Here is a 144,179-nt window from a genome sequence, read left to right on the forward strand (position 1 = left end):
ACTAAAGAAAAGCAAATAAAGGTGACACAGACATTGCAAATAGCTCATCCAGGAGAGGTTCCTAAGGATAATGTTCACAAACAGTGTCCCCCTGCGAAGAGCAACAGGGCCAAGTCCCTCTTACTGACAGCTGGTACAGGACATTGGGTGTAAAGTGGAGGCATACCAACACAACACCTGGTAACCACTGAATGCCATAACCTTTCCAGAAATAGACACATCTAGTAGTAGTCCCTTAAAAAACAGAAGAAATCTGCTTCAACTGATTCATTTGATGCCCAATTTGCAAATAATGACCGCGGATGATATCAAGAAGGTGAACATACCTGTACTGGGAAGCAATAGCAATTGGGTCACTGCAACTGCTGTCTCTCCAGTGCTTGTTCAACATGTCAGTGCATAATATGAGCAGTTCATGCAGCTGGGCTTTGAGATACAGGTCAACTCACAAACACATGTATTTTTTTACATCCTCAGGCAAAGGTTATACTTATCATGGGTCACGAGATAATCACGTCAAACTCGCTCTTGGTACACAAGCGGGATATGTGCAGATCACTGACCTAACAACACTGGTAGTAAAGTTACCTTAGTGTCTTGGAATCCAAGGGGCCACCATTCTTTTATGAGAAATCCGGAGGGTATGGGCCTGATTCACAGACGTGCTTTATAATGGCGCAATCCCACAGAAAACGACCTGTGAATCAGGCCCTATGACTTTGCTTAATTCTGCGGATATGTTCGTACTACATGAAACATGGGTTGCAGGGAAACTACTGATAGACGGATACACAATATTAACAAGCTCTGCACGTAAAGTAAAAGAAGGCCGTGCGTATGGTGGACTTGCATAAGGGTAAACACACACTATGAGGTAGCTGTGTGTAAGTGTGATATTAACAGGAGTAACTTATTAAGTGTTGTCATTAGCGATTTCCCTTTGCCTAAGAATAAGACATTGGTTCTGACTCTGTATGACCCTCAGTATTGTAGGTCTACTGTTGATCTGTTGGAGTAGTTCGGATAGTGACGCACTGGTTCTCAGAAGAGGTGCTGGCAGTGGTCGAAGTGTACGAAAAGAAGTAGTGGAACTATGTTCCCTACTGGCCTGCACCGCTCCCCACAAACCCCATCATCACACCCCCTCCCACACACAATACAAACCCCCAAACACATGTGCCTGCTCTTTAAGCAAACATCCTTTGCAGTGCACTGAAAGTGCAAGTTTCAACTTCTACCTACACTTTTATTTTAAAACGAAACCGTTCCGGAAGGGTTTCTTTTTAAAATAAAAGTATAGGAACGGTAAAACGTAATTAAAAGAAGTAGAGGAGCAGCGCTCCCAACCGCTCCAGCCCACTTCGACCACTGGGTGCTGGGTGAGAAATCTACTGTATTGGCGGGAGATTTCAATACACAATGATTTCTAGGGACGAAATGGATATCAATGCATTTGGGGCTGATAGCTCGTGTGCAAGAGAGGTCTCACATAATAAAAATCAGAATCTGCATCTAGAAAAGGGGAAACAATGGGCTGAAGCCTTGAATGATTTTAATATGCGTCCGCTGACATCGTCTGATGGTAGCGGCCTTACACATTTCAAGACCTGGCAAGGTAGAGGCAGGTTGTCTTGTCTAGATGTTGTCTTTCCATCAGAAGGCCTAAGTGCAAGAAGGACTACGTTTGAGACAAAGTTTAATGAGCAAAGTGATCATGCGGCTTTGATCACTACATTTGCATATCATGTGGGTTAACCTTAGAAGACCTTATCTGCCCTGGCCGCAGTAAATGTAAGGGGCAATCGTATAGTGTGGACGGCTACAAACATTGATCAGACTAACAAAATCCTGACTCAGATGGTTCACCGGGGTGATGTTTATCACCCCAGCGGTACTCAATGTATGGTAGAAGTGGTGCAAAAGATAGTGGAGACCCTGAAGCAAGACAGGAGAACACATCATCTTGTAGACCGTAAGGATAGCCTGTATGATGTTGAGATACAAAAACGTAAGAAACAGCACCGCAAATCCTCAAAATTGCTAAAATACGAGGATAGGAAAATAGCTCTGAAGAAAATTGACAGCCACATTGAACAAATATTGGAAACAACACAAGTTAAATGGGTTTGTATTGGTGGGTGGGAACACTAGAGCTGCGTGTGTCTCGCGGTGCATGGTCTTGTCTACTAAGGACAGTGCACCACTGTCCCTTTTTGTCAGATTAGGGATGCGGTTGGGAGACCTGACACAATCACGCTAGACACTGTGCAGATATTGAGAGTGAATTCTCTAAATAGGGGCTTGCAGACACCTCCTCAACCACCCCGGCCACCTTCCCTCACTGGAATAAAACATCATCGACCCAGACCTGGTCAATTCCCTACTTCTCACACTCCCTGATCTCTCTCGCAAGGAAGGATACTCCTCCATCGACCTCTTTGACCTATGGCTTTCCAAAGCTATGACCCCCTCACACCAACCCGTCGGCCCTCCCAACGATCAAGCCCACACCCCAAGTGGTATAAGCCTTCCCTCAAAGCTCTCAAAACCCTCAAGCATCGTCTAGAGCAAACCTGAAAGACCAATCCTACTTCAAAAAACAAAACGGACTTTGCAAGACTGAACAAGGCATACCTGTCAGAAATCAAAAAAGCCCTACAAATCACTATGGAAACAGAATCTACAACTCCAACAATCCATGCAGGGAACTCCACAAAATCCTAGGGGAATTAAATTCCCCTAACAAACAATCTCTCTGAGATTAACTATCCTAACACTTTCATAACATTGAACTTGAAAGATATTGCACCATCACTGCAAAACTAGCTCTAATCGCCCCCTTCACATCCTGCCCTCTCTCAAACCCAATCCCTTCCAAAGATCCTTACCATCAGTGCAGGCAGCGTCGCCCACTCCTTCAAGTACTCCCTCTCATATGGCACCTTCCCAGAGGCCTAGAAAACCAGCCATTTGAAACCGGCACTCAAAAAACCCAGCCTCGAGCCAATCTCCAACACTTGCTTCATTGCTAAACTAATGACCGCACAGCATATGAGCAACCTGGACTCTTTAGAGAAGCCAAGAGACTCCTTGACCCAGCCCAATCGGGGGTTCCGACCTCTCTGTTGAACTGAATCCTCACTGCTCTCTATCTGGGACGACCTGAAAAAGAAATGCTGATTCAGAAGGATGCGTGGCACTCACCCTCCTCAATCTATCCGTGGCCTTTACACCATTGGCCGCACAATACTCAGGAACAATACTCACAATACTCACCGTAGGCATCAAAGATTCACCCTCAATTGGAGCACCTCATTTCTAATCGCTCACAAATCATTGTCCTCCCACCTTTCTCACCTGGCCCTCTCCGTCACAAAAGGGGTCCCACAAGGAGCCTATATTCACCCCTCCTCTTCAAAATCTGCCTAACCCCACTGCCGGCTCTCATCTGCTCTTCTACAATTACACAGATGACAACCAAATCATTTTTAAAATTCCCAAAACACCAGGCTCGCCTCTTGCCTCTTGGATCTCGTCCTATGGATGATGACCAGCCACCTTATCCTCCACACGTGCAAATCAGAATTCCTAATATGCAGCAAAACTGTTCTCATTCTCCAACCTATGCCATGGCCATAAGCCCTGGGAGCCCCACCTGCCGCCCCCACCTCTGTTACAAACCTTGTATGCACAATGAATGCAGACCTATCTCTCTCCAATCACATCAACTCCCTATCCAGAACGTGTCACTTCCACTTACGCATCCTAAAGCAAATCTTTCCCTATCTCTTCTGTCCTCGAAGAGTCTCCACAATACTGGCCATCATCACCTCCCGCCTAGACTACAATACTCCCTCTATCTCGGCGTCCCAGCACGCCAGCTCAGGAAACTCCAACAAATCCAAAACTCAGCAGCCAGGCTGCTCCTTGCCCTCTCGCCCAGGGAACATATCACCACCGCCCTCAGAGTACTACGTTGGCTCCCTAATAGCCTTAGAGTGACCTTCAAAGCCAGGTGCATCGCACACGGAGCCCACCATAATAGAGGACCGGAGTTCCTACAGAAAAAAACATCATCCACTAACATTATCTGTCTCGGGAGGATAGCTCGGGGCAACATGCTCGCCTTGGAAGCAAGACGACATGGAGCACCACAGGTTAGATCCCCGGTTCTGCGCTTAGAAACCACTGGGTATTAAGCGCGTTATAAATAACCTATCATATCATATCATACCAACCCCCCGGAAACCTCTGATCGTGCTCAGCTCTCCTCCTCGCTATTCCCCCTTACCACTCTACCAGAGTTGGCTGCTCGGTCTTCTCTATCCTAGCTCTCACCATCTGGAACACTCTTCCTCGGCACATCGGCCACACTGAGAACTACCTTTCACTCAAAAAAGTCCTCAAAACCTGGCTATTTGCCGCATTACACTGAAACCCGGTCCCTAGCCTTCGAATTCCCAATCCGAGCATATGAACATCCACCACCAGGCAGCGGCAGACGCTTTCACGGAGGCCCTGACCTCGCAGCACCCAGCGGCACCAGCCGTTTCGCAGCAGCCAGGATCTCACACCGTTTCAAGCACCAATCATGACCTTGATTCTAACGAGCACCAGCAGTTGGACACACAGGCCCTCTTCTTGTTTTTCACACTATGAAATGTCATAGGATTACTGCACCCGGCAAGTACGGGAAAAACAGGCAAATCGCAGTCGAAGTGGCTGAGATAGAAAAACAGCACCATTGCACTCGGATAGATTGGGATGTACAGTGGGGCATTGTCTTGGGAGTATTTGTGTGCCATGGCCATGTCTCGCGCCAGAAGACAGTGTGGGATTTTCTCATGCATTAATCAGCAAAGGCAATCAAGAACTAGTCCGGAATTCGCACTGGAAGGACTTGAGAGATAGCCAGGTATCGTCCCTGGATGAACTCTAGGGTTGGCCTCCAATGGTAAAGTTAACAATTGTGATGGTTTAGCATGTGCACAATATCTGGTGGGAAGATTTGCCATGCTCTTCACCGGCAAGAGCCTATAGCCTGTGCTCCTCTAGTTCCAATTTGTGAAGCATAGACTATTGCCGACGCTAGCCATTTCATCACAGCCACAATAATCAACCTGGAAGCCACTACTTGATTGGGCGCACATACAACAAATCTCCACCCGAACTGCTAGGTACGTATAACGCACCACTCGGGTGCGCAGTGGCCTCAGGCATGGCTACCCCCACAAATCAGAATACAGCAACAACTATGTCAAATTTGGTCTCACTGGTCACATACGTTTTCCGCCTACTTACACCAGACTACACCTCAACACCTCTGATATTAGTATGCAGCAAAGACCTATGACAAATTCGGGCACGCTGGACACACACCGAGTTTCTAGCACTCACGCTATTTCCTGCCTCCTCTAAGCGCCATCTACATGGCTGACCTCATGGGTTGCTTTCTACCGGTGCCTGGCCAGCCCTGCAAAGCCTTATTTGGCCAAATACATGCATGCATCCTAATCGTGCTCCATGACATCCAACGCCCTGGATTTCGCACCTCTAGCGCTTTGAGACTATGATGACAACTACAATACAATACACGTACAGCTTGTACACCAGAAGTGGGTACGGTCAGGGGGGCCTGGCAGAGAATTACTACACAGCCACAGGATGCTAGTGGTTTCAAGGGGGGAGCTGGGGCTTCAGTGAATGCAAAGGGATCACCCCTGCTTGCCTCATTTGACAGTCAGTTCTCAAACTGCAATTGTATCCCTGCGTGTGGCCACTGCTGGCAGCACACCAGCAGGGTCAAATGGCACTTATGGGACATGGGTGGCTGCTGCAACCAGCTCTCCTGCACCAGGTGATGCCACACAGAGGATCAAGTAGAGGGTGCAGCACCGAGAGGTTGCTGCACGTAGAGGGTCTCCTGGCGAGGGTGCTGCACCCAGAGGACTCCCTGCTGATGGTGCTCCACACTGAGGGGTTCCAGCAGAGGTTGCAGCACCTAGAGGACTTCCTGCAGAGATAGCAGCACCCCGGGGGCCTCTGCAAAGGGTGTTGCACACAGGAGGACTCCCTGTAGATGGTGCTCCAAACCGAGGAGTTCCTGCAGCGGTTGCAGCGCCCAGATTACTTCTTGCAGAGGTTGCAGCACCCAGAGGAATTCTTGCAGAGGTTGCTGCACCCAGACGACTTCCTGATGAGGGCGCTCCACACAGCGCAATACCTGAAGAAGTTGTTGCACCCAGAGGAGCTTCTGCAGAGGTTGCTGCAACCAGAGGACTTCCTGCAGAGGGCGCTCCACACAGAGGGGTTGCTGCAGAGGTTGCAGCACCCAGAGGAATTCCTGCAGAGGGTGCTGTACGCAAAGGACTTCCCGATGAGGGTTGCAGCATCCAGAGGGGCTTCTGCAGATGCTGCTTCAACCAGAGGACTTCCTGCAGAGGTTGCAGCACCCAGAGGGGTTCCTTGTGAGGTTGCAACACCCAGAGGGGCTTCTGCAGAGGGTGCTGCACCCAGAGGACTTCCTGCAGCGGTTGCTGCACCCAAAGGACTTACTGCAGAGAGTGCTGCACCCAGAGGACTTCCTGCAGAGGTTGCAACACCCAGAGGGGTTCTTGATGAGGTTGCAGCACCCGGAGCAGCTTCTGCAGAGGTTGCAGCACCCAGAGGGTTCCTGGTGAGGTTGCAGCACCCAAAGGGGCTTCTGCAGAGGTTGCCTCACCCAGAGGATTTTCTGCAAAGGTTGCAGCACCCAGAGGGGTTCTTGATTAGGTTGCAGCATGCAGAGGGGCTTCTGCAGAGGTTGCAGCACCCAGAGGGGTTCTTGATTAGGTCGCAGCATGCAGAGGGGCCTCTGCAGAGGTTGCAGAAGTCAGAGGGGTTATTTATAAGGTTACAGCACCCTGAGGGGTTCTTGATGAGGTTGCAGCACCCTGAGGGGCTTCTGCAGAGTTTGCAGCACTCAGAGGGGTTCTTGTTGAGGGTTGCAGTGCCCAGAGGGGTTTTTGATGAGGTTGCAGCACCCAGAGGGGCTTCTGCAGAGGGTGCTGCACTTAGAGGGGCTTCTGCAAAAGTTTCAGCACTCGGAGGGGTTCTTGTTGAGGGTTGCAGCGCCCAGAGGGGTTCTTGATGAGGTTGCAGCACCCAGAGGGTTTTCTGCAGAGATTGTAGCACCCAGAGGGGTTATGTATGAGGGTGCAGTGCCCAGAGGGATTCTTGATGAGGTTGCAGCACCCAGAGGGGCTTCTGAAGAGGGTGCTGAACCCAGAGGGGCTTCTGCAGAGGTTGCAGCATCTAGAGGGGCTTCTGCAGAGGTTGTAGCACTCAGCGGGGTTCTTGATTAGGTCGCAGCATGCAGAGGGGCCTCTGCAGAGGTTGCAGCACCCAGCGGGGTTCTTGATTAGGTCGCAGCATGCAGAGGGGCCTCTGCAGAGGTTGCAGAACCCAGAGGGTTATTTATAAGGTTACAGCACCCTGAGGGGTTCTTGATGAGGTTGCAGCACCCAGTGGGGCTTCTGCAGGGGTTGCAGCGCCCAGAGGGGCTTCTGAAGAGGTTGCAGCACCCAGAGGGGCTTCTGCAGAGGTTGTAGCATTCAGAGGGGTTCTTGATGAGGTTGCAGCACCCAGAGGGGTTCTTGATGAGGTTGCAGCACCCAGCGAGGCTTCTGCAGAGGTTGCAGCACCCAGAGGGGTTCTTGATGAGGTTGCAGCACCCAGTGGGGCTTCTGCAGGGGTTGCAGCACCCAGAGTGGTTCTTGATGAGGTTGCAGCACCCAGTGGGGCTTCTGCAGGGGTTGCAGCACCCAGTGGGGCTTCTGCAGGGGTTGCAGCACCCAGTGGGGCTTCTGCAGGGGTTGCAGCACCCAGAGGGGCTTCTGCAGGGGTTGCAGCACCCAGAGTGGTTCTTGATGAGGCTGCTGGTGCACCATTCAGTTATCTTCTTCAGTGGGTCCATACAGCTGCCTCTGTCGGGTGACTTCTCCTCTCCCCCATGGATTCTCCTTTAGACCCCACACAGTTGCTGATGGGAAACATAATGAATGCGACTGATGAACCCTCGGGCAGGGTCTGGAAAGCCCCTGGAAGTTTGTTTTTCAGCAGATACCAGCCGTGCCTATGCAAATGACCACCATGTGGCCCACACGGGTGGGGTAAAAACTGCAATAGCTTGGCTGTTCTGCTTGTAACTCCCCACACCTTCAACCCACAAACCCAGTCTTGGTTTTGCTGTTCCTTGTGAACTGCACAATGACTGCCTTGCTGTGAAAGCGTGGGTGTGAGGGGTGTATGCAGGAGACTTGCTGTCTCCCACTGTACTTCTCTATGGCATATACAGGTTGCCTTGTGGCCACTTCACAACACTTTCTGAGCTGGTGAACAGCACAGTCAGCGAGGCTCCTGGTGACCCCTGCATCCTACAGAACTCACCGACTCTTGAGCTCACCACAGCCCGAAGCCCCCACCAACCCTTGAGCTCACCACACCCTACAGCACCCACCAACCCTTGAGCTCACCACACCCTACAGCACACACCACCCCTTGCGATCACCACATCCTACAGCACCCACCACCCCTTGATCTCACCACACACTACAGCACCCACCACCCCTTGCGGTCACCGCACCCACCACCCCTTGATCTCACCCAACCCTACAGCACCCACCACCCCTTGAGATCACCGCACCCACGACCCCTTGAGCTCACCACACCCTACGGCATCCACCACCCCTTGAGTTCAGCGCACCCACCACCCCTTGAGCTCACAACACCCTACAGCATCCACCACCCCTTGAGCTCACCACACCCTACAGCACCCACCACCCCTTGAGCTCACCGCACCACCACCCCTAAACTCACCACACCCTACAGCACCCACCACCCCTTGAGCTCACTGCACCCACCGCCCCTTGAGTTCACCACACCCTACAGCACCCACCACCCCTTGAGCTCACCACACCCTACAGCACCCATCAACCCTTGAGCTCACCACACCCTACAGCACCCACCACCCCTTGAGCTCACCACACCCTACAGCACCCACCACCCCTTGAGCTCAGTGCACGCACCACCCCTTGAGCTCACAACACCCTACAGCACCCACCACCCCTTGAGCTCAGTGCACCCACCACCCCTTGAGCTCACCACACCCCACAGTACCCACCACCCCTTGATCTCACCACACCCTACAGCACCCACCACCCCTTGAGCTCACCACACCCTACTGCACCCACCACCCCTTGAGCTCAGCGCACCCACCCCCCTTGAGCTCACCACACCATACAGTACCCACCACTCCTAGATCTCACCACACCCTACAGCAACCACCACCCCTTGAGCTCACCACATCCAACAGCACCCACCACCCCTTGAGCTCACCACATCCTACAGCACCCATGACCCCTTGAGCTCACCACACCCTACAGCACCCACCAGCGCTTGAGCTCACCACACCCTACAGCACCCACCAACCCTTGAGCTCACCACACCCTACAGCACCCACCAACCCTTGAGCTCACCACACCCTACAGCACCCACCACCCCTTGAGCTCACCACATCCTACAGCACCCAGCACCCCTCAAGCTCACCACACCCTACAGCACCCACCACCCCTTGAGCTCAGTGCACCCACCACCCCTTGTTCTCACCACATCCTACAGCACCCACCACCCCTTGAGCTCACCACACCCTACAGCACCCACCAGCGCTTGAGCTCACCACAGTCTACAGCACCCACCAACCCTTGAGCTCACCATATCCTAGAGCACCCACCACCCCTCAAGCTCACCACACCCTACAGCACCCACCACCCCTTGAGCTCAGTGCACCCACCACCCCTTGATGTCAACACACCCTACAGCACCCACCACCCATTGAGCTCACCACACCCTACAGCACCCACCAACCCTTGAGCTCACCACACCCTACAGCACCCACCACCCCTTGAGCTCACCACACCCTACAGCACCCACCACCCCTTGCGTTCACAACACCCACCACCCCTTGAGTTCACAACACCCACCACCCCTTGAGCTCACCACACCCTACAGCACCCACCACCCCTTGCGTTCACAACACCCACCACCCCTTGAGCTCACCACACTCTACAGCACAAACCGCCTCTTGTCCTTCCTGCCGCCTGCAGCACCCATCACATATTAAGCGCCTGTGACCTCTAGCACCTCTACCCGAAGATGCTCGCTGTTGCCCCTTTAATGACTTAATGCTCCCTGCATCCTATTGCCCCACTGACCCATGCGGCTACTTCCTGCCCCATCCCTCACGCTCTTTCCTCGACCATTGTTTGCCCCTTGGTCTGCTGCCTCTGCCAGCCCTGCTGCCTATTGCCCCGCACCACCCATGATGCTCTTGACAGCCTACCAGTCATCAGACTCCACTGCTTGATGCCCCTCCTCCTCTAAGGTGCTCCTCGAAGCCTGAAGTGACCCTACCGTCATTAGAGCGCCTTAATGCCTACACTGTCCCCTGAGCTACCTATGCCCTGCTGCCCCATTGCCCTCTGTGCCCCTGTATTCTGAAGTACATGACCCCTCTCCGTCCCCCCTCACTGCAGTACACCTAATACTGCTCTTGCGATTGAAGGTTAGGGTCACTGCTTTATGGTGCAGGAGAAAGAGTCCTTGCGGAACCCATAACCAATACTCTCCACCAGGGCCTTAAGTGGGCCGGGGCTAGCCAGGGCAGATCCCCGGCAGGCTCTGAAATATGGTTATGAGACGGGGCCCTGCCAGGGGCCACCTAATGTTCCCTGGCAGCCCCAGCCGCTACAGAACAATTCAAGCTGACATGCTCAAGCATCCCCATTGTTAGAAACCTCAGGGTAGCCTCAAGCCTCGAGCCTCCAACCTTTTTGTCTAGAACCACATGCATCGACTGAGCGCGCCACTGAGACTGGTGACAGAGTGTAGCAAATCCTATAACAATCAAAGCAAACGCTCCTCAAAACGCTATAGTGACATGTGTTAATATATGCACATATATATATATATATATATATTACATGGCCTGCAAAAAAAAAGTATATGACCTGCTCTGATTTCTTTTGGCAAGTTTGGTGAGGTTTCGTGCGGGGGGGGGGAGGGAGTTATAGGGGGATCCCCTATTTTATTTTTCCTATAAACTGAATGGGGAAAAACTTTGCGCACGGCTACAGGCCGAACAGCTGGACGGATTTGCACCAAATTTGCAGCAGGAGCGGAGCGGGGGCTTGGGTCAGAAAGCGTGCTTTTGTGTGTTTGATGGAAATCCGACCAGTACTTTTGTTGCAAAGAACTGAAATGTACGTCTCCAAAAATTTGTGATATCTGGCCTCGCTCCGCGAACCCATTTCCTTGTTCGCTCCATGCACAGCAGGCTCATTGGCTTGCAGTACGCCGTGCTGTCGACGAACTTTGGACGCGACCAGTTGTTGGCTGGAGGGAAGCGTGCTGTGCGTCAAAGGGACTGACACTCATAATGTACGGCGTGTGGTGGGGGAAGAGGGGATGGAAAGGGTGGGGGAGAGAGAAGTGGTTCATCAGAGATATGCAATTATTAGGTGGACAAAGACGGTGGTGTGCCTGCAGTATCCGTGCATACTGCACCAATTCACCAGACCCTGCACAGGCCCGAACCATGTGTGGTGAATGCAGGCAGCCTTTGTTACGGCACAATAGCTCGTGCTGCGACCTCTTACCGTGCTGCCTGGTGGTACCTGAATAGCAGACGTGGAGTGCATTGCAAAATATATATTACGCCATGTGGTGGTGGGAAGAAGGGATGGAAAGGGTGGGGGGAGTGAGAAGTTAATCATCTGAGATATGTCACTAGGTGGACAAAGATGTTGATGTGCCTGCAGTGTCCTTGCGAGTGAGAAGTTAATCATCTGAGATATGTCACTAGGTGGACAAAGATGTTGATGTGCCTGCAGTGTCCTTGCATACAGCGCCACATCGCGGGTCTCTGCACAGCCGCCTCCCATGTGTGCTGCATGCAGGCAGGAGTCATTACGGCACGATAGCTGGTGCAGAGACCTATTTCCGTTGTGACTGGTGGGAGCTCGATTGCAGAAGGGGAGTGCATTGCACATGACATGCACATTATAAGATACCATATACTGCGGTGTTTTGCAAGGATGGAGGCCTTTCAGCGACAACTATGTTCCGTGGTTGGAAGTAGGTTTCACATTGTTCCCTTCTGTGTGTGGTACGTCAGCACTGCATAGATGGTTGATTGCATGGGTGCAGTGCTCCTTAGCACACCCTACAGTGTTTAATCCATGGCTGCATCTAGTGGAGTGAACAGTGGAGACGGACTAAACTGCATATCGCATCGGATTGCGTAGTGTCCATTGCGCAGAGTGGTGACTTCTGTACTGCAATATGATGTATTGCTTTTCTGTACTGAATAGAGAGCTGGGAGACGTACTATGTGAATGAAAGTGGGTATGGGTGCCGCAGGCTGTGTGATGTTTCCATGAATAGCCGTATTACTGTGTAGAGGTTTGGTAGTAGTGGCGGTGGCTGTGGTACGTGTGTGCAGTGTGGTAAGTCAGCACATGATGGTATGCATGCCTGCATTATGTTGCAGTGGGTGTGGGCAAGGCCTAGACTATTGGGTGCATGTCCAAAGGCTGTAGGCTGTAGGCCATGCAGCCAATAGTCTAGGCCTTGCCCACCTCCCCGCAGCAATGCAGTTTACACTGCATCTGTCACAGACTCCTCGCCTTTACAGAATGGTTGTGGAACACATTGTACACTTGATAGGGCACCAGAAGTCAGCTGACATGCAAATTCTGTTGGTTGGTTGGGTTGGCAGTAACACCATCATATGTCAATGAAAGTGGGTAGGGGCGCCGGAGGCTGTGTTAAGTTTGTAGATTCTGGTAAAAGGTGAATCTTTCTATGCATAGCCGTATGATGGTGCCGAGCTTGGGTAGGAGTGCCGGTGGCTGTAGAAAGATTTGTGGTACTTGATGACATGTTGCAATGCATGGCTGCATTATGTTGGAGTGGGTGTGGCCAAGGCTTAGACTATTGGGTGCATGGCCAAAGGCCGTAGGCCATGCACCCGAAAGCCAAGGCCTTCACCAAACCCACTGCAGCAATGCAGTTTTGTCTGCATCTCTCAGAGGGTGGTCACCTTCACAGAATGTTTGTGGAACACATTTTACGCTTCATAGAGCACCAGAAGTGCGCTGACATGCATACATTGTTGGTTCCATGGGTGCGGTCATTGTTGGAACATCCAATGGTTTTCGGTGTATGGCTGGAGATTGTGCAGTGAAACGTCTTGCAGTGTTCCCACTGGATGCAGTATTGGAACACTGTAAGTATACAAGAGGGTAGGGTTGAAGTGAATGTTCAATGTGCTTGGACATTCTGGTTTGTGCAGCTTCCTGGGAGTAGGCCTAATATTGTGAGGATTGTGCGGTTTGGTTGCTAGTGACATAATACTTTGTGCATGGAAGTGGGTAGGGGTGGCGGAGGCAGTGGCATGATTGTGGAATCTGTTAACTGTGACATGTTGCCATGCATTGTTGTGTTACGATGCTGGGGTTGGGTAGAAGTGTTGCTGGCTATGTTACGTTTATGGATTGTGGTTTATGGCTACATGTTCTCATGCATGGCTCCATTATGTTCTGTTGGGTCTCAGCAAGCAGTAGACTCTTCTGTGCATGGTCAAAGGAGTGATGGGTGCCGCTCTGGACGATTTTGGATGCTGACATTGTGCTATTTTTTCCCTCACCTTTGTACGGAAGGTACTTTGGAAGCACACGTGACGTGCACTCGGAGTGTTGAACGGTAAATATGGAGTGCTGTATATAAATGATAATGTTGAATACAGACTTCTTAACTGTGATTGGTGCATGTATGCATGAATATTTCACAATCCTCAATGAGGCAGTGTGGGAAGAAGAACAATGGAGAGGGGAGAATGACTGCCCCTGCTTTACTGGGGTGCAGGCCTCGCTGTAGCTGGGAAAGCGCACGCGCCACATCCTGCCATTTGCAGCATGGTGGGCATGCCAATGGAACTGTGCACATTATGGAATCATGTGTTGAAAGTGTGAAGCACTTTCTCTGTGTAATGAGGTTGGTGGACATGGAGAGACGCACAGTGCTGATCGTGGGTAATACATGTGCACAAGATCTGTACAGGTATGCCGTGCAAAGAGGCATTGCTGCTAACTTCCGGTTGGAAGGAGGGCACGGTTTGTGGGCCAGTCTCCATGCGTGCAATTCTGGTGGGATGGTTCACCTTTGCAGATATGTGGCCTCCATCGTTACTGGTGAAGTAGTTGTGGTGCATTATGGAGCTCTACATTTGGGTTACATGTCGTATGGATGTTTGCCCCGTTACCTGAAGAAGTTGATGACTGGAGTGATGTGGATTATTCCCACTGCAAAGGTCGTTTTTGCACCCATTCCCCCAACAGGAGAATGGGACTATGCCGGTGTAATTTGCCCCCAGCCATAGCTCAGAAGGTGTCTTATGAACAAAAGCATGTCTGCATTTATGTGCCCTGATAGCATGTTGTCCACCCACTATGAGAGCATGAATTCCCAAAAGATACACTGCTTTCATGCAAATGGCATTTCTTTGACCACCATTGGCACTACCATTGTCTTGTACACTGTGCACGAAGCGTTGCCCTTAATTCGGTAAAAAATGAAGGAGGAGAAGCAAACAGAAAGGCATACAAAGAGAAAAAACAAAAAAGGTGGTTTGCAAGCAAGTAAAAAACAAAATTAAACATGTAAAAAGCCCAAAAACAAAGAAAAAAATAAAACCTTTTCAGAGGGACCACTAAAGACCCAATTGCATGCCCTGTTTCCCTATTCCCCACCTAACCCCCCAGCATGAAAGCTCTGCTGATTATGCTGTACTTTCAGGATTATACGTGCCACATCCTGCCATTTTCAGGATGGGAGCCATGGAATTGGGACTGTGGAGCGTAAGACACTCCTCAATGAGGTTTGTGGTTGTGGTGTGTACTCAAACAGTGTCGTCGAAGGTCTCTTTGTACAAAGAAGTGCAGAAGACTATGGTGGAAGTGGGTATGGTAATGGCCAGGTATCCTGGGTGCATGCATGAACTGTATGTACTGTTTGAAGTTCGTAACATGAATGCAGTGCTGTTTGGAAGCTATAATTTTGAAAAGTGTGCAGTAAGTGGTGTACTGCAGAAAAAAAACCTGTGCAGTGTACAAGGTAAGTGGCTGGCATCCTACTGTTATGAATGCATTCTAGGTATGATATGATGTGCAATTGTATGCTATGGCATGCATAATGCACCTATACACACGTTTAGCAAAGCGCAACAAGACAAGGGATAGGGGAACAGAGGGGAGACAGAGATAACAAACCTACTAGGCCAGGTGTAGTTTACATCACCCAAGTGCATGGGTGGGGTGAGGGGAGGGGTCAATACATGGGTAGAAGATAAGACAATAAGTAAAGATACGGGCCGATTGTGCCAAGTGCAAAGGATAAGTGAACACATCAGGTGGTGCAGGAACGGTCAGGTATACAGAAAACAGTCCCCAAGTGCGGGGTTTGCTAGAAAGGCAGTGAAGGGGTTGGCTTGGCGAGGGGAAGTGGCATGGGCCCGACGTCACAGAGTCACCAGGTAAGCAGTGCAGAATCAGTTTACGCCAGGCAGTCAGCTGAGGAGAGGAGGAGAAGGAGCAGACGCAAAAAGAAAGGCTCTGAGGTGCTTCCGGAACCGGCGATGGTTCTCCTCAAGTTTCAGGGAGGCAGGGAGGCTGTTGCAGAGGGAGTCCCCAGCCGAAAGAAAACACATACCACCAACTGGTTGCTTGCAGAACCGATTGACCATGAGGGAGTTGGAGGCGGATGAGGGAAGAGCGCAAGCACAGAGATATATAGTAAGTGAGAGTTGAATGTATTGAGGTCTTATTCCTCTCAGCCAGTGGGAGCTATTGCAGACATTTCAGTGCAGAGGAGATACCATCCCAAGCCGCGCAGTCCTCTTCTGGATGCGTTGTAGAGGACAGAGAGTAGAAGCGGGCAGATTTAAAAACAGCCTGTTGCAATAGTGCAGCCTAGCCAGAAGCACAGCTGTGCAGACAGTGACCTTTTGGAAACTTGCTTTAGGTTGGTAAGATGCATGCAGTGCTGCTTTTGGTGGCATATCTTTAGGATTTATGTAGGAGATGGGTTAGTGGGGAAAACATTTTGTAGCATTGCCGGAAAGAAAGTCGAGAGCTCCTGTTTCGATATTAAAATGTATGATATGGGTAAATGAAAACGTTGCAAGCACATACCACTGAAGTGCCACTTGAATGTAGGGAATGGGGGAAAAAAGACAGTATGCTTTTAAAGAACGTAATGGACGCTTTTATAACACAGTGGTAAACATACTGCAGAAAAGGTTTTCATACCTCCAGTTTATGGTGCTGAGTGCGCATGTGGAGCCATGTGGATGCACAAATCTTGCAATCTTTTACTGAACTTTCTACTGCATGTGTTTTCGAGTGACAGGAAACTTGCAGGCGGATTTTGTGATGGTACCTAGGAAGTGTTGTGCAGAACTGACAGTGTTAGATGCTAACGTCTTGGATGGCATTGGTGGAATTGTGTGTGCCTATTTACCCATACCCAATTAAGTAGTGGAGGACAAAAGATAGTGGCAAGGGAAGAAGGACTGCTCCTGCTTTACTGGGGTGCAGCCCTCGCGGTACTTTGGGAAGCACACGTGCCACAATGTGCGCTTCTCACCATGCTGGCCAATGGACATGGGACTTTGGAGATTATCCAATCAGGTACTGTGGGTGTGGTTCACGGGAAACGGTGGTCATACTGTTGTACATTACTCTGCATAGTGAGGCTGGCTGACATGGCGAAACGCATTGTCTTGACTTTGGGTGATGCCTTTGTGATAGATATGCACAAGTATGCCCTGGAAAGACACTTTGATGGCAATTGCGGTTTGGAAGGAGTGGATGCATTGTGGAACGCTGTGTACGAGCGCAGTTTCGCTGACATACATGCACTTTGCAAATACCTGCCCACTTTTGCTACTGCGGATGTCATCGTAATCCACTACGGCGGCATGCATATGGATTACGTGGCTTGTTTAGGTTTGTTCCGTTGACTGAAAAGGTTGCTAAATCTAGTGAAGAGGATTTTTCCCACTGCCAAGGTGCTTTTCTCATCCATAATACCATGAAGAGTATGGGACAATGCTCCTGGAAGTTGTTCCGAGCCAGAGATAGGAAGGTGTCTCATCAACATAAGCATGTATACTTTTTGTCCGCTGGTGGGATGTTCTTCTGCAACAATGACCTCATTCTTTGTGGAAATGCAGAGTTTTTCCAAGCAAATGGCATTTCGTTGTCACCCATTGGTAATGCTGTTTTGTTTGCCCGTCTACAAGATGCGGTGAAGAGTTTACTGTAACAATATGAGCACAAAAAAACACAAAATCAAATAAAAACCGAAAAAAGGTGTTTATCTACAAGCATCTTTAAAAAAAGGCTCTTTTCAGAGCCGCCCCTTACAAGGAACTCCGCCTACCCTGATTGCAAGTTATTCCCCCACGCCCGCACGCAGCACGAAAGCCACATATAGGGATTTTGAGGATGGTGGCCAAGGAAAGGGGGCTGTGGGGATTGTCCAATCAGGTGCTCAGGGTGTGAGTCACAGAAAAGTGCAGTGATAGGAAGGACTCCTCCTGCTTTACTAGGGCGCGGCCCTCACAGTACTTGGGGACATGCACATGCGACATTCTGTGCTTCTGTCAGGAATCGTGGGTGGAAGCTGTGGGATCGATGGATGCTCTAGTCCTCACCCAACATGTCTGCCTCCACTATAACTCTAGGCCCCACCTCCAGCTCGGCGCGTTGTATCTGTGTATTGCTTACACTTCTACCAGCGCTCAGAGTAGCTCGTAAACTTTCTTCCGAGTATCCTCCTCGCTCTCGTTTTCGGCGTGAGCTTGTTATTTTCTCCTGTGTCCCTCTCCCCTTTCTGTCCGCTCTGTGTTTTAGTTCTATGTGGTTTTTCGTAACCGACTATCTGTGTTCTGCCTTTCTGATTCCTTTTTCTCCGCTCGCAATCCCTTTCGCGTTCCGTTTCTTGCTTACCTTCCTGTTTTCTTTTTCTCTGCTTGCGAACCCCTTCGCACTCAGCTCCTCGCTCTGCCTTTCTGATTCCTTTTTCTCCGCTCGCGATCCCTTTCGCATTCCGCTTCTTGCTTACCTTCCTGTTTACTTTTTCTCCGCTTGCGAACCCCTTCGCACTCAGCTCCTCGCTCTGCCTTTCTGATTCCTTTTTCTCCGCTCGCGATCCCTTTCGCGTTCCGCTTCTTGCTTACCTTCCTGTTTTCTTTTTCTCCGCTTGCAAACCCCTTCGCACTCAGCTCCTCGGGCTGCCTTTCTGATTCCTTTTTCTCCGCTCGCGATCCCTTTCGCGTTCCGTTTCTTGCTTACCTTCCTGTTTTCTTTTTCTCTGCTTGCTAATTCCCTCCGCACTCTGTTCTTCGCTCTGCCTTCCTGTACATTATACTGCTTGCGGCTCCTAATCTGCTTCGGTGTCCGAGGCATCTGACACTCCCGGCATTCTGCAGTGTCCTGACTTTGGAGAAAGCTCTAGCTTTTCAATCCATCTTTCCTGAATCTTCATCATCTCAGCCTGGGAGAACCTGCCTTATACCTGGCCTTAGGAACCACTCCTCACCTTGCCTGCAGATCTTCATTCAAGGGTTTTTTCTGCCGTTCCGGCTTTTTCCCTTGGGCACCGAGGCTGGCCCACTGGGAGCCCCCCACAGCAGGTTTCCACTTCTGCCACGGTGGCCTCCGGAGGGGCCAGACCTTACTTGCACGATAAGAAGGTTAGAACACCTAAGGATCTTATCTCTACCAAGAAGAAGGAACGTCCCCGAATCCGGACTACGGTAAAGGACTCAGTATCAGAAGATTCAGGTGAGGAGAAGGGGGAGGTAGAGCCGAAGTCTGACAGCTTCTCACCATGCTGGCCAATGGAAATGGTACTGTGGGGATTGTCCAATCAGGTGCTCAGGGTGTGCGTCACAGGAAAGGAAGGCAATCGGAAGAAGGAGTCCTGCTTTATTGGGGCTAGGCCCTCGCTGTACTTGGGAAAGCGCACGTGTGACATTCTGCGTTCTCACCATGCTGGCCAATGGAAATCGGATTTTGGGGATTGTCCAATCAGGTGCTATGGGTGTGCGTCACATGAAAAGGCAGCAATATTTATTTTCATTACTCTGTGCAGTGAGGGTGGCAGCAGAGATGGCGAGACGCACTGTCTTGATAGTCGGTAATGCCTTTGAGGAATATCTGCTCCAGTATGCCATCTAAAAAGGCTTTCATGGCAATTTCGATTTGGAGGGAGTGGAGGCTTTGTGGTGCTGTGGCGATGTGTGCAGTTTCGGCGCTGTGCTTGCAGTATGTCGATGAGTGGCCACTTTAGCTAGCGTACATGGTGTGGCCGTGCACTATGGAGTGTTTCATTTGGGTTCCATGGCTTGTTCCCGTGTGTACCGTCAAATGAAGAAGGTGATGAAAGCAGTGAAGCGCATTTTTCCCACTGCCAAGGTGCTTTTCTCATGTATACCACCAAGAATAATATGGGACTATTCCATTGATTCCTGTTGCCAGCCAGAGGTTGGAAGGGGTCTCTTCAACAGAAGCATGTGTGATTTCTTGAGTGCTGCTGGGATGTTCTCCTGTGAGAATGAGAACATTGGTTCTCGATATATAAACCTTTTCAAAGCAAATGGCATGTCTTTGTTCACCAGTGGCAATGACATTTTGTTTCACAATCTACAGGCTGCACTGAAGACGCTATTGTAAGAATGTGAACTGACGTACAAAACACAAAAATACGTATAAAAACTGAAAAAAAGGTGTTTCTATGGAAGCACCTTTAAAAAAAACAAAATAAAAGGCTCTTTTCAGAGCCGCCACAACTAACAACGTCCCCTACCCTGGTTGAAAGTTATTCCCCCATTCCCGTACGCGCACAGCACGAAAAAAGTCAGTAGACATTGCGATATTGCGATAGTTGCAGGGTTGCACGTATTACATACGCCCCTTTTGCAGATAACGCCCATAGAAATGGGCCTGTAGAGGCTATGGGATTGGTCAATAAGGTCTCTGGGTGTAGTGTGTATGCACAGACTGTGGCAAACAGTGTATTTGTCGACAGAAATGCAGAGGGTGCGGTTATGGCTGTGTGTTTCACGAGTCACAGCGCATGGGTTTTTGGGGGAGTTCGAAATACATTGATTGAAAGTGAATGGAAAACCCTGTGCAGTGTCTGCTTATTTGAGATTCTATCATGTGGATGTGTAGCGTTATGGAGTACCTACAATGAAGTGACTGATTTTGGTTTGTCTGTGTGACACTTTGGTGACGCGCGATCATGCCCACATTATTGTTGTTCATTGTGGAGGGAAAATGGCACAGCATGTTACACGAGTTTCAGTGCCGTTTGCGATGAAGGAGGCACTTGCCCGGGTCATGCGTCTGTTTCCGATCTCCTGCATAACTTTCTATCGATCTGAAATGGCTCCAAGTGGTTGACGGCAAATTTTGGAGAAGAGTACTGGGCCTCCCTCAATGTATGCCAATGGCGATTATCTGGCTTGAATCTATCGTCTTGAAAAGGAGAGCCGAGATGTATCGAAAGATGAGCAGCAATCCTGCAATCCTGCAATCCTGAGAACCCGCTAATGGCATCCATCCACCAAGACATTTCTAAGGAGTCGACAACTTACTTTTTAAAAGAACAAATGGAGAGTTTCAATAAAGAAATATGTTGGAAGTGTAGGGGAAACGACGACTCAATGAAACTAGCCTTATCTAAAAAGGTCGATCTCTGGGACTGGTTAGAAAATTACGAGCACTTGGGCAAACTCAAAAAATATCAATTTGTACATTATATGTTATACTCATTTAAGAAACGCAGAAATATATGAACTTGTGTCCTTCCAGCAGACTCAGACGATTTCTTCTTCTCTTGAGATTAGACCATTTACCAGTTTTAGCGATGAGGGAAGTTGCAGTCAATTGTCCTCTACTGAAAGATACTGCTGGATGTGTAAAAATGTAGCCGTCAGCGAAACAGCAAAACATCTTTTGATCGACTGTCCATCTCTGACAAAAATGTATTTGCTATACTATGGAAATCATGTCCATGACCTGGATTCCGTAGGGGAACCTCTGTTTTGGTTTCGCTGTGTTAACTCCCTAAATGCCAAGATACATATAACAATGTACAGTATATGGCTGACGATTGAGAATACTCTGGGTATAACTATCTAAACTAATTAATCTGATGAGAGCACCATCTTGACCCTGATTTGACCTAGATTGTCTTTAAAGGAAGATGCTCAGCACGATTAACTAGAATTTGAATCCTAACCTCTATATAATTACCTTTACTGATCTGTGACAAGAATTGTGGAAATAAAGATGCCCCTGGACAAGTAGGTGGGGACCTGTTAGATGGTGCCTTACTATCTCTAGGTTGCCCTCTACTGATATCTCTAAATCTTATAAACAGAATTATAGTTGTAACTATTACCATTATGTATGTAGGAAAGGCCATCTGGTGAAATGAGCTAGTTTCTTTTTGACATTTTATGAAATGTGAAATTAATTTTAGATGAGTTATTTATGAATGCAATTATTTTATTTTTTTCTTGTTAACTATGCGATAATTTTTTTTGTGAGTTTTTGGGAGTTAAGTTTTATAATTATATGTAAAGTTTATATCTAAAGTATATCACATTATTAAATAAATAGAAAGATAACTTTCTATCGCATTACGCAGACACCGATGTGGCTGTGTTATTTTTAATTTGGTCCGCAAATGAAGAAAGCACGGTACATTGCAAAGCAATCTATTTGTGACTTTCTACGACATGTGCCAATGGCATACTTCACACATAGGAATATGACGTTTCACAGCACGAACAGTTTTCCCCACCAATAACGTTCATCTTATTATTCCTGCCATCCCGATTTCTGCACACCCCATCTAAATTGCCTTGCTGCCCTTCTTGAAAGTAGTGGACAAATTTTTGTAGTAAGTCTTGGGCACTTAAACTCTTCAAAACGCTCTGCAACAGGTAAAGAAACCTCTTTCTACAGCGAACCACTTTCCACCCAATTCCACTACAGTGTTTTGCACAGTGCCACGCCTCCCTTGGTTTTGTGCACATTGTATGGAGAGTATACGGTGCGCCCCGCCCTACATCCGTTCATTGGTAATTCCATTGTTAATCTGTGACAGGAGCTTTCTTTATTTCACTTTTTTCCTTTCCCAGTTCATTTCTATTTATTTTGAACTTCTAACACACGCCACAGAAGGAACGGCAGGCAAGGCCCGGTACGGAAGGGGCAGCACCTGCATTGATACCATAGGGGACATGCCAAGAGACGAATAAATTGAGTGACGCTCACGTACATAGGCGCCAGACATTGTCATGCTTCCGGTCGGACCCTTCCCACGCACTTCCAAGTACCTTCCCTCTGTATAATAGTGCATTGCAGTACATGCACAATACAATGTCCTTTGCCGGGTAAGGGTCTGTAGCGCGGCATATGGTCTGCAAGGATGTTTTAGAGCTCTGTTGCCCTACAGAAGTGCCCCTGTTGGCGGCTGCAGCAGGTGTGGAAAATGCTGTACATGAAATTACCCTACTGCTTTGTTGGAAGGGCGGTAGGCTGCACCCTTGTCCCTTGTGTTTCCATTTCAGTTGTCGTCACATGCAGTACAAACACTTCATGCTACGCCATTAGCCGTAGGAGTAGCATTCACAGAGATGCATAAATTCTGGAATACAAGAATGTTTACAACACCGCGAAATACAGCTTCCTTACATGGAGCAGGAAGATAATTAATGAGCACGACCCATGCGGCTACAGTACTTTTCTAACCACCACTGACATTGTTTGCACTCTGAACATTCTGCTGTTTGCTTACTTGCCTTTACATGCACTAGTATGTGTGTGACCAAGCCGCACCAGCTTTGCCATTTTGCAGACTCACTACAAACTGTCACACCTGCAGTTACATGCTTTCTTGAACTGTACAACCCGCAGGCGACCTCTTGACACTTTCCGTCACAGTGCTCAGTGCAGAGACGGTGTGTCTGTTTTACGGGTCATAGAAAGGCACGAAGCACATCAATCAAATTAATGCAATATTTAACACGCCCGTGTTTCACTGGAGGGTGCTGTTCCTTTTTTACCAGTGGGCCTCATACAGCCAGGCGTGCAGCAGCCATACATTGGTAGATTTCCAGAGCCACCCACGTAGTCGGTAGGAGTACTTGAAATGCTGTAGTCTACCATATGAATCCGTAGGGCTGGCGCCAGGGGTGGTGTTACCAGCCCACAGAGGATGCCCTACGCATGGGTATAGCTGTACAACGGATACACCTGCGCTCCCACAACTATTTAAAAGTGCATTAGAAGATGTGGCCATGCTTGTCATGAACTGCCGAATTCACCCATTCTGGACTTCATGGACCATGATGCACAGCAGTGTAAACTCTGCGGTTCTACCAACATGGCCGGCGCTTCCGAAGCGCTGCATGCCAGCCTTTCCATGCAGTGTTCGGCTTCCTAGAAAAAGGCCACGCATCGCGACGCCATACGTCTCAACGCTACTGCTTGGTGTAGTAAGACGTGCGTTTCCGAAGTTCGCTTCGTGCTCTCCTTGATACCTTATTTCCTTCCTTCCTGGTACTCATTCATTCCCTTCCCCTTACTTTCCTTCGTGGTTGCATTCCTGGAATTTCCTTATGCTCGGAGTCGGAACCCCGATTCCTTTCGAGCCGACTCGTCTTCTTCCTGGTTCCTCGCCCGGATTCTGAACGCTTCCTAGTGGAAGGCTACAAACCTCATGCTGGACTCCGAAGACCCGCGTCCAGGCTTGTACACGTCCTGGACAGTAAGAAAGGAGGAAGCTACGTCCAAGAAAATCACAAGAAAGGAGAAACAGGTGAGAAGGGGAGAAACATTTGACAGTGCGGCCACTAATGGAGTCTTACGGATACTTGCAGTGTGATTGCACATTCGCCGGCCAAGTGCAGTCTCCCTAGGAAACATCCATATTGCTCAACTGCAGTCATCTCACCCAGTATTGTGCGGCACATATTCACCATGCAATGTTAACACAAAAAGAGAAACCACTCAAACACTCACCAACACTTACCATGTACATCTGTAATTGCTAAGATACACCAACACTATTAGGAAAAGGAAGGGGTGCCACAAATGGATACATACACCAGAGAAGTTGGTCTTTCCACAAGTTCATCATGAGGGCAGCAAAGAAATCAGTGGCAAACATTAACGGGACGTTATGGTTCTGTTGCAGTACCAAACAGCTATCATCTTTACAAAAAATACTATGCTAAAGCAACGTTCCAGTTACAGTGCCCACCTAAAAACCTATGAAATTCACTAACAAAAAACATTGTTACAGGGACGTTATGGTTAAGTTGCACTACTACAAACCTATCCCCTTTACTGAAAAAACTATGCTAAAGGAAGGGTCTGGTTACAATGGCCTACTAAAAACCTATCAACTTCAGTGAAAACACGTTGGTGAAGGGACGTTATGTTTCAGTTGGCCTAAGAATAACCTAATAACTTCAGTGCAAAAACTTTTGTTACAGGAACATTACAGCTACTTTGCACTAACAACAACCTATCCATACTATGCTTACAAGTAAAACCGAAACCCCCCAGAATATTTGCCAGTTATGGTAAGCTAAGTAACCATAACTCGTGCCACCACTGTGCGCTGCTAAGAGTAACACCCATGACATCACATGTGCGCTTACCTTTCATGAAAAGCCTCTACAAGGGATTGTCAATATAATGTTGGGAGGAAACTATCAGAGGTCATTGGGAGAACTATCATGAGATACATCATTCCTTACACGATGCATTGCTATGAACACCATTGCAGTACAGAGTTTTTTTCCAGTATAGGAAACAATTCATGAAGAAACATAGGCATTGTCTGCAGCATGCACCATAGAGGTGCAATAAGCAATTTTTTGCCATGTTAGATAGTAAAATGATGAATGCTTTAGTGTCACAGTTTTCTGTACTGTAAAACATGTAATAAGTAGCTAATAGCACCTCACTTACTACAAATTTGCACTACTAAACACACAACAAAAAGAGACTGCAACAGACACAAACAAGCCCATATACAGGGAAAGTAAAATAGGCAAAAAAGCAGCAGTATTACCAGAAAGTGTTCATAACCTGACTGCTTATCTTCATGCACACAAATGATTGCTGTGTTTCGGGCCTACTTCTTCCCTTTTCTATATGTATTATATGGTGTGACTGAATCCTTAGGAAAGTAGTGTAGGAACATATTAGAAGGGTACGGTCTACAAACTTTGTACCATCTCAATGGTCACTTCCTCCCTGTCAGTGAAGGAAACCACCTGCCCTACATATGTCTGTGAACATAAAAAGAGGGCGCCAGACAAGTGATGTCATCAATGACATTTGTGATGTCATCTTTGATGTCATGGGTATTAGTCTTAGCAGTGCACAGTGGTGGCACGAGTTATGTTTGCTTACTATATATATATATATATATATATATATATATATATATATATATATATATATATATATATATATTCAGTGAAAAAACTTTGTTAAAGGGACGTTATGGTTCAAAGTAAAACCGAAAAACCCCTGCAATTCGGCAGTTATGGTAACATAAGCAACCATAACTCGTGCCACCGTGCACTGCTAACACTAACACCCAGGACATCAAAGATGACATCACAAATGTCACTGATGACATCACTGATGACATCACATGGCTGGCTCTCCCTTTTTATCCTTTACTGACATATCGAAGCCACATAGTTTTCTTCAGTAACAGTCAGGAAGTAAAAATTGAAAAGGTACTATATTAGGGTCACATCATATGAAACATATACATAGCGGAAGACACAGGCTTCAAAGAGAGCAATCCTTTCTGTGCATGAAGATAATCATTAGGGTTATCAGCACTTTCTCATAGTTTTATTTTTATTACTCTACCTTCCCTGTATATGCTCATATTTGTATACATTGTACTCACTCTCCTTTCCTTTGGGTGCAGTCACATCATGTGATACACATACATATGGTAAGTAGCAGCTTTGAAACAGAGCAATAGTTTCTCTGCATAAAGACAATCAGTTAGGTTATGAACTCTTTCTGCTACTACTTCTGCTTTTATGTTTACTTCACTGTCCCTGTATATACTCATATTTGTATGTGTTGTTGTCTCTTTGTGTTTTGTCTGTAATAATTATGTATTAAGTGGGTTTTATTATCTACTTATTACATGTTTCACAGTACGCAAAACTCTAATAAGAAAGCAGTTATCATTTCTGTATTCAACATGGCAAGATTATGAATATGGCACCTTCATCATGTATGCTGCACACACTGCCTATGTTTCTGCATGAGTAGCTTAGTATACTGGATAGAACTTCATAATAGAATGCTATTTATATCAATGCATTGCTTAATGCACTAATTAGCTCATGATATTTATCCCAATGATCCTTGACAGTTTTTGGTCAGCATTATAAGAATCCCTTGTACAGAGTTTTTATGAAAAGTAAATGCACATGTGATGTCATCAGTGATGTCATCAATGACATTTGTGATGTCATCTTTGATGTCCTGGGTGTTAGTGTTAGCAGTGCACGGTGGCGCGAGTTATGGTTGCTTATGTTACCATAACTGCCGAATTTCAGGGGTTTTTCGGTTTTACTTTGAACCATAATGTCCCTTTAAAAACGTTTGTTCACTGAATTTCATAGGTGTTTAGTAGCGCAACTTAACCATAACATCCCTTTAACAAAGTTTTTTTTACTGAATTTCATAGATTTTTAGTAGCACAACTTAACCATAATATCCCTGACTTCATATACATGTAACATAGAACATACTAACCCCCTCGTAGTGATTTTCATGTCCGCGGACTACCGCCATGTCCGCGGACATATCAAAAATCTGAGCGTGGTGAATGTAAATTTAAATAGTGTGCCCCATTTCCCCTTTGAAGTTGGCTCTGAAAAGAGCCTTTTTTTTGTTTTTTTTTACAGATGCTTGACAGACACCTGTTATTTTGTATTTTTTTTCTTGTTTTTTTTCTTACTTTACTCCTAAAATCTTCACATAACCTTCTCCAAAGCAACCCTTACATTCCAAAATAGAAAGGCATTTCCTGTAAAAGATAAAGAAATGCCATCTTCTTTAAAATTAACAGCATTACTGGCATCAATATTCTCATTATTACAAAAGAACATACCAGTTCTAAGCATGAAGGCACACATTCCTCGGTTGATGACACACCTAGCAATGTTTTACTGAGGACAAAAAACTGAACTATTGTCCCATATTGCCCTAGGTAGTAATCCAGAAAAAATTACTTTTGCATTTGGAAGGATCTTCATTACGGCTTGAACCAAGCATTCCAAATCAGCCAACAAAGTAGGGGCACTGACGTTGCCCAAATGGAAAGCACCATAGTGCAAAACTACCACATGCGGACTGTTCATCGTGGCCATATCCTCACAAACTTGTACAATTCCCTGTACATTGCAATCAGGCACAGTGCTCCACACCACTTCCACTCCTTTCACATCAAAGTTCTTTTCAAAATGCCTGCATTGAGCGTACTGTTGTAAACCATTCACAAACATATCTCCAAGCACCAACACCCTGACTTTCTCTACTTTTGCCATCTTCACCACACACAGTCTCTTTCAACACAAATCCACAACCTCAACATCTGATTGGCTGATCCGTACAGTCTTCTTTCCATGTTGGATTTGCTGGAAAACCCTGGATGTAGCACGCCCTGTCCATGGACAGCCACGGTGTCCGCGGACCGCGTAACTCTTCGACACCCCTTCTACCATTTCCACTTTACTCGCTGTGCCATTCCCTCATTGCATACAGCTAAGCAGTCACACAATATGAAGAACGTCCTCAGAACACCCCCATTTTGTTTATTTTCGAACATTTCAGGACAATTATCATTTCATTATTCAACATATTACCATTACAAATATTATACTTTCATCTTGTACGCTGCACACAATGCTATGTTTCTCCATTAGTAGCTCAGTATACTAGATAGAACCCCATAATACAATGCTATTTATATCAATGCATCGTTCAAAGCACTAATTACGGTATGATATTTATTGCAATGATCCTTGACACTTTTTTTGCAACATTATAATAAAAATCCCTAGTACACAAATTTCATGAAAAGTAAATGCACATGTGATGTCATCAGTGATGTCATCATTGACATTTGCGATGTCATCTTTGATGTCCTGGGTGTTAGTCTTAGCAGTGCACGATGGTGGCGCGAGTTATGGTTGCTTAGCTTACCTTAACTGGCGAATTTCAGGGGTTTTTCGGCTTTACTTGGAACCATAACATCCCTTAAACAAACTTTTTTTATTAGCACGCAAACAATATACAAAGATGTAGTGTAAACAGCAAGTTCTCACAGATGGCTTTACACAGAATGTTGCAAAGTAAGCATTTATGCTTGTTCACAGTGAAGGTCAGCTGCTTCCATTTTTTTCTCGCGGCCCGGAGAGGCCCACGACCCCAGTATAAGGTTCTATTTTTTTTTTACCTTGACAGACAGAGATTGTGCTGAAAGACTTCTTTTGAAGAAGTGTAGCAAAAACGTAAGACACGATAAAGATGAATTTTCTGAAACGAAACCACTTTTGTATATTATATCACTTTGAGAAAGATCGTTGGCACACGCGGAGTCGTATTTTGGGACTGCACTACACTTGGACAATGGAAAATGCAATTATAATGTAAGTAACCCTTTAGATTATTTTATACCGGAATATAATAACAATAGCGTGGCATTAAAGTCCGGTCAAGTTGTACTTGTTCGTTCAATGTGACATATTGTTTTCTACTGCGCACTATCACCGCCGAATTGATCCCCTGTCGTTTAGAGGGCTCTGAAAAAGGCAGATGACAGAGGGTGGGTTAATAGAAATAATATAACTGGTCTGTAGCCGGTCAAGTGCTCTACTCGCTGTGCCACTTCACCGTAGCTGGTCAAGTGGCACAGCGAGTAGAGCGCTCACTTTGACATACGTGCACAGCTTGCTAACGCAGGTTCGAATCCCAGCACGGCCAAACTCAGCCTTTCATCCTTCTGTGGTCGATAAATGAGCACCACACCCCGTGGGTAATAATAAGCAGCGCTGAGACACCTGACGGTTCTTAGCGCTATATAAATCCGAAAATATTATTATTTTATTATTAACATACTTCGTTGCACTATCTTCGCTAGCAAATAGTTCCACGCCCTAATAAATAACATGAATATTTTTAATAAAGATCCGCTGGTGAGACTAATTTATGTTTTTTAAAACAGGTATGTTGCCCCATTTTGCCAAGGTCACGATTTTGAGACTCCAGCGGATGGATTTTTCAACTGCCAGGTGCAGCCCCTCACCATTTTATGGGACAATCGCCAAGGACCAATATGCCCTTACGTAGTACTAGCGGCTAGAAGCAACATACCAACCATTATGGTGGTCTAATGCCTCTTTGTTGGACCAACCTTCCGATTATCAGTGCGACCATTTACTGCTTTTCTCATAAACCAACAGCCTATCTACCGCAAAGAAACAGCGCGTGACTCAAAATAAACTTTTGCTGATCGACAGAAGAGACAATTGCAAATCGCTGAATATTCACTAAACATTTCATGTGAAATAAATGTACTTTACCAAATGTACAATCCTGCTTTTTACTTTTAAACCACAGTTTCATATTCCGAATTGTGGCGCACTGTGTTCTAAGCTGATCTAACACCCTCTGTACCGCAAAGGAACATTGCGTGGCTCAACATGAACTTTTGCGGATTGACAACAAAGACAAATGCAAATCGCTGAATATTCTCTAAACATTTGATGTCAAATAAATGTACTTTACAAAATTTACAATCTTGCTGTTTGCTTTTAAATCACTGTTTCATATTCCGAATTGTGGCGCGCTGTGTTGTGACATAATGTGTGTTGTCTTCCGGGTTCTGTGTAAAGTCGCGTAGGACTGGAGACGACTGGGCGCGTTTGATGACGCACCCTGTAACGTCACGGAGAGAGGCGGGGAATATGAATGCTTTCATAATGTCAGGCTTAGGGGCGGGAGATATGATTTAGTGTCGCAAAAGCAAGTCAGCCAGGTCAATAGCGCCAGTCATAGGATTATCGTATAATGTCGGCGCACACCAGCCGGATTTATCGTTTCTTTAGTGGACAAAAAGTCGGGTGAGGCCCATAGGAAATTGTACTATCAGCGGACAAAAGGAGGGTTCGTAGAACACTTTCAACCTGACAACGAACAATACAAACAAGGTTCTCAGAACACCCCCATTTTGTGTAATTGCAACCATTTCGGGACACTGGGAGTGTTCTTAGAACACATTCAACTTGACAGATTACAATATGGACAGCATCCTCAGGACACACCCAGTTTGTTTATTTACGAACATTTAAATACACTGCAAGTGTTTTTAGCTCAATTTTACCTTCCTTGCGAACAAAAAGGACACATACTCCGTCCTCTGAACACCCCACTATTTCGTTTATTTACAAAATGTCAGAACAGCCGTGTTCTCCGCGGACAAATCGAACACAACAAAAGCGTATAGCAGATAAAAAACAAAACATTGAACCTATCTCATACTCCCCCACCCTCCCCAAACACTCTTACACACCAACACACTCCACTAAATACTATTGTTAATCCAAGTTTCACCGCGCTGTACGCGGTCGACGGCGAATACAAGATGGCGGGTGCCACAGAAAATCTGACGCGCTCCACGCCGTCCAATCAGCGAACACGTCGTATGTCCGCAGACATGAGGCAAGCCGATGGGCCAATCGGGGTGCTGTCCGCAGATCTAACAGGGAAGTCCATCCACGAAGCGAACACAGATATCACTCATTTTTTTGCCTGACATTTTGGTCATTTGGTCATTTTTAAAAAAACTACTGGACGGATTTACACCAAATTTGCAAAAGCACGCTTTCGGGACCAGCGGTTCGGGCTGTAGCCGTGCGCACATTTTTTTCCCATTATGTCTATAGGAAAAAACAAAAGTTTTGGGACCCCCCCCCCTATAACTTTGCCCCCCCTGGACCAGACCTCTCCAAACTTTGCAAAAAAATTCAGACTGGGCCATATACTTTTTTTGCAAAGTTTGGTGAGGATTCGTCCAGAGGGAGCGAGGTTATAAGCCACCCAAAAAGTGCTGTTCTTATGGAAACACCAACTTAACCATAACTACATGGACGCTAACGCGTCCATGTAATATATATATATTACACAGCCACGGTAGTGGCTGTGTAGTTATGGTTAAGTTGCTGTTTCCATAGGACGAGCCCTTTTTGGGTGGCTTATAACTTTGCTCTCCCTGGGCGAATCCTCACCAAACTTTGCAAAAAAAGTCACGCAAAGTTTGGTGAGGTTTGGTCCAGGGGGGGCAAAGTTATAAGGGGGTGTCCCAAAACTTCGTTTTCCCCATAGACTGAATGAGGAAAAAAACTTTGATCACGCCTACAGCCCAAACCGCTGGACGGATTTTCACCAAATTTGGCGGCTTGGTCCCGAAAGCATGTTATTGCAAATTTGGTGAAAATCCATCCAGTGTTTTTTTTAAATGAACAAAAAGTAGGTCACAAAAAATTAGTGATATCTATGTTCGGTCCGCGGACACACTTCCCTGTTCGCTCCGCGGACAGTGTCCTGATTGGCTTGCGTCATGTCGGCGGACATGCAACGTGTTCGCTGTTTGGACGGTGAAGAGCGTGAAGCACGTCAGATTTTTGGGAACGCCCGCATCTTGGATTTGCGGACATCCGCGGACAGCGCAGTGAAACTTGGTGGAAAAATACTATTTAGTAGAGTGTGTTGGTGTGTAAAACTGTTTGGGGAGGCTGGGAGAGAAAGAGATGGGTTAAATCTTGTATTTATTTAGGAGGTAGACCACCCCTGTTGTGTTCACTTTGTCCGCGGACAACACGGATGTCCTGAAATGTTCTAAATAAATGAAATGGGGGTGTCCTGAGGACACTACGCCTGTACGTATGGTTCGTAGGCAAGTTGAAACTGTTCTAAGAACACACGGGGTGTCCTGAAATGTTTGAAAATAAACGAAATGGGTGTGTCCTGAGGACGGTATGCCTGTCCGTTTTGTTTGCAGGCAAGTTGAAACTGTTCTAAGAACACATCATGTGTCCTGGGATGTTCGTCAATAAACAAAATAGGGGTGTCCTGAGGACGGTGGATGTTCGTCAATAAACAAAATGGGGGTGTCCTGAGGACGGTATGCCTGTCCGTACTGTTCGCAAGCAAGTTGAAATTGTTCTAAGAACACATGAAGTGTCATGGGATGTTTGTAAATAAACAAAATGGGGGTGTTCTGAGGACGCTACATCTGTTCGTATTGTTCGCAAGCAAGCTGAAACTGTTCTAAGAACACTCGCGGTGTCCTGAAATGTTCGTAAATAAATGAAAATAAATGAAATGGGTGTGTCCTGAGGACGCTCTCCGTATTGTTCGCTGGCAAGTTGAAATTGTTCTAATAACACATCAAGTGTCCTGGGGTGTTCGTAAATAAACAAAATGGTAGTGTTCTGAGGACGCTAGCCCTGTCCGAATTGTTCGCAAGCAAGCTGAAACTGTCCTAAGAACACACGAGGTGTCCTGAAATGTTCATAAATGGACAAAATGGGGGTGTCCTGAGGAAGCTATCCGTATTGTTCGCTGGCAAGTTAAAAGTGTTCTAAGAACACATCATGTGTCCTGGGATGCTTGTAAATAAACAAAATGGGGGTGTCCTGAGGACGCTATGCCTGTCCGTACTGTTCGTAGGCAAGTTGAAACTGTTCTAAGAACACTCATCATGTCCGCAGACATTAAAAGTGCCCATATGGCATAGTTAAAAAGTTTGACTCTATGGGTGTGATATGCTGCGGTGGTTGTGGCCAGGGCATAGAGTCCCAAGGCATAGAGTCTTGGGAGCATGGCCATATTTTTTTTATATATGCAGTATAGTGACCTGCATTGGTTGTGGCTCCTGTGTGGTAGATTATACCTATTGTTGTGAAGGTTTTCTTACCAAGTGATACTTGACCATGTGTGAATCCAGTCAGCTTGCAGTTGTTTTTGGTACCATCTGCACTGTAACGTAGAAGCATTAGTATTACGTATTTACTATGTGTTTGTATTAGTGAAGTGGAGCGATTATCCGAATTGCAGGTAGTACATAATCTATCATGGTTTGCATTTTGTACAAGTTGCTGAAATGGAACGGATTCACAATTAGGTATTGATACATACACAAAGCGCTCATTGGGGATTTGTTCTTGTGTCACATTGTTGCAGAGAGTGCATGTATGTTTCCATATGTATGAAATCTGGAAGATTTCATTTATAGGTATGTTTTTGTTTTCCAGTACTTGTAGTAAGTACATTAGAAATTCTTGTGGATCTTCCTGTGAGTTTATAGTGAATTTCACCATTCCAGCACAGTAGTCCAATTGTTGTCTTATTCCATAAACACTATACGTGTTGTCAGGATTGTTTGTTGCGTTTCTATGAAGTACTAACATTTGCAAACACAATTGGTCTGTACTGTGTAAGTAAATGTTGTCAACAATTGGTGGTAATTGAAATAGAATATTCATTGCTACATTTGCGTAGCAACTTACACCAATTACATTTGAAAGTTTAAATGGACAAGGTAGTTCTGTATCTGAGTGCTTATTTTTAGTTTGTCTTCCTTTTTTGAAGAAGTACCTGGTTTACTTTCCCTAATAGTTTCTTTTTTGTTTGTGGCACTTGATGAAGTATTCATTTTTTTTTAATTCTCTTTGGAGGATTTGCAGTTACATCCTGTTGCATTTCTGTTTGATTTAGTTTTCTTTTAGAACATTTTACTTTTTGTGGAACAGGATATGTTTTTACATGGTGGTGTATAGTGAACGAAATCTATTGTATTCTAAAATGCACGGAATATCAGCATTTACTTTACTTGCATCAAAGTTGATTAGAAATAGACCGTCAAGTGTACATAAGAGTGATAGTGCTACGTAGCTCATGCCTTCTTTAAAGACTGTGTTACCAATGTCTATCAATGCTTTGTCTAGGGTAAGACCTTGTGATTTATGAATGGTGACTGCGTATGCAAGAGTTAGAGAAAATTGTTCTCTGCGTACATACATGTCTTTGAAGAGAAGGAATCGAGCTGTTGAGTGTCCTATCCTTTTCACTTCTGAAAGTTTGTCAAAGAGAATATTGACAAACTGAATGTTGTTGTATTGTATTGTATTGTATTGTATTGTATTGTATTGTATTGTTTATTTGATAATGCGCACAAAACCCAGGGGTAGCCGGGCGCAGCAGGTACAAGGTTACTTAAGCTTGGGTTACATACAGAGTATAGGCGAGAAACAACATAACAGTACAGTAAGACATATCAATACTTGCCGTGTGGCAGAAGAAAAAGAAAAATTAGCATATTGTAGTTTTGAAAGAGTGTGCAGGTCTGAGAACAGACGTCATTTTGGACAACAGTGTTATGGACATTGGGTGTCTCAGGAGTTAGTTGTCGTTTGTCCAGAGCCAATTTTTTACCTTGCGTCTAAAATTGGAGTAGGGTAAGTTGGCTCTTAGTGCAGTGGGTAATGCGTTCCAGGCCTGGGCAGCTTTGACAGGGAAGCTTACTCCGCCTGCTTTGGAGCGTCTGAATCTAGGGGTTTCGAGTAGGTAGTGGTTAGTAGCCCTGGTATGGTGCCTAGATGATTTTCTCGTTAGTCTGGCTGAGATGTAGGGGGGAGCAGTGTTGTTGAGCCCTTTATGGGTAAGTGATAGTGTCTTGAGCAGGACTCTGTCGCTGATTTTGAGCCAGTGGTGGTCTTTCCTAACGTTTGAGATATGTGCTTTGCGGGGTATGTCAAGGGCAGCTCTAAGAGCATTGTTTTGAAGGATTTGCATTTTATTTATGATGGACTTGTTGGCCCCTGCATAGAGGGCATTGCAGTAGTCTAGTTTGGACATGACTAATGCATTGGCAAGCATGATGCAGTTAGTTTTAGAGAGGTAAGGTCTGCAGGTCCTGATTAGTTTGCAGGTGTACGCTGTAGAGGATGCCAGGGAGTTGACTTGTTTTTTGAGGGATAGAGTGGAGTCGAGGTAGAAGCCCAAGGTTTTTACCTCGGTAGCCACCTTAATTGTATTGCCATCTATGTTAAAGTTACGATAGTTGGGGCTCAGTTTTTTTAGGTTGGAGTCGGAACCCAGTATTAGTATCTCAGTTTTGTCGTCATTTAGGCAGAGGCCGTGGGAGGCCATCCATGCCTGAATGAGGAGGTAGATTTTGTTTACTAGAGCTGTATCTTCGACAAAGTTGCCTGATAGAGGTATGAGAATCTGCGTATCGTCTGCATAATTCGTGTAGGTTACCCCTAGTTTGTCAAGTTTGTCGAAGAGAGGCTTAGTAAAGATATTGTACATAGTCGGGGAGACACAGGAGCCTTGTGGGACACCACAAGTGATCTGGATTGGGTCCGCTGCTGCTACAGGGGAGAACACTCTCATTGAACGGTTAGCTAGGAAGGATTGTACCCATGCTATAGCTTCACTTGAGAAGTGCGCGGCAGACGCTAGATGGTTGCATAATACTGCGTGATCCACCAGGTCGAAGGCCGCTGACAGGTCAAGGAGGAGGAGCATAGCTATGTTACCTTTGTCCTTCAACTCGTCAATTTGTGTCTTAAGGTCAATGAGGGCTGTTTCAGTACCGTGCAGTGGTCTGAAGCCGGATTGCCGTGTACCTAACAGTTGGTGCGTCTCCAAGTGGTTTTGGATTTGGAGGTAGGCTACTCTATCAATAATTTTAAGGAGGAATGGGACCGTAGTAATAGGCCTATAGTTAGTGGGGATAGCTGGGTCAAGTGTCTGTTTTTTGAGGAGGGGGAGAACCCAGGATCCTTTAAGGTTGGTAGGTACAGTGCTCGTGTTAAAGGAGGCATTGATAAGTTTCGAGATGAAGGGTGCTAGATCTCTGGCTGCATCCTTAATGATTTGCGCAGGGCAATTGTCGCCTTGGCAATTTGACGGTTTAAGGGACAGAATGACCTTTTCCGTTTCCAGTATAGAGATGTTGGTGAACCTGAAGGGTTTAACATTGTTTTGGGGGGGTGTGCTAGGTAACTCCTTCAATGGGGTAGTGTGGGTACCGTGCGGGTGCAAGGAGGCTTTTTTCTCAGCAATTTTAGATTGAAGGGTTATGATTTTATTTGCAAGGGCATTTTGGATGCTGGTGCACCAGGATTTGTCCTTGGGGATATTGTCTATGGGGGCAATAGGGTTTTCTAATTCACGAAGAATAGTGAAGAGTTCTTTGGAGTTAGAGTTGGCTTTACTGATTCTATGATTGAATGAGTCTTTTTTCGTTTGAATGATTTCCTTTTTGTATTTTTTGGCAAAGTTAGCAAGTGTGGTTCTATTGTCGGCAGAGGGGGTATGCCTCCAGATAGCTTGGAGTTTGCGTTTTTGGATACGCATTTCTTTGAGATGGGGGGTAAACCAAGAGTTGAGGTGAGATTCCCGTTTACTTTTGTGGAGTTTGGTGGGGGCAATCAAGTCTAGCGCTTTGGACATGGCGTTGTTAAATGATTCGACTAATTCACTGGGGTTGGAATCATTAGGACTAGCTGTGAGAGTTGGTAGGAGGAGCTGTGATTTCTTTTTTACTTCTTGTTGGCATGGGGGGTGCTATTGTATTCTTATTGGGTTTGGGAGGTTCGATGTTGGCTGTGAAGCAAATAAGATGATGGTCGGTCCATATTTGAGGTAGGATACTGGAGATGGTGATGTTGCAGTTGTGGTTGGCTATCCAGTCTAGCGTGCGGCCTTTTATATGTGTAGGAGCTAGGACATTTTGGGTAATGTCGTGATTGGCTAGAGTAGATTGGATTGCTTGTGCTTGTTTGTCCTCAGCGTCATTAAAGCCTAAGTTAAAGTCGCCTAGTAGTAGGAGCTGAGTGGAGTCTTTGATGCTGTCGGTGAGGAGGCTAGATAAGTCTTCCTCAAAATTGCCTAGTGGGCCTGGTGGTCTGTACACAAGAAGTATAGTTAGTGTGCTGTTATTTGAGATAGGTATTTTAGCTGAAAGAAGTTCGCATGATGTGAGAGCTGGGTGTGGGGTGAGTCTGGCAGCTAGATGTGTTTTGGTTATGATGGCTAGGCCACCTCCTCTAGTGTTGGGACGGTCGACTCTAAGGATATTGAAGTTATCTGGTATGGCAGTCGAGAGGGCAGGGCCAGCTGCCTCATGAAGCCAGGTTTCAGTGACGGCAAGGATATCTAAATTGTCCGAAGACAGTATATCTGCTATTTCGGTGTTGTGTGCTATAATGGACCTAGCATTAATGAGGGCTCCTGATAGTGTTGGATTTATCTTGTTATCTTTGGCAGTTCTGGGATTGGAGTGGTTGTGTCTCCTCTGTTTGTAGTATGGGTAGTCAAGTGGTTGAGGACGATTTATCGTCACAGGACCTGGGAGGTTAGGATTGATGGTAGTGGGGGTGCGTGTGGATACTGGTGTGTTGGTTCTCTTATTTTTGATGTCATAAAGTCGTGAGAGCCTAGCTCTAAGTCGCAGGTTTCTCTCATGCAAGTTGCAAGGTGTAGAGTTGGTGAGGGCCATTATGATGGTGATGGTTAGGAGAGTCCAGGATATGGTCCCACGTGGGAGTGAGACGCCGGTAGTGGTGTGCATAATGTGGGAGCGATGGAGGTAATGCTTGTATTTGGTGAGATTGGAAGGGATGGGTGCGAGTGTACAATCAGTCTAGGTTGGTAGATCCTGTTAGTATCTGTAAGGCGGATATGCTACAGCAAGGGTTCAGGCTTGGGAAGTCCTAAACGTGGCTAAAAAAGCCAATATAGTGGGGCATGGCACATGGAAATTGACAAAGGCATGGGGCACACATAGTTTAGAGTAGTCTGAAAGCGACCAAAAGGCACAGTTAAAAAGTGGTCTGAAAGCGACCATAAGGCACAACACAATTTAGAAGTGGTCTGAAAGCGACCATAAGGCACAACACAATTTAGAAGTGGTCTGAAAGCGACCATAAGGCACAACACAATTTAAAAGTGGTCTGAAAGCGACCATAAGGCACAACACAATTTAGAAGTGGTCTGAAAGCGACCATAAGGCACAACACAATTTAAAAGTGGTCTGAAAGCGACCACAAGGCACAACACAATTTAAAAGTGGTCTGAAAGCGACCATAAGGCACAACACAATTTAGAAGTGGTCTGAAAGCGACCATAAGGCACAACACAATTTAGAAGTGGTCTGAAAGCGACCATAAGGCACAATACAGTTTGGAAATGGTGAGTATGCTCAGGTCACACAGCCATACATTGACAGTGCAATACGATTGCAAAAATGGTTGGGGATGTATACTGGTATTGAGTTTCTTACCCTGAATAGGTGCCGGCATAATCAGGAGGTTGTAAGTGAGTTTCAGAGGGAGCATGAGAGCTGGTATTCGGCGCTTTATGAGACCTGGATCAAAGGTACTGTTGGGGGGAGGCAGGTTCTGTGGCAGGGTTCGAAGGGGGCGAGCGCCTTGCGCCTGCCAGCGGCGAACAGGGGCTAACAGGGTAGCTTGGCCTTATAGTGGCCTTAAAGGTGGCCGCCGGCTGTTCCGCCTGCTGGCGGAAGTTCCTGAATGTATGTGCGCGTTGCTTAGCAACTAAAACGAGGCCAAGCCTCGCTTTCAACCCGCATCGCGCCCGACATTTTGTTTTTTATCATGTCGGCGCGAGCGGTTTAGTAGGGCAAAGAAGGTGGTGGGCCTGCAAGTGGGGCCCTGTAATGGTGGCAGAAGGGACCCAGGAGGGGTATGGGCTCCTACCCGCTCCGGTGGAGTAGCGGTGGGGGCTCCTGCCCGCTCCGGTGGAGTAGCGGTGGGGGCTCCTGCCCGCTCCGGTGGAGTAGCGGTGGGGGCTCCTACCCGCTCCGGTGGAGTAGCGGTGGGGGCTCCTGCCCGCTCCGGTGGAGTAGCGGTGGGGGCTCCTGCCCGCTCCGGTGGAGTAGCGGTGGGGGCTCCTGCCCGCTCCGGTGGAGTAGCGGTGGGGGCTCCTGCCTGCTCCGGTGGAGTAGCGGTGGGGGCTCCTGCCCGTGGGTATGTTTGAAAGCCAACAACTGTACCCAGTGCTGCATCAACTAGTCCTTGATCCACGTCAAGGTTACGTTTAAGCATTACTCTGCAATTTAAGGATGATTTAAATATTTTTTCCAATCCAGCTGTGTTGGAGATTGCATTTTCTAAACTAGTCTCATTGTGGCTTGTTCACACATGGGTAGTGTCATACCATGTATGTCTAGTTTGTCTGTGGCGCTAATTTCCATTATTGGCTGCATTTCTTTTTTTAACATTGTTTCATTGAATTTGAAACAGCTTGCAAGAGTTGACATTAAGGCCATACAATTGACATTTTTGTGGGCTAATTGTTCCATAACATCCGTAGCACATGCAATATCGCCATAAAGTGCATGAATGTGGCGGGTTTTCAATATTGTTTGTGCTTCTTGAGATACCAACTCTAAGGGGAGCCAATTCACCACGCTGCCGACCCGAATTCAGAAATGAAGTCCAAATGAACGCTACTTTATCCATAGCGTCATGGAATACTAGAGGCCACATGCATCTAACTAAAATTGGCAGCTACAACCTGGGAATCCATGACATTATATGCCTCCAAGAAACGTGGCTATTGAATAAACCGGCACTTGATGGATATAAAATCGCGATCTCGCCGGCGCTAAAGGGGCCTTTTGGAAAACCATCTTCTGGCCTCCTGATAGCCATCCGGACTGGGTCTAATCTACAAATCATCAAGACAATCGTAGCCACCTATGCTTTCTTGGTAGTGCTTGTAAGAACGAACAGCGAAAATGACTCCGAAATCTGGGCAATAATTAATACCTACTGGAATCCTCAAAGAATGTCGTCCGCTAAATTTTGTGATGAAGCTGCCAGCACCATCGACGAAATAATGATTAACACAAAACCTCTAATATTCTTGTCTGTGGAGATTTGAACTGCAATTGCCTAAAAGCGACTGATTCAACGCCAGCATCAGAAAGAGGAACTCTGTGGCTTTCGCTAATGAACTCAAAAAACCTTCGCAATGCCGCAAATGTCAATAATCAACCCACTATTCCGACATGGGAGCGAGAACAATCTATAGCAACTCTCGATTACATCTTCGTTGCAAAAAATATTTACTCAAGCATTGCGTCTTTCGAAGTAATCAGAACGGAAAGCAGTGACCACAACCTGTTAAACCTCATATGCAGAACCAGGAGATATGACCAGCAATTCTATAACGTCCCGGTTGAAGTGAACACGCAGCTCTCTCGTTTACACATGAATGCCAACGACATCAAACGCTTGAGTGATGATTACGAAGCTCTCATCATGGATACTAAAGCCAACGATGTAACATACAGGAGTAGCTACATCCCTCTGCTCCTGCAGTACAAAAAACCTCGGAAAAGGTTAGACAACCGAAGTGAGAACTTTACCCACACTTACCACCGGACTTTAGTGATCAAACGCCGCCACCTAAGAAAACTAAAAAAAGTTGCAACTATGATGAACTCCCCTAGCACATGGGAATCTTACCATCTCGAGCTCAGAGCATATAAACAGTGGCTAAGAAACAACAGATCACTACTCTACCTAGCTGATGCTGAAAGCATGATCACGATCATAGCTAACAAGAAAACCCGAGAATTTTGGAAACTGATCAACGAAATGAAACCTCATCCAAACTTGCCAATGATAAATGCTGTGCCGGAAGAATGCTGGTTTAACCATTTCTCTAAACTGTTTGATCATCCTCCCTCTGACACTGAGAGGGCATATCCACCAACTAAATCCGACTGGGTCGACCTATCCGATACAGAAGATATAAAGTCAATTATCATGAAACTGAAACCCTCGCGCGCACCTGGACCAGACGGTCTAGCTAACACCGACCTGAAGCAGCACCCAGAGGCGTGGTCAGCAGCCCTGAGCCTGATATTCAAACACTGTAAGGAACGAAGGATAATTCTGAGCTCTTGGACACAAGCAATTATCGTCCCGATATTCAAAAAGGGCACGAGAGAAGACCCCTCCAATTATCGCCCAATTGCTCTATTGGATGTTATCGGAAAAGTTTTTGCCACCTACCTCTTGACCCACTTTCGGACCTGGATAACAACATCGCCAGCTATGGACCCTCTCCAAACCGGTTTCCAAAAAAATGCTAGCACAGCAGCTAACTTAATGATCCTAAGCATCTTAAAAGAAAAAGTCTTACTTGGAGCACCGAGAATCTTCCTTGCCTTTGTGGACTTGTCTCAGGCTTTTGACAGAGTAGATAGAGCCAAACTGTGGGCCAAGCTGAAAAACTGGAATTGCCCTGGCCAGATTCTTGACCCAATCATCGCTTTACACACGGATACTCATATATCAGTCAGGCTAAACAACAGTGGACTACTCTCCAATCCTATACCGTCCAATCGAGGAGTCAAACAAGGCTGTCCTTTGGCTCCAGCTCTTTTTATCTCTTTTCTCTGTGATTTCCAAACTTCACAAGAAGCAATCAGATCGTTTCTTCCGAAAATAGGATCCACAATGGTTGCTAGACTCCTATATGCAGACGATCTCATCATTTTAGACCACACCCAGGTGGGTCTCCAACGACAACTGGACAATCTGCAAAAGTACACAAAGGAGAACAATCTGGAGATTAACAACTCAAAAACAAAAATATTGATCTTCCAAAAGCAAGGTCGTAAGAAAAAAGAATCATTGAAGTGGTTTTTGAACCAATCAAAAATCGAGATAGTACCCTCATTCAAATATTTGGGAGTAACCATCGATAGTTCGAAAAAAATCTCTTAGCATGCAGAAAATCCTGTGGCGTAAAACCAAAAACTTAACAGCACAACTACGCGCAGTGGACAGAAAATATGGCAAATTTAGTCTTCTTCCTGCAATTCAATTCTATAAATCCAAAATAATTCCAGCCTTGACATACGGCATGGACGCGAATCTCTCCATTCCTACGACCCTATGGGCAAAGCTAGAAGGTTTCATCTGGAGAACAACTCTAGGCTTACCTAAATCGACAGCAGTGGCTCCTATAAGGCGCAAACTCGGCCTGCTCTCCCTGGAGGCGGTAGTTGCGCAGAGCTCGATTCAGCTCTACAAGAAACTGCGGAACAAAGACAGCTTGGAAATATATAAAATGATCTCTGAAGAAATATCGAAGGGAACCAACAAATCCCTTACCAACTGGGCTGAGAAACAAAAGCTTACGCTGCAAGAAATAGCCTGCTCCGAAGAGGAATTAATTCAGAATCCCATGAGAATAAAATCTAAAATGGAATGGTTGGATTGGATAAAAACCAACGACAACTCAACTGCGAACAAGCTACTGACCCACCTGCCACCAATTTATAACAAATTAAAGCAACCAATGGAGTACTGTCTGAAATATACGTCTAAGCGCCTCATGAGAACTCTACTCAAAGCCCGTTTAAATCTTCTACCGACTCAAGAGGTTCTGGCAATTCGGGCCGCATCGAAAGATAAATCCTGCAGACTATGTGCAGATTCCCAATCCACAGAAACAATCAAACATCTTTTGATGACTTGCTCTTCAATTGACCACGAAAGAGAGGCCTTTCTCGGCCCTATATTAAAATCTTCATATTTCATCGACTACAATGTCTGGTGGAATCGTTTGATCACGGGAGCTAAAACTAGATGGCTAAAGCGGCTTCTAAACTAATAGACATTGCTTTGGAGAAAATCCTGCAAAAAAATTCAGCAAACGAAACCCTCAATCAACCAGCGGTATGAGCAAGCCAGTGCACACAGGAAACGGTAGACTTCTTTTTTTCTCTTCAGTTAACAACAAAGAAAGACTTTTCTTCTTCTTTTGTAAAAATCTAATTTTGATTAAATACAAATAAAAAATAAAAAAAAATACTTTTTAAGAGGTTGGCATAAGTGAGATCTGCAGATTGCTGCATGTTTTCTGTTAATTCTCTGTATTGGAAATGTTGCCAAAGGTTGACATTTCCAATGCTGCCAACAGTTTTACGGCAGAGTTTGTGTCCTAAGGTTTTAAAAATAGGCTCACCTTTCACTGGTGTCAATTGAAGAAGATCTCCGAAAACAATAATGTGTTTTCCTCCAAAGAGCTCTTCGTAGTTTGTTTTGAGTACTTCTTGTAATCTGAGGTGAATCAAAGCCAACATTAGGTTGGAGACCATGCTCACTTCATCTATTAGTAGCATTTTCATTTGTTTTAATACTCTGCGTAGTTCCATTGCAGCTTCTGTAGAAAGTTTGTAATAGTCTAATTTGTTTTGGTGTTCTACTGGCAGGAGTAGTAATCGTTGTAAAGTGACACCCCCTATGTTGTAGGCAGCTACACCTGTGGGGGCAGTGACAACAGCTGACAGTTTGTTGTTTGTCAATTGTTGAAGGAATTTACTGATGATTTTGATTAAGAATGTTTTGCCAGAACCAGCTTCACCACTGACGTACAGTAGTACGGCAGGTGCATTCTTTGTTTTCATGTTGTACACCATGTGCAATTTCTTTTGTTACTTCTTCAAAAATGCTACGTTGCTCATTGTTTAGCTTTGATTGTAGTATAGTTAAGTCTTCTTTATCTTCACACTGACACATGGTGTTTTCTACTTCTGTCATAGCTAATTCTGCCTCATTTGTTATTAGTGGCTCTCCCAGTGGTTCTTGGCTTCCTGTTACAGAAGGTTGACTACTGTCAGGAGTGTCCTTATCTAGTTGTGCCTGGAGTTCTTCTTCGTGTTGCTGTTCATTGTGCAACATTGTTTTGTACTGTGTAAAGTTTACAATGGATTATAGTGCTTTCCTTTACTTTGAAAGCGTCTTCATATGAGTCATAGGTATCTAGTATTTCTTCTTCTTTTCTCCATGGTTTAAAGAGTTGTAGCAGGGACATGTAATATAGTTCTTTATGTTGAGTAGTCTTTAATGACAATTTGATATGATTAATTAAATTTGGTTTGGTGAATTTTACTAAGCTGCCTTCACAATTTGACACTCTGTATTTACCTTTTTTTTCATGGGGTTTTATATTATTTTTGTATGTGAAGTTTTGGGCTATGTGGTATAGACACATGGTTTCCAAAATGGTACTTCTGTTTGGGTAGTATGTGTCCAGTAAATTGTTTTTTTAAAAGTCTTGGCTGTTGGGATCATGTTTGGCTATTGTTTCTATATCATCGTATGATTTTAGAACTCTTTTCTAGATTTAGCGGGACCAAGACTTAGCCATACTATATTTTCAGATTTTCCATACAAAGCAGTACCAGTTAAACGATCTGCTGCTTCATAGGAGCCACATCCTCTATGGGAGAGCATTTTTTTGCCCAAGTTGTATAATTTCTGAGACAGTGTTTTGTCTGATGACAGGTCATTCCAGAGGTCTTGGAGCTCTGTTTTTTCTACTTTGATTAAGTATGCTGTAACATATCATGCAACTGCAGTGGAATTGTCTAGAATGCACTGCACATCCATGTTTGCATTCCATAAGTGGGCAATGATTGCAAAGTAATCATTGATATATTTTTCTTCTTCTGTTCTTTTTATGTAATATGTATTTTTAGGTGATTTACCTTTAACACTATGTCTAACTCAAGACATGAAGTTGTTTACTTGACCTGTTATTGTAACCGGTCTAGGGAAACCAAAGCGGCATTTCGTGTAGTATTCCCTTTGTTTTTGTATTTGCGACGACAATATTTGCCACATTTGTGTCTTTGAAATTGTTAAATTTGTGCATGAAGATCTTTATTTGTTGCTTCTGATGGAATTTCACAAGTGACATATTTTTCATTAAACTGTAACACAGTGGCGTCATTGTCTTGACCAAATTTAGGAGCATCTCTAATCCATAAAAGGATGTGGATATGTGGTGCTCCTCTGGCTTGGTGTTCTTTTCTCCAAAAGAAGTATTGCACTTCTCCGAGGGGAGGAACAGTTTTATTACAAATAAAGTAGAGCATAGCAATGAAGCAATGGTGAAAATATCTTGAAACATTAACAGGATCTAGAGAACAAAGTTCTCCAGGTGTATATCTATGTTTGTTTTGTTTTTGTTTGATATGCGTAGGAAATCATGTAAATCTTCCCATGAATATTCTGCACAATTTAATGTAACAAGCCAAGTGGGTGGGCCAAGGTTTCTTATCATACAACGTACATCTCCATGACGTCGAAAGCAGTACTCTTTAGTACCACGCATGTTTGCTAATAGATTTGTAATACTTGATTGTAAAACTTCAGCTTTTTGTTGAACTTTTTATAATAATGGTGTAGCTGACATATTTTGAAAGTGGGATCCTGATTTTAATGTGTGTGCAACTCTGTAAAATAAAGTAGCTAGTTCACTTTCAAAGAGTAGGTGGAATATGTATTCCACATTTTGTCTGAATCTGGGATCTGCAGAATACATCCGTAACGAGCGGTATTCTGATGCTGTTATTTGAATAGGTCTATCATTGTACCTTCCTCCTTTGCCAGTAGGAAAGAGTAGAGGAAAAGCACGTGCTTCTATACTTTTTTCCCATATGCTGATTGGTGATCCGTTTGTTTGTCGCATTTGGTACGTTTCTAGTGCATCTTCTACGGTGTCATTAGAGTGCAATGGATGAATTGTATAATGGTCTAAAGTATTGGCTACTGTAGCAGGATCTAGCAGCTCAAATTGACCAGCTTCTTGTGACTCTTGAATTATTTCAGTGGTTTCCTTCATGTTTTCTTCAATATTAATTTCTTGGTAGTATTCATTGTTGTCTTTTAGATATTGCAAGACTTGTTTAACTTTATGTAAATCTACCAGTTGTTGCCAAATATTTTTGTCTTTTGTAGGTACACCATTTACTAAGATAATTAAATATTGCTCCATTGGACGTTGCACTCCTAGAGTGTGCACATTTTGTTTTAGATCTAATGGTAAATACACTACTTTTCCACGAATAACTTTCACTAATTCAGAGGGAGGTAATTTTTCTGTTTTTGGTTGAAGGCGTATTATTGCTTGAAAGGGCTGCACTGTTTGAATTATGATGCTCTCATATAAATTGAGTTGTTGTAGGGGTTTTGGTAGTGGAAATAATTCCAAATTATTTGTGATAGCACATGAAGGAGTTTGGTTGTTGTCACGTTTTGTAGTGCAGTAACTGCAAAGTATTAAGGGGTCAGTTATTTCATATTTGTTTTCTGCTATAAGGGAGAGAGCTCATTCAAACCATTTAGAATCTTCATTGTCTCCTATTTTGTATGTTAGGTCTACAGTTTTTGGGTTACTTTTATAAAAAGTTCTGCGGCAACATACACACAAATGGTTTTGTACTTCCGCAGATGAACTTTTAAATTTCAGTATTTCTTTTTTGGATGTGTGTAGTAGAAGGTTGCCATGCATAGAATTGTTGCTAATTTGTTTTAAAGCTATTTCATTCTGTAAGTGGCTTTCACTTCCAAAATATTTCTTTCTGGATATAGTCGATTTCTTCAAGTAGATCTTTTGCTGTACCATGTAGAAGAATGTTATTTAAATTGGCTAGTGCTAAAGCAGGAGCATAGTACAGTTTATAGACTAGATTTCTTATAGTTGAATGATGTGTTGATATCATTTTGATGTAATGGAAGGTGATTTTGCAAGTAGGCCAATGAATGTCCTTGTAGTCCTGTGTACTTCTGCACTGGACAGGTATCCATATTTTGCAGTAGTTTAATTTTGATTTGGTCTTTGCCTTTCACATATTGATTAAGGAATTGGCATGCTGTCATGTTGCCTACCCCCGGGGAACCAGACCAGGTCCAGCAACCCCGGAAGCAGGCATCACGTTATTTTGAGCAAGCGCAAAAACCCCTGCTAGGGGCTGTTTGGGTACGGTCCTGGCGCCTATGGCGCCAGGCTCATATGGAGAGTCAGTCCTGGCGTCATAGGTGCTAGGCTCATAGAGTAGAACTTATCTGATGCAGACCATGCTGCAAGCTCCAAGCCAAATGAGGCTTGGAAGGGACTATTTTACATAGGGACTATTTTTTTACTCGGGTGGGGCTGGGGAGGAATACTTAACTGGGACTACTTTGGAGGCTTTTTAAACCACGTCCGAAGAGCAGCACACGCTTCGCGTTATTCTGCATCCAGCAGCGTAATGCTCACCGTGTCTGCAAACATGCATCCAGTCTTCTGCCATGCCCGCCTCGAGTCTGTAGCTCCTAGAAAAAGGGAGGAACAGAAGGAGAAGAGGTTAGAATAAGAGCAAAACCTTCGACCCTTACCTGAATTCCGGATCCACCGCGCCTTCGAGCTGGAAGAAAGAAGCATTTTACGCGCACCGCCTCGCCTGCTGCAGCGCCGCGCTGAACTCACCGGCCTTCGCAGCATCCTCACGATCCACTGCATCCTTCTGCATGTTCCCGCCGCACTCTGGCACCTAAGGGGAACACAAGAACAGCAAAGGTGAGCCAAGGGAATAAACAGAGGCAATAGTAACTACCCCCATAGACTTACCTGATTACCGCCAGGGGTACTATTCCTCTTCACGGGTCGGCGCAGTCTCCATTGCATCCTCGCCGTACCCCAGCCCCTAAAGGGAACAAAAGGACAACAAGGTGAGACAAAGGGACAAACAAGGGGAACTCTTCTCACCACAATAGGCTTACCTAATTTTACAGCCAGAGGCATTATTCCCCGAACTTCATATTTTCTCTCCACACCTGAATAAGGGAGCAAGCAACAGGTTACATTCTGGCCTTATTTTATTGAACTGTGTAGAATAAGTCAAATCCTTACCTGAACTTCGTCAGCTACCACGAGGAACTCTTCGCTGGGGTCAAGCTGCAAACTGCAAGGAATCGGACAAGAGTGAAAGTCAGACATGTGAACTCTTACGAACTACATACTTTTCGGAGTCAATATTGTTCTGGAACTCACCAATTCCTTCGAGCCAGTGAAGCAACTGGTTATCAACGCGCCCCTGCGCTCAATGCAGGATGGAGAGCTCATCTTTTCAAACCATCAGGTGAGACTATAAGAGGGGACATCAAAGGTGATCTGTGGGGAGAACAGCAGGGGTGGGGGGATTTACGCTCAACTCACGGGTGGTTAATCCCCTTTCTCCATTTGCAGAAGAATATTCCTACGGGCCAAGCAAACGAAGCTAGGTGAGCTAGTCCAGTCAGTCATCTCGGCCCTACGCGTCACATTGGTGGAGACCGCAGCTGTCTAGTTCAGATCGACGCATCTGTGGGAGCCAGGTGAGTGTAACACATAAAGACTTGAAATATTTTTTGGGAATGTTACACATTGACGTGCATGGCCATTTGTATACTAGACGTTCTGATTCAGTTGAATGGAGAGGTAATTCTAAGTTTTCTGGGGATATTTTTGTAAGCAGTATTTCTTGTTGCATTATGGTATTATTAACTTTTTCATAACCTTGTGCATTGCTATGTATGGCAATTGTATTTGTTTGCTTTTGTTTATATGCTTCTTCATTAAAATATGGTTCTGTCCTTGTAGTGTGACTCCACTCACCTCCACAGATATTTAAGAAGTTATTTCTGTTGACATTTCGTTTATTGAGAAGTCTTTTTTGTAATTTAGTCATTAGTTTTGTTAGTGATTTCATTTTGTTTAACACTAAAATAAATAACTTTCTTTTGAGAAGGATTGCACTGTCTATCAAAGCTTCTAAGATTAATTTCCTACAATAGGTTTTAAGGGTTGTGCCTGTTTTCTCTCCTGTTTTATAAGATTTTGAAAGACTCTGTGCCTGAACATTTTTGCTAAAATTCTTTTTTTGGTATGCTTACTTGGCACTATATCAAGATTTATAGGAGCAGTTTTATCAGTAGTGGAAGCTGAATTTGTGTTAATTGTTTTCTGTTTCGTTTTACATTTTGATAGAGGAGGCAACGTTTCTGGGCTTGAAGCTTGTTTTGTTTCGCTAAATGACTGTACTAGATGTTTTGTTTGAGCTTTTTTTTTACAAATTCTGCTAGAGATGGATGCTTATTTTGGACACTTCTATTTTCATTTGCTCTACTTCTGCGTTGCTTTCTACGGACTTGATTTTTGTTAGGCATTCTGTAGGGTCTGTTGAAAAAAATAAAGAAGGTATGGGTTGGGGTGTTCTGCAATGTATGTGTGCTGTGTGCACGAGTGTCTGAGTATGATGATAAAGATGTATGTGATGGTGTGTGATTGTGCATTGGGCAACTACAACTAGTTGGGATGGGTATTCGAGAATTTATGTGCCACTAAACTGGGGTTCAGATGACAGTAGAAAGTAAGTTAGTGGTGTGGAGAAGTACAAATAGTAAATCTAATGTTATACAATTAAAACAGTTGTTTGTTCTATAATATCAAAATTCTAGGGGCTGAGTTGGGTCATTTGTGCGCCGAAAAATGGGAATTTGTGCGCTATTCTGCCTGTAAATCTGTGTTTAAGAAATGGGGATTTGTGGACAGAATGCTGCACAATCTCTCTTTGTAGGCGCCGAAATAGCATGAATTAACCTTACAGTGTGTTTGAGTAATAGTACAAATATTATGGTGGTGTTTAACTTACTTTTTTTCTGGAATGAGCAGGTTTCTTCTTAGTTGTTCTTTGTACTTCAAATTCGGCTGCTTCTTTTCAGGAGAGTGGTTTTCACTGCAATTGTAAAGGAAACAAATGAGTAATTTTGTTTGTATATAGCACTGATTTTAATTTAGACATTAATTTTTATGTTTTTGTACAAGTATTGTTGTTTGATATTTGAACATAGTGTGTGTCATGACCACAGGTTAGTTTATTTTCCCATACTTGTCCTAAGAGTTGCAGGTTCATAGGGAATTTATTTGCCCTAGCTAGTTATTGATTCTAACTCCCCATATTAATGGTTGGTTGAGTTTCTTTAATGGCCGCTAGGTGGCTCCTCTGGTCAGTTAGTTAGCGGGTCTAGTTGTTTTCTTGTGCCAGCTATTTAAGCCCCGCCCCTCAGGAGGCTCACGCTTCGCGTCGTTTGTCTGAGTTCAGACTGAACGCTCGCCGCGTACCTCCGTTCCCTGTCACCGCTCAATATACCTTGTCCACAGAAAATTCCATTCATTCCTTGAGTAACTTTAATTAGTTATCAGCTCCCTTCCTGTGTTTTCCAGTTGCTGCCGTTCCCGGCTCAGTCACAGTCCATAGTTGAAGTCCTGTCATAGCGTTCTCCTCAGCTCTCAGTTCGTAGCAGTCTTCTCTCACGCAAGTACACCTATTATATGCAAATGCATTTGCTTCGTTTTTGTTGCCTTGTTGCCTTATCAGATACATTGAAATTGTGGATGAATGTTATTTGAATTCCTCACGCATCTTCAGGATATTACGTTGTTTTTAGCGGGTTCGCGCCCTTTTTCTGTGGAGTTTTGTCTGGGAAGCTGATATTCTAGTCAGAAATTTTTGGTCACACTAAGGTTCATATTACGCTCAGTGATAAGGTGTTTTCCTATTTCCGTCCCGTAGTGTAGTGAGGTAGTTTTTTCTGTAATTCTACACTTGCATTACACCTCAGTTTATTGCCCCCTTTTAGGTTCAAATAGCATAGGGTTTATGTCATTGTTTTAGTGCCATTTAGTCCCTTTCAAAAGAAACTGTTATCCAGTGTCCCCTCTTCAGAACTTGCGCCCCTGTATAGAACAGGATGGAGAGCTCAACTAATTAAATACCAAGGTGAGATATTTGCTGGCTCCCATATTACCAGTTTTGACCTTCTGTTTTACAAGAGAAAACTAAGGAAGGGAAAATTGTTATTTTCTTCACAGAAATTCAGTGTCTAGTTCCCAGGAAGGTAGAAGTCAGTTGGAGTTCCAGAAGGTTCCCGCAGAGTTTTCAGGTGAGCGTTACAGAACGCGAAGCCGCTTTTAAAGAAAATACTCTGCCTGGACATTATGGAATCTCCGGAAGTAGACCAGTTGGCTCAGTTATTGGGAGAACTAAGGGCTGAGGTCCATGCAGCCCGCTCAGAAACCAGTGCTCTCCGGAGAGAATTAATTGTTAACCGAGATCGCACTGAGGAGTTAGCTCGTCAGATGTTGCAAGCCCAAGCGGGTCAAACTCCCTTGCCTTCTCCCAGTGCATCTGCCCCCGTTTCAGTCACGCCTCCCTCACCAGTTCAAGTAATTGTTCCCGGCAATATCCCATTAGCTCCTCCTGAACGCTTTCTAGGAGATCCTAAGAAGTTTGCGGTTTTTCTCAACCAATGCCAGCTTCATTTCCTCTGTCGCCCTGGGGTATTTCCTTCTGATCAGGCCAAGGTAGCATTTATATTATCGTATTTGGGTGGTTATGCAGCTGATTGGTCAATCCCGTTAGTAAATAGGGATGATCCGATTTTGAGAAATCTTGTAGAATTTCAGAAGGAGATGGAGAAATTGTTTGCACGTCATGCTCAGGGTCAGGCTCTGGATAATGAGTTGCTTTCACTTCGCCAAGGTAACCAGGATTTGTTGGCATATGTAGCAACCTTTAACAGATTGGTGGCAGAAACAAACTGGCCCACAGAGAAAAGAACCACCTTATTTCAGAGAGGATTACGTAATGAATTGAAGGACGTCCTGGCTCAGGTGGTGAATCCTCCAGAAGGAATTGCAGAATTCATTGATCTAACTGTACAACTTGACCAAAGATTGCAAGACAGAAGAATGGATCGCTCTTGTTCAGAAAACAGAACTTATTTTGTGCGCCCCAAGGAAAATCAGTTGAGAACCAGTTCAGAGAGTTCCGTTGAACCCATGCAGTTGGGAGCCGTCAGAGGACCGATATCACAAGCTGAAAGAGACAAGAGACGCCAACAACAGTTGTGTCTTTACTGTGGTAAGGCTGGTCATTTTCTCAAGGAGTGTCCTATTAAACCTTCCAGGAAGCCTATTGGAAGTGTTAACCCAGACAAGAAGGACTCGGGTTCGGAAAACTCCAGTGCCCGACAAGTGTAGAGGTCAACTTGTCGAGCATGGAAAAAGGTTTGGTGACCTCACATTTTGTTTTTCCCATTACCTTACCAGTACGAAACAGCCCACCAGAATGCAGATTTTGCAATCCTACATCGATTGTGGAGCAGTTGGGAATTATATGGATATCGATTTGGCAACTAGGATGGGTTTTCCTCGTACGAACAAGCACGAAGCTGAAAATGTATCAGCAGTCGATGGTACGCCCTTGGCTTCAGGTCCTGTTACTCAATGCACGGAGAACCTTATTATGTGTTGTCAGGGAAAACATGAAGAGAGAATCACGTTCGACCTTATTAGCGCTCCCCAACTCCAAATTATACTTGGCTTACCCTGGTTGGAGAAACATAACCCAAGGATTGATTGGCGAACTCGGTCTTTGACCTTTGCTGCTGAGTGTAGAGAATCTTGCTGTAAAACTAACACCCAGGATGATTTCCGTTTAATGGAGAAGGTCTCTGTATCAACGTTAGGAATCATCGGCTTACTACCTCACGAGTATGCAGAATTTCGAGACGTCTTTGAAGAGAAATTGGCTGAGGAGCTTCCTCCACATCGGCCCTATGATTGTCAGATTGATCTTCTTCCTGGAAGTGAAATTCCGTGCAGTCGGATTTATTCACTAACGGAGAAAGAAGATGCTCACCTAAAGAAATACTTACACCAATACTTAGCCCACGGTTTCATTCGACCCTCTAAGTCTCCTGCTGCTTCGCCTCTTTTTTTTGTTGCAAAGAAGGAAGGCGATCTCAGAACTTGCATCGATTACCGAACACTCAACCAGATTACTGTCAAGAATCGATATCCTATTCCCCTCATTTCAAATTTGTTGGACCAAATTAAAGGATCTCAGATATTCACCAAGCTGGATCTTAGAGGGGCGTATCACCTGATCCGAGTGAAGGAAGGCGACGAGTGGAAGACTGCCTTTCGCACAAAGTATGGCCTCGTCGAATACCAAGTCATGCCATTCCGGTTATGCAACGCTCCAGCAGCATTTCAGTGCTTTATGAATGACGTTTTGAAAGATTTGCTCGATGTCTGCGCAGTAGTATATATTGACGATATCTTGATCTTTTCAGCAACCCCCTCGGAGCATGTGAATCACGTTTCAGCAGTTTTGAAAATATTGTGAGAGCACTCCCTTTTTGTGAAGATGGAAAAGTGTTCATTTCATGTTCCTGAAGTAGAGTTTCTAGGGTTTGTGCTGTCCTCTCAAGGAGTGAAGATGGATGTTCGTAAGGTAGAGGCGATTCTTTCATGGCCAGTTCCAACTTCGGTGAAAGGAGTCCAAAGTTTTTTAGGTTTTGCAAATTTCTATAGAAGATTTGTGGAAAATTTCTCGCAGTTGGTTCATCCAATCACGTCTTTGCTTAAAAAGAACCAGAAGTTTGCCTGGACACCAGAGGCCACCATTGCTTTTCAGACTCTCAAGTCCAAGTTTACTGAGGCTCCTATTTTTAGACATCCTCGTCCTGACTTACCTTTTATTGTAGAGACAGATGCCTCAAGTGCTGCCATGGGGGCTGTTTTGTCTCAACGAGATCCACAGACTCAAGTTTTGCATCCAGTGGCGTTTTGGTCGAAAAAATGTTCAGCTGCAGAACGAAATTATACCATTACCGACAGGGAACTGTTGGCAATCAAGTGCGCCTTAAAGGAATGGAGACATTATTTGCTTGGTGCCCAACACACAGTCACCATCCTTACCGACCACCGAAACTTGCAGTATCTCCGCTCAGTCAAGGCCCAATCGGCTAGACAACTGCGATGGGCTTTATTCTTCGCAGAGTACGACTTTGTCATCACTTTTCGGCCAGGAGTTCGAAATGGGAAGGCCGACGCCTTGTCCCGGATTGGCAATGAAGATGAGACCTTTGTTCCCCAAGTTCCAAACAACATCATTGCTGGAGACAGGGTTTTAGGATTGCTAAACACTTCAGACCCTTTTTATGAAGAACTGCGGAAGGAAGTCAAGAGGAATGTGGTTCCTGAAGAGCTGCTTACCTGGACAAATCGAGGCGATCAATTCACCCTGCAGGAGGATATCCCGCATTATCAAAATCGCTTGTACCTACCTACTGAAGAATTGAGAAGACAAGTAATTGCTAACTACCATAGCTCCTTGATTGAGGGACATCCAGGGGTCACAAAGTCTTTGGAAAAAATCAAGAGACACTACTGGTGGCCTACATGGCGCAAAGATGTCATTCAATTTATTCAAACCTGTGGAACCTGTGCACAAAATAAGAATACTAAGAAAAGACCGGCCGGTCTTCTTCAACCTTTGGATGTACCACCGAGTCCTTGGCATACTGTGTCAATGGATTTTATTACCGATCTTCCTCCATGTAGGGGTTTTGACACCATTCTAGTGGTGGTTGACTTATTCTCCAAGATGGCACATTTTATCGCAGTCCAAGGACTTCCGACAGCTTCTGGATTGGCCAAGATATTTCTGTAGAATATTGTTAAGGCGCATGGTTTTCCCTCCATTGTAATCTCAGATCGAGGTAGTCAATTTGTTTCTAAATTTTGGAGGCAATGTTGTGCTCTGGCCAAGATTGATGTTCGACTATCCACCAGCCATCATCCCCAAACCGATGGTCAGACGGAGCGCACCAACCAGACCTTAGAACAGTATTTACGATGCATGCTTCACCAAACAGAAGACTCTTGGTTGGATATATTGTGGGTGGCAGAATATGCTTACAACAATTCAACTCATTCCTCTACTGGGCTTACTCCATTCTATACATTACATGGCAAACATCCTCGAACTTCAGCCTTTGACCCTCCAGAACCTTTAGAGATGCCTGCTGTGAAAACTCTCAATGAATTCATCTCAACGGCCCACACTAGGGCTCAAGCTAGCTTGTCCGCAGCCAAGGAAAGTCAGAAGAAGTTTGCTGACCGCCATCGAAGTGTAGCTCCTAGGTTTCAAGTCGGAGACTCTGTGTGGCTATCCTCCAGAAATTTGATGTTGAAAGGTTCAAAGAAATTTCTTCCTCGATTTTTGGGTCCGTTCTCCATAGAAGCCATCATCAACCCAGTGGCAATGAAATTGACCCTTCCTCGGAAGATGCAAATTCATCCAGTTTTTCATGTGTCTTTACTGAAACCAGTAACGCCAGATACTCGTTTAGAACCAGCTCCTGCTCCCGTTGAGTTTGAAGACAATCAATCTGAATATGAAGTGAAGGATATTTTAGACTCCAAGATTGTCAGGCACAAGGTTTTTTATCTGATTGACTGGAAGGGTTACGGTCCCTTAGATAGATCCTGGGAACCTAAAGAAAACATACATGCCACTAGATTGTTAGAAAGGTTTCATCAGAATCACCCCAATAAACCGGGAGGAGAGTCCTTGAGAGGGGTACTGTCATGACCACAGGTTAGTTTATTTTCCCATACTTGTCCTAAGAGTTGCAGGTTCATAGGGAATTTATTTGCCCTAGCTAGTTATTGATTCTAACTCCCCATATTAATGGTTGGTTGAGTTTCTTTAATGGCCGCTAGGTGGCTCCTCTGGTCAGTTAGTTAGCGGGTCTAGTTGTTTTCTTGTGCCAGCTATTTAAGCCCCGCCCCTCAGGAGGCTCACGCTTCGCGTCGTTTGTCTGAGTTCAGACTGAACGCTCGCCGCGTACCTCCGTTCCCTGTCACCGCTCAATATACCTTGTCCACAGAAAATTCCATTCATTCCTTGAGTAACTTTAATTAGTTATCAGCTCCCTTCCTGTGTTTTCCAGTTGCTGCCGTTCCCGGCTCAGTCACAGTCCATAGTTGAAGTCCTGTCATAGCGTTCTCCTCAGCTCTCAGTTCGTAGCAGTCTTCTCTCACGCAAGTACACCTATTATATGCAAATGCATTTGCTTCGTTTTTGTTGCCTTGTTGCCTTATCAGATACATTGAAATTGTGGATGAATGTTATTTGAATTCCTCACGCATCTTCAGGATATTGGCCCTCATTACGACCCTTGCGGAAATCGACCGACCGGACCGCCATAGCGTAAATAGCGTTTCCGCCATTGCACGACGGAGCAAAGTGCGGGTCATTCCGACCCATCGGGCACGAGCACCACGCCATGGCGGAAGTGCAAAGTCCGCGATGGCGGAAATGACCCCAAAACGGCCCACACCGCCGCCGTACGGCGCCCTAGGTGCAATTCCGCCACCCATCTTAGTGGTCACCGCAATGAGCGGCAACCGGAAAGTACGGTGACCGGAAATATACGGAAACGGAAGTAAAAACATGGTCCCGGAACGGGAAACATCACGCCGTACACCTATAAAAACACTATTTCCACACAACCATTAAAAACACTACCCTGAGACACATCCCAACCCGTCAGCCACCCTAGTGAAACCAAGAACAATGGGAAAAGTAGCGAAGAAAGCGTGCGACCGCAAGCGGCAGGTCCACTTCTCCCGTGAGGAACTCACCGTGCTCACAGAGACCCTCCAGGAGAATGCTGCCGCCGTCTTCTCCACGCAAATGACCAGGACGGCACTTGCGAACAAGAAGGCCATATGGGCCCTGGTGGCACAGCGGGTAAGTGCGGTGGGGACCGCACCCCGCAACCCACAGCAATGCAGAAGGCGATGGGACGACCTGCGGATCCGCGTCCGTAGCATACCTTCTGCCAACCACAATATTGCCACAGCTACCGGTGGGGGATCGGAATCACCCATCAAGTTGACCCCCTGGGAAGAAATCTGTGCCTCCACCATTGGAATGGAGAGAATAGAGGGAGTCGGATGGATGGAGAAAGGAGTGCAGACAACCGAAGAATCAGGTAGGTGCCCCAAATAAAACAATGCCAAAACCACAATGTCCAATCATGTGAAGTACCACGTGTCCACATAGTGCAACAGTAACACATGTCCAGGAGAATGGCCACATGCATAGGCCTGATAGCACACTTTAAAAGTCACATTAAATACATAAATAATTAAAAATCCTAAAAACACCCTCTACACGTGCAGCAGGCACACCCTAACTGCAGGCTGCAAAACAACTGCACCCTCACTCCACACACAAATGAAACCACCTCCAAGGCCCCAACCCAAATCACCCTCAGGTACCACCCCAATGCATGTGATACATTGCCATTCCAATTTCCACAGACCCATTAATAACGCTCGCCCTCCTTTACTCCACCACAGGGTCCGATTCCAACGACGAGCTCCAGGACACCCCTACCAGCACACCTGCAAAGAGGGCCAAGACCAACAGCCAAAGACCCTCCACCTCAGCTGCACGCATCAAGACACGGCATCAGCACAAATCGAGTGGCAGCACACAGGAGGGGACTTCAACAGGCACCCCAGCAGCCAGCATGGCCACAACACCACCACCACCACAGGCCCCCCCAATGGATGCCACAGAAGGCACTGCTTCTGGTGGCAGCAGCACCATAGGTGACACTGCATTAATGGCAGCATGCTCCGACACAGAAAACGGGGATGTCGAAGTTAGATCCATCCATGACCTGTCTCAATCCCCCTGTCTGTTTCATCCCGTACACCATGAGGATACCACGCAGGGGCACCCACAAGACGACGACTGGCCATCCCCCACAAGCCCTGTGGCAAGGCAACATGAGGTGACCAGCCCCTCTGTGACACCACCGCAAATGGCCATGGCACAGCAGAGGCAACAGTCCCTCGACCAGGTGATCGTGCAACAGCAGCAACTGGCCACGCTCCTCAAGGGCCATGCTGATGAATGTGGGGGTACTAAGGCAGCCATAGAAACATCAACTGAGACACTTAGGGCAGTAATGGAGAGAAGTACAGAGACACTAAGGGCACAAATGGAGAGAAGCACCGAGAGCCTGAGAGTACAAATGGAGAGAAGCACCGAGAGCCTGAGAGTACAAATGGAGAGAAGCACCGAGAGCCTGAGGGGGGAACTGCATGCGACGTCCAAAGACGTATGTGTTGAACTTGCCGCTGTGCGCCGTGTGCTCACTGAGCTCACAGAAACCCTTAGGGACATGCATGGACGTGAGCAGGCAGAGACATCATCCGTTGCAAGTTCCGTCCAGGGCAGCCCCCAACGTAGATCTGGGAGGAACCTGCGCTCCACAGGCAGGGGTGCCCCTGATACCCGGAGAGGGGGCTTGCATTAGCGACTGCCCACTGACAATGAGCATCTTTGGACACTGGTGTTCGGGGGGGAGGTAGGAGGGTGGAGGGGGTGTGTTGGGCTTACTTGGGTGGCGGGTCGATGGGGTGTGTAACATGATATCACATATGCCATGAACAATGCACGATCATACAATGAGATGCGTGGACATTGATCTTTGTGTACGTGGCCATTATAGGCGTACAGTCCATATTGTGCATGTTCCAGACACACACAGTGCCACAAGTCCCGTGTCCATGTATCAGCCACCAGGCGTGAGTGCTAGAAGCATGCATCTATGATATGCTGACGAATGTCACGGCCCTCCTGTGCCTCGCAGACTCCTTGAGGTGCTGCCACATCCCCACCCTCATCATGACCATCTTCAGGTGCTTGCGGTTCTGCGTCAGGGGGCATGGGCACATTTCTACGTACGCACATGTTGTGTAGCATGACACATGCCATGACCATCTTTGCAACCTTCTCATGTCGGTACAGGAGTGCCCCGCCAGACCTGCTGAGGCAGCGGAAACGAGTCTTCAGTAGGCCGAATGCCTGTTCAATGACTACACGGGTACGTGAGTGGGCATGGTTGTAGTCCTCCTCATGCTGGTCCCGTGGGTTGCGGACTGGTGTTAGGAGCCATCTCTTCAGTGGATACCCGGCATCACCTGTATGTGGACAATGAAGGTATTTAGAGGAATGCCATTGCTACGTACGCACCCCCCCCTTCCTGCCAGGTCATTGCCGCATCACATACCCCACACTATCATGCTTGAAATGAGACTCACCGAGTAGCCAGGATCTGTTCCCTGCGTGTCGGTCCATGTAGCGTGGTATAGTAGAGTTCCTCAAGACCATAGAATCATGGGTGGATCCTGGGAATCGGGCACAACAATGTGTAATGATCCTGTTGGAGTCACACACCATTTGTACATTCAGGGAATGAAATTGTTTTCGGTTGCGGTACTGGGCCTCCATGGCATGTGGGACTACCAATTCCACATGGGTGCAGTCGATGGCACCAATGCAACCCGGTATGCCGCCAAGTGCATGGAATCCCACTTTTGCGTTCGTAATTTCCTGCTCCGAGCGTGGTAGAGAGATGTAGTCGTCTGCGTGCAGCAGGAGGGCATCGAGCACTTGCAATAGTGTCCGTGAGAACAGTGGCTGTGAAATGCCATGCAACTGTCCGACTGTGTGCTGGTAGGTGCCTGTGGCCAGGAAGTGGAGTACAGACACCACCTTCAGTAGGGGTTGGATGGCGGTTGGGCTATCTATCATGCTGACAAGGTCAGCCTGTGTCATGTCCACAATGGCGGTTATGGTGTCCCGGTCCAAACGGTAGAGGGTGTGGATCTGCTCATCAGTGAGGTTGAACGGATGTGCTCGGAGGCGTGGGATAGCGGGCTGCCTGCGTGGTGGTAGTGGCTGTGCTGGAGGCCCTTGCTGGCCCTGCCTTGCCCTCCTCCTCCTCCTGCGTCTCCTCCGTGCGGCCGGTTGTAGTCGGTGTTCGTCTTCTTCTTGAAGTTGGAGTACTTGCAGTGCTATCAGGTCCCCCAGGGCCAACATGGCTAGTCCTGCCGGTAGCATTTCGGAGTGGGTGTGGTTGTGGGAGGGGGTTGGGTGTGCAATTAATGTGTTGCCAGGCTGTATGGCCTCCACCTGTGGTGATTAATTCCACCTGTGCAAGCTGCTCTCCCCTTTGGGCGAGCACGTCCCGCACACAACGCTGCAATTCGACGAATGGCATCTTGCCATTACAATCATGTATTTGTACCCGATGGCAGTGTAACATTGGTTGATATGTTCATTCTGCTTTGGTCCCATTGTTTCACATACTATCTTTGCAGTCGCAAACAGACTTGTGAAGGGTCAGTGGAACGTAGTACTCGAGTAACGGTGGACCCTCATGCAACACTGCACCGAGGTTCACCGACGGGCGGGGCGTCCCATTTGTGAGTGAAGGCAGTTGCCATTTTCACACACAGCCGCACTAGATGGATTAATTAGTGATTTCAAGCGGCCACAGATGCCTTTTCGACGTGATGTTGCAAATGAGGAATTCGAAGGACGGCGCTTTCGGTTTTCAGCTAGCGGCGAGGAGATGCCCACAGGTCTGACTGCGAATATAACGTTCTATTGTTCAATGTCCTTGGGACAGGGGCCATGGCGAGGATGCAATGATTGATATGAATAGTATGGGATGCGCAATAGCGAAGTGGGCGATAAGGCCGGACGTTCCCAATTACATGTTGCTTCACAACACTGGAATTACGGGCTGGGGGAACAGTGGATTTTGCAGGCTGCATTACGCACAGACTCAATGGAAGCAGGCGTTTGTGATAGTGTTTTCACCTCGATATAGATAGTTATGATTCGCTAGTGGTTTTTGGTTGGTGATGATCCTTTGGAGTGGGCTAGCATGCATATGGCTGTGGATTTGGTGTGATCATTGAAGTGAGTAATTCAAATGTAGTTCTGATGGCCATTCTATTCTTTTTCATTTCGTTTGGGTGACAGGTATCTCCTCCCCTTTTGCCACTGCCATCTGTATGCCACTCCTGCAGATGGATTTTACTCCCGACACCTGCTGCTTCGTGTTAATCAGTGGAGCAGCATTACGCTCTTATGGGACGATCGCCAATGGGCCACATGCCCTTACGCAGTACTAGTGGCTAGGAGCAACATTTCGGCCTTTCAGCTGGACTAGTGCCTCCCTATTGGGACGGCCCTGCGGGTCGAGGCGCTTCCATGTTGCCTTTTCGTACGAGAATGTAGCCCCTGTGTGCCATGAGGGTACAGGGCGTCACACAAGAAGTAGCTGGTCATTTCTTGCGGATGCAGCCCACAATGGTGAAATGTATTTTGGGGTTCATGGCCTGATGGCTGTATGGCCTTGGTGAATTTGTTGTGCATTAAATTCCTATTCTGATATGAACCGTGTAGCGTTCTTCTTTGCAGGTGATGTGTCATATTCCTATTTGGGGAGCGATGTATTGTGAGGAGATCTGCATTGGGTTCCAGCTTCGGAGTATAGTTGCGTGGTACTGTGCTGGGCGCGTTTGCCTACGAAGCCCAGTGAGGTCAGGGATGAGGGCTGCCAATGTGACTGTTTTGATGATGTGATGCTCAGGGGCGGGGGAATGGCTTTTGTGTAACAGATGCCGGTCAGCCAGTTGGATTGGTGGTATGATGTGATTATCAGAATATGGCTGGTCACAGGTGCCTGTGTTTGCGTGCGTTTCTTGGAGGGAGACTGAGGTCATGTCCATTTGTGTGGCTTCTGTATTCGTGCCATCTGTGCCCTGCAGCTTCCATTGGCCCCTCTTGAGATTCATTTGTTCGTTGGCAGGCATGGATGACTTGTACATTTCACTGGTTGCATTGTGTGGCTTCATTGAACCTACGGGGAGTTGTACAATGTGGCCAGGGAGCGGTGTACAGGCACTCAGTAGGGCCGTTTACGGTTGGTTCGCGATGCCGTACTTCTCACCATGGCGGAATGGTACTTTCCGCCGTGCTTGATGGCGTTAGGTGCATGTCCGCTGGGGTCAGAATTCGCGTACCGTTGCGCCATGGTGGTAATTGCGGTTTGGCATGGCGCGCGCGCGCGTACTTGGTGCAGTTAGCGTTGGCGTTCACTGCGGTGTCGCTAATGGCATCGTACTTTGCGGTGACGGGTCATAATCGCACCGAGCGCTATTCGATGGCGGTATTGCATTTCCGCCATCGTTTTTCCATTTCCGCCAGGGTCGTAATGAGGGCCATTACGTTGTTTTTAGCGGGTTCGCGCCCTTTTTCTGTGGAGTTTTGTCTGGGAAGCTGATATTCTAGTCAGAAATTTTTGGTCACACTAAGGTTCATATTACGCTCAGTGATAAGGTGTTTTCCTGTTTCCGTCTCGTAGTGTAGTGAGGTAGTTTTTTCTGTAATTCTACACTTGCATTACACCTCAGCTTATTGCCCCCTTTTAGGTTCAAATAGCATAGGGTTTATGTCATTGTTTTAGTGCCATTTAGTCCCTTTCAAAAGAAACTGTTATCCAGTGTCCCCTCTTCAGAACTTGCGCCCCTGTATAGAACAGGATGGAGAGCTCAACTAATTAAATACCAAGGTGAGATATTTGCTGGCTCCCATATTACCAGTTTTGACCTTCTGTTTTACAAGAGAAAACTAAGGAAGGGAAAATTGTTATTTTCTTCACAGAAATTCAGTGTCTAGTTCCCAGGAAGGTAGAAGTAAGTTGGAGTACCAGAAGGTTCCCGCAGAGTTTTCAGGTGAGTGTTACAGTGTGTGCATGCAATTTTGTTTGAGTGTGTTAACTCTTTATAGTGTACTTTAAATATGTTAGTTCAACATGCTTTGCAAATGTGTGTGTAAAAAGAAATTAAATAGCAGATAGGTTTGGAAGTGACAGTTGATTATAGGAGATGCGAAAAATGACATTAAGTTCATTTTATAGGGTGTACAAGCTAAAAGTCAGTTAATTTGTTTATATGAATCTATAAGAATTGTACATGTACTATACAGAAAATATGCATACCTGTAGTTTGTGTTCATGCATATGGATATGAATGCAGCTGCAAGTAGAAATATTGGAGAGGAGACTTGTACAGTATTTCCTGTAGAAGGTGCTTTCCAATGATATGACACTTGTACTCAGAGAGATTAACAGTACATTTGAAGTGCTGATCTATGATGATGCAGTTAGATGTAGAGGTCTTGGATGTGATTGGTGGATGGTTGTGTGAGTGCTTAGCTATATCCAATGAGGGAATGGCACATAAAGTGAAATCGAAATGCTAGAAGGACTGTCCATGTTACGATATGTCCGCAGAAATGGCGGTAGTCCGCGGACATCGCGTGTTACATCCGGGGATTTTGGGGTGGGAAGGCATGCAAATGAGAATGAGCAGAGAAAGGGATTGGTCAGTAAAGTTTAATGGGTGTGTTGTGCCAGGAGAGAGTTTCTCAGATACTCTTTTTGCTGAGAGAAGAACAGATAGCTATGGCTGTGTGTTTCAGAAAACAGATTGTTTGGATTTTGGGAGACTCGTGGATACATTGGTTGAAGGTGCATGCAGAAAGCTGTGGAGTAGCTGTATATCTTGGATTCCCACATGTGGAAGTGCACTGGCATGGAGTACGTGGAATGAAGTGGTTGGACTTGCTACCTCTCTGTGCTACTTTGGAGACAGAGCAACATCCAGACATAATTGTAATTCATTGTGGAGGGAACAGTTTAGGATATGTGTATGGAATTTCTTTGCAATTTGCAATAAAAGAAGGACTTGGGAAGGTCATGGACATGTTTCCAAATTCTTAAGTAATTTTTTCACGGATTGCGCAGAGACAAATGTGGCTTCGTTCTTCTTTTTTTGGTCCACTAATGGAGAAAGCAAGGCGCAATGTCAATAAGGCTGTTTGTGCCTTTCTAAGAGATTTTGGCATGTCCTCTTTTCACAGTGAAAATATTATGTTTCGTTGCACATACATTTTTCGCAGAGATGGAGTCCATCTTACTTATGCTGGCAATCAGATTTTTCTGAGAAATGTACAAAATGCATTGCGACCTTTTTTGGAATTACAGCATCCATTTTGTAGTAGTGTTGCGCATTTCAAATTTTTGAACACAAACAAACACCACCAAAAGGCTCTTTTCAGAGCCATCACTTCCTCCCAGACAAAACTGCAATGGTTATGATAGGGCAGCACCCCAAAATATTAGATGTTCGCGGACTGTCCGCGGACTTCAAAAAAATACACAAGGCCCTGCTTCATTTATTTTCACTTCTATTTTTAAACTGTGAAAGGTGGCTCTGAAAAGAGCCTTTTTTATTTTTGTTGTTTTATATTTTTTTTGGTTTTTTATACACGACACACTAGGAGAGGTGGGAAAAGGAGGGTAAGGGGGGACACCAACCACGGGGCTAAGAAAGGGCGGTGGAGAGAGGAAGATGTAAAGTGGGCCTTACTTAGGTAGTGAGCAGGTCTTCTCGTGCTCTGAGACCAGAGTCTTAAAAGCACTTCGAAGTCTCTCCCCCCTGAAGAGTACTGCGTCACATTACATACACACAACTGTGACCCTCGAAAGGTAAGGGTCATCAGCATTGTGAATGGCCTGTGAGGCAGCTGGAGGAACACGTTGTCCCACAGGAGTGTTCCTTGTGGTGACAGGATCGGAAACAGAGGATGTAGTAGAGGAAGTCAACCTACTACGCTCCTCGCAAGGTACAACCTTGCGAACGGCCCCCGCGTGGAACGACTTTAGGTGTCGCTTCATAGTAGTCGTACCAAAGCTGTACGAACCAGGCCTCCCGCGACTCAGTACCATTTTGCACTGGTTGAAAGTGACTTGGTTCACACGCGCTTTAGGTACGTTACCATGAATGGTAAATAACCGCCACACCCAAGACTCACGGCGAGTGCTGGTAGTACGGACTTCCACTACCTCATTCTCGTCATCCTCTTCATCCTCCTCTGCATCCTCACTCCTGTTCCCCTCTTCAGGCCCTTGGGGAGGTGGTGGTGGAGGGGGTGGGGGTGGTGCTGAGGCAGATATAGCACCAGGTGGCAGTACTGCAGCCATGGATGCTATCAGGTTTCAGATGATTATCTGGAAAGTTGGTAGCAAAATTAACTGTGTTCTGTAAGATAGCCAGAAACACAATGATAATGAGCTCTAGGGTTAGGGTGTGGCCTTTTATAGAGGTGCTTGTGCACCGTTCACGGACACGCGCGCTGTCCGCCGGCAGATCGAACACCAAAAAAAGGTTAAAAAAGTCCCAAAAAGTATATAGAAACTCAGGATTACTGTCTGGGACTTGTGCTATGGTGATTTATTATTGAAAAATATTTTGGATTGCCTGAAAAGGTAGTTTTAAATTGTTCGGGGACACGAACAGTGTCCGCAGTCAGAACATACGCTCAGCGTGGGCGCGGTCACATGATAGCTTCACGAACATGTCCGCGAAGGGAACCGGTGTCCGCAGGACACCAAATGCACGGGAACTGTTTTGCGCATGTGCGTTGTTGTTCTACGGACACTGTTCGGGTCCTGAAACTAATTAAAAGTGTGACACAAGCAAAACGAACAGTTACAAACAGGCGGTTGTTCTTAGAACAGTTTAAATCCGCTTGCGAACAATACGGACAGGCATAGCGTCCTCGGGACACCCCCATTTTGTTTATTTACGAACATGTCAGGACACGCGTGTGTTCTTAGAATAGTTTCAACTCGCTTGCGAACAATACGGACAGCGTCATCAGGACACCCCATTTTGATCATTTACAAACATTTCAGGATATTGCTTGTGTTCTTAGAACAGTTTCAACTCGCCTGCGAACAATACGGACAGCGTCCTCAGGACACCCCCATTTTGTTTATTTACGAACATTCCGGAACACCTGATGTGTTCTTAGAACAGTTTCAATCTGCCTACGAACAGCACGGACAGGTCTAGCGTCCTCAGGACACCCCCATTTTGTTTATTTACAAACTTTTCAGGACACCGCGTGTGTTAGTTTGATTACGGACATCTCGGACACCGAATGTGTTCTTAGAACAGTTTGGACTTGTTCGCGAACATTACAGACAGGCATAATGTTCTTAGAACATCTGAATTTTGGTTAATTGCGGATATCCCGGACATCTTGTGTGTTCTTAGAACAGTTTCAACTTGCTAGCGAACAGTACGGACAGGTATAGTGTTCTTAGGACACCTCCATTTTCGGTTTTTCAAAGACATTCCGGACATTCGCGCTGTCCGCGGACATCTGAACTGCTTTTTAAAAAAAAAAAAATTACTTAGGACACAATATATGTTAAAGGATAAATTAGGTTACATTTGTGACAGAGAAGGTGAAGCAGAAACTGAGACAAACACAGGAGATTGGGGGTTTCAATAGGATTCATATGAGGTGAAAAAGGGATGGAAGTCTCATCAAAACTTTTTGGTTCATGGAGAGGGTTTGGGGATACTTTACTGGGATATGGTGAGGGGGACAGGTACATGTGGGACAATGGTATCTAGTTTTTTGTTTCAAGTGATCCTCCACAAAGTTTTTTAAATTGTTGAAATTTGCCATGAGTAGGTCCATTTTTTCTTCCATATGCTGGAGATTCTAACCAATACTTCTTTTTCTTTACTATTTTCAATTTTTGTATGGTCTGTACAAAAAAAATGTATATGTTAAATGTATATAAAATAATATTTATTAATTGGTTTATATAGTACAGTGTCTACCATTAGGTTCACTATCTTCAGACATTTCCTCACATGGGAAATGCTCCTCTAGCCACTCCAGAGTACTAGACATTTCTGTGAGGAAAAAAAAATAATATCACTTTTTTTGTATCTAATACAGAAAGTTTACAAATATATGATTAAAATGCAGTACACTTACTAGCTTCTGATAAGGTGTGTTCTTACTGGTCTGTAGATCTGCTGTTGCTCTTAGTTGTGGCGTTTCTGTGAGGTACACACACAATTAACTTAGAGAGACCAGAGGCAATATTTTCTACGACCACTAGTGAACAGCCCTCTACAAAAGAACACTTTTTTAACAATACACAATGTTCACTCGGTCACTTACTTCCCCAAATCCATATCTGGTTGTACCTTACTGCGTGAGATTAATAGCCACCAACTTGTATCAAAAAATTGTTATTTATTTTCCGTATTTCAACAATAAAAAACGTTTTTTTCTTTTTTTACCACTCCAATTTCTAGAGAGTTTTTAAATAGTTATGCCAAATGACAATATAAACAACATTTACATACATTATTTCTATGTACATTCAATCTCATGTAATATTCAATCATTTAATACTTTTTTCGAAATTCATCTCTTAACCTGGATCTGTAAATTGCTCACCTCTCTCATAGAGATAAACATCTCAGTCCGTAAAACATTTCACTTTGTCATCATAACACCCATGCTTACTTTCATACCGCATTCATACCATACCCAACATGTTTAATTCCTTTCACATTTACAAACTACTAACAAGGAAATTCTTCAGGGGTAAAAATTAAACCACATTCAATTAAATGTACAGTTGTATCTGTCTTCTTATAGACTTAATCTCTTATAGGGATCGGCTTTCAATGGGATCCCGTCACTCCTTTCTTTAAAGTCCAACCTTCTCACGGATACACTCTTCTTTCATGTCATATTTAGATGGTCCATCTGAGTCTATGTTCAACCTCCAGACCCCTCTGATGTTTAAATTGCATAGCTCTCCACCAGGTGAAAGTATCTAGGATCACTTGGGTGCGTTCCTTCCACGCCCACCAACAATGCCAAACTGCCAGCTTCTAGAAGACTTCAAGCCTTTGTCCACAGTTCCGCATCCTGTATTGCGACCAATCACATTCCGGGTGGGCGAGCCTGGCGCGTGCCTGCCTTTGCAGACTTTCTGTGAGGTAATCATTTTGGAAGCCTATCTTTCTTTTTTTGGTATATTCCATTTTAGAACATATTGTATTTAAATGAATGGTTAATGTGTTATATATATGGGTTACACTTCTTATTTATTACTACATATAATGTGTATGTGTGCTGGTTTGTGAATTTGTACAATGTTCATATGTTATGATATAACAATTAAACATACCCCCCAGACTTTTTGGGTAGTGTTGCTTTGTCCGCATATGTCCGCGGACATTAGAAGAGTTCGCGGACATCAAATTCAGTAGAGGGGGTTCAGTATGTTCCATGTTACATGTACATAAAGTCAGAGATATTATTGTTAAGTTGTGCTACTAAAAGCCTATGAAATTCAGTAAACAAACTTTGTTAAAGTGATGTTATCGTTCCAAGTAAAACAACGTTTTTTGACTGAATATATATATATATATATTCAGTGAAAAAACTTTGTTAAAGGGACGTTATGGTTCAAAGTAAAACCGAAAAACCCCTGAAATTCGGCAGTTATGGTAACATAAGCAACCATAACTCGCGCCACCGTGCACTGCTAACACTAACACCCAGGACATCAAAGATGACATCACAAATGTCATTGATGACATCACTGATGACATCACATGTGCATTTACTTTTCATGAAAACTCTGTAGGAGGGATTCTTATAATGTTGACCAAAAACTGTCAAGGATCATTGGGATAAATATCATGAGCTAATTAGTGCATTAAGCAATGCATTGATATAAATAGCATTCTATTATGAAGCTCTATCCAGTATACTAAGCTACTCATGCAGAAACATAGGCAGTGTGTGCAGCATACATGATGAAGGTGTCATATTCATAATCTTGCCATGTTGAATAGTGAAATGATAACTGCTTTCTTATTAGAGTTTTGCGTACTGTGAAACATGTAATAAGTAGATAATAAAACCCACTTAATACATAATTATTACAGACAAAACACAAAGAGACAACAACACATACAAATATGAGTATATACAGGGACAGTGAAGTAAACAAAAAAGCAGAAATAGTAGCAGAAAGAGTTCATAACCTAACTGATTGTCTTTATGCAGAGAAACGATTGCTCTGTTTCAAAGCTGCTACTTACCATATGTATGTGTATCACATGATGTGACTGCACCCAAAGGAAAGGAGAGTGAGTATAATGTATACAAATATGAGCATATACAGGGAAGGTAGAGTAATAATAATAAAACTATGAGAAAGTGCTGATAACCCTAATGATTATCTTCATGCACAGAAAGGATTGCTCTCTTTCAAGCCTGTGTCTTCCGCTATGTATATGTTTCATATGATGTGACTTGACCCTAAGTCTACAAATATAGTACCTTTTCAATTTTTACTTCCTGACTATTACTGAAGAAAACTATGTGGCTTCGATATGTCAGTAAAGGATAAAAAGGGAGAGCCAGCCATGTGATGTCATCAGTGATGTCATCAATGACATTTGTGATGTCATCTTTGATGTCCTGGGTGTTAATGTTAGCAGTGCACGGTGGCGCGAGTTATGGTTGCTTATGTTACCATAACTGCCGAATTTCAGGCGTTTTTCGGTTTTACTTTGAACCATAACGTCCCTTTAACAAAGTTTTTTCACTGAATTTCATAGGTTTTAGTAGCGCAACTTAACCATAACGTCCCTTTAACAAAGTTTTTTCACTGAATTTCATAGGTTTTTAGTAGCACAACTTAACCATAATATCCCTGACTTCATCATATACATGTAACATACATGTAACATAGAACATACTAACCCCCTCGTAGTGATTTTCATGTCCGCGGACTACCGCCACGTCCACGGACATATCGAAAATCTGAGCGTGGTGAATGTAAATTTAAATAGTGTGCCCCATTTCCCCTTTGAAGTTGGCTCTGAAAAGAGCCGTTTTTTTTTTTTTTTTTTTACAGATGCTTGACAGACACCTGTTATTTTGTATTTTTTTTCTTGTTTTTTTTTCTTACTTTACTCCTAAAATCTTCACATAACCTTCTCCAAAGCAACCAAAATAGAAAGGCATTTCCCGTAAAAGATAAAGAAATGCCATCTTCTTTAAAATTAACAGCATTACTGGCATCAATATTCTCATTATTACAGAAGAACATACCAGCTCTAAGCATGAAGGCACACATGCCTCGGTTGATGACACACCTAGCAATGTTTTACTGAGGGCAAAAAACTGAACTATTGTCCCATATTGCCCTGAGTAGTAATCCAGAAAAAATTACTTTCGCATTTGGAAGGATCTTCATTACAGCTTGAACCAAGCGTTCCAAATCAGCCAACAAAGTAGGGGCACTGACGTTGCCCAAATGGAAAGCACCATAGTGCAAAACTACCACATGCGGACTGTTCATCGTGGCCATATCCTCACAAACTTGTACAATTCCCTGTACATTGCAATCAGGCACAGTGCTCCACACCACCTCCACTCCTTTCACATCAAAGTTCTTTGCAACATGCCTGCATTCAGCGTACTGTTGTAAACCATGCACAAACATATCTCCAAGCACCAACACCCTGAATTTCTCCACTTCTGCCATCTTCACTACACACAGTCTCTTTCAACACAAATCCACAACCTCGACATCTGATTGGCTGATCCGTACAGTCTTCTTTCCATGTTGGATTTCCTGGAAAAACCCGGATGTAGCACGCCCTGTCCACGAACAGCCGCGGTGTCCGCGGACGGCGTCCACTTTACTCTCTGTGCCATTCCCTGATTGCATACAGCTAAGCAATCACACAATAATAATAACGTCCTCAGAACACCCCAATTTTGTGAATTTTCGAACATTTCAGGACAATTATCATTTCATTATTCAACATATTAACATTACAAATATTATACTTTCATCTTGTACTCTGCACACAATGCTATGTTTCTCCATTAGTACCTCAGTATACTAGATAGAATCTCATAATACAATGCTATTTATATCAATGCATCGTTCAAAGCACTAATAACGGTATGATATTTATTGCAATATTCTTGACACTTTTTTCGCAACATTATAATAAAAATCCCTAGTACACAAATTCCATGAAAATAACATACACATGTGATGTCATCAGTGATTTCATCAATAACATTTGCGATGTCATCTTTGATGTCCTGGGTGTTAGTCTTAGCAGTGCACGGTGGTGGCACGAGTTATTTTTCATAGTTTACCATAACTTGCGATTTTCAGGGGTCTTTCGGCTGTACTTAGAACCATAACGTCCCTTAAACAAACTTGTTTTAATATCACGCAAACAATATACAAACATGGCATGCAAAAACCAACTTCTCACAGATGGCTTTACACACAATGTTGTAAAGTAAGAATGTATGCTCGTTCACAGTGAAGGTCAGCTGCTTCCATTTTTTTCTCGGGCCCCGGAGAGGCTCACGAAGCGGACTATAAGGTTGTATTGTGTTTTGACCTTGACAGACAGAGATTGTGATGAAAGACTTCTATTGAAGGAGTGTTGCTAAAACGTAAGAGAAGATAAGGATGAAATTTCTGAAACAAAACCACTTTTATATATTATATCACTATGCGAAAGATCGTTTGCACACACAGAGTCGTATTTTGGGACTACACTACTCATAGACAATGGAAATTGCAATTGTACTGTAAGTAACCCTTTAGATTATTTTATACCAAATATAATTACAATAGCGTAGCATTAAAGACCGCTCAAGTTGAACTTGTTAGTTGAAAGTGGCATAATGTGTTCTACCACGCACTATCACCGCCGAATTGATCCCCTGTCGTTTAGAGGGCTCTGAAAAAGGCAGACGACATAGGGTGGGTTAATAGAAATAATTTAACCGGTCTATAGGCGGTCAAGCGCTCTACTCGCTGTGCCGCTTCACTGTAGCCTGTCAAGTGGCACAGCGAGTACAACGCTCGCTTTGACATCCGTGCACACCTTGCTAACGCAAGTTTGAATCCCGGCAAGGCCAAACTCAGCCTTTCATCCTTCCGTGGTCGATAAATGAGCACCACACACCGTGGTTAATAATAAGCACTGCTTAGATACCTCACGGTTCTTAGCGCTATATGAATGGGAAAATATTATTATTTTATTATTAACATACTCCGTTGCACTATCTTCGATAGCAAATAGTTTCACGCCCTAATAAATAAAATGATGATTTTTAATGAAGATCGGCTGGTGAGACTAATTTATGTTTTTTAAAACAGGTATGTGGCCCCATTTTGCCTATGTCACGATTTACAGACTCCAGCGGATGGGGTCTTCAACTGCCAGGTGCAGGTCCAAATATGCAACTTCATGACCCTCACCATTTTATGGGACAATCGCCAAGGACCAATATGCCCTTACGCAGTACTACAAACAACATACCAACCAATAGGGTGGTCTAATGGCTCCTTCTTGGAGCAACCTTCCGATTATCAGAGCGACCATTTACTGCTTTTATCATTAACCAACAGCCTATCTACCGCAAAGGAACAATGCGTGGCTCAAAATAAACTTTTGCTGATCGACAGCAGAGACAATAGAAAATCGCTGAATATTCACTAAACATTTCATGTGAAATAAATGTACTTTACCAAATGTACAATCCTGCTGTTTACTTTTAAACCACAGTTTCATATTCCGAATTGTGGCACACTGAGTTGTAAGATGATCTAACACCCTCTGTTCCGCAAAGGAACATCGCGTGCCTCAACATGAACTTTTGCGGATCGACAACAAAGACAAATGCAAATTGCTGAATATTCTCTAAACATTTGATGTCAAATAAATGTACTTTACAAAATTTACAATCTTGCTGTTTGCTTTTAAATCACTGTTTCATATTCCGAATTGTGGCGCGCTGTGTTGTGACATAATATGTGTTGTCTTCCGGGTTCTGTGTAAAGTCACTTAGGACTGCAGAGGACTGGGCGCGTTTGATGACGCACCCTGTAACGTCACGGAGAGAGGCGGGGAATATGAATGCTTTGATAATATCAGGCTTAGGGGCGGGAGATATGATTTAGTGTCGCAAAAGCAAGTCAGCCAGGTCAAAAGCGCCAGTCATAGGATTATCACATAATGTCGGCGCACACGAGCCGGATTTATCGTTTCTTTAGTGGACAAAAAGTCGGTTGACGCCCATAGGAAATTGTACTATTAGCGGACAAAAGCAGTGGTCTTAAAACACTTTCACCCTGACAACGAACAATACAAACAACGTTCTGAGAACACCCCCATTTTGTGTAATTGCAACCATTTCGGACACTGTGAGTGTACTTAGAATACATTCAACTAGACAGATTACAAAACGGACAGCGTCCTGAGGACACCCCCAGTTTGTGTATTTACGAACAATTAAGTACACCGTGAGTGTTCATAGCTCATTTTTACCTTCCTTGCGAACAAAAATGACACATACTCCGTCCTCTAAACACCCCACCATTTAGTTTAATTACAAAATGTCAGAACAGCCGTGTTCTCCGCGGACAAATCGAACACAACAAAAACGTCTAGCACATAAGAAAACAAAACATTGAACCTATCTCATACTCCCCCACCCTCCCCAAACACTCTTACACACCAACACACGGCACTAAATACAATTTACTATCCACGTTTCACCGCGCTGTACACGGTCGACGGCGAATACAAGATGGCGGGCGCCATAGAAAATCTGACGCACTCCATGCCCCTCGCCGTCCAATCAGTGAACACGTCGCATGTCCGCGGACATGACGCAAGGCCATGGGCCAATCGGGGTGCTGTCCGCAGAGCGAACAGGGAAGTCCAACCGCGAAGCGAACACAGATATCACTAATTTTGTTGCCTTACGTTTTGGTCATTTTATAAAAAACTTCTGGACGGATTTACACCCAATTTGCAAAAGCACGCTTTCGGGACAAAGCCCCCGCTCCTGCCGCAAATTTGGTGTAAATCCGTCCAGCGGTTTGGCCTGTGGCCATGCGCAAAGTTTTTTCCCATTCAGTCTATGGGGAAAAAAAAAGTTTTGGGACCACCCCTATAACTTTGCCCCCCCTGGACGAATTCTCACCAAACTTTGCAAAACAATTCAGAGTGACCCATATACTTTTTTTTGCAAAGTTTGATGAGGATCCGTCCAGTGAGAGCGAAGTTATAAGCCGCCCAAAAAGTGCTCTTCCTATGGAAACAGCAACTTAACCATAACTACATGGCCACTACCGTGGCCATGTAATATATGAGATGTGCTGGAAATATGTATTTTGATACATGATCCCATGGGGAGGGTGTGCTATTGAAGGGGGCATGGCAGAGGTGGGGGCAAGGGGGTTGCATGTGCTTAGGGTGCTAGTCCCACATGCATGTTTCTAACCTGCCCCGGTTTTTCAATTTTCCAAATCTGGTCACCCGAGATAAGGTGCTCCAGGGAGCGAGATTCGCCCCTGATGAGTGAGACAGCACTCAAAATAATCACACCAAAGATGGTGCTCTGGGAAGGCACGCTTGCGCTCAATGGGGGAGACTCTCCATCATGCTGGGGTGGGCGGCAGTGGAGGCTGCAAACACACGTGAAAGCCCCCCACTTAGGCCGGATGTTCGCTCTGAAGCCAGGAATGCAGATTTGAAGAGCAGCAGGTGAATGAGAACGCCTCCATCCGGGAATAAATACGTGAGGCGGGTGAGGTGCCATGCAATGGATGGCTCTGCCCTGCTGGAGGGTACCTTTCCTTAAGATGCACCCACGATGTGTGAGTCTCACTCGCAAAGCGTGAGGGTTCATGGTGATCTTATTACTGGACCCCGCACACGTTAATGAGGTACCTATTAATGTTAAATGTTAAAGGTATTTGTACCGTGCACCGTCACCAACAAAGTTGGTCCCCAGGCGCTCTGGCGGATCTGCAAATGAGAAGGTGGGATGGGTTAGTAAGGTAAAGAGGGAGTAGGATAGTCAGAGGAGTGGTGTTCTGTTGGCAGCTTCAACTCGGTATACACCGGGTGCTGAGCTTTGGTGCGAGTATCGGATCGGTGTCAGTCCTTGTGTGCTGTTGGTGCAGCTTATGTGTTGTTGCAGTGCTGTGAAGTGCATGCGGGTTGTTGTGCGAGAGATGGTTGTGTGAGTTTTTTGAGTGAGATAAGTATGCAGAAATGTTGAGCTTTTTTTTGGGTAGTGGGTTATATGATCATTTAACATGCTAACATTCACAATTCTGTCTAAGTGAGGCACTCGCTAAGCTTCACAATCCCATCAAGAGACGACCGAGGCTAACATTCAGAATTCTATCCAAGTTTGGGGCATGCTAACATTCCCAAATCCATTTAAGTGTTGCACTTGGTAATCTTCATAATTCCAAATACGTGTGGCAGTGTGCTAACATTCACAATTAAATCTAAGTGTGTCATTTACTAGCCTTCATAATTCCATCTATGTGTGGCACATGCCAAAGTTCACAGTCCTATCTAGAGGCGACGCAGGCTAATGTTCACAATTCTAAGTGTGAGACATGCTAACATTCAAGTTCCATCTAAGTGACATTCACAATCTTGTGTATATGCTGCTTAGGCTAATGTTCACAATTCTAAGTGTGAGACATGCTAACATTCAAGTTCCATCTAAGTGACATTCACAATCTTGTGTATATGCTGCTTAGGCTAATGTTCACAATTCCATCTAAGTGTGGGACGTGCTAACATTCATAACCCTATTTTTAAAAAAAATGTATTTACTTGTGTGTAATCAAAGAAAATAATGATTTTTACAAGAAGAAGGTCAAGAACTTTGCAAATATTCACTTCCGAGGTTTCAGATTTGCGCCTTGTGTTTATACAGTTCGTCAATCGTGCGAACTCGGTGTCCCAGCACTTGGAAGTCCTTGGTGATTTTCCCTTCTGATCATCGCCAGTAGCCAGGGTGTCTACGAAGGACCTCCCCAGAGAGGGAATAAAGGCCACACAAGCAGGGTTTAGCCATGTGCATCTGAGGTCCTATTTAGATGTGACGTTGGCTAAAGTTAGGATTTCCATCTAAGTGTAGCACTCGCTAAACTTCACAATCCCATCAAGAAGCGACTCAGGCTAACGTTCAGAATTCTATCCAAGTGTGGGACATGCTAACATTCCCAAATCCATTTAAGTGTTGCACTTGGTGATCTTCATAATTCCACATATAATATCAATGTACTTGTCAGATATGAATAATAATTGCCTGGGGGTATTAGTCTGGAATGTGCAGAGTTGCCTGCAAGATTGCTTTTACTTTGCGCCAGACATGGAACACTGTGGCCATGAGGCTCCGGCCGACTTCCCAGTACGCGAGTGGGACGGTGCCTAGGGGCACACTGGCCTGGAGCATGGGGCATGATTGTCTAGGGCTTGTAACTTTCCACGCACTGCTTTACTCCCCCCACCCAGGATATGTGCATGCGTGGGGACTGGGGAAAGCGGCTCGAGGATCAAGCCTGCCAGCAGGTCTGCTCCACCTGAAAGCCGGAAGGCATGATCCAACTCAATGGTGCTCATTTTATTAGCAACTGAAGGATGAAATGCTGCACCAGTTCATCCAAGACACATGTTCTGACCTGCAGCTTGCACTCCAATCTCCACAACAGGTGAGTTTACCTAGTTAAGGATAGGTGAAAAAAAGAAGGGTTGGTACAGGAGAAAAGTAATACTTAACGAAAAAGCAGAGTAAAATCAAAAAGTGATGAATGCAAGACTTTGAATTAATCATGACTACTGTCATTGCTGCCTTCTATTCCATCATTAGGTTTGCCATTTTTCCCACTACAGAAAGGGAGGAATCGTATGAAAATCTTTGTTGGTCCACCAAAAGGAGCAGTGCGCTCTGAACTGCTAGGCCACATCCTTTCTCCATGTAACACAAGCAGCCCAGTCCTGCTTGGTCCTGCTGGCCTAGCAGTTTGGGTGGGCTGCTCCCTTTTGGCGGCAGGGCCAAGACGGATTTGCGTCCCATGGCATGACACGCCACCCAGAGCATTGCAAGTGGTTACTATTGATTCAAAGCCTTTCACCATGCACGTTTTATTAGATTGTCACCTCAAGTGCGAGAGCGCATGCTCAGACGTGGGGCTCTTGCTTGCAAAGCCTAGTGAATCACGCTGCACCTTAGTGATTAAGTTGAACCAGCCTGAACCAGGTCTGGGGTTGTTTGTGTTCCCCAACAGGGGACACTTGCTGAGCAGGTCAGACTGCATTCCTCCCATTGGTGGCGGGACCAAGACGAATGACACGGCTTATACGTAGCGCTCAATACTGGCATTAAGGCTGCATCGAGGCGCTGCCAAAGACCGGGGGAAAGCAGGACTAGAACCTGGCCTCCTGGTTGCACATGCAACCATTTAATTCGCTCGAGTGTGAGCGACGGGGATCAGAGAGAGCCAAGCTGGCGAGACAGGCCCACCTGCCGACCACCTGGGCACTGTGCAACGGAGTGAGGGGATCGTGGACCACATGCCACACACCCAACAGCTGTGCTGGAGAGATAGTGGAAGCTATCCGGAGACTTGCGCGGCCTAGAGCCGCAGCAACACCCCACCCATGCCCAAAACGGTCCTGGCACAGGATAGGTGAGGGGGCTGGCCGAGGGACACACTGCACGCAGGGCGGCCTGGCATTCGATCCTGGAGGCCTGACTGCCGCCTCTTGAAGGGCCTCCCTCTTGGGCTATTCTAATGCAAGGGGGTGTTATAAAGCGCTACGTCTACCACGCTGCGGCTTCTCGGCGCTGGTGAGAGGCACCTCGGATTGGGCTTTCTTACGACTCGAGGCAAAGATGTATATTCAGGGAGTGAATGCTATGTTCAGGAGCTGGGATGGCAAAGCCACTCCAGACTTCTCTGCCTTCTGGAGAGGGTTCCTGGCCACTTCTGCGGGTATCCTCGGACCCTCGAACAAAGTCTTCTTACATTGCAACTTTGCGGTCCATTTTCTGGCGTTCATCACATGACTCCACCACACCAGCCCCATGAAGGTGCAGTCACGGGCTTTCATAGTGCGACGATGCAATGGAATTGGTTCAACTGAGCACTACTGTTAAGATACGAGCCAGAGAAAGTGGGGTGTACTCATGTCCTTGAACAGCATAAGTGCCCCGACACAGCACCTCCTTTATCCACCTTCAGCAACTGCTGTGCCTGAAACCGTCTCTCCTTTAAATAACATTCTCGGTGGAGTGTTGCTCACGGTCACACTCCTTAGCTACATAAAGAACATCAACACATCTCCCTCCTTTATCTAAAACACCCTCTCTTCACCACCGCAATCCTATTGATATTCCACACCTGACCCCCGCATAGTCTAAGGTGACCAGATTTTTTTTTTTAAAACCCAGACGGGCAATTGAAATAGAAGTAGGACTAAAGTAAATGCACATATAACTTTAGTCCTACTTCTATGTCGCTGGCCCGTTGCGGGAGGTTGGGAGGGGATGTGCTAACCTGCACACTCCTCTCATTGGAGGAGAGCGCCGGGCAGGGGGACGGGGAGGAAATGGGGGCTTTTCGCCCCCATTCGTGCGGGAAGAGTTGCCCCGGGCCGATTTCGGGATTCTGAAATCAGGTCCCGGCAAAAAAAAGGCACCATGACCAAAACCCTGGACGGGGTTTATAAAATAAAAAACTCTCGGGACCCCGGGACATCCAGTGATTTCCTCGGACTGTCCCGGGAAAACCCGGACGTCTGGTGACCCTAGCATGGTCGCAATGCACCCTTGAGCACGGCCGCTACTCGGACAGGATCTGAATACAACAAATTTCCCTTCCTCTTGACAACACCCTTCTTTATCCTCATCCAGTCTCCACACTCCACTCTTAACGGTTTCTTTCCCTGTCTCATATTCTCTCTCATCACCCACCTTTCTTTTCTTTTAAACTTTTCCTCAATTCATGCACAACGCAATCCGACTCTCTCTCTCTTCCTAACCAAGGTGGACTCACTTTGGTATTAGCTTTTTGGCCCCTCATCAGTTTGAAAGGACTCATACCCGTTGTGGCATGAGGCGACAAGCCCAAAGCATACAGTCTCTCTTGGATGGCCACTTTCTTGTCCATCCCACACGTTCCAGCCATACGGATGGCATCCATAACACATCTATTCATCCTTTCCACCATACCATTCCCTTCACAGTGGTATAAAGCCGACTTCTTATGTTTCACACCACATCTTTTCATGTATTCCGCAAAACAACCACCCGTAAACTGTGTACCATTATCTGTCAAAATGCTCCTTGCTAGACCTTCTCTCGCAAACATTTCTTGAGCAAATTCAACAATACTCTCACTAGAAATCTCACATACAATCTTGAATTCTGACCACTGTGCAAACAAATCTACCATAAAAAAATGTACTTTCCACGCCCATAACCAATCTCTACTGGACCTAAGATATGCATGGCAATCTCATTCCACACCTTACAGGGAATGCCGACCTCCACAATGGGTTATCCTCTGGCTTCCTCTCCTTTGCCCACTTTGATGCACTGAAGGCAATCTGCCAGCTTCCTTTCAACATCCCTATCAAATCCAGGCAACCAGTATTCACTCCTTAAAATAGCCTTAGTCCTTGTCACACCAACATGCCCACTATGTGCTAAATCATCAATCTTCTCTCTAATGGTTTCGGGAAGCACAGCCCGTTCCCACCGAAACAATGCCATCAGCCGTGCTCAATTCTTCATGCACCTCCCAAAATGCTTTTTCACCTTGGTGTAACTCCACTTTTTTAGGCCACACTGATGCCATGTATGACTTGACACTCATTGGAACTCTACCCTTATTCATGGCTTCTATCCACTCCCCCCTGCTTACGATGCCTTCATGATTCACACAAACAATCTCGATACATCATCCCTGTTGACCTCTTCTCTACACTTTTTATTAGACTCACCCAACCTCGATAAACAATCGACCAATACATTATCTTTCCCCGGTATTGCTTGCATTTTAAATGTGAGGCTTTGTAATCTTGTGACCCAACTAGCTACAATCCCTTGCACTCAAATATGTCTTTGAGAGGCTTGCGATCTGTTCTCAGTATGAAGTCAGCACCCCACAAAAAATTCATGAATTTAACAGCCCAATGACACTCCAGTGCCTCCTTTTCAAGAACACAATAATTATTTTCTGGTCCCCTCAAACCTCTTGAGGCATGAGCAATTATCTCTTCCCCTTCCGAATTTTACACCTGTGACAATAGAGCACAGATGCCATTGTCACTGGCGTCAACTGTTACAACACTCACTGTATGGGTATCAAAACTGCCCAAAGATCGTGCCAAATCAACTTCTTTCTTTATCAAGTTAAACTCATCTTTGCATTTTCATTCCACAGAAACTCAACCCCTTTTTTAAGCTACTTTCTCATTTCAATATTTTATCTGCATAATAGTTTACAAATTTCCCCTTTAGATTTTGGCCTTTCTACCTCCTTTACGACACACACCAAATTACTTTTTGGTTTCACACCATGAACAGACACCTCATGACCCATCCACTTTAAACGTACACTCTCTTCCCTCAAAGTTATTCCTCTCCCCTGCAGAATCTTTAATACCTCCTCCAAAATGTTGTCATGTTCATTTTCAGACTCGCCACATATATATATATATATATTTTCTTTTTTAATTTAGCCTTGCCACATATTAGTATGTCATCCTGGAAGCAGAAAACGCATTTTATCCCGCTGAATAACCTGTCAATTAATTTCTGAAACACAGAAGCAGATACCAAGCCAAACAGCATCCTCTGAAATTGGAATACTCCCTCATGTGTTATAAAAGCTGTCAATCTTCTACACCCTTCCTCTAATTCCACCTGATAATAAGCTGATGCCATGTCTAATTTTGAAAATACTCAGTCTTGACCAACCCTCGTCAACATTTCCCCCATGTTGGGTAACGGATGACGATCTATCATAACACACCTCTTCAATTCTCGCAGGTCCACACACAGCCACAATTCACCAGATGATTTCTTAACAACTACTAGAGGGGATGTCCATTCTACTCCAACAGCTCTTTCAATAATGCCCATTCGCAAAAATATTATCCAATTCCTTCTTCACTCCATCCTTTAATGCTAGAAGAACAGGCTGTAATTTGGCTGCAACAGAAACACTTCCCCTTTCTAGCACAATTTCCCACACCTTTTCTGAATACATTTCTGAATTTCTCATTCACTGCAGATCCCACATGTAGAACCTGATCATCTGTGTTAGGATCTAATCTCATTTTAAGTCTTTTTTGATCCCGTCATCCAAGGAGCGTCATTTCTTTCTAGGTTACATATACTTTTCCTTGTGCGCACCTCCCTTTAAAATTCAAATTTAGCTTAAAAATAACTGAGAAGATCAATTTTATTGTGGTTGTACCTACCCGGATTGACATCTGACTCTAGCTAATTCTGAATATCGCCTCCCATCTCTTGGTCAAACACTGTCGCTATGGATATCAGAACCGTCCGTCCCACTTCCCTCCTCCGACTCCTCACCTAATGAACTGGAATCCGTGCTGTATCTGGGGGCTTCTCAGTATTGATGACAGTTTGAAGTTGGATCCCTGCCGCAGTGAGAAGCCACAGCGGCCACCTGTGAACTGTGGCCACTGCGGCCCCGTCACCGAAGGCGGGTGAATAGGGGAAAAAGTCAAAGACAAAAAACCCCTTACTGAGAGCGATGTGCTGGAGAATTGGCTGGGAAGAATCCGGAATACAGGAGCGGTCCGGAACAGGCCAAAAATAGGATTCCAAAAAGGCAGAACAGTTGGAAGAGTTGGTTCAATAAGGAGGAAGGAAGGATGGAAAACGCTATTAAGTTGGGGAAGTCTGGACTAAAGTAGACGTGAGTATAATAGATGCGAGTCCAGTGCGCAAGCAGCCTGAACAAAGGCACGTCGCTAGAAGGAAGAGAGAAATAGTAACTGGAAGAGCAAAGGAGCCCCGAAGTGGAGCGAGAGGAAAATGAAAGAACACACAAGCGTACAGTAACAAACTAAGCAAGCGATAGCTCAAAGTTGCAACTCGCCGTCCGCCGGGGAAAGGCGGAAGTAATGCCTTGTGGCTACGGTGAGGTCACCACGTGGAGAACGTGAGAAAGACTTGACCGCCACCTATGCAAGGGCAAGTAAGCGCGTGCCAACCTAATGGCCACTCCAACAGAACCGTCGCCACAGTCTCCATGCAGTCAGGCGCATGACAGTATGCCCTCGTCTGAAGGAGACCCCCCCTGGCTTGCCTGGATGACAGGTGTGAAACCTCCGGAGCAGTCTCTGGGCATGAATGTGGGCCAAGGGTTCCCACAAATCTTCAGATCTGGGGTATCCTTTCCATCCAATTAGGTACACCAGTCTCCCTTTATGGTATCTGGAATCAAAAATATGTGAAACCTCATATTCGTCCCCTTCTGGGGTGGCTTGAAGATGTGCATGGTTCGATATGGAGTGTCCATGAGATTGAAGGAGAGGTTTGAGTAGAGAAGCATGAAACACCGGATGGATGCGTTTGAGATTGGGGGGAAGATGCAGTTTGTAAGAGACAGGATTGATTTTAGCTAGGATGGAAAATGGGCCCAAATATATGGGAGACAGTTTGGAAGGATGGGCCCACCGAGGGAGGTATTTGGTGGATAACCATACTTTTGAGCCGACCTTCCAATCCGGGCCCTGCTGATGGTGAACAAAAGCTTGCTTCTTGTAGTATATGGCTGTGTCTCTGAGACTGGAAGAAGCAGAGGAATGGGCTTCCTGGATGGTAGTAAGGATAGTCTCTATGGCTGGGAGTTGAGATTGTACATGTGCCACAGGAAGGATGCTTCTTGGGTGCAAACCATAGGTGCAGTAAAAGGGAGACATTCTGATGGCAGAGTGTTTGGCGTTATTATAGGCAAATTCTGCGGTAGGTAGAAGAGCCACCCAATTATCTTGTTGCAGATTGCGGAAACATCGAAGATGTTGCTCTAAGGTAGCATTTGTCCTCTCTGTCTGCCCGTTGGTCTGTGGGTGAAACCCAGAAGAGAGTTCTCTTTCTATGCCCAAATGGTGACACATAGCCTTCCAAAATCTAGAAGTGTACTGTGAACCTCTATCAGATATAATTTTGTCCGGCAGTCCGTGTAGACGGAAAACGTCCCAAAGAAAGACCTGTGACATCTCCTCAGCCGATGGTATTTTGGGTAGTGGGGAGAAATGGGCCATCTTGGAAAAAGTGTCTACTGTCACCATGATACAGGTGCATGAATTTGAAGGAGGTAAATCAACTATAAAGTCAGTAGTGACAATACTCCAAGGACGTGTAGGGATGGTGGACTGTTCAAGCAATCCTATGGGTTTGCCTGAATGATACTTAGCTTGGGCACATACAGAGCACTTCTGAACATATTCAGTCACATCTTTGCGCATCTGGAACCAAAAATATGAGCGCTGGACAAGATCTAGTGTACCTGACACTCCTCTAGTGTACCTGACACTCCTCTGTGTCCGGCAGTACGAGCGCATTGACACAGACGGAGCACCGTTTTGCAGAGATCGTCTGTGGGTAAGTAGAGCTGTTTTCCTCTAAACCAGAGTCCATCTTTCATCTGGAATTCCTTAGTGGTGAAAGGTTGTTCCCTTGCCCTAGCTTGTCTTACTTGCTGTAGAAAGGTGTTGATGGTTGCTATACGAATCCGATCAGGGAACATCCACTCTGGGTCAGAAGTAGTAGTTTTTCTGGCATCCTTTCTGGACAGAGCATTGGCCAAAACATTCTGACTTCCTCGGTGGTAAGTGATGTGGAAATCATGAGCAACCAAAAAAATGTGCCCACCGAGCTGGTCTTGAGTTTATGCATTCCATTGACTCTGGGACTTTAAGATTTTTATGATCTGTCTGAATGGTAAAGGGATGAATCCCTCCTTGGAGTAGGTGTCTCCAGGTCTCGCAAGCATGTTTCATAGCCAGCAGTTCTTTCTCCAGTACGGAATAGTTCTTTTGACTTGAAGTTAATGTCTTCGATAGGTAGGCGATGGGATGTTCTATGCCTTCGAACGTTTGGAGAAGAACAGCCCCAATGGCTGCTGCAGAGGCATCCGTCTCGACTACGAAGGGTTGAGAGTTAATAGGATGTCTGAGAATGGGAGCAAAACAAAAGAGAGTCTTGAGATGGGTGAAACTCTTTTCTGCCTTAGAGGTCCATTGGAAGGGAGAAGAACTCTTCTTAAGGAAAGAAGTGATCGGGAGGACTACATCTGAAAAGTTCTGAATGTATCTGCGGTAGTAGTTAGCCAAACCCAGGAATCTTTGGACCTCTTTTACCGAACTTGGCGAAGGCCATTCCAATATGGCAGCTACCTTCTGTTCGTCCATATAAACCCCTTCATGAGATAGAATGTATCCCAAATAGGGTATGGTATCAATGCCAAAGACACACTTTTCCAGTTTGGCACGTAAATGATTGTCTTGGAGGCAGCACAGTACTTCGGAGATGTGGGTGGTATGTTGTCTAGGATCCTTGGAGAATATAAGTATGTCGTCCAAGTATATGATGACAGAGACAAACATCATGTCAGAGAACAAGCGGTCCATGAACCTTTGGAAGATTGCTGGCGCGTTTACTAGTCCAAAGGGCATCACCCGATATTCATATAGCCCAAAGGGGGTGCGAAAAGCAGTCTTCCATTCATCCCCTTCTCGAACCCGGAGGAGATGATACGCACTCCGTAAATCGAGATTAGTGAAGATCTTTGCTCCTTGTACTACCTCAAGGATGTCTGATATGAGCGGCATCGGGTATCTGTCCCGTATTGTGACCTTGTTAAGTCCACGTAAATCAATACAGGGTATCAATTTGGTGGAGTCTCGCTTGGGAATGAAGAACAGAGGCGCCCCTGCGGGGGACTTTGAAGGCTGTATCAGTCAATTTTGTAAATTACTATCCAGATACACCCGAAGAGCCTGCTTCTCAGTATTAGAGAGCTAAAACATGCGCTCAAATGGGATCCAAGCTCGTGGAACTAGGCCTATGGCACAGTCTTCTGGTCTGTGAGGCAGTAGCTCCAATGTGGATTGCTCTTGGAAGACTTGTTGGTATCGGATGTATTCCGTCGGTAAGGAGTGGATCCCAACGGAAAGAGCTGAAGTTGGATTAGTAGCTTGAATATTCACAGTACACGAAGGCAGGTTACACTGTTTCTTGCAGTATTCCGATTCAAAAGCCAGGAAGCTGTTGGTCCAATCAATCCAGCGGTTATGGCGGCAAAGCCAAGAGATTCCCAGGATAATCGGGAAATGCACAGCCCTTATAATGTCAAATACGATCTTCTCTGAGTGTTGAAAAATCTTGAGTGCTAACACGCCGGTCGAATGTGTAATAGGGCCGGAAGATAGCGGGGTACTGTTGACCCCTTCCACCTTCTGATCTTCAAGCTTTTCAATCCGTGGTATTCCCATCTTAGTTGCCCAGTGGACATCCACAAAGTTACCGGCTGCACCACAATCTAGTAGGGCCAAAGCCTCCACCCAGCTTTCATTGATCTGCAACTGAACCCCAATCACCATCACACGAGAGTCCTCCGAACTGTTTTGTGTAGGAGAAGAAACTGATAGAGAAACATAGGGACGAGAAGAATATCTGGTTCCTCGGTAGTTTGTCCTTCTCAACTCCGAGGATGATCGTTTCCCGACCGTCGGGATGCTAGCACCTCACAATTATTTATAGAGTGTTTCTCCGATGCACAATATGCGCACAATCCTCTTTCTCGGCTGCGTCATCGTTCTTCACTGGTAAGTGGGCCTTGGGTCATCCCAATCTGCATCGGTTCATCTTTCGGGAGAGTGGAGGAAGAGGGAAGGACATTTGGTAGAGATCCACCGAAATATGACCGGCTCTTGTATTTGCGCCGTTCGTTCTTTCGTTCAGCCAGTCAGTGTTCTATTTGAATAACGGCTGAGAATAGTTCTGCGAGAGTCGTGGGTCTCGGCATACAAGCAAGCTCGTCTTTGATGTCCTCCTTCAGACGCCTTCTGAAGATCGCATACTGAGTTTTTTCTGGCCAGCCTGCCTGGGTCGCTAAGGCTTTGAAGGTAGAGATGTAAGACAGCACATCCATCGAACCCTGATGTGCATCCAAGATCTCTTCACATGCTGAATAGGTGGTCTCAGGACGCTCAAAGGTCTGTCTAATAAGGGTGCAAAATTCATCATATTCTTGGAGAGCAGGATCCTTTCCTATCACTAACGGTGTGACCCAAGACAAGGCGTTTCCCACCATATTCGAGACCATAAAACCCACTCTAGCCTTGCTTGTGGCAAAAAGGGCGGGCCTGTACGTGAAATAAAGTTTACAAAAGTCGAGAAATTCTCTCACCTACTTAGAGGACCCGTCAAACTTCCCGGATGATAGCGGCATAAGGGGCAATTCCGGGCCTTTCGGGTTCTCTCTTGTAGTCATCAGTTGTTTGAGCACAACATTTTCAGCCTTTAAAGTCTGAACTTCTTGGGAGATTTGTTGTAATGTCTGGTTTTCCACCTTCAAGGTTTGTACTTCTTGGGAAAGTTTCTGTATCGCCCTGACAAGTTCTTGGATCTGTTCTGGGGTAGCCATTGTTTGGCGTTGCAAACTGTCAAAGCTGTCGCCGTGGATATCAGAACAGTCCGTCCCACTTCCCTCCTCTGACACCTCACCTGATGAACTGGAATCTGTGCTGTATCTGGGAGCTTCTCGGTATTGACGACAGTTTGAAGTTGGATCCCTTCCGCGGTGAGAAGCCACAGTGGCCACCTGTGAACTGTGGCCACTGCGGCCCCATCACCGAAGGCGGGTGAATAGGGGAAAAAGTCAAAAGACAAAAAAACCCTTACTGAGAACGATGTGCTGGAGAATCGGCTGGGAAGAATCCAGAATACAGGAGCGGTCCGGAACAGGCCAAAAATAGGATTCCAAAAAGGCAGAACAGTTGGAAGAGTTGATTCAATAAGGAGGAAGGAAGGATGGAAAACACTGTTAAGTTGGGGAAGTCTGGACTAAAGTAGACGTGAGTATAATAGATGCGAGTCCAGTGCGCAAGCAGCCTGAACAAAGGCACTTCGCTAGAAGGAAGAGAGAAATAGTAACTGGAAGAGCAAAGGAGCCCCGAAGTGGAGCGAGAGGAAAATGAAAGAACACACAAGCTTACAGAAACAAAGTAAGCAAACGATAGCTCAAAGTTGCAATGCGCCGTCCGCTGGGGAAAGGCAGAAGTAATGCCTTCCGGCTACGGTGACGTCACCGCGTGAAGAACGTGAGAAAGACGAGACCGCCACCTATGCAAGGGCAAGTAAGCACGTGCCAACCTAATGGCCACTCCAACCGAACCGTCGCCACAGTCTCCATGCAGTCGGGCGCATAACACCTTCACACTCACCTACAGGTGTTTACATTCTTTCTCATGAACACTCTGAATAATGTTCACTGTAACATTTTCCACAAGGCATGCTCCATCATCCTCATCAGATGATCTATGCCCTTCTGCTTCATTTACGTAGAACACTTTTCTTTGGTTAAACTGGAGATTCTTGCAGCAATTGGCGAAGTGTCCACGTCTTTTGCATTTTGCACATGTTACTCTTCTTTCTGGACATGCCAAAGAGCCAGCAAAGGAAGAGTTACTAGCAGACCAAAAGCATAACCATTCACGTTCTTCTCTCTTTTCCCCTCTTGGTTTGATGCTCTTGGGATCATAGTTTCCTTTCACTGTTGACTTTTCCCTGACCTTCTTCTTCTACTTTGTGTCCACCACTTTCAGCACTTCTAGTTTCTCCACACTCCTTTTCTGCCAATTTGACAACGCACGACAGAGAGTGTTCAGCCCGCTTGGCGATTTCCAGTACTTCATCGAATGTGGGCTCGTCTTTCAACCTCAGCTCCTCTGGATCTTATTGCACTTACAGTGGATCATGAATTGGTTGCGTATGTGTTCATCAAATGACTCTCGGATCTTGCACGATAAAGCCAAGTGTTGTGGAGCCATCACATACACTTCAACACACCCTCCTTGCTCTTGTGTTCAGATTCCAAAGTTGTACTGCTCTAAAATGATGCTTGTTTTGGGGTTAAAGTGCATGTCTAACTTGAGTAGAGAATTGTCCAGTTCGTTTGTGCTATCACCTCCACCATCATTTGCCACAGCGGCTAATGTATCAAATATGCGCTGGCCCTCATAGCCTAGAAAATGGATTAACAGGCAGAGTTTTCTTTCATTAGAAGAAGAGTAAGGACACGCTGCCTTTATGTAATGCATAAACCCCTTTTTCCATTTTGCCCACTTTACATTGGCTGGGCCAGGAGATGCCATACATACGGGAGGACCAGGCACTCTTGGCATGGCCATTGTTGACTTGCACCGATCTCTGGGGAGACCTCTTTTTTATGTGTCAGGGTATGAATACATTCTACCTGTGGAGGAATAGTCTTCTGCTGGCCTATTTATGGCAACAACAAAAAAAATCGGATCGGCAACACGGCACCGAGTCAGCTGGGAGCAGCTGCCCCTCACTTGGTTGTGGCTTGTGCAGGCGCCGGGTGATGTCCCCATGATGTTTGTGGCAGCTCGCACCGATGCCTGGTGGTGGGGTGGGGTGCACCTACCGTCACCGGATGGCAGGTGGTCCACAAACCTGCTGTCCTTCCCTTGTTGGCCGCATCAACATACGCCCGGTTAGGCGGAGCTGCTACTTTTCCGTTATGAAACGCAATCTTGCTGTGTGGGGGTCTAACTTCTACGGATCCTCGTTGCCAATATTAAGAGACGAGCCAGAGACAGTGGGGTGAACTTGTGTCTTATTTATTTGAGTAGAACAGCACCTCCATTATCCACCTTGAGCAACTGTTGTGCCTGAAACCATCTCTACATACAATAATATTCTCTGTGGAGTGTTGCTGATGGCAACACTCCTTAACTACATAAAGAACATCATAGCAACTACCAATCCCATGGTGCAGTAGGCTGTTGGCTAAAGTCCAGGTTCCTCTGGCGTGTGATAACGTGAACAACCCCCAGGCAGTGCCGGAGGATTCTCAATTTGCCAGAATCCTTCTACTGATTTCGCAGTACTTTAGAACGCTTGTAAATGTTTGAGTTAATTTTCATTGCATATGTAGGATTTTAGCAAAATATACCCCAGGTGATGAGGCTACTGTGAATGTTTGGCTTTCTTGTTGCTGGGTCCTAATATAGGCTGTGTGGGCACCACATGCAAGAGTGTATGAGATTGCCACAGACAGTCTGTGCCCAATGCTGGCTAGGAGTGGGGTGCCAGGCACTACTACTACATTTCCTGGGTACAGCGGGTTATGATGGGCAGAATGGAGCAAACTGCTGTTCTGCTGCATCAAGGCAGCCCCTAAGAGCCCCCTCGAACAACCCCCATGGTGTGATGCCAAATGGCAACTCTTAGTTTAGGGCACAAACCAACCCACCAGAGTTTGGTGCCCAAAACTCTCCATCTCATACACTGAGAAACAATAACAGCAAAACAAGAGGCCTTTCTGATATGGGGCAAAGTGCGTGGGACCGTTTGAGTGGGACCGAAGCCTAAAAGGGACCAAGAGAGTAACCCTTACCTAAGTGCACCGTTTGGACAAGTGGGGGAAGCCTGAACTAAGCCTCTGATCTCCAAGCCCCATTGCTGACCACTTGATCACTAAGCCTCTGATCTCCAAGCCCCATGGCTGACCACTTGATCACTAAGCCTCTGATCTCCAAGCCCCATGGCTGACCACTTGATCACTAAGCCTCTGATCTCCAAGCCCCATGGCTGACACTTGATCACTAAGCTTCTGATCTCCAAGCCCCATGGTTTACACTTGATCACTAAGCCTCTGATCTCCAAACCCCATGGCTGACGCTTGATCACTAAGCCTCTGATCTCAAAGCCCCATGGCTGACACTTGATCACTATGCCTCTGATCTCCAAGCCCCATGGCTGACGCTTGATCACTAAGCCTCTGATCTCCAAGCCCCATGGCTGACATTTGATCACTAAGCCTCTGATCTCCAAGCCCCATGGCTGACGCTTGATCACTAAGCCTCTGATCTCCAAGCCCCATGGCTGACACTTGATCACTAAACCTCTGATCTCCAAGCCCCATGGCTGACACTTGATCACTAAGCCTCTGATCTCCAAGCCCCATGGCTGACATTTGATCACTAAGCCTCTGATCTCCAAGCCCCATGGCTGACACTTGATCACTAAGCCTCTGATCTCCAAGCCCCATGGCTGACCACTTGATCACTAAGCCTCTGATCTCCAAGCCCCATGGCTGACACTTGATCACTAAGCCTCTGATCTCCAAGCCCCATGGCTGATCAAGGCTGACCACTTGATCACTAAGCCTTGTCTCTTTCTATTGGAAGCGGTCTGGCAGGCCACCTGCAGCTGCCCCGAGCCTCTACTTAAGAGGGCGCGGACTACTAAAGGGGCCACCAAGAGAGGCAGGAAGGGCAGCAGCAGCTCTCAAACACTTTGATTCCGCTCATTTTTAACCCTTCTGAAACCACGGTGCATGGTGCAGCTGAGCTGGCCACTGGCATCTGTGCAGGAGCCCCCCCTGATGGCTCTGGTGCCACTTTAGAAGGCCTGCCAGCAGCTGCTGATCTTTTCCAAGTCCCCAGGCTACTGCCTTTGAGAACTGGGTGGCAGTGTTTTACGCGGCCCAGAGACACCTTTCAGAGCATTAGCAAAGCGTGACTTGCACCAGCAGGGTGGAGTCGAGGCACTGCGGTAGATGGTGTGGGTGAAAGGGACACAGAAAGAGGAGACTTGCTGCTACTGCGAGAAGACACAGCTCTTGATGGACAGCTGAAGACGCCATGATCTTCAGGGGAACTGAGGCGGGGCGAGCCAGGGGCAAACAAGCATTGAAAAAAAGGACAACGACCTCCTCTGGCAATGGTGAGGCACGTGGAGAAGATAGAACCCATTACCCCCCCCCCCCCCCCGAGAGAGGGACTGGCCCACAGGGAAAAGGGGTGTCACTTGACTGGCCACTGCCGGTGAGAAGCCTGCACGACGCAGGTTAGGCTCTGCCTCGCGTAGCACAATACCTATGGAGCACTTCTGATAAGTAAGGACTGTGCCCCTCCTCTGGCAACCAAGGGTCTGAGCCCCTGCTGGACATTCATGGCTAGAGGGCCTCCATTTCTATTAACATGCTTCTCTAGCATAGGTTGTCTTTTCTTCACATCTGGGGATACAGTGTCGTCCAGCAACCTTCTGGATGCCACTGAGGACCCACCTGCAACACCTAATCTCCATGGGACCTAGCACTCTGAAATGCATCCACGCACCCAAAGGGCCTGGTTTGTGCCCCAACCTCTCCAGATTGGAAGCGACCAGCCTCTCCAGGGAGGCTGGGAGCCGAAACTGCCCCAACCTCTCCAGATTGGAAGCAACCAGCCTCTCCCAGGGAGGCTGGGAGCCGAAACTGCCCCAACCTCTCCAGATTGGAAGCCATTAGCCTCTCTCAGGGAGGCTGGGACCCGAAACTGCCCCAACCTCTCCAGATTGGAAGCGACCAGCCTCTCCAGGGAGGCTGGGACCCGAAACTGCCCCAACCTCTCCAGATTGGAAGCGACCAGCCTCTCCCAGGGAGGCTGGGAGCCGGAACTGCCCCAACCTCTCCAGATTGGAAGCCATTAGCCTCTCTCAGGGAGGCTGGGACCCGAAACTGCCCCAACCTCTCCAGATTGGAAGCGACCAGCCTCTCCCAGGGAGGCTCGGAGCCGGAACTGCCCCAACCTCTCCAGATTGGAAGCTATTAGCCTCTCCCAGGGAGGCTGGGACCCGCAACTGCCCCAACCTCTCCAGATTGGAAGCTATTAGCCTCTCCCAGGGAGGCTGGGACCCGCAACTGCCCCAACCTCTCCAGATTGGAAGTGTTCAGCCTCTCGCGATCAGGCTCTCCTGGGAGGCTGAGAGCAGTAGACGCCTGTGTCACTAAGGAGGCGAGGGGACAATGACTTCAGTCTTGACCAGAAAGCTCTGTGTGGACCTGGTGCCCTCATGGCTGTGCCCGTATCTGCAGAGAGTCAAACAATAGGAGGCAGGTAGTGAAAGCAATCCTGTCAACCCAGCGTGGGATGGGGGAAGGAGAAAAGATACGAGTTGCAGGTCAATGTACAGGGACAGATGCACAAGAATACTCTTTATTAAATGCAGCCTCCCTTATTTATCCGCTAAACCAGATAAACACCCCCTAACAGCATCCCAGAGGCAGAGGTACTACAGCAGCTGCTCAGATCTCAATTATATCACCCACTGCCCTCTGACATGTGAAACAGAATGCATTATTAAAAAGACACAAACAGTCTTTAATCATGTTATTGGCAAGTCAATACATCAGCGGATTTCTTCCAGCAGAGCAATCATCATGGCCTCCCCAAAGCTCCATTGCACACATTACTGCTCATAGGACCCTTTGCAAGGCGAGCTATGAATCAGTAGTATCAATGACAGCTTCAAAAGGGGTCGTACATCATATCAAGTGTCCTCAACAGCACGGCTCCTTAAGCCCGAGGCTGGGCCCCCAAAGAGCGAAAGAACCAGAGCAGGTGCCCACATCTATCCGTTCAGGCTGATGGGGCTAACAAGGCACCTCTAAACAAACACATGGGCCCTCATTACTACCCCGGCGTTAACCAATGGCTCTATTAGCACCATGGTTAACCCCGGTAACTTACCAATTCCGCCATGGTGAAACGGGGAATTACCACCCCATTCCAAGGTGGGCGGGGCGGTAATTCCCCATTTACCTTTGGCCCTTCCCCATTCCCATTTTTGCCCCATAGGGCTCAATGGGAAAGGGGAAGGCGGCAATTACGATACTGCAAATTGCGGTACCGTAATTACCTTCAAGGTCCCTTTGCGGGTCCCTACCTTAACGGCTGGTGCAGACCAGCCGTTAAGGTCGGGAGCCGCAAAGGGACCTCGTAGTAAGGCGTTAAGGGGTTAACGGCGCTGCACCTTTTTACGGCGCTGTTAACCTCTTAACGCCTGGGTCGTAATGACCCCCATGGTAAGGTTCAGAGAACTGGCAATGTCGAAGCTCTGACATTCACTCAATCTACAATCCACAGATGAATGGGCAGCATGAAAGATAACTGTACTCTAACATTGGTGTATTAAAGATAATAGAGATTGGCTACATTACAAAGCATGGTCCCCAAACAGCACAATTCCACCCTGGGTGCTGTAAATAGCCGAGGGAACAACAGACACCTTAAAGCTAGGTGATCAGATCTAAAGGTGTTGTTTCAATAACAATAACTAAGATATTATTAAGGGTTAACCTCATACAGATGTTTCTTTAAAAACATGCTTTTATTGAATTTCAGCAAAAAAGAAAGCAGTGGGCAATAACTGCCAACCATGGGTCACATGGCCCATGTACCCTCCCTATCCCGCCCAACAACCAAAACGGTGCATACTGCAAGTTACCAGAAAGGTGCGTACATAAGCATAATAATAGTGCCAGCATTTACTACAACAGCAACTCGGTTCCTGTGGGGAGCAAGGTATAGTTTTATGCTAAGCACAGACATTTCCAGCCACTGGTGAACTGTTAGGGCTGATGATTTGCGTTCATTCATGAAGAGGTAGCACCTATAGTGTTCTTACACCTAGGAGATCTGAGAGGTGCCCAGTGGTCCAGCGGTCTGCTGCCAGCTGGCAGCGCCCGTGCCTACATAGGATCTCTCAGTTCACACTGGTACATGCAATTCAACCAGGCCAGGAAAGTCTGGGCACATCGTTTACCCCAGGTTTTGGCAATACGGGATCTGGCCACTAGTGAAGCCATGCCAAGAAACATTCTCTCATCCTGGGGACCACCGTCTATCAGCGCCAGTAGCCACAGCTCAGGTGAGTACTCCCGAGGGGCAGGTAGTATTTCGGCCATTGCTTTTTACACCTCCATCCAGAGCTGCTGTATACAGGGGCATGCCCAAACCACATGGAAATAATCAAGATGAGGATCTGTCCAGGTAAAATCGGTGTAATCTTGCCGGGGAGTAATGTACCTGATGTAGCAGACTCCACAAAGGCAGAGAACAAATCCCGCACCTTTCGCATTCAGGGAAGTAACAATCCCTGAAGTCCTTCTAATCATGAAGCGTATCAAACCATCGCTATGCAAAGGGGACACTTGCCCAGCCAACCTAATCAAAGAGTGTGCAACAGCCCTAGCACTGTTTGTCACATCATTCATCAACGCATCCTTTGCAAACAGCGCTGTCCCACTCGCCCTCTAGGAAGCTTGGGTCAGACCGCTGTTAAAGAAAGCTACTCTTGACCCGGACTCTCCCAACAACTACCGCCCAATCACCACCGTGCCATTCCTGCTAAAAATTCTAGACAAGGCCGCATACTTACAGATTCAATCCTACCTTGAAACTCACAATATATTAGGAAAAAGACAATCTGGCTTCTGCCCACTTCACGGCACAGAATCAGCTCTACTGGACCTTAAGAACCAATTACTTGAAGCCATGGACAAAGGCAAATCCTCTCTCTCCTCCTCCTGTCCAGCAGTATCCGAAGTATATAGGCTCTCATAGTAGTAACAAAAGACTTCATTTATTGCCTCAGAGTCGCAAGTGGTGTCTCCCGATGGTGTGTTAATTTCAGTTATGTCCACCAATTGACGTTCTCACCTGATGGCCCAGGCAAGTGTACAGCTGGGGCGATCTCCCTCCCCGACCTTAGCAGCAGCTATATGGTCCCTGATAAACCTCTCCTCCCTTTCCATGAACAAACGCATAGAAACAAACACATAGCCGCTCTCTTTTCCCCAAGCTTGTGTTGAAGGGGGGGGAGTCGTTGGCCCCCTGTCGCTGAGATCCCCGATTTCCTGTTCGAGGGAGGACATAGAGTTACACAAGTCTCTTAGGACGCCCCTCTCGCGTGATATACAACACCCCCTAATGTACCCTTTAAAGGCTTCCCATATTATGCCATTGTCAGGGACCGACCCTACGTTGGCTCAAAATAACATGTCAATATCTTGAGAGATTCCATCCCGAAAAGAGGCATTCTGAATCGCGCGGGCACGGAACTGCCAGTGCAACTGCCTGGAGGTACATGGGGGTGAGGGGTGAAGTGAGACAAAACCGGGGAGTGATGCGAGAGGGTGCAAGGGAGAATTCTAATCATACCAACCCTATGTAGTAATCCAGAGAACACCATCACATAATCAATTCTAGAGGAGCTGCTCTGAACTCCAAAATGGAAAGTATATTCTCGACTATTTGGGTGTATTGACCGCCAAACGTCATGCACGGCATGATGGTCAGCTATGTCCAACGAGGCCAGCGTTGTCCTGCGGAGGGTGATTTGGGACGTAGAGGACCTATCCATATCTGATGAAAGTGCAACATTGAAATCTCCCGCCCAGGTTGTTTCGTAGTGAGGATATTTGTGGAGATAGGAGGCACACTTTCGAAAGGATTTGGGACTGTCTGTATTAGGTGCGTACACATTAACAATGAGGATTCTCAGTCCCCGGACCTCCCCAGTTAGCAGAAGGAAAACAGCCCTCCGAGACTCCGACTTGCTCATGCAGCCTGAACTCCAATGTGCAGTGTATATAAATGGCTACCCCTCTAGAGTGTGGTGTGAAGGAGGATGCGTATCTGTGGACCCCCCAGCCTAGGAGCATGGGGGGGGGGTCAGTGTCTTTGGATAAATGCGCCTCTTGCAGACACAGAATATTAACACTGTGATTCTTTACATAATCGGCAATAAGCCTTGTTTTTTTCTTATTTGTGAACCCCCGTACACTCCAAGTTAGCACTAAATTGTAATTATTTGCTGCCATAATGCCCCCGGCATGAATATAGGATCATGAAGATCTGGACCTAATCATAGCACCCGCTGGAGAGGGACCTGGCTCGAAAACCTGTCCAAGGGCGGACCAACCCGATACTGCACCACTAAGGGAACCCACAAGTATGCACCAACAACCAACCCACGCAAACACCTTGATACCCACCCCCTCCCACGCCAGAAAGCTAAACATACTGGCAGAACCCCACCCCCCGAAATTCCCAGCAACAACTAGGTAAACAACAACAGCCGCAGTGACCGCGGTAACGAGGAGCCGCCGACGGGCTCCAGTGGCTCGGGCTCATTTCTTGACAATTAGAATCCCCCCGGGCCGGAGGCGGGTTGAGGGACTGCAAAAGACGAGTACCGGCATAGTGTATGGTGAATGGGGCCCATTAGATCATGCATAGTGGTCCGGGGATCGATGCGGTCTGGGCAAATCTTTCCACTGCTTCAGGTGCCGTAAAAAAGGAGGCTTTCCCCAGGTGCATCACTCGGAGCTTGGCCGGAAACATCATTGCATATAGAACATTCTTCCGTCAGAGGATATTCTTGGCCGTTTGGAAGGGCCCCAGTCTGCTGGGACTAAAACGGAATATCCTCCTGCCATGTTGCCAAGGCTGAGGATCACGATGGTCAACCCTCAAGATGGACGCAGGCGTGATCTCAGAGACCTGGTGAACTCAGCAGCCTAGCCCACTGGATACTGTTCAATTATAGGGAAGGGACCCCGCTCCTATTTTCTGGAGCTCCAGTTAGACCGTGGGAGCGTGTTCTTTATGAAGTTGGGGTGGTAAGGACAGGGCCCAGTCAGCTCCCAATAAATATTTCACCCACGACGTGTAGTTAACTATGCCAAATCGCATAGCGCTCCAGGCGTCCAGCAGGGACCATCAAGGCTGGGGGGCACTGGTGCTGTCCTGGGCATGATCAGAGGTGTGCACTTCTCTGCCCCAGCCCGAGTAGCAGACCTCCAGCACAGCCGGCATGGACCGGTAACGTACTATGCCAGAATTGTCCATATTTACGTGAATACACTAACCTCCTCTCAGCGGTCCACAGGCGTTTAGAGTGAGGGTCGGGGAGGGGGGTGCTATACTCCCCTCTCCTTCCTGTAACACATGTGCCGAGGATCCCAGTGAACAGTGCATGGCCAGGCTGGGAATATGTTCCCTGGGGCGCCAATTCTGTCATTGGATGAGTTTAAGTAACCGGGAGGAGTATCAGCGCTAGATGTTTTTCTATACTTTGGGCTGCGCAAGGGACTGAAGGAATGGTTCTCCTCCCTTCCCAGGGAAGCCCCCAGTGCCCCGGCTCTGCACGGAGTGGTCAGTATGGGGAGTGGGGTTAGGCTGTTGTCCAGGTTGTATGCTGGCATAGTTGACAAGTCAGCAGGATGGGTAGATGATTCCCGTGGGAAATGGGAGAGTGCTCTGGATGGCCAACTATCGGATGATACGTGGCGATACTGCTGTACACAGACATAGAGGGTGGCAGTCAACAGCAGATTTTTTTTTTAAACCTTTATTTTTGGTTTTCGTAACATAATACAACTTCTCACCCACATTAGGGTGGAATTAACTTTGCGCCATTCCCATCCCCCTCTCCCTCCTCCCCACCCACTCCTCTCCTCCACCATACATTTCAGTATCTTTGCTGGTATACTCTGCACTGTACCAGTTCTTCGTCTAAGGGTAATGCAGGGTGTTAGGCCAAGTTGTTAGCGAAAGCGCGGTCATTGTTTATTGAGTGCTAGCTGGGGAGGCAGGGGCTTCTTCGACCTCCTTCATCAGGAACAGTATCAGCGGGCCCCAGATGTCTGGTGGGCAGGCATGGAGAGGTAGCAGTTTGACGAAGTCTGTTTCGACATCCTGGCAGTAGAGGATGTCCCTGCGCCAGGAGGAGACTGTGGGGAGAGGGCCTCGGCTCCAGGCCATGGCGACTCCCCTACGGGCAAGTGTTAACATTAGACCTGCCAGTTTCCTTATTGGTGCTGATAGCAGTTTTGTCATTCCCAGTAGGGCCGCTGTCTGGACGGGTTGTATAGCTTCTCCGATGATTGCACCAGTTATCCCCAGGACCTCATTCCAGAACGGAGTCATTTTGGGACAGTCCCACGCAAGGTGGACAAAATCGGCTGAGGGTGTCCCACAGCGCTCGCATTTTGAGGATGGTTCAGGGTGATGTTTGTTCGCTTTTGCTGGTGTATAATAGGTTTGGTGAAGGAAGTTGAAGTGGATTAGTTTGAGGCGTGTATTGAGACCAATTTTTTGCGTTTGTTTCAGGTTGAAAGACCAGTCTTCTTCTGAGATGGATATACTTAGGGACTTTTCCCATCTGGCTTTTGCTCGCGTGTTGTCGGGGGTCGTATCCATGATGATGGCTCTGTAGATTTGTGAAACCAGCCTTCCTTCTCCCTGCACCTGTATTACGTTATTTAGAAGTTGCCAGGTCGGAGGTTGACGTGGGAAGTCGGGTAGGAGTGCTTGTGGTGTGTAGCGGGTTCTGAAGTAGATGAATGTGTTGAGCACTGTGGTGCCGCCCCTCAATTTCGTCTGTTCCGGAGTTAGGAAGCTGTCTTCGGTGAAAAGGTCTCCTAAGGTGTTTATATGAAGCTTTTCCGTCCATTGATGGAAAACCCTTTCTGATGTCAGTGGGACCCCTGGTATGAACTTGACGGGGAGGAGGGGTGAGTATCTCATTTGCACCTCATATTTTTGGGCGAGTTTCTTCCAGATTTTGTACGTCGATAGAACTACATTCATGGTGTTGTTGGAGACGGGGATCTGGCCAAAGATGACCGCAGTCAGTAGGTTGGGCGTCGCCAGGGCCCATTCCACCTGCACATGAGGTCTGACTGCCTGTGTAGAGTACCAGTAGCTGAAGAATTGTGCCTGTGCCGCCCAGAAGTATTTCTCCAGGTCTGGAAGGGCTAGCCCTCCGCTTGTTACTGGGAGAGTTAGTGTTGAGTGGGACACTCTGGCTGGTTTGCCCGCCCATAGTAGATTGAGGACCATGCTTTTTAATCTATTCAGGAAGGGTTGTGGTAGTAATATGGGAATGTTCGTAAATAAGTATAGAAGCTTCGGTAGGATCACCATCTTAACTAGGGAGGCTCTTCCCCAGAGGGTCAGTGGTAGGGTCTTCCATCGAGGCACTTTCTCCTGCAGAGATTTGGCGACTTCTTCGTAGTTGTCATGGAACACTTCCTGATGGTCTAGTGACATTTGTATTACCAGGTACCGAACTTTGGATGTTTTCCATGTAAGCTGAAAATCATCCCCAAATGGTTTAGTCGCCGGGGGTCAGTGGAAACACGATGGATTTTGACTGATTGATTTTCAGCCCGGAGGCTGCTCAAAATTTGATCACTTCTCTCATGACCAGGTTCAGGTTGTCTGCGGGGTCGCGTATGAACAGCGTGACGTCGTCCGCATACAGGGAAATGATGAGCTTGTGCGGACCTATGATGAGTCCCCTATGTTGTCGTTGTTCCCGAAGGTTGGAAGCAAGTGGTTCCATTACCAGGGCAAATAATAGAGCTGATAGAGGGCAGCCTTGTCTGGTGCCGCGTTGTAGTTCGATGGTGGCCGACTTTCTGATCCCACTATGAAGTTGGCTCGTGGTTTAGTGTATAAGAGGGATACCAGTTTAATGAAGCGTGCTCCTAGTCCCATCCTGGTGAGTACTGCGAACAGGAATGGCCATTCCACCGAATCGAATGCTTTCTCGGCATCTAGTAGGACTGCGATTGCTTGCTGGGATGGATCTAGTGCCTCCATGATGCCGAATAGCCTCCTGATTCCAAAGGTCGTGTTGCGGCCGGGTATAAACCCTGCCTGGTCTGCAAGTACTAGGGCTGGCATCCATGGCATCAACCTGTTTGTGAGTACCTTTGCTAGTATTTTATTGTCAAGGTTGAGTAGGGAAATGCGGCGGTAGGATGCACATTCCTCTGGTGGCTTGTCATGTTTATGAAAGAGGACGACGTTGGCTTCGCAGGTGGACTGGGGGAGGGCTCCCTTTTCTAGAGCTTCCTCGTATACTGCTGCCAGGAGAGGGGCTAGGATATTCGCAAATGCTTTGTAGAATTCCCCTGTTAGGCCGTCCGGGCCGGGGGCTTCGGAATTCGGGAGGGTCTTGATGGCCTCGATGATCTCTTCTTGCGTGACCAATTCGTTGAGTGGCTCTCGTAGGTGGCTTTTGACCCAGTATAACTCTGTGTCTTCCAGGTACTCTAGCGGAGTGTTTGAGTTTCTATTATGCTTGGTACTGTAGAGTTCCTGGTAGAAGAGTCTAAATTCTTCCGCCATTCCTTCGTCTGTGTGCAGTAGCACTCCTTGCATGGTGCAAATCCCTTCGATTGGAGTCAGCTTGCGGTCGGCTCTTATCAAGTTTGCTAGGAGGGCCCCAGGTTTTTGGCCTTCGTCCGACTGTCTGATTTGGCTGCCTCGGTTTAGAAATGTAATTTCTCGTTCTGCTGTGGTGTTGAATTTCTGCAGTTCCTCTTTCAGGGCGGCCTTTATTCTCGGGTCGTCTGAGCTCATGTTTTGGAGCTCGAGGTTTTTAAGAAGATCTTCACTGGCTGCCAGCTCCCACCTGATGAGTTTGAGGATGGCGTTTTCCTTAGCCTGGCAGACTCCTCTTATAAAGCACTTTAGTGTTTCCCAGATCATGCTGGCGGACGGGACTGAACTTATGTTGGCTTCTAAGAATGTGTTAATCTCTTCTCATAATTCGGTTGCAAATACCTCGTCTTGCATGGAGCCGGTTCTGAAACGCCAGTGTTGTACGGGGATTTGGGTGGGATGAATTGAGGCTGAGGATTATTGGGGAGTGGTCGGAGAGAGTTCTTGGAAGGATGTGACATGGGCCGCTCTTCAGTGGGCCATTTGCTGAGGTGAATAGGTAGTCGATTCTGGAGCTCGTGTTGTGTACCGCTGAGTAGAAGGTGTGGTCTTGTAGCTCTCCATTAGCCGCTCTCCATGCGTCTTTTAGATCAAATGCTCTGCAGATTTCTGCTATTTGAAGGCTGGCTTTAGGTTTAGGTTGTGATATGGTCCGTGATCTATCTCTGATCCGGTCGAGGACCGTGTTCATATCACCTCCCCAGATTATTGTAGTCGGGTCTTGAGTGGAGAGATGGGATAGTACCCAGCCAAAATTGTTGGGGCCGTCTACATTTGGTGCGTAGGAGTTGACAAAGGTTATCTTCTGGCCTGCTATGATGCCACTCACCAAGATAGCTCTACCTTCGGAATCTTTCGCTGTATTGATTAGTTGGAAGTTGGTCCTTCTGTGAATTAGGATTGCGACACCTCTGGAGTAGGACGAGTATGATGAGAAGTATCTGTGGCAACCCCATGTCTTGGCCCATGTGCGGTCCTTCCCTGGAATTAGATGTGTTTCTTGGATCGTAGCCACGTCGACTTCATGTCTTCTCAAGTACTGTAGGATTTTCCTTGTTTTGGACGGGATGTTACCCCCCCTTATGTTCCAGGTTGCGACTTTGAATGGAGCGGATTAAGGTATATGTTGGCTTTTGTTCGGCCATTATCAGTCAGTGTTGTTATGGCTAGCTCTGAGCCGATGATTTGGTCGCCGTTTGTGAGATTATTTGCTGGATGGTGCAGTGGTGTTGGTGATGAGATGAGGGATGGAGGGCCGGTGAGAGGTATTGAGTGGGCAGCGCAGTTCTTTCCCCCTTCCCTTGGTGAATCTTTCCCACGGGCAACCCCCAACTGGCCCGTAAGTAAACTGTTGCAGGTGACGGTTCCTGGGGTCTCCAGGCTGTCGGTTGCAATCCCTCCCAGTAACAATAAACTGTGAAACAAATAAATGCTTTGCAAGGGGTATTCGGGGCTTCCCGTTGACCTTGCTATGCAAGGGGCACTAGAGGCTTCCCATGGTGCACGGCCTTGGGGTGCCTATCTTCAACGATATTCTCCGGGACATGAGATAAGTTTTTCCTGCTTAGTGTTGGTGCCATTGACTTTGATTTGGTTTATGGAGGGTTTCTTCTTCTGTCTCTTTGTGGGCGCGCCTGATTAGGTTTAGGTCCTGAGCGACCTGCCCGGTCTAGGAAATTGTTAGCTTCTTCCGGATATTGGAAAAAGTGGACCTTTCCTCCGTGTTAGATTCTGAGGTGAGCTGGGAACAGCATTGAATATATGATTTGGTCATCTTTGAGCCTCTGCCGGGTGGATGTGAAGGATCTTCTTTGGGATTGGACTGTTGGCGAGAAGTCAGGGAAAAAGTGGATTCTGTTCCCTTCCTGGTGTACTTCTCCCCTCTCTCGGGCCAGGCGGAGGATGGTGCCTCGGTCCTTGTAGTTTAACAATTTGGCAATTATTGGCCTGGGCCCCCCCGGGATGGGTTTTGTGGAGGGGATCCTGTGTTCTCTTTCTACGACAAAAAGGGGGGAAAGTGCTTCGCGGCCAAAGAGAGTGGTGCATACTGTTTCGACAAAATCCTCCATATTCGTTCCGAGGTTGTTTTCTCCCACTCCGACGATCCTGATGTTGTTCCTGCGGGAACGGCCTTCTAAGTCTTCACACCTGGCGGTAGTTATTTTCATTTGAGATTCTAACTGAGTGAGTCTTGTCTCCAGGATTGTTGTGCCATTGTCTAGACTGGACACTCGTTGCTCCACCTCATTGAGCCTCTCGGAGTGAGTGTCTAGTCTGTGCTGGAGGAGATCTACCTTTGAGGCGAGGCCGTCCATTTTATTATTCAGACTCCCTATGCCGGCTTTCAGATCTAGGAGGAGAGCCTTAATATCAGTGGAGGCGGTTGTTTCCTCCATTTGGAGTTCGCTGACAGGGGGGTCTCTGGTTCCTCCTGTAGTCTCAGGGTTTTGGGTGCAGTGCCTGTCTCGAAATTTTGCTTCCTTTGTGATCCATCTGTCTTCCCCATTGAACCTGCTATGTTGTAAATCGGGCAGTGGTGATTTCAGCTCTCGTCTGCGATGGCAACGTAGAGGTTGGTACCCCTCGGATGTGCGTGGTATATGTTACGGTGGATGTAGTGGTTACCACGCTGCTTGATGTGCCTGTCAGGCAAGCGTGTGCAGCTTGACTTTGGTTTTAGGCGGTTTCCATTGTAGTGTCAATGAGCTCAATGCTACAGTATTTGGTGACCTGGGAGTTTTGCCACCTCTGTAGCAGGAGTCGCGTGTAGCCTGCTCTTTTGGGCTTTGCTGGGGTGAAGTTAAAGCCGCTTTTCCACGATAGCTGGGAGGAGAAGTTCGAGTTAGCTGGCGGTGCGGCTGAGTTGCCAAGGGGGAGATCTCGATTTGTTTCCCTTCTGGGTGGGCAGTCGCAGTTTTCAGAGTCAATGGGGGGATTTTGGAGAGGATAGCTTACGATTGCTTGAGCACTCTGCTCTTCCTCATTGTATGCTCGAAAATGGTGTTTGGAGTCTGGTAGCTGATTGAGTTGGCCAACCAGGTCGCCAGGTCTGTGCTGGAGTCTTATGGATTGTGCGCTGTGGGAGGAGGGGCCGTTATGAGGGACTTGTTTGCGGCCAGCTCCGCTGCTTAATAGAGCCGGATGGTTCAGGGGTGGAGGTCCCGGCATGATCTCAATATATCTGGGTTGTAGTGTTCTGGGCTCGCGGGGAGCGGAGGGGGGCTCAGGATGGTGAACTGTTGGCTGGAGCGGCCTGCCCCCCCGCGCGCCCGTACCTGTTTGATCAGCGGGCGGTATCCTCCGACAGCTCTCCCGGGCCCTCCGCACCGCGTCTGTTGTCTGGATGCGGGAGGGGTTGTCTTCGTGTGCGGCTTCGGGGATGCAGCTCCACAACCCCGGCGCTGCGGCTCCGCGACCTGGGCCATCATACCCCACGTCCCGGGTCTGATCTTGGGGTTGCCACTGCGCTCCCTGGCTTCCGGCGGGCCCACTCGCCTCCCGCGCTCCCAGGTCCAAGTGACTGTGTTTTCACACTGGGATCATGCGATTTGACTCCGGTTTTCCACGTCTCAGTAGGGGGACCTTCTGGCAATGTAGAAATACCCTTGTCAAGGCAGAGGAGGTCCAGAATGACAAGGATTAGGCAGGATTCATTTTGGCCGTGCGGGAGCTCACTAGAATGCGGCCATCTTGTTCGGCCCTCTAGCGCCCTCCAACAGCAGATTTAAATGGATTGCCTTTAAATGTCTGCGCCAGTTCTATCTAACCCTAGCGGACATACACAAGTTCTTTCCTGAGACGCCTGACTCATGCCGAAGGTGCGGGGCCTCACCAGCCATGTTCATGCATCTGGCGTGGTACTGCCCTCGGATCTACACCTTTTGGACCAGGTCTTCAACGCTATCAGTGGGATTTTGGGGGAGGGATTGGCGACTGCTCCCATAGTCGGTTTGTTAGTATATACGAAAGAGTTGGGAAAGCATATTAGGCGCCTCCTCGGCCATCTACTGTTGTTGGCTAGAAGGGTCACCATGGTGTAGGGCAGGAGCTGCCCCCATTGCATGCACAGTGGAAATGAATTGCCATGACAATGAGGTCGAATCCTAATCTACTTTACACCCCTCCGCCAGGCCACAGAACATTTGGGAACCTTACGTAGCCTGCTGTTACACCTCGCCCTCGGCCGCACCACGTTCCCCGGGTTCTGCCTCGTTGCCCTCGTATACGCAAGAACAATTGGGGAATTCCAGGTAACGCCAGAATAAGGGACAGGAAAGTGATCGCCCTTCATAAAGGGTTACGGCGCCGGCATGCGCCCTTCTTATCGCGCTGGCAGCTGCCGTGGAAAATTTCTACACGAACTACAGGATCCAGAAAACCTGTGAAGTTGTAGTTCTCGGCGTTGAGATGGGAGCCTCATTTTCAAACGGTACGCCTCTTTTGTTTACCTATTCCACAGCGGCATACAGAACGCTGCTTCTGTTTAAAGTTACAACCGGCATACTTTCCGAAGTGCTCTCCTTGTACCTTGAATTGTGAAGTCCTTGTTTTCCCGTGTACCGACCCTGCCTGCACACGGACTCCTTCTTCTGAATCCTCGATTGAACTGTTTTCTGACCACCCGTGTACCAGACCCTTGCCTGCTTTCTGAACTCTTGGACACTGATTCTGCTGTGTTTCTTGACCGCCCGTGTACCAGACCCTTGCCTGCTTTCTGAACTCTTGGACACTGATTCTGCTTGTTTCTTGACCGCACGTGTACCAGACCCCTTGCCTGCTTCCTGGACTCTGGGATAGTAACTACTCCGGTAAGAAAGACTAATTGGAATTCCATCTTCTGTGGAGTTTGGCTTCTTTCCTAAGTGCATCTTTTTGAACGCTTTGCTGTGGTGCACCATCCCGAAACCAGTGCGACCCTCGTTCCGCTCGGGGATAGCTGCCTTACTAACCTCCCCTTTTTTTTATTTTATACTTTCGTTGTTTCCCAGGACGCTTTACATCAATCCTATTTCCATCAGGGGTAAAGTATAGTTTTCTTGGTTTTCCATACTGAAGAGTTATACCTTTAGCCATATACTAAAGCCTCTCTACTTTATAGGTTGCTCCGGTTCTTTTGGCTTAAAGGGAGATTTAACCAGGTACTACTAAAGGGGAATAGTCTTGGGAAAACCAGATTCATTATTGGCAGATTGTTTAACTTGTTATCCTTTCCTTTACAGCCTGGGTTTGAGACGGTCTGTTCTCCCCGCTCTTTTGATCGATCGGTCCCCTTGTCTGTACAGTTCAGCAGGTGGTCATATCGGTTTAAAGAGTTCATTCCCTCACAGAGAGGAGGCTTGGGTGGAGGCTCCAACCCTTGCTCCTTCAAGCAAATTCCCAGCAATAGAGGTCCGGCCTGTTTACGTACTCTCCATTCCGGTGAGTAACAGAAACAGAAGCCATGGAAGAAGTTGATCCTTTAACCACCTTGGTTCGTTTGGTATCTGAACTTCGTTCTGATATGACAGCCACACATAGTGCGATCCATCAAAGGATCGACACTTTGCAGAGTTTTCCAAGCCCCCACACCCTGGGGGTGGATACGTCTGCTGCTACGGCATCAGGTTCAACCGGTCCTACACCCTCTGCCTCTGGCTTTACGACTACCCTGGTGCTTATGGCTACTCAATTCCCACTGGCCCCCCCAGAACGATTCTCTGGGGATCCTAAACATTATTGCATGTTTATCAACCAGTGCAAATTACATTTTCTCTGTCGGCCCACTGCTTTTCCTAATTCTACTACGAAGGGAGCCTTTGTTCTCTCTCATCTTGGGGGTACAGCAGCCGCTTGGGCTAATCCGTTACTGGAATCTAATAGCTACGTCCTTTATGACTGTGAAGCTCTCATCACTGCCATGAACAGAGTATTTGACACCCGCTATAAATCCCAGGATACTGACCTGGAGTTCCTCAATCTGCGTCAAGGCACATCCTCTTTGTTTTCATACCTTACTAAATTCAGTTGGCAGCTGAAACTGATTGGCCGGAAGAGAAAAAGTCAGCCGTGTTCTACAAAGGGTTGTCAGAAGAGTTAAAGGACGTGTTGGCCACAGTACCAGTGGTTCCAACCACTTTTGGTGAACTGTTGGACTTGGTATTACAAATAGACGCTAGAAGAACCGAAAGAAGGGGTGAACGCAAGTCGCCAGCCCCTGTTACTCTGCAGGTGGAACAGTCTTCTCCTTCTACTTCGCTTCCGGAACCTATGCAGATCGGGGCAGTAAGAGGTCCTTTGACTTCTGCACAACGGGATTATCGCAGAACACATAATTTATGTATATATTGCGGATCTGCTGAACACCTCTTGAAGGATTGCCCCAAGAGACCTGTCAAAAAGCCGGGAAACGCCAGAACCCGGCGATAGACAGGGTCCCTACGCCGGGGGTGCTTTCCTTGGACTCTTATGGTGCTGTTTCTGTTCCTGTTAGCCTTCCTGTGGTATTTACCACTGAAGATAGTACCTTTACTTCATTGGCGATCATTGATTCCGGCGCCACCGGGAATTATATGGATTACGATTACGCCACAAGTAAGAATGTTTCGGTTGTCTCTAAAGCCCAACCCGAGGCTGTTCAAGCTGTGGACGGTACATCCTTGGTCTCTGGCCTAGTTACACAAAATACCTCCTTAATTCATATGCAAACCAAGGAAGGACATGCTGAGTCGATCTCCTTCGATCTCATTAAAGCCCCTCAATTCCAGGTCATCTTGGGCATTCCTTGGTTGCAACATCATAATCCAGCCATCGACTGGACAAGAAAAACTGTGCAGTTTCCTTCCACTGAGTGTAACGAAAAGTGTTTCCTAGACACTAGTGTGTCCTCTGAGTCTTCTTGTCAAGCCTTGGTAGCATCTATGTCTATAATTGGAGCCATCACTAAATCTCCCGAAACCGAAATCCCTCCTGAATACATGTCTTTCTGTGATGTGTTTGACAAGGGAGGGGCAGACCAATTGCCACCTCATAGGCCTTACGACTGCCCAATCGATTTATTGCCAGGTGCTAAGGTCCCGGCGGGTAGGGTCTATTCCCTTACGGTTCCAGAAGATAAGGTATTAAGGAGTACATTGACAAGGCATTGGCCACTGGGTTCATTAGACCTTCCAGGTCCCCTGCGGCTTCTCCGCTCTTTTTTGTCCCTAAGAAGGAGGGCGATCTCCGCCCCTGTATTGATTATCGGGCATTAAACGCGGTGACGGTAAAAAATCAATATCCCCTCCCGCTCATTTCAGTGCTCTTAGACCAGCTCGGTTCTTCTGTAGTCTTTACTAAGCTGGATCTTAGGGGTGCATATAACCTCGTTCGAATTCGAAAAGGGGACGAGTGGAAGACCGCATTCAAAACATGCTACGGACTGTATGAATATTTGGTGATGCCATTTGGTCTCTGTAACGCCCCGGCCACTTTCCAGGCGTTCATGAATGATATTTTCCATGACTGTTTGGATCAGTTTGTTGTAGTATATTTGGACGATATCCTAATATATTCACCCTCCAGCGAGGAGCACACGAGGCATGTGCAAATTGTCTTGCAACGGTTGAGGGAAAACCACCTATTTGTCAAAGCTGAAAAATGTGTCTTCAACTCCACTGAGGTGGAATTTCTTGGTTACGACCTAACTAGTAGGGGTATAAGAATGAGTCGCTCTAAGGTTAAGGCTGTCTTGGATTGGCCCGTTCCTACATCGATTAAAGCCTTGCAATCCTTTTTGGGGTTCTCGAACTTCTATAGGCGCTTCATCCGGTCTTTTTCTTCTATATCAGCGCCGCTGACAGCTTTGACCAGCTCTAAGAAATCCTATCAATGGAACCAGGAGGCACAAAGAGCCTTTGACACCCTTAAAGCAGCCTTCACTTCCGCTCCAGTGTTACAGCACCCTAATCCCTTACTCCCATTTTTGGTGGAGGCCGATGCTTCTGGCTCGGCTATTGGGGCGGTTCTATCTCAAAGGTGTCCAGACTCAGTGGAAGCCCATCCAATTGCATTCTTTTCAAGGAAATTGACGCCCTATGAGCGCAACTATCCAATCACAGAAAGAGAACTCCTAGCCATAAAAGACGCTTTTTCCGAATGGCGGCACCATCTTTTGGGGGCTTGACATCAGGTCACAGTCTTTTCGGATCATCGGAGCCTTTTGGCATTTAAATCAATGAAATGTCTTACTGCGCGACAGGCTCGTTGGCATCTTTTCTTTTCCCAGTTTTATTTCACAATCACATATCGACCGGCCCGATTGAATTCTTGTGCTGATGCTTTGTCACGCATTGCCTTCCATTCTGACAACAAAGCCTCTGACAAACCGCTCTTGTTACCTGGTAACGTTGTTTGTGCCTGCACCCCTCAACCTAGCCTGCGGACTTTGATTTCGGATTGGGTCTCCGCGCATAAAGAAGAATGTGAGACTCTCAATCTTGATGTGGTTCAAGGCCTACCCTATATCCAAGGATGCTTGTTTGTGCCTCCAGGACAGGCACGATTGCGTGCTCTGGCTTGGTCTCATGATTCCCTTTGTGCGGCTCATCCGGGTCAGCAAAAGACGCTGGAGGCATTACGCCGTTGGTCCTGGTGGCCTACTATGTCAAGGGATGTGATTGACTATCTGGCATCCTGTTCTGTATGTTCCCAATGCAAGGTCTCCCGTTCTAAACCTGTGGGTCTGTTACGCCCTCTCCCTGTGCCTCACAAACCATGGTACATGGTTTCTATGGACTTTATTGTGGAGCTACCTCCTGTGAAAGGCCTTGACACTATCTGGGTAGTCATTGATTATTTCACCAAGATGGCATTGTTCATTCCCTGTACAAGTCTGCCTTCTGCTCCTGTTTTGGCTCCCCTTTTTCTCCAGAACGTTTTCCGGTTCTTTGGATTGCCTGCCATCCTGATTTCGGATCGTGGCTCTCAATTTACATCACGTTTCTGGAGGGCTTTGACTGCTTCATTGGGTATTGACAATCGGTTCAGTTCTGCTTATCATCCTCAGGCGGACGGGCAAACTGAAAGAGTAAATGCCACCCTTGAACAATATCTCCGGTGTCTCTGCCTTCGTTTCCAAGCATCCTGGTTGACGATGCTTCCTTCTGCTGAATTCGCTTACAATAATTCCATGCATACCGCCTCAGGGGTCTCCCCATTTTTTGCCCTATATGGTTGCCATCCACGATCATTACCTTTTGATCCTACGCTTCCCATTGACAACCCGGCGGCTCGGGACTGTGTAAGGGAATTGGTGACGACCCGTAGTACGGTTCGCTCACATCTACTTCTAGCTCAGGCGAGGGCAAAGAAAATTGCTGATCGTCACAGAATACCGGCACCTAATTATAAGGTGGGCATGAAAGTTTGGTTGTCCACCCGTAATTTGCGGATTCCTGGCAAACGTATGTTGTTGCCTAAATTCGTGGGTCCTTTTCCCATTATTGAGATTATAAATCCGGTGGCTGTACGCCTTTCTTTACCTACCTCGTGGAATCAACATCCTGTATTTCATGTATGTCTCCTGAAGCCTTGTCCACCCTCGGTTCGGCTGCCCGATCGCCCTCCTCCGGTTCAGGTGGATGGGGATGATGAACACGAAGTGGCGGACATCCTGGATTTTCGTCTCCGTAGGGGGCGCCCCTTTTATTTGGTGGATTGGAAGGGGTACGGTCCCGAGGACAGGTCCTGGGAGCCCTTATGCAATATACATTCTCCGGCTCTCTTGCGTCGTTTCCATGCACGGAGGGGGTCTGCGCCGCCTTTGGGAGTGGATGCTGTTACACCTCGCCCTCGGCCGCGCCACGTTCCCCGGGTTCTGCCTCGTTGCCCTCGTATACGCAAGAACAATTGGGGAATTCCAGGTAACGCCAGAATAAGGGACAGGAAAGTGATCGCCCTTCATAAAGGGTTACGGCGCCGGCATGCGCCCTTCTTATCGCGCTGGCAGCTGCCGTGGAAAATTTCTACACGAACTACAGGATCCAGAAAACCTGTGAAGTTGTAGTTCTCGGCGTTGAGATGGGAGCCTCATTTTCAAACGGTACGCCTCTTTTGTTTACTTATTCCACAGCGGCATACAGAACGCTGCTTCTGTTTAAAGTTACAACCGGCATACTTTCCGAAGTGCTCTCCTTGTACCTTGAATTGTGAAGTCCTTGTTTTCCCGTGTACCGACCCTGCCTGCACACGGACTCCTTCTTCTGAATCCTCGATTGAACTGTTTTCTGACCACCCGTGTACCAGACCCTTGCCTGCTTTCTGAACTCTTGGACACTGATTCTGCTGTGTTTCTTGACCGCCCGTGTACCAGACCCTTGCCTGCTTTCTGAACTCTTGGACACTGATTCTGCTTGTTTCTTGACCGCCCGTGTACCAGACCCCTTGCCTGCTTCCTGGACTCTGAGATAGTAACTACTCCGGTAAGAAAGACTAATTGGAATTCCATCTTCTGTGGAGTTTGGCTTCTTTCCTAAGTGCATCTTTTTGAACGCTTTGCTGTGGTGCACCATCCCGAAACCAGTGCGACCCTCGTTCCGCTCGGGGATAGCTGCCTTACTAACCTCCCCTTTTTTTTATTTTATACTTTCGTTGTTTCCCAGGACGCTTTACATCAATCCTATTTCCATCAGGGGTAAAGTATAGTTTTCTTGGTTTTCCATACTGACGAGTTATACCTTTAGCCATATACTAAAGCCTCTCTACTTTATAGGTTGCTCCGGTTCTTTTGGCTTAAAGGGAGATTTAACCAGGTACTACTAAAGGGGAATAGTCTTGGGAAAACCAGATTCATTATTGGCAGATTGTTTAACTTGTTATCCTTTCCTTTACAGCCTGGGTTTGAGACGGTCTGTTCTCCCCGCTCTTTTGATCGATCGGTCCCCTTGTCTGTACAGTTCAGCAGGTGGTCATATCGGTTTAAAGAGTTCATTCCCTCACAGAGAGGAGGCTTGGGTGGAGGCTCCAACCCTTGCTCCTTCAAGCAAATTCCCAGCAATAGAGGTCCGGCCTGTTTACGTACTCTCCATTCCGGTGAGTAACACCTGTATGATTCGGACGACTGCACCGCCTCCAGCAGCCCCGGTCCTAGCTCTGAGACCACCCCCCTTTTTGCTTTGCTTGCGGCTAAAAAAACTAAATCGTACTTTTCAGAACTTACTATTTCCCTTTCTCATCATCCTCACCGTCTTTTTCAAGTTCTTCATACAATTCTGTCTCCTAAACCTTCTGATCCATCTCTTCTCTCATCTCTTTCATCTTCTGACTTTGACAACTACTTCTCTCCGTTCCTCCTTTACTACGTCCACTACCTCACCTTCTCCCTTTCCTGGAATTCCATTTTCCTACTCTCTAGCTGCTGTTACTCTTCTTTCAGTCTGACCCCTCCATTCTCCTTGCTCGTGCTCATCCTACGGCTCCCCCTATCAGATCCCCGTACCGCAGCCCTCATACTTCAAATGTATCCTCATCTCTCTTCTTTTCTTAGTTCTCTTATTGATTCCTCCTTTTCCAACTCCTGCTCCCCTTCTCTCTTTAAGCACGCACTTATTCTTCCGATCTCAAAGAGCCACCCTTCCCGCAAATTTTTGACTAATTTCTCCTATTCCCATCTAAACTTCTTGAGTGCACTGATTATGCTCAAGCATATACCTATCTTAATCTACACTTGCTCTTACCCCCTTCAATCTGGATTTCAGCCTTCCCACTCTTGCACGTCTCCAATGCTCTTCTCACGGCTCGTCATGCTAAATATTCTTCTATTCTTATTCTATTATACCTCTCCGCTGTGCTTGATACTGCTGATCACTCTTTATTTCTTCTCTTTCCACTTCTGATCTATCTGGTTTGGTCCTTCAATGGTTTCATTCTTAGCTCTCTCAGCGGTCTTACTCTGTAACATGGGCTGGACACACTTCCTCCATGCATTCTCTTCTCTATGGCGTTCCCCAAGGGTCTGTTCTTGGTCCCCTTCTTTTAGTCACTCTATACTGCCCCACTTTGTGCTCTTATCTCTTCATTTAATCTTTCTTGGCACCCAAATCTTCTTTTCGTTCTTTTCTTTTGATGCCACTTTGCATTCCATCGTCTGTCTTTCCGCAGTTCAAAAGTGGATGTCCTCTTACTTTCTTCATCTCAATCCCTCAAATTCTTTTCTTTCCTGCTACTACGATCCACCCTCCCTTCTCCTTCTCTTTCATTTCCACCTTCCTCTCCACCATTCTATTCTTCTGCTTGTCATCTTGGTGTAATCTTCAACCCTTCTCTCTTTCCTTCTCCATACATATTTCTGCTACTGCTCATTCTGGTCGTTATGCTCCGCTCAATATTTGTTGTGCTCGACTTTATCTTTCGTTCCATGCTACCAAGCTTCTTCTTATCTGCCTGGTTCTCTAGTATTGACTACTGTTCATCTCTCCTTCTTGGTCTACCTGCTTCTCTTCTTCTTCCCCTTCGTTCTATCTATAATTCTTCAGTTCGGCTTCTTTTCTCTCTTTCTCCTCATTCTTCAATTACACTGGGTTTACTTTATATATCGCTCCTTCCTTTTCAGTCTCGTCTTCTTTATAATTTCCTTTTGATTGTCTTTAAATGTATCCACGGTCCTGCTCCTCCGCCTTTCTTCACTGGTCTCATTCAATTCCCCTACGTGATCTCTTTGTTAGCAGAATCAGTTTCTTCTTGCTGCTCCTACTCTTCCATGTGCATCTTCTCGTTTCCGGTCTTTTGCCCTTCTTGCAACCAAACACTGGAACTCTCCCTCTGTGTATGCGTCTCTTCACATTTTTCATTCTAACCTCAAAGTTTAATTTCTTATCTGCTCTAATAACTGATTCTTCTCTTCCTCCCCTCTTCTGTTCTTACATTGGAGTGTTTTTTCACTGTTTTGTATTATCTTACTTGTATCAATGCTTTTGGCAAAGACCGCTATATAAATTCAATAAAATGAAAAAAAGAAGAAAGAAAAGACAAGGCCCCTTGGAGACCCAATAGAAGGAATTAGGCCTCGGAGGGCCTCCAGAGCCCAGTCATCCTTGGATGCCAATAAAGACAGGGGCCGGTGGACACCCAATAGAGGGAATGAGGCCCCAGAGAGCCCACAGAGTACAGCCCTTCTTGGATGCCAATAAAGACGGGCCGGTGGAGACTCAATAGAGGGAATGAGGCCTAGGAGGGCCCACAGAGGCCACTCATCCTTGAATGCCAATAAAGACAGGGGCCGGTGGAGAGCCAATAGAGGGAATAAGACCTTGGAAGGGCCACAGAGCCCAGTATGCCTTGGAAGCCAATAAACAAAGGGGCCAGTGGAGATCCAATAGAGGGAATGAGGCCCCACAGTGGCCACAGAGTGCAGTCCTTCTTGGATGCCAATAAAGACAGGGGCCGGTGGAGACCCAATAGAGGGAATGAGACCTTGGAGGGCCTACATATCTCAGTCCTCCTTGGATGCTAATAAAGACAGTGGAGACTCAATAGAGGGAAGGAGTACTTGCAGGCCCACAGAGCGAAGTCATCCTTGGAAGCCAATAAAGACAGGGGACTGTGGAGATCCAATGGAGGAAATAGGGCCTCGGAGGGCCCGCAGAGCACTGCCCTTCTTGGATGCCAAAGAAAACAGGGGCCTGTCGAGACCCAATAGAGGGAATGAGGCCTCAAAGGGCCCACAGAGTGCACCCCTTCTTGGATGCCAATAAAGACAATGGATGGTGGAAACCCAATAGAGGGAACACGGCCTTGGAGGGCCCAAATATCTCAGTCCGTCTTGGATATCAATAAAGACAGGGGCCCTTAGAGACCCAGTAGGGTGTACAGGGTCTTGGTGTGGTCCCCTTGGATGCCAATTGTGAGGAAGGCATGGTATTGATCAGTAGACACAGATACAATGGATACAAGTTTCGAAAACCTTTATTTAATATTTTGGTTGGGATGGTAGAATCCTAATTGGCCCTAACTCTAGAATGAAAGTAATTTCGACCATTAAACAAAAACAAATATGTCCAAGTCAGTCTGATAAAGAATAAAAAGGCCTATACTAAGAAAACCTAACCTTATACTCTTTCTCAAAATTACAAATGTGTTCGGGAATACAACAAAGGAAAATAGTGCCTCAAAAGAAATGTCAGAATGGCTTCAGTACCAACTCCCTTCCCCAGGTTCAACCCCATGAGGTCTAGAGAGTCTCTTATAAAACAAAGTCTAGGTGGGTGGCACAGTTCTTTTAGTCTTGCACACTTTGGCTTACTGTTACTATTCAAGTTCAATCTTAGGCTGTCAACTTCTGGTAGTTCAATCACTTCCTTAGGCTTCGCCCGCCTTGTCATCAATACTCAGTTCATATGTTCTCAATTTATCATAATTCTGCACAGGCTTTCCTCTGCCGGGCTCAAGCCTGTCTCGTTTCACACTATCACACAATTTCTCACAGTTCTGCACAAGGTTCCCACTGCCGGGCTCCAGCCAGTCTCATTTCACTTTATTACACAATTTCTCACAGTTCTGCACAGGCTTCGCTCTGCCGGTCTCGAGCCTGTCTTGGTTCACTTCATCACACAGTTCCGAAGAGGCTTCCCTCTGCTGGGCTCGAGCCTATCTCACTTCTTTGTGAGGTTCCCATCCCCTACATTTTATCGACGGTAGATTTTCACTGCCGAAGACTTTTTAAACTGCAAGGAATTCACATAGACTTCTGCATGCCCACTTCACCTCTCTTTCAATATTCCTTTAAAACACAATCAATACTCCTATTGTGGCACCAATACTCCTTGGTACTTATGATTCTCACTCTCTTTAGTCTGCCCTCTTGGCTTTCTCAAAATCGTTTGTTTGTAGTACCAATACCTCTTGGTATTTATTTTCCCCCAATGCCTCTTGGTACTTGTTAAGATGGATTTGTGAACTCTGACCTGGTGGGCAGAGGTTCAGGAGGCCAGCCTAGTTTCTTGGAACAGGGTAACCTTCTGGACAAGCCAGACCAATCAAGGTAGCTTAGCAGTGGTCAAGACTAGGTCTCAGGAGGGGTGAGGGTGACTGAAAGACCTCAATGAGCACACAGAGTAAAGGACACTTACAAATCACTCCCAGTCAGGTGTTTATATATTACAAATACATATACATTTATTTCAAGGCCTTTGAGTTTCAAACACACAAATCAAATCACAGTAATACTTATTAGACCAACACAATCCTATCTAAATACATTTATACAAGACCAATGGGGTCTAAAGGGTTAATGCACAAAATGGGTCCACAACCTAAAGGGGAGGGAAACATCTAGTGCAAATAGTCTTCAGTCCCTTCTGCATCCAACACACTCCTAACTAAAAGGCAGTCCAATCTCTAAGAAGAGTGGAGCCTAATGCTGAAATGTACATGCATTGCAAGCGCACACAGTAATTCAAATGGGCAAAACGGGGTCTCTTCAAGGGTCTGTAGCAACTCAGGAAGGTGGGTGAGGTGATGAAGAATAGGTTCCCACTTTTCGAGGAGGGTCTCCACTTGAGGGAAGAGTCAATTCCAATAGTTTAGAATAGTTCTCTAGTTCGCACTAGCAGTGGAAAGGAGAGGAGGCCCCCAGGGGCCACTCATGTGTAAAAATGGATGGAGGCGCGAGGGGCCACCGGCTAGGGTTGCGATGACTCATGACCCCCGGCGCACTCCAGACCAAACTTCGGTTGCAGGGTCAAGTGCGGCAATTTGGCGGCTCTGTGGCTTTCAGCAGCGAAGATACAGCAATGATTCCCAAATGGGACAGTGGCGATTTCTCCGCTCCTGGTGGATGGATCAGGCCAGTTTCACTGCAGCAGGCTTCAGGGGCAAGAGGGGCACAAATGCAGCGCACCTGCAAAGGTCGTCATCACGGCTGGGTGACACTGTAACCGCGTATACTCCGGTTATGGTGCAATCGACTCACTTCAGACCTGGGAACGCCAAGTGTCCGAAATTCGGTGTGAGGGTGCTGTGAACACAGAGCTAGCGATATACCAAGTTTTGAGGGCCTCCTTGAAACGGCGGTGGAGACAGAGCAACGGTCCTGTGTAAGCTGGTCAGCCCACTGGTTGGCCCAGGGACACCTCCGAGAAGGCTTACTTGCAGGGTTTGATGAAGGTGCTGAGAATAGTTAGTCCCACTATTCCAATGGGTCAAAGCATCTTCGCAGACCTTCTAGGATGACCAGATGCAGAGGGGTCCCATGGGATGACAGTGGGCTCAGGGTGCCAAAACTTCCAGCGGGTCACCAGTGGTTCCTCGACTCAGCTTCTTAGCTTCAGGATACTTGGATCCTCTCCTTCATTCTTTTGAGAACTCCAGATATCGACATGGTATGGGTGTTTGGGAGCCTCTCTTATCCAGAATCTCCTTCGCGCCAAAACGAAGAGGACCCAATGGGATATCTGCTCACATACAGGCATACCATACGTGGACCAATCACGGACCACGGTGGTCCCAGGCATTCACAACACTCCAGACTCTCTAGCACCCAGGATTTGTATTGGGGACAGACACCCCAGCCCACATCCTGGAGGCACACCCACATGCAGAAGCCCGGGAAAGCTAGCGTTTTGTTGGAAAATGCATGCCCAAATAAGGACTGATCCGGATCGGCTCGAACTGGGGAAGGTCAATTTTGGAGCCAGGCCACCTATGTAATCGCGGTTTACATTGCATGAAATTACATGAAAAGATAAGCTGCCACCAGCCCTGTCCGTGACACATCTGCACATATCCTAAAAAATCCTTCGAGGGTATCTAGGGCCTTTGGAAATGACTAAGAGACCCACATGTACTGACTGTACTGCAATGTACACTGTACACTTGTTACATGTTGCAGAAAAGTTGCAACATTTGGAAAGGACTAGGCAAACAAAGTCTCCCAGTACGGACTGTCTTAAGCGCATGTCAGTTTCCCCATAACAAGTGAGCGAAAGCCCAGAGGAGTGCAGCAGAAGGCTGGGCTCCCCTGGTAAAGTCTGACTATGGTATTAAGCAGCAGCAAAAAAGTTGGGGGTACACAACTGGAGGGAAATTACACATTAATGGAAATCTTTCCTAGCAGTACTTGTAGTTCTTATTCTCTTTTGGCTTTTACAAAGTTCATTTTTAACACCAATGCTTCTTGGCTTTTTCAAAGGTCTTACATTTTACTTTTGTCCTCTTGGCATATTTCACAGTTCACATATTTCACTTTCCTCTTATTCAACTTTCTTTCCTTTGATCTTAGTTTGTAATATCTTTTAAAAATCCATAACATTTCACAGAGACCTACGAACGTGCGACTTCCTCTCGCAGGACCACTCTGCTGCTTTGTATCCTTTTCTTTCAACAATTGTTCCCTTCCTTCACGTTCAAATTACAGTCACTTTACCTTTAAAATCAATCAGACTTTTGTTGCTCTCGATAACTCACAGGCTAGGTTAATTGGATTTCTTTCCTGCTTTGCCTGCAGCTCAAGGCCGTTTACCACCTCCTTTACTGCTCCTTCCCAGCTCTGCCGTTTACCCAGGAGGGTCACAGGCCTCTTCCTGGCAACTTGAAGGTTTGTTTCCTATGCTTGTTCGGCTCTGCCCTTCGAACACTCACGGTATCCCGAAAGTTTGGAAATCTTGTCTGGCTTTCTCTTGATCCTCTTAGCTGCCGATCAATCGGTTGGCCTTCCAATTTTCACAGCCTGGTCTGTAGCGCTGTTCCTTCTCATACCCAAAGAAATAAACAGGGAATATGATTCAGAATAGCAAATTAGCCTTAAGTGTTAATTAAGGTAAACGTTTTAACACACAGCAACACTTTCAGAAAAAAAAACATTTCTTTGCGTCTGATTTCTTTTTACAATGAATGTGTAAACTATCGGTTTCCCTAAATGGAAGAACACTGTATACCTGCGTGCGGGGTGCCTGTACCTAGGTAGGAGGTGCTGGACCGCCTATCTAATAGGGAAAGAAAGAGGAGAGCTGTCCCTATATATACAAGGTGCGCTCCTTAAGTATGTTTCTTGGTGGACAAACAGATTATAGTAAAAATGGCTAAACCGTATCTATTTTCATTCCGTAAACATTTCATGGAGGAACTGTTTCCTCAGGGTACATATGCCCCATACTTCATTTATTGACCTTCCAGGAAGTGTGTCAAAGGTATTTTTATAGATTTAATAAAAGATTTGTTGGTTAGCCCAAGATCATCTAAAATTAAGTCTAAAAACAATTAGTCAGGGTATGGGGGAGCTCCTGATTGGCAGGAAGCATAGCCACAATATAGTTATTGTTAGGATCAATGACAATTGATAAAAGGAGAACAAAAACTTTCCTCCGCTTGAGTGGTGTTGGTTCTATTGCATATCCCAATTCTTCTTCAGGGGTATCACCCATCCAGTTGGTCGACCGGTTTCAATGACTTTCTCTCGTTCGTCAGGACCGTTAATTTACAACGTCTGGTTGGATCGTCTTCTCCATTTCATATGGCGTTGATTACCACATCCACCTAAAGCCCTGATGTCCATGATGTTGGTCTGGCTTGTGTTGACTGATGAAATCTTGGTCTCTGTTTTTTGAGAGATCCCGGATAAATTGGTCAATCGCCAGATCCCTGTGAGTGTTGGAAGTCCACACTCAAAGGCGCCGCATACCCAGCCTCGCTCAAAATGTGCCTGTGCGCAACCTTTTATTTTCAAAGGGAGTCTTAACAAGTGGCTGGTGTACATTATCACAGCTACGTGCCTGACTCTGCCTGACCTCATTACATGGACCGGGCCATGCAAGTCAGAGGAGGTAATCCTTCTGACCTCATCTTCCTTGGTGCAGTACTTTTCTCAAAACAAAGTGGGGAGAAATTATGGGAGTTGTAGTTTAAAATAAGCAGGGATAGGGGTTAGGTGGGTTTTGGAAAACGGGGGATACCATGACTTACCATCCGGTGCTTCTCCCCAACTCTGTGAGGACCCCCTACCCAGGTGATCCTCCCTCACTTGTCCACCCCCAGGGTCGGGATCCAAAGGCAATGGCCGTTCCCTGGCCAGTGGGCACATGAGTACGGGATCCCTCGGGACTACGTTGTGAAACACCCCTCTGCTTTTCCACACAATAAAGATAGGCGCCCTTGGAGACCCATTAGGGTGTACAGGGTCTTGGTGTGTCCCCCGTTTGATGCCAATACAGACAGGGCCCCCAAACATTGCTCGAAGAAGGATGGTTGTGATGGAGAATGGAACGGTGTGTTGGAGGGGAGGGGGTGGAGGAGAATCCAACAGGTCATTCATGAAGTTCCCGAAGCGTGCAGGGACGGTCCCTCTGCTCACGGTCACAACTCCACCCGTTCCGGGTCTTCCGCAACTCTTTGTGCAGTCAAGAACCACAGACATGAAAGTCATCGAAAGAAAAAAACCCACGGGGGAGGATGTGGCTTGGTTATGACAGCAGGAGATAAGCCTGGCTCCTTCTGCAGAAACTGTGTGCTGAGAAGTCTCTTCTGAAATGAATGGGCAGAACAGGTTTCTGCAGGGCAGGGCGGGGACTCTACAGAATGGAATGGCACTCTGCAGAGCAGAGAGATGTCTCAGAAGAATGGGCAATACAGGATAGAAAGGCGGTCTCTGCAGAGCAGAGAGATGTCTCAGAAGAATGGGCAATACAGGATAGAAAGGCAGTCTCTGCAGAGCAGAGATATGTCTCTGCAGAATGGACTCTACAGAAAAGAAAGGCAGTACTGCAGCATAGAGAGAGGTCTCTGCAGAATGGAATGGCAGTCTCTGCAGATCAGAGAGATGTCTCAGCAGAATGGGCACTACAGGATAGAAAGGCAGTCTCTGCAGAGCAGAGATATGTCTCTGCAGAATGGACTCTACAGAACAGAAAGGCAGTCTTTGCAGCATAGAGAGAGGTCTCTGCAGAATGGAATGGCAGTCTCTGCAGAGCAGAGAGATGTCTCTGCAGATTGGGATCCACAGAACAGAAAGGCAGTCTCTGCAGCATAGAGAGATGTCTCTGCAGAATGGGCACTATAGGATAGAAAGGCAGTCTCTGCAGAGCAGAGAGATGTCTCTGCAGAATGGGCTCTACAGAATAGAAAGGCAGTTTCTGCAGCTAGAGAGAGGTCTCTGCAGAATGGACTCTAAAGAACAGAAAGGCAGTCTCTGCAGCATAGAGAGATGTCTCTGCAGAATGGGCACTACAGGATAGAAAGGCAGTCTCTGCAGCATAGAGATGTCTCTGCAGAATGGACTATACAGAACAGAAAGGCAGTCTTTGCAGCATAGAGAGATGTCTCAGCAGAATGGACACTACAGGGTAGAAAGGCAGTCTCTGTAGCATAGACAGATGTCTCAGCAGAATGGGCACTACAGGATAGAAAGGCAGTCTCCGCAGAGCAGAGAGATGTCTCTGAAGAATGGGCTCCACAGAACAGAAAGGCAGTCTCTGCAGCATAGAGAGATGTCTCTGCAGAATGGGCTCTACAGAATAGAAAGGCAGTCTCTGCCGAGCAGAGAGATGACTCAGCAGAATGGACTCTACAGAACAGAAAGGCAGTCTCTGCAGCTAGAGAGAGGTCTCTGTAGAATGGACTCTAAAGAACAGAAAGGCAGTCTCTGCAGCATAGAGAGATGTCCCTGCAGAATGGACTATACAGAACAGAAAGGCAGTCTTTGCAGCATAGAGAGATGTCTCAGCAGAATGGACACTACAGGGTAGAAAGACAGTCTCTGTAGCATAGACAGATGTCTCAGCAGAATGGGCACTACAGGATAGAAAGGCAGTCTCTGCAGAGCAGAGAGATGACTCAGCAGAATGGACTCTACAGAACAGAAAGGCAGTCTCTGCAGCTAGAGAGAGGTCTCTGTAGAATGGACTCTAAAGAACAGAAAGGCAGTCTCTGCAGCATAGAGAGATGTCTCTGCAGAATGGACTATACAGAACAGAAAGGCAGTCTTTGCAGCATAGAGAGATGTCTCAGCAGAATGGACACTACAGGGTAGAAAGACAGTCTCTGCAGCATAGACAGATGTCTCTGCAGAACGGACTCTACAGAACAGAAAGTCAGTCTCTGCAGCATAGAGAGAGGTGTATGCAGAATGGACTCTACAGAACAGAAAGGCAGTCTCTGCAGCATAGAGAATTGTCTATGCAGAATGGGCACTACAGAATAGAAAGGCAGTCTCTGCAGCATAGAGATGTCTCTGCAGAATGGACTCTACAGAACAGAAAGGCAGTCTTTGCAGCATAGAGAGATGTCTCAGCAGAATGGACACTACAGGGTAGAAAGACAGTCTCTGCAGCATAGACAGATGTCTCTGCAGAATGGACTCTACAGAACAGAAAGGCAGTCTCTGCAGCATAGCGTAATGTCTCTGCAGAATGGGCTCTAAGGAATAGAAAGGCAGTCTCTGCAGAGCAGAGAGCTGTCTCTGCGGAATTGGCACAGAAAGGCAGTCTCTGCAGAGAAGATAGCTGTCTGCGGAATGGGCTCTAGACTGCAGAGCAGGGAGCTGTCTCTGCAGAATGGGCTCTAGACGGCAGAGCAGAGAGCTCTCTCTGCCGAATGGGCTCTAGACTGCAGAGCAGAGAGCTGTCTGCAGAATGGCCTCTAGACTACAGAGCAGAGAGCTGTCTCTGCAGAATGGGCTCTAGACGGCAGAGCAGAGAGCTCTCTGCGGAATGGGCTCTAGACTGCAGAGCAGAGAGCTCTCTCTGCCGAAGGGCTCTAGACTGCAGAGCAGAGAGCTATCTCTGCAGAATGGGCTCTACAGAACAGAGAGGCAGTCTCTGCAGAGCAGAGAACTCTCTCTGTGGAATGGGCTCTAGACTGCAGAGCAGAGAACTGTCTCTACGGAATGGGCTCTAGACTGCAAAGCAGAAAGCTGTCTCTGCGGAAGGGGCTCTAGACTGCAGAGCAGAGAGCTGTCTCTGCAGAATGGGCTCTAGACGGCAGAGCAGAGAGCTCTCTCTGCAGAATGGGCTCTAGACTGCAGAGCAGAGAGCTGTCTCTTTGGAATGGGCTCTAGACTGCAGAGCAGAGAGCTGTCTGTGGAATGGGCTCTAGACTTCAGAGCAGAGAGCTGTCTCTGCAAAATGGACTCTAGACGGCAGAGCAGAGAGCTGTCTCTGCAGAATGGGCTCTACAGAACAGAAAGGCAGTCTCTGCAGAGCAGAGAGCTGTCTCTATGGAATGGGCTCTAGACTGCAGAGTAGAGAGTTGTCCCTGCGGGATGGGCTCTAGACTGCAGAGTAGAGAGCTTTCTCTGCGGAATGGGCTCTAGAGAACTGAAAGGGAGTCTCCGCAGAGCAGAGAGTGGTCTCTGCGGAATGGCCTCTAGACGGCAGAGCAGACTGCAGATCAGAGAGCTGTCTCTGCGGAATGGGCTCTAGACTGCAGATCAGAGAGCTGTCTCTTTGGAATGGGCTCTAGACTGTAGATCAGAGAGCTTTCTCTGCGGAATGGGCCCTAGAGAACAGAAAGGGAGTCTCCGCAGAGCAGAGAGCGGTCTCTGCGGAATGGGCTCTAGACTGCATTGCAGAGAGCTGTCTCTGCGCAATGGGCTCTAGACCGCAGAACAGAGAGCTGTCTCTGCAGAATGGGCTCTATAGAACAGAAAGGCAGTCTCTGCAGAGACTCTCTGTGGAATGGGCTCTAGACTGCAGAGCAGAGAGCTGTTCCTGTGGGATGGGCTCTAGACTGCAGATCAGAGAGCTGTCTCTGTAGAATGGGCTCAAGTGAACAGAAAGGGAGTCTCCGCAGAGCAGAGAGCTGTCTCTGCGGAATGGGCTCTACAGAACAGAATGGCAGTCTCTGCAGAGCAGAGCGCTGTCTCTGCGGAATGGGCTCTAGACTGCAGAGCAGAGAGCTGTCTCTGTGGAATGGGCTCTACAGAACAGAAAGGCAGTCTCTGCAGAGCAGAGAACTGTCTCAGCGGAATGGGCTCTAGACTGCAGAGCAGAGAGCTGTCTCTGTGGAAAGGGCTCTAGACGGCAGAGCAGAGAGCTCTCTCTGCAGAATGGGCTCTAGACTGCAGAGCAGAGAGCTGTCTCTGCAGAATGGAGGGAGCGTCAGACTGTACAACAGAGAGACAGTCTTGCAGTCAAATGAAGAGTCAGTCTCTGCTCAATGTGGGGCGAGCAGTCTAGGAAAACGTGACATAAGGACCAGTCAACAGAAGGAACAGAGGGACGGAGACCGACTTACCCGAAGAGAAAGAGGGACAAACTCAGCTGAATGGAAGGAGGGACAGGCTCAGCTGAACAGAAGGTGGGGCAGGCTCGGCTGAACAGAAGGTGGGGCAGGCTCGGCTGAACAGAAGGTGGGGCAGGCTCGGCTGAACAGAAGGAGGGACAGGCTCAGCTGAACAGAAGGAGGGACAGACTCAGCTCAACAGAAGGAGGCGCAGACACAGCTGAACAGCAGGTGGGACAGACTCAGTTGAACAGCAGGTGGGACAAACTCAGCTGAATGGAAGGTAGGACAGGCTCAGCTGAACGGAAGGAGGGACGACCCCAGCTGAATGGAAGGAGGAACAGATTCAGCTGAATGTAATGTAGGACAGGCTCAGCTGAATGGAAGGAGGGACAGACTCAGCTAATGGAAGGAGGGACAAACTCAGCTGAACGGAAAGAGGGACACACTCAGCTGAACGGAAGGAGGGACAGACTCAGCTAATGGAAGGAGGGACAAACTCAGCTAAAGGAAGGAGGGACAAACTCAGCTAAACGGAAAGAGGGACACACTCAGCTGAACGGAAGGAGGGACACACTCAGCTGAACGGAAGGAGGGACACACTCAGCTGAACGGAAGGATGGACAGACTCAGCTGAATGGAAGGAGGGACAGGCTCAGCTGAATATAATGTAGGACAGGCTCAGCTGAATGGAAGGAGGGACAGACTCAGCTAATGGAAGGAGGGACAAACTCAGCTGAACGGAAAGAGGGACACACTCAGCTGAACGGAAGGAGGGACAGACTCAGCTAATGGAAGGAGGGACAAACTCAGCTAAAGGAAGGAGGGACAAACTCAGCTGAACGGAAAGAGGGACACACTCAGCTGAACGGAAGGAGGGACACACTCAGCTGAACGGAAGGAGGGACACACTCAGCTGAACGGAAGGATGGACAGACTCAGCTGAATGGAAGGAGGGACAGGCTCAGCTGAACAGAAGGAGAGACAGACTCAGCTGAACGAAAGGAGGGACGGACTCAGCTGAATGGAAGGATGGACAGACTTAGCTGAACGAAAGGAGGGACGGACTCAGCTGAACAAAAGGAGGGAGGGACAGACTCAGCTGAACGGAAGGAGGGATATTCTCAGCTGAATGGAAGGAGGGACAGGCTAAGCTGAACAGAAGGAGTGACAGACTCAGCTGAATGGACGGAGGGACAGGCTCTGCTGAACTGAATGGAAGGAGGGACAGACCGGCTGAATGGTATGTTGTGCGATTAGGATTTGTACTGCACTCTGCTGCTATTTGTAGGGTCTCCGGGTGCACTGGCATATCTGGAAGAGTGGGGCGTGAGTGAAGTTAGTCGAGAGAGAGGGGAACATGCAAGATGGCTTCTCTATTGTGTTGAGCGTGGAGTTCGGGGGTACCCGGGTACTGTGCGTGGGGGTTGGTATGGTGAAATGGGGGGCACGCACTAGGAATGGCACGCAGTCTCGAAGAAAGGAGCACAGGGGGATCTCCACAGAGTAGAAGAGCAGTCTCTCTGCTGAAGAGAGGGACTGTCTCTCCGCATTGCTCTTCACAGCAGGCGTTCAGTAGATTAAAATGATGCCCCTCCACTGTGAGATGGAATAAGTTCCATGTGGGGGTCGCTCATTAATGATGTCAGTCTATCTGTAGCTAGGAGCCCAGTCTCACAGCAGCGGGAAAGGCAAGATCAAAGGCAGTTCCTCTGCAGCTGAGACAATGCGTATCTTCACTTAGAAGGGTCTTCACTTAGAAGGGTAGTCTCCCTGGCAACAGTCCCACCCCCTCTCTCTGTAGCTGAGACAATGTGTCTCTTCACTTAGAAGGGTAGTCTCCCTGGCAACAGTCCCACCCCCTCTCTCTGCAGCTGAGACAATGCGTCTCTACATTTAGAAGGGTAGTCTGCCTGGCAACAGTCCCACCCCCTCTCTCGGCAGCTAAGACAATGCATCTCTTCACTTAGAAGGGTAGTCTCCCTGGCAACAGTCCCACCCCCTCTCTCTGCAGCTAAGACAATGCCTCTCTTCACTGAGAAGGGTAGTCTCCCTGGCAACAGTCCCACCCCCTCTCTCTGCAGCTAAGACAATGCCTCTCTTCACTTAGAAGGGTAGTCTCCCTGGCAACAGTCCCACCCCCTCTCTCTGCAGCTAAGACAATGCGTCTCTTCACTTAGAAGGGTAGTCTCCTTGGCAACAGTCCCACCCCCTCTCTCTGCAGCTAAGACAATGCCTCTCTTCACTTAGAAGGGTAGTCTCCCTGGCAACAGTCCCACCCCTTCTCTCTCTCTCTCTGCAGCTAAGACAATGCCTCTCTTCAATTAGAAGGGTAGTCTCCCTGGCAACAGTCCCACCCCCTCTCTCTGCAGCTAAGACAATGCGTCTCTTCACTTAGAAGGGTAGTCTCCCTGGCAACAGTCCCACCCCCTCTCTCTGCAGCTAAGACAATACGTATCTTCGCTTAGAAGGGTAGTCTCCCTGGCAACAGTCCCACCCCCTCTCTCTGCAGCTGAGACAATGCGTCTCTACATTTAGAAGGGTAGTCTCCCTAGCAACAGTCCCACCCCCTCTCTCTGCAGCTAAGACAATACGTATCTTCTCTTAAAAGGGTAGTCTCCCTAGCAACAGTCCCACCCCCTCTCTCTGCAGCTAAGACAATGCGTCTCTTCACTTGGAACGGTAGTCTCCCTAGCAACAGTCCCACCCCCTCTCTCTGCAGCTAAGACAATGCCTCTCTTCACTTAGAAGGGTAGTCTCCCTAGCAACAGTCCCACCTCCTCTCTCTGCAGCTAAGACAATGCCTCTCTTCACTTAGAAGGGTAGTCTCCCTGGCAACAGTCCCACCCTCTCTCTCTGCAGCTAAGACAATGCGTCTCTTCATTAGAAGGGTAGTCTCCCTGGCAACAGTCCCACCCCCTCTCTCTGCAGCTGAGACAATGCGTCTCTACATTTAGAAGGGTAGTCTCCCTAGCAACAGTCCCACCCCCTCTCTCTGCAGCTAAGACAATACGTATCTTCTTTTAAAAGTGTAGTCTCCCTAGCAACAGTCCCACCCCCTCTCTCTGCAGCTGAGACAATGCGTCTCTACATTTAGAAGGGTAGTCTCCCTAGCAACAGTCCCACCCCCTCTCTCTGCAGCTAAGACAATACGTATCTTCTCTTAAAAGTGTAGTCTCCCTAGCAACAGTCCCACCCCCTCTCTCTGCAGCTAAGACAATGCGTCTCTTCACTTAGAACGGTAGTCTCCCTAGCAACAGTCCCACCCCCTCTCTCTGCAGCTAAGACAATGCCTCTCTTCACTTAGAAGGGTAGTCTCCCTAGCAACAGTTCCACCCCCTCTCTCTGCAGCTAAGACAATGCGTCTCTTCACTTAGAACGGTAGTTTGCCTAGCAACAGTCCCACCCCCTCTCTCTGCAGCTAAGACAGTGCATCTCTTCACTTAGAAGGGTAGTCTCCCTAGCAACAGTCCCACCCCCTCTCTCTGCAGCTAAGACAATGCATCTCTTCACTTAGAAGGGTAGTGTCCCTAGCAACAGTCAACCCCCTCTCTCTCTCTCTGCAGCTGAGACAATGCCTCTATTCACTTAGAAGGGTAGTCTCCCTAGCAACAGTCCCACCCCCTCTCTCTGCAGCTAAGACAATGCGTATCTTCACTTAGAAGGGTAGTCTCCCTAGCAACAGTCCCACCCCCTCTCTCTGCAGCTAAGACAATGCGTCTCTTCACTTAGAAGGGTAGTCTTCCTAGCAACAGTCCAACCCCCTCTCTCTGCAGCTAAGACTATGCATCTCTTCACTTAGAAGGGTAGTCTCTCTAGCAACAGTCACCCCCTCTCTCTCTCTCTGCAGCTGAGACAATGCCTCTATTCACTTAGAAGGGTAGTCTCCCTAGAAACAGCCACCCCCTCTCTCTGCAGCTAAGACAATGCATCTCTTCACTTAGAAGGGTAGTCTCCCTAGCACCAGTCACCCCCTCTCTCTGCAGCTAAAACAATGCATCTCTTCACTTAGAAAGGTAGTCTCCCTAGCAACACTCCCTCCTGCCCCCTCTCTCTCTCTCTGCAGCTAGGACAATGCCTCTCTTCACTTAGAAGGGTAGTCTCCCTAGCAACAGTCCCACCCCCTCTCTCTGCAGCTAAGACAATGCATCTCTTCACTTAAAAGGGTAGTCTCCCTAGCAACAGTCCCACCCCCTATCTCTGCAGCTAAGACAATGCATCTCTTCACTTAGAAGGGTAGTCTCCCTAGCAACAGTCACCCCCTCTCTCTGCAGCTAAGACAATGCATCTCTCCACTTAGAAGGGTAGTCTCCCTAGCAACAGTCCCACCCCTCCTCTCTCTGCAGCTAAGACAATGCATCTCTTCACTTAGAAGGGTAGTCTCCCTAGCAACAGTCCCACCCCCTCTCTCTGCAGCTAAGACAATGCATCTCTTCACTTAGAAGGGTAGTCTCCCTAGCAACAGTCCCACCCCTCTCTCTGCAGCTAAGACAATACATCTCTTCACTTAGAAGGGTAGTCTCCCTAGCAACAGTCACCCCCTCTCTCTGCAGCTAAGACAATGCCTCTGTTCACTTAGAAGGGTAGTCTACCTAGCAACAGTCCCACCCCCTCTCTCTGCAGCTAAGACAATGCATCTCTTCACTTAAAAGGGTAGTCTCCCTAGCAACAGTCCCACCCCCTCTCTCTGCAGCTAAGACAATGCATCTCTTCACTTAGAAGGGTAGTCTCCCTAGCAGGACAATGTATCTCTTCACTTAGAAGGGTAGTCTCCCTAGCAACAGTCACCCCCTCTCTCTGCAGCTAAGACAATGCATCTGTTCACTTAGAAGGGTAGTCTACCTAGCAACAGTCCCACCCCCTCTCTCTGCAGCTAAGACAATGCATCTCTTCACTTAAAAGGGTAGTCTCCCTAGCAACAGTCCCACCCCCTCTCTCTGCAGCTAAGACAATGCATCTCTTCACTTAGAAGGGTAGTCTCCCTAGCAGGACAATGTATCTCTTCCTTAGAAGGGTAGTCTCCCTAGCAACAGTCCCACCCCTCTCTCTGCAGCTAAGACAATGCATCTCTTCACTTAAAAGGGTAGTCTCCCTAGCAACAGTCCCACCCCCTCTCTCTGCAGCTAAGACAATGCATCTCTTCACTTAGAAGGATAGTCTCCGTAGCAACAGTCACCCCCTCTCTCTCTCTCTGCAGCTGAGACAATGCCTCTATTCACTTAGAAGGGTAGTCTCCCTAGCAACAGTCCCACCCCCTCTCTCTACAGCTAAGACAATGCCTCTCTTCACTTAGAAGGGTAGTCTCCCTAGCAACAGCCACCCCCTCTCTCTGCAGCTAAGACAATGCCTCTCTTCACTTAGAAGGGTAGTCTCCCTAGCAACAGTCCCACCCCCTCTCTCTGCAGCTAAGACAATGCGTCTCTTCACTTAGAAGGGTAGTCTCCCTAGCAACAGTCCCACCCCCTCTCTGTGCAGCTAAGGCAATGCATCTCGTCACTTAGAAGGGTAGTCTCCCTAGCAACAGCCACCCCCTCTCTCTGCAGCTTATACAATGCCTCTCTTCACTTAGAAGGGTAGTCTCCCTAGCAACAGCCACCCCCCTCTCTGCAGCTAAGACAATGCGTATCTTCACTTAGAAGGGTAGTCTCCCTAGCAAAAGTCCCACCCCCTCTCTCTGCAGCTAAGACAATGCCTCTCTTCACTTAGAAGGGTAATCTCCCTAGAAACAGCCACCCCCTCTCTCTGCAGCTAAGACAATGCGTATCTTCACTTAGAAGGGTAGTCTCCCTAGCAACAGTCCCACCCCCTCTCTCTGCAGCTAAGACAATACGTATCTTCTCTTAGAAGGGTAGTCTCCCTAGCAACAGTCACCCCCTCTCCCTCTTTGCAGCTAAGACAATGCCTCTCTTCACTTAGAAGGGAAGTCTCCCTAGCAACAGTCCCACCCCCTCTCTCTGCAGCTAAGACAATGCGTCTCTTCACTTAGAAGGGTAGTCTCCCTAGCAACAGTCCCACCCCCTCTCTGTGCAGCTAAGACAATGCATCTCTTCACTTAGAAGGGTAGTCTCCCTAGCAACAGTCACCCCCCCCTCTCTCTCTCTGCAGCTGAGACAATGCCTCTATTCACTTAGAAGGGTAGTCTCCCTAGCAACAGTCCCACCCCCTCTCTCTGCAGCTAAGACAATGCGTATCTTCACTTAGAAGGGTAGTCTTCCTAGCAACAGTCCCACCCCCTCTCTCTGCAGCTAAGACTATGCATCTCTTCACTTAGAAGGGTAGTCTCCCTAGCAACTGTCCCTCCCACCCCGCTCCCTCTGCAGCTAAGACAATGCATCTTCACTGAGAAGGGTAGACTCCCTAGCAACAGTCCCTCCCACCCCGCTCCCTCTGCAGCTAAGACAATGCATCTCTTCACTTAGAAGGGTAGTCTCCCTAGCAACAGTCACCCCCCCTCTCTCTCTCTCTGCAGCTGAGACAATGCCTCTATTCACTTAGAAGGGTAGTCTCCCTAGCAACAGTCCCACCCCCTCTCTCTGCAGCTAAGACAATACGTATCTTCTCTTAGAAGGGTAGTCTCCCTAGCAACAGTCACCCCCTCTCCCTCTTTGCAGCTAAGACAATGCCTCTCTTCACTTAGAAGGGTAGTATCCCTAGCAACAGCCGCCCCCTCTCTCTGCAGCTAAGACAATGCCTCTCTTCACTTAGAAGGGTAGTCTCCCTAGCAACAGCCACCCCCCTCTCTGCAGCTAAGACAATGCATATCTTCACTTAGAAGGGTAGTCTCCCTAGCAACAGTCCCACCCCCTCTCTCTGCAGCTAAGACAACGCCTCTCTTCACTTAGAAGGGTAGTCTCCCTAGCAACAGTCCCACCCCCTCTCTCTGCAGCTAAGACAACGCCTCTCTTCACTTAGAAGGGTAATCTCCCTAGCAACAGCCACCCCCTCTCTCTGCAGCTAAGACAATACGTATCTTCTATTAAAAGGGTAGTCTCCCTAGCAACAGTCCCACCCCCTCTCTCTGCAGCTAAGACAATACGTATCTTCTCTTAGAAGGGTAGTCTCCCTAGCAACAGTCACCCCCTCTCTCTCTCTTTGCAGCTAAGACAATGCCTCTCTTCACTTAGAAGGGTAGTCTCCCTAGCAACAGTCACCCCCCTCTCTCTCTGCAGCTAAGACAACGCCTCTCATCACTTAGAAGGGTAGTCTTCCTAGTAACAGTCATACCTGCCCCAATCTCCCTGCAGCTAGGACAATGCACCTCTTCATTTAGGAGGGTAGTCTCCCTAACAACAGTCCCACCCAGCCCCCTCCCTCTGCAGCTAAGACAATGCGCCCTGGAGTACTGCAAAAGGTTAATTCTTACCACATTTTGTCGGTGCCTCTTTGAGCTTTGTTTTGCTCTTTTAACATTTAGACTTGGCTGGTGGCAGTGGTATCTACTCTAACTTTTCTAACGCGATTATACTATATAAACGTGGTACTGTTCCAGGCTATTATATTAGCCTCGAAAATAAACCCGCTTGACCAAATACTCTTTCTTTTGGCTCCAGTCGGGTTCATTTGCCATTTCTTTTTGTTGAAGTCCTTCTTGTGTTTTACTTTGCGCAGCAAACCAGTTTTGCCTTCTTTGTTCACCGTCTTTTGGCGGGCTTCTCGGAAGAAGCCCTCCTTTGGCGCCTGGGTGTCTAGGTGGGCTGAATGTGAGGGAGGGGTGTAGTCACCCCCTGCACAGGGGCTCCTTGGAGACCCAAGTCACACTTTGTGTCCATTGGCTGGAGGGGTTGTCCGGGCTGGACAACCCCCCTGCTGTGTGATTGACAGCCAGGCTGTGTGAATGGGGGATTTTCACATAAAGGGCAGGACTCTTGTGCTGGAAGTCGGAGTCACCACAGAACTGCAAGGAACCGAAGAGAAGCGGAGGAAAAGACAGCTGCTACAACTACCGAGTCCCGGTGAAGCCCTGCTGCAGCCCTGAGCTATCTACCCTTCAACTACAAGAGAAGATCCAGTCTGGGGTCTTCTTCCCTTGTGCCTGGTGGGATCAACCAGCTCACCTTCTACAGCCAGAGAATCCTCTTCTTGGTCGAAATCGCTGCACACAGCTGTAGTGGTCCAGATGGCCATCTGAAGAGCCTCTCCTGTTTTAAACGAGTGCACTTTTTATTCACCGTTGCTTTGCTGCTGCTGGCTTCATCCCTGGGTAGTGCAGATCGCTCCAGAGGTCCTCCTTCTTGTCCCCACGACTGAAGCTTCAGGAACTGAGAGTCTGCAGGAAACTACCAGGAGCAACTGCCATAGCACCAGCCCTTCTTTATACGAATAAGGTACTGTGTCCAGCTTCGATGAATTGGGGTGAACCCTTTTCTCCTCACCCAAGGCTTGCCCTTGTCTTCCTTCGCTCTTATAACTTTTGCTTCCCTTTTGACAATATCTAAGTACTCCTGGCAATCTCGAATCGTGAACTTTGCTAACCTTGTGATCCTCGACAGCAGGCCCCCTGTCCCACTGACACTGGCGCAGGCCTATTTTTATCTTCGTTTTAGAAAGTGCCTTTTGATTCTATCTGCTGTGACAAAAGTATTGCCTATGATTTTTATCCCCAATTTTCTTGTGTTAATTCATGTGCTAAGTGTGTTTGACTACGGTAACATTTCTTCTCGAAGCTACGCTTTTCTTTTGTAAGACCGAACTGTCATTACTGTCAAAAAGTGATTGCGTAACAATCCCCGGTAACATCTTTTGTTTCACAACACCGGTCTGTCAAAACCAAAGGTACTTACCCTCAATTGTTCTGCACAAGGGGAATTGGTTGTGTGTAGTGTACTTGAAGTGTGGGTTTAATTAAATAGAAGTGAAGTGTTTTGTGAACAGATGGTTTAAAATAAATGTACTTTTACTTTTTAACCAAAAACCTTGAATCAGTGTTTGCTTGAGTCACAGTAATTGTAGTCCTTTGTGTAATCTCTACTACTGCTCATTTGCTCTTGAGATAAGTCTGGCTGCTCCGCTACTGCTTCCACTTTAACAGTGTAGTACAGGCTTGTACCAAAGGAGAACTTGTATTCCCACTCGTAGTCTTAATTATGTGTAGTGATCCCTAAGGGCACTGCACAGGATTCTGCCTAACACTGGTGTACAGCGGTGGGATTTTTACGTATAGTGATTACACTTAGAGTGCTGCTATTACCTTGGGTCAACTAACCACAAGGCTAAACACCATTTATTCTTTTAACTGAAAAATCATGTAAAGTATGGAAAACTAGAGTGAGGAGAGTCTCTTAAACTACACTGCTGAGGTTTTGAGAACCATGTGTAGAGAAAAGAACCTCTCTGGTAAAGGAAAGAAATCTGAACTGGTTGCTACGTTATTGGGAAAACAGTCTGGAGAGTGGGTCAGAAGGGCCTACCCCTCCAGCAAATGTGGATACTGATGTTCCTGGTTCTGAGAGTGTTGGACTAGAAGAAGTAGATGAGCCTTTGTTAGGAGGCCCTACAACGCCCTTGCCTGCTCAGAAACCACAACCTCTGTCCACAGGGATCCCCACAGGTCCTACACTCACCCCTGAGTTTATTGCACTTGAGAAAATGAGACTTGAATTAGAAGTGAAACGTATTGATGCACAAACTGCCATGAAACATCAAGAATTAAGGCTCAGAGAAATGGAGATGGCTCATGCTTTCTCCCAGAGTCTTCTAGGTCTTCCAGCCCTCAGAGACCCTGTATACCAAAGGAAATGATTGGCATGTATGAGACTAAACTTGATGTTTTGGATTTGTTAGCAATGTTTGAATACAATTATGGGATTCAGGGTATCTCAGGGAATCAGTTGATTCCTTGGCTTTTCTCTAGGCTTCCCCCTGTTGCAAGTGATGCTGTAATGGAGTTGGGGGAGGAGGATAATCAGGATTATAGGTGTGTGAAGCTAGCTTTAATAGCTAGATTTGGGAAGACCCCTTCCCAGTACCATAAGAGGTTTGGGACCCTCAAAAAGCATGATGGTACCTCTTGGGCGACCTTGGTGTGTGAATTTTGAAGAACTTAGATGGTTGGGTTAAGGGTCACAAAGTGAACACGTATGAAGGTTTGATGAATCTTGTAATGTTGGAGTCTATTTTTGATGTCTGCTTTCCTGAGCTTAGACAGCACTTGGCTGATTCAAAGGAGACAAATCCTAAGAAGTTAGCTAAGGCTGCTGACTTGTGGGTTGCCAACGGGGCTACTCACAAGGATTCTGGGGCAACTCAGAGGAAGGATGAGGGAAAGCAGCCAAAGAAAGATAACAAGGAGAATTCCAATAACTCCCATCCAAAAGAGGGCCCCAAACAGAAACAGGGTAAGCCACAAGGGAAACCGAATCAGGCTAGTGTACCATTTGGTCCCAAACCAGATGGAGGTCAGAAGAAACCCTCAATCATTAAAGCATTTGGGAAATATGTTGCTTGTGGGTCAACTGACCATGTGAAAGGGTATCCCAGATGTAAGGGTAAACCTTCAGGGGTCCACACTGTCTCCTTAGCCTTCTCCCAGGTGAAAGAAGTACCTATAGCCAGTGGAAACTTTACGTTACTAGCCGATGAGCCCATGAGAGTCTCAGCTAGTGTTTACTTGGTGTCCTTGGGTCTTTGGGAACAACAGAACTTAGATGTTTATAACTCAATCCCAGATAATACTAAAGAGTATTATAAAGATAGTGTTCTTGTGAATGGTCAGGAGACCCCTGCCATCAGAGACACTGGAGCCAGCATAACTGTGGTTGATGAATGTTTTTTCAAGATAGAGGATGTTGCTAAGGCACCCAAACACCTAACCAAGTTAGCTGGAGGCCCTGTGCAAATGATTCCCCAGTTACTGTTACGCTCACCTGGTATCCACGGGGATGCCACCCAGCCAGTTGGTCGCTGGTGCTCTTCTCAATGATTCCCTGGTGTGGTTCTCGGTGGAATTCCGCCTGGAAATTAATACTATGTTTAGGACTGGATGACCAAGGTAAGTTTTCCCCCACCTCCCTTGTGATTTCAGCCCCTCTGGGTTCTCTTCTCACCTTGTTATCGAAGTTGGTGGGCTCTCCGTCCTGCTGTCTGGGCAGGGGCGCGTTGTCTTTCGTGGGCGCGTGCGGTCCAGTTACTTCACTGACAGCGGCCCAAGTAATGTCTTTCAGGTAGGTCTTATTGCGGTTTATGGTGTTGGTATTCTTGCATGCCTTTTCTCTTTTTATCTCCCTTAGGTGTGCGGAGCGTCCGCTTGGTGAACTGGGTACGCTGGTTCTCACCGGTAAATGATGGCGCACAATAGCGCTATGATGCGGTAAGTAGGTGCTTTACGCAACGCGGCGATATCTTGTCTTCACTGACCTGTGTTTTCTCTTTTTCGTAGGTCGCGGAGTGCTCCCAGCGCGGGTGGAGTTCCAGAGCTATGCCGGTCGAAAAGCAACCAGCCAGGTAAGTCTCTAAGCAATTTGTGGTTGTAATGTCGCTACTACCTCCTTTAATGATGTCTTTCTTCCTTTCTCAGGTCCTTCGATCCGGGCGGCAAACCCTTCCAACGGAGCTGCTCAGGAGCTGCGAGCAGTGAAGGATGGATATTGCAGGTAAGATTCTGCTGCTAGCGATGTTCTTTGTTTTTCTGCATGGTCCGGATTTTGCCAGGCTCGTGAGAAAGCTGGACACAGTGAGCATCACGTTGCTAGTAGCAAAGTAACACGAAGCGTGTTGTCTTGTTCGGGTGTGGTTTAAATAGCCTCTGTAAAGTAGTCCAGGTAAAGTAGTCCCTAGGCCACCACACCCAAAACACTAGACCACATAGCTTGGTTCTAGGAATCAAGCTATGTGGGTCCCTCCATGTTGGCTGAAAGCCTAAATAAAGTAGTTCCTTAAGCAGATGTCTTTCCCTGTTTATGAGCCTGGCGCCAAAGGCGCCAGGACTGGCCCCAAGAGGGCCTGAGAAGTGGATGCCCGGCCTTATTTGCGATCCGAGTCCTGATTCCACCTGGCTAATGGGCTTGCCAGTGGGGATCAGGGCTGAGGGTTGTAACAGCACTCCTCCCCAAGGCCCCTCCCATGGTGTGTCTCCTGTATGGTCCAAGTTTAGTTGGGAAGTTCTGGTGAAACTTCCTGACCAGACGTGGCGCATGGATGTTCTCACTGGGCTCCCAGGATCTATCTTGGGCCCAAATCCTTTCCAGTCGACAAGATAATATAACTTGGCTCTAGAGTATTTAGAGTCCAGGATGCCTTTGACTTCGAATTCTGGTTCTCAATCAATAAGTATGGGTTTAGGTGGTGTCTTGACTCGTGTACCGGGTTGCATTAGTTTTAAGAGGGACATATGGAATACCGGATGGATTTGTAGATTAGGTGGTAAGTCCAATTTGACGGCTGCCGGGTTGATAATATCCTTGATGGTATAGGGTCCTAAGTATCGAGGACGGAAGGTCCGGGCCCCTTTGATGGGTACAAATTCGGCGGCTAACCAAACCTTGTCTCCCACTTGATAGTCTGGGGCCTTTTTCCGATGTTGGTCGGCAAAGTGCTTTTGTTTTTCCTTAGTGTGAATAAGATGTTCCTTCGCCTTTCTAAAAGCCTGAGTGATGGTTGTGTGAAGAGTCTTTACTGCAGGCATTTCCAAGCTGGCAGGAAGGTCGAGTTCTGAGGTACGTAGATGTCTGCCATTCAGGATGAAAAAAGGTGTTTGTCCCGTGCTAGAATGTACAGAATTGTTGTATGCGTACTCGGCTATCCAAAGTAAGTCCTTCCAATCTCTTAATTCATGGTGCAGCATGCACTGTAAATACTGCTCGAGGGTCTGGTTGGTCCTCTCGGTTTGGCCGTCCGTTGGGGGGTGGTGACTGGTAGATAGACGGACGTCAATCTGCGCCATTGCACAACATTGTCTCCAAAAATTGGATACAAACTGGCTGCCTCGATCAGAGACCAGAACTGATGGAAAACCATGTAGCTTAACAATGTTTTCCAGAAATACTTTTGCTAAGGTGGATGCGTCGGGGAGGCCCTTGAGAGGAATAAAATGTGCCATCTTAGAGAACAAATCCACAACTACAAGAATGGTGTTAAAGCCTTGACTGGGGGGCAGATCAGTGATGAAGTCAAGGGAGAGAGTGTGCCATGGAGCAGGAGGGATGTCCAATGGTTGTAGGAGACCCGATGGTTTTTGTTTCTGTGATTTATTTTGTGCACAGACACCGCAGGACTGAACATACTGGACAATGTCCTTACGCCAGGTAGGCCACCAAAAGTTCTTTTTCACCTTAGCTAAGGTTTTGGCGATCCCAGGGTATCCTTCGATCAGAGAGTCATGATAATCTGAAATGATATGCTGTTGTAACTCCTTCTCGGGTACATATAGCCGGTCTCTAAAAAAAGGTAACTGATCCTTGATGCAATATTGTTCTTCTTGAGTTTGCCATGCGAGGAAAGCATCTGGTTTCATTGCCTGTCGAATTTCGTTTTGTAATTCTGCTTGTGTTAAAGTTGTCGTGATACCCAAGAGTTTGTCTTCTGGTATGATGGGTACCGGGTCTGGAGTTGTATACACCGTTTCATCAATGCCCATTCGAGATAAGGCATCAGCTTTTCCATTCTTGACCCTTGGTTGAAATGTAATCACATAGGGCCTCATTACGACCCAGGCGGTAAGTTACCGCCTGGGCCGTGACTTTACCACCATGGCGTAAACTACGTTTACGCCATGGTGGTTGGCGGACTTACCGCCCCATTCCGAGGTTGGCGGGGCGGTAAGTCCCCAATCCCCATTTACCCTTCCCCATTCCCATTTTTGCCCCATAGGGCATAATGGGAGTGGGGAAGGCGTTAATTATGCCACCGTAAATTACGGTGGCGTAATTAACTCCATGGTCCCTTAGCGCCATGGATTTTAACACCTGCTAAAAGCAGGTGTTAAATCCGCCATGGCGCTAAGGGACCTCGTACTCATGCGGTAAGGGTCGGCGCTGTTTACGCCGTCGTAAAACCCTTACCGCCTGAGTCGTAATGAGGCCCATAGTCATATTTGGCGAAGAAAAGGGCCCACCGTAACTGGCGTGAGGACTGGGCTTTGGCCATCTTGAGATATTGCAGGTTCCGGTGGTCTGTGATGACTGTAATGGTGTGCCTCGCTCCCAGAAGATAGTGTCGCCATGCCTTGAAAGCGGACTTGATGGCCAGGAGTTCTTTGTCCGTGATGGCGTAATTAATTTCCGGGGGTGAGAACTTTTTTGACCAGAAGGCCACAGGATGCAGCTGGCCAGTTTCTGGGTCCCTCTGTGAAAGGACCGCTCCCATTGCCATACTGGAAGCATCAGTTTCTACGACATAAGGGAGGTCTGGACGAGGATGCTGCAGGATTGGGGCGGAGGTGAATCTTCGTTTCAGTTCCTGAAAGGCTCTTTCTGCTTCCTTGGTCCAAGCAAACTTTTTATTGCCTTTTCGTAGCAGTACTGTGATTGGGTGCACAACCTGAGAGAAGTCTGGGATAAATCGGCGGTAAAAGTTTGCAAAGCCCAGCATGCTCTGTATCCCTTTCAGAGATGTTGGTGATGGCCATTTCAGAATGACATCTACCTTATGTACGTCCATTCTGATGCCTTTTGGCGAAAGGATGAAACCAAGAAATTCTACTTCGGTGACGTGAAAAAAACATTTCTCAAGCTTTGCATATAAACAATGTTGGCGGAGCTTGGTGAGGACAGAACGAACGTGCCTGATATGATCCTGTTTCGAGGCTGAGTACACCAAGATGTCGTCTATGTACACTAAGGCGCAAACATCAATCAGTTCTCTCAAGACGTCATTCATGAAATATTGAAAGGCTGCAGGAGCGTTGCACAAGCAGAAAGGCATGACTTGATATTCAAACAAGCCATATTTGGTACGGAAAGCGGTTTTTCACTCATCTCCACTTCTGACCCGGACCAGGTGGTACGCTCATCGAAGGTCCAATTTGGTATAAATCTGGGCTTCTTTGACTTGGTCTAGCATTTCCAGGATAAGGGGCAAAGGGTAGCAGTTCTTCATTGTGATCTGGTTTATTGCGTAGTAATCAATACAGATCCTCAAGTCCCCTTCTTTCTTCAGTACGAAGAACAAAGGACTGGCTGCCGGGGACTTAGATGGGCAGATAAATCCGTTTGCAAGGTACTGGTACAAATAGGATTTCAAGCAAAGGTTTTCTGGTTCGGTGAGAGCGTAGATCTTGCCGCAAGGGATTTGTGCACCAGGAACAAGGTCAATTTGACAATCATAAGGCCTGTGCTGTGGCAATGTGTTAGCCTGGTCCTTTTGGAATACGTCCTGAAAATCATGATATTAATCTGGCAAGGTATTAGTTACTCCTAGGGTAGATACTACTGTTTTGGGAGTCTTGGAGATACAGGAGTTGGGTTCTGGCTCTGAAGAGTAGCAGGCCGGGGAGCAGTTGCGGGAGAAGGTTAATTTCCGTGTCCGCCAGTCTATCAAAGGGTTGTGAGCAACTAACCATGGCATCCCTAGTATTAACTGGAACTGAGGTGCCTTAATGAGATCGAACCGAATACACTCCCAATGTCCATCCTGGCACAGCAAGGTTACTGCAGCTGTGCACTGGGTTACTGGTCCGGAGGCAATTTATGTCCCATCCACAGTAGTTACCTTGTCCCTGGTAGACTTAGAACACAAAGGAAGCCCCATCTCTGCTGCCAACTCTAGATCTATATAATTTCCGACTGCTCCAGTGTCGATGTATTCTTCTACGGCATGCATCTTTGATGACTGTTGGTGGTTTATTAAGATCATGGGTATTGCAAAGTGCAAGGTCAGTGGCTCTTTCTTATCACTCGACAAACTGACCTCTACTGTTGCCGAGCTTGGCAGTTTTCCGATTCCTTAACTTCATCCTTTTCTGTGGCCCCGACTGTCCTCCTTGGGGGTTTTACCAGGCAGTCCTTCAGGAAATGTCCTGGTTTTCCATAATTTAAACAAAGTTGCTGTTGTCTTCTTTTATCCCGCTCTTGTTTTGTTAATGGAGGTCGTATCCCTCCGATCTGCATGGGTTCTACGGCGTTGTCTGGCACCCGTGGTGCGTTATCTCTAGATCGCACATAAACTACTCGGGAGTCTTCTTTGGACCGGTCTGCTTTTCGGTCCTGCAGCAACTGATGGTCTAGCTGCACGACCAGATTTATGAATTTGGTACAGTCTCTGGGGGGGATCAACTACCTGGGCCAAGACGTCCTTTAATTCGCCTCACAAGCCTCGATGGAATAACGTGGGTCTTTTGTTTTCTGGCCACCTGGCTTCAGCAACCAGTCTATTGAAGGTAGCAATGTACGTTAATAAATCCTGATTCCCCTGCCGGAGGGATAATAGTTTGTTATCAACTGCTTGTTCCTGGGTATGGCGAGCAAAATGTTTTTCCATTTCTCTCTGGAACCCCCCATAGTCCTGTAACAACGGATCATTATGGGTTACCAACAGCACCGACCAATCCGCTGCACTTCCACTCAAGTATGATAGGATGAAAGCTACCCGAGCTTGGTCATTTGGAAATGCCCCAGGGCGACAAAGGAAATGAAGGCAATACTGATTTATGAATGCTGCATACTTCCGTGGGTCACCTGAAAACCTTTCTGGTGGTGTCAGGGGAAATGTTCCAGGTAGCGTGATCTGTACTGGTGTGGGGGTATAAGATGGTGAGATAGGATATTGCATCGGTGGATTTCCCCCAGGCAGAGGAGTCTGACCTGCCTGCGATTGCAAGAACTGTCTGCCGATCTCCTCGGTGCGATCCTTGGTCACTGTTAGGTCTCTTCGGAGTGCATTAGTCTATTGTCAGGCTGAATGAACCTCGGCACGAAGGGCCCCCAACAATTGGGCCAATTGGTCGATTTCCGATGTCTCCATGGCACCCAGGTGGATTATTTATGGTTGGCTTCGCGTTCTGTTACTCTCATCTGGTATCCACGGGGACGCCACCCAGCCAGTTGGTCGCTGGTGCCCTTCTCAATGATTCCATGGTATGGTTCTCGGTGGAATTCCGCCTGGAAATGAAGACTATGTTTAGGACTGGACGACCAAGGTAAGTTTTCCCCCACCTCCCTTTTGATTTCAGCCCCTCTGGGTTCTCTTCTCACCTTGTTATCGAAGTTGGTGGGCTCTCCGTCCTGCTCTCTGGGCAGGGGCGCGTTATCTTTCGTGGGTGCGTGCTGTCCAGTTACTTCACTGACAGCAGCCCAAGTAATGTCTTCCAGGTAGGTCTTATTACGGTTTATGGTGTTGGTATTCTTGCATGCCTTTTCTCTGTTCGTTAATGTCTCTTTTTATCTCCCTTAGCTGCGCAGAGCGTCCGCTTGATGAACTGGGTAGGCTTGTTCTCGGCAGTAAATGAAGGCGCACAATAGCACAATGATGGGTAAGTAGGCGCTTTACGCAGCGCGGCGATGTCTTGTCTTCACTGACCTGTGTTTTCTCTTTTTCGTAGGTTGCGGTGTGCTCCCAGTGGAGTTCCGGAGCTGTGCCGGTCGAAAGGCAACCAGACAGGTAAGTCTCTAAGCAATTTGTGTTTGTAATGTCTCTACTACCTCCTTTAATGATGTCTTTCTTCCTTTCTCAGGTCCTTCGAACCGGGTGGCGAACCATTCCAACGGAGATGCTCAGGAGCTGCGAGCAGTGAAGGATGGAGTTTGCAGGTAAGATTCTGCTGCTAACAATGTTCTTTGTTTTTCTGCAGGTCCGGATTTTGCCAGGCTCATGAGAAAGCTGGACACAGTGAGCGTCACCTTGCTAGTAGCAAAGTAACGCGAAGCGTGTTGTCTTGTTCGCGTGTGGTTTAAATAGCCTCTGCAAAGTAGTCCAGGTAAAGTAGTCCCTAGGCCACCACACCCAAAACACTAGACCGCATAGCTTGGTTCTAGGAATCAAGCTATGTGGATGCCTGTGTATTGGCTGAAAGCCTAAATAAAGTAGTTCCTTAAGCAGATGTCTTTCCCTGTTTATGAGCCTGGCACCAAAGGTGCCGGGACTGGCCTCAAGAGGGCTTGAGAAGTGAATGCCAGGAATCATTTGCGATCCGAGTCCTGATTCCACCTGGCCAATGGGCTTGCCAGTGGGGATCAGAGCTGTTGGTCGTGACAGTTACCAGCTCTCATCCAGTGCAATGACATGACTGTCAGAATACCTGTAGGTGTGCAAAGTGACGTACCTGGGAGAGTCCTGTTATGTAATGACCGTAAAACTGTTGGAGTTGTGTCTAGTACCCCCAGGCCTCCCAGCAAAATGAAGCAGGAGCTCACAAGGCCTGCTAGGGAGAGAACCTTGATAGGCTCTCCTGGGGACTTGATAGAAGAAGCTATCACCCCCAGTCCACAGGACTTAATTACTGCTATTGCAGGACAGAAAGAGACAAAGGGAAACCCACATCTGCAAGCAAGAAACCAGCAAGCACCCCTGTGCCCAGAAGGACATCACCAAGACTGTCCAGAGTCACACCTGTGACTCCTCTACCAGCTGAGGCTGAGTGTGAGGTTCAGCCCTGTATGGTTCAACTAGATACTGAGGAGTCAGATCCGGAAGACGATCTTACCCTGGTTGGAGATCTTTACCCTGTTGAACATCCTGAACTGCAGTCTTTACTGGCAGAAGGTGGACCCAACAGGGCAGACTTCAGCAGAGGACAAAGAGTGTCCTACTCTTAAAGGTCTTCGCATACAGGCAGCTTCTCAGCTCAATGGGAAAGAGCCTGGAAAGTATAGGTTGCACTGAGAAGATGGCCTCTTCTACAGTGAACCGACTGAGTCAATCCCTGGAGACTGCAAAAGACTTTTAGTACCTCTAGTGAACAGACTCCAGTTCCTACGGTTAGCCCACGTGATACCTTTGACTGGTCACTTCAGTTTTAAGAAGACCAAGGAAAGGCTCTCTCTCTCTACTGGCCTAACATGGGTTCAGAAGTAGACAAATTCTGTAGGAGCTGTCACACTTGGCAAACCTCGGGCAAGAGTGGAGCCAAGAATGTGGCACCCTTGGTGCCTCTCGTAGTGGTGGGAGTTCCTTTTGAGAGGGTAGGGATTGACTTTGTTGGTCCTCTCGATCCTCCCACATCTTCAGGTAAGAGGTTTATCCTGGTTGTAGTGGACCATGCTACTATGTATCCTGAAGCAATACCTATGAGAACTGTTATGGCTCAGGCTGTGGCTAAGGCCCTACTTGGTATTTTTTACCAGAGTAGGTTTTCCTAAGGAGGTGATATCTGACAGGGGATCCAATTTTATGTCCCACTACATGCAAGCCATGTGGAAAACCTGTGGAGTCACCTACAAGTTCTCTACTGCCTCCCGCCCCAAACGAATGGGTTGGTGGAGAGGTTTAACAGAACTATGAAGAGCATGATAGGTGCTTTAGAAGAACCCCTTAAAAGAAAGTGGGGCCTTCTACTGCCATGCCTTCTCTTTGCATATAGAGAAGTCCCTCAGGAGGGACTAGGTTACAGTCCCTTTGAATTTCTCTATGGCCATCCAGTCAGAGGTCCATTGGCCCTGATTAAGGAGGGGTTGGAGAGTGCTCCTTCCCCCAAGCCAGTCAGAGTGACTGACTATGTGATAGGTCTCCGGAGGAGAATGTCACTCATGATGGCAGAGGCAAGTGATAACTAGAAAGCTGGTCACGCTCTGGTCAAACATTGGCATGACCAGAAGGCTAACATAGTTGAGTTGACTCAAGACCAGCTTGTTCTTGTTATGGTGCCCACAAGGCAGAGGGCCTTGCAGGACAAGTGTATAGGACCCTTCAAAGGTGTGGGTAAACTTGGAGAGGTGAACTATCTGGTGGACCTAGGCAATCCTAAGGAGGCTCCTAGAGTCTTTCACACCAACCGTTTTAAGGCTTACGTCTCGATACCTGAAATGGGAGCATTGCTCCTAGCTTCAGCTCAGGAGGAGGAGGACAGTGAACCTCTGCCTGACCTCCTCAGAGGCTTACCTTTAGATGAGCAAGTGGAAGGAGTTAATCTCTCTTCCAGTCTCACATCTGACCAGCAGGATGAGTGCAAGTTACTATTAAATCAGTTTGCCTCCCTGTTCTCCCTTTCACCAGGCTTGCCCTTTGTGGCCAGCATGATATCCTCACTGGTGACTGTGTGCCTGTGAAAAGGAGGGGGTACAGAATGTCAGACAATGTAAGAACCCACATAAGGAATGAGGTCAACAAGATGCTTGATCTCGGGGTTATAGAGCCCTCTACTAATCCATGGTCTAGCCCAGTTGTGTTAGTACCAAAGGCAGGATCCAAGGAGTTGAGATTATGCGTGGACTATAGAGCTCTAAATGCAGTCACCAAGACTGACGCCCATCCTTTACGTAGGACAGATGAGCTGGTGGACAAACTTGGTGCAGCCAAGTACCTCAGCACATTTGACCTAACGTCAGGCTATTGGCAAATGACCCTGACAGACCATGCCAAGGAGAAAACTGCATTCACCACCCCAGCAGGCCTCTACCAATTTAAGGTAATACCTTTTGGACTAAAGAATGCACCTGCTACATTTCAGAGGATGGTCAATCAGGTTCTGAATGGGATGGGGGACTTCTGCATGGCATACTTGGATGACATTGCAGTGTTCAGCCCTACATGGGAAGAACATATTGATCACCTAGGGTATGTTTTGCAGGCTCTTGAGCGGGCCCATCTGACCATAAAGGCAAGTAAATATAAAATTGTTCAGAGCAAAGTGGTCTACCTTGGACATGAGGTAGGAGAAGGTGAAATAAGGCCATTGCCTAGCAAAGTACAGGCTTTACAAACCTGGGCCACCCCTAATACTCAAGCCCAAGTGAGAGCCTTCCTAGGCCTCACTGGGTACTACAGGAACTTCATAGAGAACTATGGGACCATAGCTTCTCCCTTGAATGTCATCTCCTTTCCCAAATTTCCTAAAAAGGTCAGGTGGAATGAGGAGTGCAATCAAGCCTTTGAAAGCCTGAAGAAAGCCCTTTGTCAAGCTCCAGTCCTAAGAGCTCCTGAATACCA

This window comes from Ambystoma mexicanum, chromosome 13, assembly GCF_040938575.1.
Source record: "Ambystoma mexicanum isolate Mex_15411 chromosome 13, UKY_AmexF1_1, whole genome shotgun sequence".
NCBI lineage: Eukaryota > Metazoa > Chordata > Amphibia > Caudata > Ambystomatidae > Ambystoma > Ambystoma mexicanum.